The 106,488-nt window shown below is 43.3% G+C and overlaps 10 protein-coding genes across 16 annotated transcripts in view; 5 read left to right on the forward strand and 5 right to left on the reverse strand.

Moving 5' to 3' along the window:
- The window catches only part of LOC134090473 (transmembrane channel-like protein 5), a 25,136-nt gene extending 5,464 nt beyond the window's left edge, over positions 1-19,672 (forward strand). For 2 of the 3 annotated variants that reach the window (XM_062544257.1, XM_062544256.1), the window contains 18 exons: positions 642-758; positions 1,525-1,627; positions 2,586-2,667; positions 3,383-3,637; positions 9,907-10,055; positions 10,314-10,455; positions 10,799-10,948; positions 11,480-11,631; positions 11,880-11,958; positions 12,457-12,554; positions 12,952-13,047; positions 13,640-13,715; positions 15,185-15,318; positions 15,994-16,152; positions 16,824-16,902; positions 17,221-17,322; positions 17,491-17,533; positions 18,441-19,672. In XM_062544257.1, the coding sequence (XP_062400241.1) occupies positions 642-758; positions 1,525-1,627; positions 2,586-2,667; positions 3,383-3,637; positions 9,907-10,055; positions 10,314-10,455; positions 10,799-10,948; positions 11,480-11,631; positions 11,880-11,958; positions 12,457-12,554; positions 12,952-13,047; positions 13,640-13,715; positions 15,185-15,318; positions 15,994-16,152; positions 16,824-16,902; positions 17,221-17,322; positions 17,491-17,533; positions 18,441-18,970 (2,546 nt within the window). In that variant the 3' untranslated portion in view covers positions 18,971-19,672. The remainder of the gene's footprint in view (positions 1-641; positions 759-1,524; positions 1,628-2,585; positions 2,668-3,382; positions 3,638-9,906; positions 10,056-10,313; positions 10,456-10,798; positions 10,949-11,479; positions 11,632-11,879; positions 11,959-12,456; positions 12,555-12,951; positions 13,048-13,639; positions 13,716-15,184; positions 15,319-15,993; positions 16,153-16,823; positions 16,903-17,220; positions 17,323-17,490; positions 17,534-18,440) is intronic. The other variant, XM_062544258.1, reaches the window with a different exon arrangement.
- Positions 19,673-24,371: 4,699 nt separating this feature from the next.
- LOC134078999 (taste receptor type 1 member 1-like) lies at positions 24,372-25,521 on the reverse strand. Its single transcript, XM_062535167.1, has 2 exons — positions 25,446-25,521; positions 24,372-25,327 (listed from the first exon to the last, which is right to left on the reverse strand). The coding sequence occupies exons 1-2, from the start codon at positions 25,519-25,521 to the stop codon at positions 24,393-24,395; spliced, it is 1,011 nt and encodes a 336-aa protein (XP_062391151.1). The 3' UTR covers positions 24,372-24,392.
- Positions 25,522-28,096: 2,575 nt separating this feature from the next.
- On the reverse strand, positions 28,097-42,853 carry LOC134079009 (taste receptor type 1 member 1-like). Its single transcript, XM_062535176.1, has 10 exons — positions 42,599-42,853; positions 42,301-42,490; positions 37,623-38,118; positions 36,025-36,319; positions 35,170-35,901; positions 32,626-32,746; positions 31,928-32,457; positions 28,619-28,818; positions 28,252-28,471; positions 28,097-28,126 (listed from the first exon to the last, which is right to left on the reverse strand). Exons 1-10 carry the CDS (start codon positions 42,851-42,853, stop codon positions 28,097-28,099), a joined length of 3,069 nt encoding a protein of 1,022 aa, XP_062391160.1.
- Positions 42,854-45,757: 2,904 nt separating this feature from the next.
- LOC134075711 (germ cell-specific gene 1-like protein) lies at positions 45,758-51,697 on the reverse strand. Of its 2 annotated transcripts, XM_062530872.1 has the most exons (5): positions 51,273-51,697; positions 48,324-48,374; positions 47,042-47,194; positions 46,509-46,620; positions 45,758-46,096 (listed from the first exon to the last, which is right to left on the reverse strand). In XM_062530872.1, exons 1-5 carry the CDS (start codon positions 51,616-51,618, stop codon positions 45,784-45,786), a joined length of 975 nt encoding a protein of 324 aa, XP_062386856.1. In that variant the 5' UTR covers positions 51,619-51,697; the 3' UTR covers positions 45,758-45,783. The 2 variants fall into 2 exon arrangements, with proteins under 2 accessions (XP_062386856.1, XP_062386857.1); XM_062530873.1 differs by lacking the exon at positions 48,324-48,374 and having other exon boundaries at positions 51,273-51,306.
- A 1,751-nt stretch (positions 51,698-53,448) lies between these two features.
- wfikkn1 (WAP, follistatin/kazal, immunoglobulin, kunitz and netrin domain containing 1) lies at positions 53,449-56,177 on the forward strand. The gene is made up of 3 exons (XM_062535187.1): positions 53,449-53,454; positions 53,611-53,736; positions 54,642-56,177. The coding sequence occupies exons 1-3, from the start codon at positions 53,449-53,451 to the stop codon at positions 56,175-56,177; spliced, it is 1,668 nt and encodes a 555-aa protein (XP_062391171.1).
- Positions 56,178-57,069: 892 nt separating this feature from the next.
- mettl26 (methyltransferase like 26) lies at positions 57,070-60,424 on the reverse strand. Of its 2 annotated transcripts, none has more exons than XM_062544261.1 (6): positions 60,075-60,424; positions 59,202-59,364; positions 58,797-58,856; positions 58,377-58,444; positions 57,565-57,643; positions 57,070-57,208 (listed from the first exon to the last, which is right to left on the reverse strand). In XM_062544261.1, the coding sequence occupies exons 1-6, from the start codon at positions 60,335-60,337 to the stop codon at positions 57,152-57,154; spliced, it is 690 nt and encodes a 229-aa protein (XP_062400245.1). In that variant the 5' UTR covers positions 60,338-60,424; the 3' UTR covers positions 57,070-57,151. The 2 variants fall into 2 exon arrangements, with proteins under 2 accessions (XP_062400245.1, XP_062400246.1); XM_062544262.1 differs by lacking the exon at positions 60,075-60,424 and adding an exon at positions 59,677-59,933.
- Positions 60,425-61,262: 838 nt separating this feature from the next.
- On the reverse strand, positions 61,263-64,916 carry LOC134090551 (group XIIB secretory phospholipase A2-like protein). The gene is made up of 4 exons (XM_062544263.1): positions 64,508-64,916; positions 63,119-63,207; positions 62,532-62,697; positions 61,263-61,742 (listed from the first exon to the last, which is right to left on the reverse strand). Exons 1-4 carry the CDS (start codon positions 64,773-64,775, stop codon positions 61,624-61,626), a joined length of 642 nt encoding a protein of 213 aa, XP_062400247.1. The 5' UTR covers positions 64,776-64,916; the 3' UTR covers positions 61,263-61,623.
- A 2,182-nt stretch (positions 64,917-67,098) lies between these two features.
- On the forward strand, positions 67,099-81,431 carry abcc10 (ATP-binding cassette, sub-family C (CFTR/MRP), member 10). Its single transcript, XM_062544264.1, has 21 exons — positions 67,099-67,823; positions 67,991-69,422; positions 69,961-70,188; positions 70,825-70,981; positions 71,799-71,977; positions 72,335-72,414; positions 72,768-72,939; positions 73,199-73,297; positions 73,880-74,069; positions 74,284-74,361; positions 74,468-74,656; positions 74,988-75,138; positions 75,792-75,984; positions 76,345-76,688; positions 77,061-77,230; positions 77,787-77,947; positions 78,316-78,569; positions 79,523-79,668; positions 80,016-80,113; positions 80,545-80,657; positions 80,957-81,431. The coding sequence occupies exons 1-21, from the start codon at positions 67,636-67,638 to the stop codon at positions 81,084-81,086; spliced, it is 4,752 nt and encodes a 1,583-aa protein (XP_062400248.1). The 5' UTR covers positions 67,099-67,635; the 3' UTR covers positions 81,087-81,431.
- Positions 81,432-82,177: 746 nt separating this feature from the next.
- si:ch211-69b7.6 (neuroblast differentiation-associated protein AHNAK) lies at positions 82,178-90,358 on the forward strand. The gene is made up of 5 exons (XM_062544265.1): positions 82,178-82,353; positions 83,449-83,493; positions 83,738-83,858; positions 84,028-84,203; positions 84,316-90,358. Exons 2-5 carry the CDS (start codon positions 83,491-83,493, stop codon positions 89,929-89,931), a joined length of 5,916 nt encoding a protein of 1,971 aa, XP_062400249.1. The 5' UTR covers positions 82,178-82,353; positions 83,449-83,490; the 3' UTR covers positions 89,932-90,358.
- A 1,996-nt stretch (positions 90,359-92,354) lies between these two features.
- Positions 92,355-105,833, forward strand: wipf2a (WAS/WASL interacting protein family, member 2a). 3 transcript variants are annotated; one of them, XM_062544266.1, is made up of 8 exons: positions 92,355-92,500; positions 94,654-94,847; positions 95,762-95,894; positions 96,768-96,902; positions 97,501-98,094; positions 99,958-100,218; positions 102,415-102,516; positions 103,020-105,833. In XM_062544266.1, the coding sequence occupies exons 2-8, from the start codon at positions 94,785-94,787 to the stop codon at positions 103,061-103,063; spliced, it is 1,332 nt and encodes a 443-aa protein (XP_062400250.1). In that variant the 5' UTR covers positions 92,355-92,500; positions 94,654-94,784; the 3' UTR covers positions 103,064-105,833. The 3 variants fall into 3 exon arrangements, with proteins under 3 accessions (XP_062400250.1, XP_062400252.1, XP_062400251.1); XM_062544268.1 differs by lacking the exon at positions 92,355-92,500 and adding an exon at positions 93,929-94,069; XM_062544267.1 differs by lacking the exon at positions 92,355-92,500 and adding an exon at positions 93,967-94,158.
- Positions 105,834-106,488: the final 655 nt, after the last annotated feature.

Here is a 106,488-nt window from a genome sequence, read left to right on the forward strand (position 1 = left end):
CTTTATAGTATGACTATGACCCAGGAAGAACCCTGGCAAAGTTTACCAAGGGATTGTGACCACTCAGGTGAACATAAGTGAGATGGGTTTTCCCCCCCCCCCCCCCCCCCCACCCAGAATGTAAGGGTTGTTTCCTTGTGTGCCTAGTGGGGAAGAGTGTGAGCATTAAGTCTAAAGTGCCTTTGGCCGTTCCACAGCACATATCAATGAACATGCGATAAAAGTAATAATCTACAATGATAAGGACTGTGTCATTCCACCAAAAACAGTCAGATGGAAAATGCTTCATGTCACAATGGGGTCACGTAGAGACATTAGCGTTGTTTAGCGTTACTCAGGGAAAAGAAGACGGCATGAATGAGTTGTGCGTTTCTCCCATGTTCTTATTGTCCCGGTCAGAAAGTCCTAATGTGGGAGTGGGACACGGCTCACTTCAGGCAATATCTTCATCTCAAGCTAAGAATTTCCATAGAATGACATTTTAACATGCTAAAAAAAAAAAACTACGTCAACACTCTGGTTGCTGCTGTCCTCATAATTGTTTGCTCAGGGGGTCCGGAATGTTCCACAATAGAATTCTTTGTCTGACATACTCCGTTATCCTGTCTGACTGTTTACTTTTCCATGTGCCATGTTTACAGACACCGTTTCAATGCGTCTCCGAGGATCAAGAAGGATGAGTATGTTCCCGGGGGGGTCAGGAGCTCTGGACAGGCTGGGCCTGACGGAGGAGGACATCCAGGACGAGATGGAGAACGGTAAAGAGCTGATCTGCGTACTAGACCCTTTGGTCTGTATGCCAAATGACTGATTAAATGATCTAGTCTGTTTGGAAAAGGCTGGTCTAATTACATTCAAAACACATGTTTGGACGGAAAGGTTATGTCAGAATATTTTTAGTGATATCAGTGTGTAATAGATTTACCGTAATTTCCCGACTATAAGCCGCAGCTTATACATTGATTTCTTCAGTTATGAGGTTAATACACGGACACAGTTAATGTGGTATTAATATGGTTTTGTTTCTTTTAACTTGCATAAGACACTGCCCTGCGACTTATACACAATGTGGCTTATATGCTGGAAATTACTGTAATATGAATCACATTTTGAGCAGAAATTGTTTAAGGAAGTTTAATTGATGTGTTTTTATGAAATCGTTATTTTGAAATGGATCCCATAATGTAAGTAAAGGGTAGCTTTTCTATGTTGTGTCTTTGTTAAAAGGCTTATACAGTATTGTATCATTTGTTTGCGGCTAATCTTTCTTGGAGCTTAATATAGCATAATGACCAAGACCTTGATCTGAACAGACAGTCCCCTGAGAGGCCCCACGGACATAGCCTACTATATGAACTGTGTGTGAGGTTCACACCTTATTGGTTAAGCCATATTAGCTGTTTTCCAGGAACCAACACACCTGACGAGAGCCTATTGTTGTGTTATTCTAAAACATTAATGAATCCAATCAGGCGGGTTAAGTGGTGTCGAATGTTTTATTTGTCCCCTTCCCCTCCCCCGCAGAGGAACAGGACCTGGTGAAGAAACTGGTTGCCATGTCGACCCAAGACAGCGACACGGCCGTTCGCGGACTGGCGATGAGCTTCAGTGAAAAGAAATACATACGGTAAGATGGGACCACTGCGGCGCTGACCAAAGGTCTGTGTGCTCCGCTCTTATTGCCCTGAGTCAACCGTAAAGCTCGGCCGTAAAAGAGAGACACTCTTGCTCACGGCCTGTGTGTGAGGTAATGAGATACCTGGAAGGTAGTAAAGATTGGCAGGCGATATTTGGTTATGCGGGAGAGGTCACATCGTTTACCGTCAGAGAAGCAGGAAATATGATTGATAGCAAGCTGTAGAGTAGGTCACAATTGAACCCTGTCTTATCTTTTTCCTGTGTGACTACCCAACACAGATGCTATAATGCAAATGATAAAGGTATAGTCACTAACAAATAAGAAACCACTAACAAAATCATCACCAACAGCCTTCAAGAGCATTTTACTGGTCTAGGCATCAAGAAGGCACCTTCCTTTCATAGCCGTTTCACTAAATTTGGCCCATGACACCTCAGTGTCATGGGCTCAGCAGTGGTATCTAGTGTCCCAAACTCACCCCCTCCACACACTCATGAGTCATGATGCCAATAAATATACTGACAATGAACCAAAAGAGACAACACAAAATCATCAACAAAGGAGCTTCTGTACACACAGACTTCACTAGCAAGTGGAATTGTGCTCTGATAGACATGATAGTCTTGAACCATGAATGTGGTCATGTTGTGTTATGTGTTGTGTGGTTTTCTTAGTGGCGTTATCAGTTGTCTGGAGGTCATATGAGTTTTTTGACCAGAACAGACAGGGCTTCTGCTTTTATATTCCAAACTTAAGGCCATAATATGGGGAAACTCCAAAAGTATCCTCAACCCTGAAAGACTGCTGAGAGTTTTTACTTAAACCTTTCTGCATTTTATTGACATACTGTACATGTTTAATGGTTTTGGCAGCTTAGTTGCATACAGTATGTGATTCATTTAAGTGGATATGAGCGTTAACTAGTGCATCAATGTTACTTCCCCAGGGGTCAAGTCCTGGCGTACAGATCATCCAAGCAAAAGCACCAATTCACATTCTGTGCTGATTGCTCTGGTCGGATTTCAATGGTAAGAGCAGTAACAGCTGTATCACTCCACTCCCTTTCCTCCCGTCGACATGCGTACTATTATAGTGTCCTATTTTACCATTAGTCGCTCAAGAATGTGTGCAGGAATGGAATACTAACAAAGTCTAACAGACCCTTTTTGTTGAGTATTTTGGCTTTTTTTTGGCTGGATTACTCATTTGGAGAAACTGTTTTGGTACTAAATTAGACAGCAGTGTAAGTGAAAGTGACATTATCATGGAGAGGCATCCTCTGATCTGATACTGAGAAACTTGAGATGCCTGAAAAGTGAACACCTTAGTGGGTGAACAATATCATCTTCCTCCCACTGATAGTGAATCTGACTTCAGGTATCAACTTCTAAGTTCCCACTGTTCGACTAGTTACAGTAACCTCTTTCCGTAAGTCGCTTGGGATAAAAGTACCTGCTAAATGAATACATGTTATAATAGAACAATTGGAGCACACAAAAGACATGGGTTTGATGGAACATAAGAACAGTAAAAACAATGCACTCCAAGTCCATGAAAGAGTGAAAGTTGAAAAAGTGAATATTGAAATTGATGCCTTTGATATGTTTAGTTGGTTATGGCCGTGGTTATAGATATTTAACAGACGCCTTTGTCCAAAGCGAAGTTATGTTTTTTTACATCTTCACTGTGTCAGTAGCTCTAGTCTGTGTGGTAAGGTTTTCCACTGATGGTTGTCTGTCTCAGTTTTTCAGGAGACTGCAGACAGGCTCGGGTTCCGTCCGGCAGACCCTGGCGCTGTGGCAAGGCTTCATGAAGGAGGTCGGCGGGAAGTTCGGCTCCGGCGTCCTCTCCTACTTCCTGTTCCTCAAGTGGCTCCTCATGTTCAACGTCTTCTCCTTCCTGGTGAACTTCGGCTTCATCGCCATCCCTCAGCTGGTGTCCGGAGACCCCTTCCCCGACAAGGCCAAGTTCAACGGACTGGAGCTTCTCACGGGGATGGTGGGTTTTCGCGCATGCACACGGCGCTGCGTCCTCGTTTATTCTCGCAGGCCACTAAAGAAATGATGCAGCGTTAAATGTGAAGTCGGTGATTCTGGTCCAACGCATGTTTGATCAGTGTCTCCTCATGGGCCACTTACTGTCCATTCTGTGCTCGAAAAAATACTGCAAAGCACTGAGTCTGCCTCTGACTCTGAGCACTGACTCTGAACTTGAGGGAGTGGCTCAGTTATTGGATTTTTTGGGCTCAAATGTAAACAGCCTTTTGCCAGAGTTGTGGCCACTTCCTTTAAGCTTTGTACATATTTGAGATGAGAGATATTGATGAACTTGTAGTTGAATGAGGTCTTTCATGGGCAGACATGACTTGGCAACAAGGCAACAAGGGTTTGTGTGTATCCCATTTGGAGTATTAACAAGGTCCAAAGTAGCGATCTTCAACCGGGTTGCCAAATTATTTTTTCTGAGGCATTTTTTTCCTCTTCTAAAAATGTAAATCGTATGATAGGCTACATTAACAGAATGTAGAAAAGATGCTTTCTATTCATTTATAATGTCAATTCAATCAATGGCTTAATGAAAATAACTAAATACAGTACTATAAAATGCAAACATAACGCATAAGAAACGCTTAATAAACTAAATGCATGCCTTTAGACCCTTCTTGAAAGACCCCAAAACTATCACAGGAATCGAGAGCACAGGGCAACTCATTCCACCAACAAGGAACCACTGAGAAAAAGTCTTGAATTTTACCTAGCGTTTATGGCTGGCCGAGGCGACAGACACTCATCAGAGGACCACATTTTATCAGTTTCATTCCCGTCAGTGACACTAATCGCACAGTAATCTCCAAACTAGAAATGCAATTCCAAGGAATTACCAGTGCATGAAAATGCAAAAAAGATAGATAATGTAGATATGGTTACTAAGGTGTAGCTAGGGTAAACATGGTGGTTGCATAGTTTACAGAGAGTTGATAGTGTGAAGGTAGACAGTTTAAAGTTGAAACATTCCAGTTCTAACTTAACTAATGATTTCTATTCATGTTAAAATGTTGATTAGCTAACTTAGCTAATGATTTCTAGCAGTTGTGCTAAAAATGTTAATTATGCTAGCAATGCTAACTTTATTAACAATGCTAACCAGGTTGATTAGCTAACTTAACCGATGATTTCTAACAGTAATGCTAAAAATGCTAACTATGCTAACAATGTTAGATTTGCTAACAATGCTAACCAGGTTGATTAGCTAACTTAGTTGATGATTTTTTGCAGTTATGCTAAAAATGCTAGCTATGCTAACAATGCTAACCATGCTAACTAGATAACTTGCTAGTGAGGACTTTTATTTTGAAACATTTGTTGCTAGGGTATCCATGGTGGCCACTATCAGGAAACAAGAAGTTACTGCAGTATAATCATGTTGGTTGCTATGGAAACGGTCATAAACACTTAATTTTAATGGTTGCTATGTTGGTTGCTAGGTACATGGAGGTTTCATGTAGTTGACTGGAGGCATAGTTGATGATAACTGACAGTTGGAATGGTTGAACAGTTAAATAGTTGAGTAGTTTCAATGGTTAAATGATTCAATAGTGTATTATTGCAGTGAGGACTTTTATTTTGAAACAGTTGTGGACAGAGGAAACAGTTAACAGGATATGTAGTCTTCAGAGAGATTGTATGCTTATAGCCAGAGAAACTGACAGTTGATACAGGTGTAATCAATTTAACTGGCTAGTCTTAAGAGCCAGAGTGTATGAAGCCTGAGACAGAGTAAATAATTTAAAAGTTGAATATAGTCTAATTAATGTTGATAGACAGAGAGTTTAATGGATGTTGATAGACAGTTTAATGGGTGGATGAGTGAATGGTCTGAAGAAGATGAATGGATAGAAAGTTGGATGGAATGTGCCTTATATTCTTGTAGAATGGAGAGACACAGCTCTCTACTGAGAGTAGTAGATACAGATACAGGTGTAATCAATTTAACTGGCTAGTCTTAAGAGAGCCAGAGTGTAGAGATACCTGAGCCTGAGACAGAGTAGATTGTTTAAAAGTTGAATGTAGATCGTCTAATTGATGTTGATAGGCAGACTGTTTAGAATGGGTGGATGAGTGAATGGTTTGAAGAAGATGAATGGATAGAAAGTTGGATGGAATTAGGAAGACTTATGTTGATACAGTTGATACAGGGGAACAGAAAATGTAGTCTCAAGAGCCTGAGAGAGAGAGAGAGCTGCTGCACCTGAACTGGCCACCTGGCGTAACATTCTAATTGCTGCCGTGATGTCATAATGAGCAATGTTAAGTCTATGGGAGAAATGGTAATAGTTTTTAACTAATAGTTTAAAAAGTATAAAAGTTACAAAGTTGAAAAATACAAAGCACATATGGCATAAGCAAGACCTACGCAACAAAGTTTGAATGACGTTTCTACGTTAAACGGTTCAAGCTGAATTGCGAGCGTTAGAAGAAGAAAAATAACTAGAAATGCAATTCCAAGGAATTACCAGTGCATGAAAATGCAAAAATAGATAGATAATGTAGATATGGCTACTAAGGTGTAGCTAGGGTAAACATGGTGGTTGCATAGTTTACAGAGAGTTGATAGTGTGAAGGTAGACAGTTTAAAGATGAAACATTCCAGTTCTAACTTAATTAATGATTTCTATTCATGTTAAAATGTTGATTAGCTAACTTAGCTAATGATTTCTAGCAGTTACGCTAAAAATGCTAATTATGCTAGCAATGCTTACTTTACTAACAATGCTAACCAGGTTGATTAGCTAACTTAACCGATGATTTCTAGCAGTAATGCTAAAAATGCTAACCATGCTAAATATGCAAACAATGCTAACCAGGTTGATAAGCTAACTTAGTTGATGATTTTTTGCAGTTATGCTAAAAATGCTAACTAGCTAACTTGCTAGTGAGGACTTTTATTTTGAAACATTTGTTGCTAGGGTATCCATGGTGGCCACTATCAGGAAACAAGAAGTTACTGCAGTATAATCATGTTGGTTGCTATGGAAACGGTCATAAACACTTAATTTTAATGGTTGCTATGTTGGTTGCTAGGTACATGGAGGTTTCATGTAGTTGACTGGAGGCATAGTGGATGATAACTGACAGTTGGAATGGTTGAACAGTTCAATAGTTGATTAGTTTCAATGGTTAAATGATTTAATGGTGTATTATTGCAGTGAGGACTTTTATTTTGAAACAGTTGTGGAAAGAGGAAACGGTTAACAGGATATGTAGTCTTCACAGAGAGATTGTATGCTTTAAGCCTGAGAGAGAGAGAGCTGCTGCAGCTGGACTGGCCACCTGGCATAAGATTCTAATTGCCCTATTATGATGTCATAATGTAATGTTAAGTCTATGGGGACATTTTAATAGTTTTTATTTAATAGTTCAAAAAGTATAAAAGTTACAAAGTTGAAAAATACATAGCTGAAGTCACCTAAGTAAGACCTACGCAGCGCAGTTTGAATGAAGTTTCTACGTTAAACGGTTGAAGCTGAATTGCACGCACAAAAACGTTAGAAGAAGAATAATCGCCTATAACTAGAGAATGTAATTCCAGGGAAATTACGAGTGCATGAAAATGCAAAAATGTATAGATACAGTAGATAATGTAGATATAGTTACTAAGGTGTAGCTAGGGTAAAGATGGTGGTTGCATAGTTTAAAGAAAGCTGAGTGTGAAGGTAGACAGTAAAGTTCTAACTGAACTAATGATTTCTAGCAGTTATGCTAAAAATGCTAACAATGTTAACTATGCTAACAATGCTAACCAGGTTGATTAGCTAACTTAGGTAATCATTTCTAACAGTTATGCTAAAAATGCTAACTATGTTAACAATGCTAACTATGCTAACAATGCTAACCAGGTTGATTAGCTAACTTAGCTAATCATTTCTAGCAGTTATGCTAAAAATGCTAACTATGCTAACAATGCTAACCATATTAACTAGCTAACTTGCTAGTGAGGACTTATATTTTGAAACATTTGTTGATAGGGTATCTATGGTGGCCACTATCAGGAATAAAGAAGTTACTGTAGTAAAATCATGTTGGTTGCTATGGAAACGGTCATAAACGCTTAATTTTAATGGTTGCTATGTTGGTTGCTAGGTACATGGAGGTTTCATGTAGTTGACTGGAGGCATAGTTGATGATAACTGACAGTTGGAATGGTTTAACAGTTAAATAGTTGAGTAGTTTCAATGGTTAAATGATTTCATAGTGTGTTATTGCAGTGAGGACTTTTATTTTGAAACAGTTGTGGACAGAGGAAGTATGAAACAGGATCTGTAGTCTTAATGAGATTGTATGCTTAAGCCTGAGAGAGAGAGAGAGAGAGCTGCTGCACCTGGACTGGCCATCTGGCATAAGATTCTAATTGCCCTATTATGATGTCATAATCACAATGTTAAGTCTATAGGGGAAATTTTAATAGTTTTTATTTAATAGTTCAAAAAGTATAAAAGTTACAAAGTTGAAAAATACATAGCTGAAGTCACCTAAGTAAGACCTACGCAGTGCAGTTTGAATGAAGTTTCTACGTTAAACGGTTGAAGCTGAATTGGACGCACAAAAACGTTAGAAGATAAATAAAAATAACTAGAGAATGTAATTCCAGGGAAATTACGAGTGCATGAAAATGCAAAAATGTATAGATAGAGTAGATAATGTAGATATAGTTACTAAGGTGTAGCTAGGGTAAACATGGTGGTTGCATAGTTTAAAGAAAGCTGATAGTGTGAAGGTAGACAGTTTACAGCTTAAACATTACAGTTCTAACTGAACTAATGATTTCTAGCAGTTATGCTAAAAATGCTAACAATGCTAACTATGCTAACAATGCTAAGCAGGCTGATTAGCTAACTTAGCTAATCATTTCTAACAGTTATGCTAAAAATGCTAACTATGCTAACAATGCTAACCAGGCTGATTAGCTAACTTAGCTAATCATTTCTAACAGTTATGCTAAAAATGCTAACAATGCTAACTATGCTTACAATGCTAACCAGGTTGATTAGCTAACTTAGCTAACCATTTCTAGCAGTTATGCTAAAAATGCTAACTATGCTAACAATGCTAACCATGCTAACTAGCTAACTTGCTAGTGAGGACTTTTATTTTGAAACATTTGTTGATAGGGTATCTATGGTGGCCACTATCAGGAATAAAGAAGTTACTGTAGTAAAATCATGTTGGTTGCTATGGAAACGGTCATAAACGCTTAATTTTAATGGTTGCTATGTTGGTTGCTAGGTACATGGAGGTTTCATGTAGTTGACTGGAGGCATAGTTGATGATAACTGACAGTTGGAATGGTTGAACAGTTAAATAGTTGAGTAGTTTCAATGGTTAAATGATTTAATAGTGTATTATTGCAGTGAGGACTTTTATTTTGAAACAGTTGTGGACAGAGGAAACAGTTTAACAGGATATGTGTAGTCTTCAGAGAGATTGTATGCTTAAAGCCTGAGAGAGAGAGAGCTGCTGCAGGTGGGGCTGGCCACCTGGCATAAGATTCTAATTGCCCTATTATGATGTCATAATCCAATGTTAAGTCTATGGGAGAAAAAATGTTTTAAAAAATTAATATAAATTCAACGATAAAGTTTTCAAAGTTGAAAAAAACATAGCTGAAGTCACCTAAGTAAGACCTACGCAGCGCAGTTTGAATGAAGTTTCTACGTCAAACGGTTGAAGCTGAATTGAACGCACAAAAAGCGTTAGAAGAAGAATAATAATATCGATAATAATAAGAAGATGTCGGATAACAGTAGAGTGCATTTGCATGCACTCTAATAAGAAGAAACAGGATAACAGTAGAGTGCATTTTCATGCACTCTAATAATAATAAGAAGAAACCGGATAACAGTAGAGTGCATTTTCATGCACTCTAATAAGAAACCTAGGGAGAACAATATAGTGCATTTTCATGCACTATAATAAGAAGAATACTAGGAAGAACAGTACAGTGCATTTTCATGCACTGTAATTATCATCGGAAAACATAGATGGCATAGATAGATAGAGACACTTTACTAATCCTGGGGTAATTTAGGAGAACTTAAGATATGAACAGATGAAATATCCTGAGTGGATTACCCATGATATTTGACTGGTTTACTGTATTATACATTCTTCAAGCATTATACAAACATTACTGAATAGTCTTATCCGTTTGTGTTTGTTTTTCCTCGGGCATGTTTCAAAGTTTTAATGTGCGTTTTAAATCTTTTACAGGGTTATTTTAGCAACACAATAATGTTTTATGGTGGCTACAGTGGAGACGTGGTCGGAAAACCTCCCAATGCCACATACAACATGCAGCTGGCCTACCTCCTCACCACCGCGGTGTACATGGTGCTGTGTGGTGTCTCTCTGTTATACAGGTCAGATGGCGGCCATTTTCTCCACCTCAACTATTCACATTTAGGACATTGACACACACACACAACCTCAGCTGTGACCAAGTTTCATAGTGTTTTAGTAGAGCTTTGAACTTTGGTAATGTTGTAGTGTAACTTCTGTGGTAGTTTGGCTGAAGTTCGATCTCTTGAAGGTCGCTGTTGTCTTGAAGGTTGCGGATTGGAGCATTAAGTTAAGAGTTTAGAACTGAAGTTGTAATCACATCTCGGTTGTTCCTGCAGAATGGCAACTTCGTTCAAAAGAAACTTTGTGCTGGAAGGAGCCTCCGGTGGGGCCTGGACCGTTCTCTGCAGCTGGGACTTCAGCGTGGTCAACGAGAGAGCCGTGCGCCAGCGAAAAGCCAACCTCACCGTCCAGCTCAAGGTTAGTAGGAGTAAAAAACACTGAAATCCCGTTTAGTAAAAAAACAAAACAAAACAAAAAGCATGTTAAAGTGTCCTCACAACTTAATTATTTTAAAGGACTGAGACCATTATGAGACAAAATCACCTCAGGGAGACCTCTTGGGAGAACATTATTTATTGTAATGTCCTAACCTCAGACAAACAGGAAATGAAAGCAAACTAGTACTGGTATATGTTTTTTAAGTGTGTGCATCGCATGACTTAGCCTTTCTGTGTTCCTTGTGTAAGGAAGGCTTTTCTGAGTTCAAGATCCTCAGTAACCTCTCTCAACTTCCTCACCCTCTCTCTTGGACAACCAACAGGAGTCTCTCTCAGAAAAGGCCCTGCAGGACCAGCTGTCCTCGTCCGAGAAGCTCCAGCGCGTTGGGGTCCACTTGGCCTTCTGGCTGCTGGCCACGGGGCTGGCCATCGGGGCCTGTGCCGCCATCTACTTCCTGTCTGAATTTGAGCAGGTAGCCTACCGTTCATCTCAGGGGGCTTAAATCTGCGGTGCATGGCTTATACACTATCATTACAAAGCGGGTTCTATGGACTAGTACATCGTTTCTCAACCTTGGGGTCAAGACCCCAATATGGGGTCACCAGAAATTCAGAAAAGTTGGGAACCCCTGGACTATCGATGAAAAGGATGAATATAGGGTGCCTCTCAATTGTCTTTTATACATCTTCACTTCCCTCCTCGGTCCTCGTCCTCACTGATCTACATAAAGAATGATGGGGTGGCAACAATGGGATCGTCTATCCAGTGTTAGTTATAGATCAGTGGGAACGAGCCTGGAGGTCCGAGGATCGAGGATCGAGGAAAGAAGTTGAGAGGCACCCATACTCAGGAAATGGCTACTCTGTGAGAGCTGTGCACAGACAGAAATAACACACAAGGGATTACAAAGGCTATCTGAAGTGATTGGTCATCCACTTAGAATGTTAATGTTAAATATTTCCTGTTGAAGAGAATTGATGTTATTGTTGTTTTTCTGTAACAGACACAAATCGACAAAGGCTCGGATGCCGCAACCCTGCTGGTGCCGTTTGTGGTGTCTCTGGTCAACCTGGTCGTCCCTTTGATTTACTCACTCTTCAACAAGGTGGAGCGTTTCTCTAATCCACGCATGCAGGTCTACGCGGTCATCCTGAGGTTCGCACTGACCCTCCCACTCTCTAAATATCACACTTTATTTGATTTATGTTAGTTGAGTTATGTTAGTTTGCCCACAGTATAATGTTTTCCTTTTGTATTGTTTTCTGCGTGTGCAAAACGTACATTGTAAATATGTTTGTAGTGTAAATCAACCAATTAAATGGATTCTGGAAAGGTGTAAATGTGACCTACAGCATGGCACGTACTGTAAGCGGTGATTCATCGCAGGTCTTCTCTACCCGCAGAAATGTCTTACTGAAGATGTCTATCCTGGGGATCCTCTGCTACTACTGGATGCAGAAAGTAGCACTCGAAACAAACACGGTAACCACTCAAACGAATGGTGCATTCATGCCTTATCTGGGAATATTACGGACCGTTCCCTGTGATTGCGTTGTTTTTCTGACAGCGAGCGTTCATGTGCTTTGCCTCGAATGTGTCTTCGAATGATGCCACATCAAAGGTTAAGATATACGATGACTAATCGTATAAACTGTATTTGCTTACGATATGCGGCGTTCAACTGACAAAAATGGCAAATTCCTAAATTCACATCAAAATTATTGGACATGAAAGTCCATATGGACCACAAATTAACTAAAATGTGACTATAAAAGTGACAACAAGCCCACAACTGGGAAAATCTGTTAGCAAACGCTTCCCCCAGTTTCCCACATGAGATGACGTTCACAATGGCATTTATACTAGGAAAACGTGTTTTCCCATTTGCATGAACGCACCACAATGCTGTTGTGAACAATTCACATATCGCTTTGTCAGTGATGATTGTCTTTATTCCCACTCGTTATTTCTCTTTCGTAGTGTTGGGAGTCCTCTGTAGGCCAGTCTCTCTACCGACTGGTGGTGGTCGACTTCTTCTTCCTGTTGCTAGGATCCTTCTTTGGGGAATTTCTGAGCAAGTAAGCATGGCAGTTTATTTTGATATTCATTTGAGTTGTCGTTTGCCTTTAACTGTGACATTAACAGATTAACAGTGGCACTCTTACATTTATTAATCTGTACCGTTTCACAGACAACAATAATTAATTGAAACTAATAATCCAATGAATGTCTGTAATCTATTAAACAAATATAATTAATTCTACAGTACTGTAGAATCATCAACTCCTAATGAGTCACTTCAGTTGACTGAGCCCACAGGAAGAAGCAGAGCACACAAATAACTTGAGAACATTTAAACCCATTAAACCCCTTAAAAAGACATGAAAGGCTCTCAAGTCTTTGTGTGTTCCGGTTCTTTCTTTTGGGTTCTGTCATCATAACTGGCTCATGTGTCTATGTTCTTTTGTTCCACAGTATTATTGGCACAAAGTGTGTGCCAAGCCTTGGGGTTCCTGAGTTTGACATTGCACGGAATGTTCTAGACCTCATCTACTCTCAGACGCTGGCATGGTATGACAGTTGTACTACTACCTTTACTACTACCTTATACTTACCTGATAACTTCCTGGTTGCCCTGTACTTTTCAGACCCTTTCAAGGTTTCCTACATCGTATAAAGAGGTGTATACCTCTCCTAATAATGCCAAGAGAATTCATTTAGTTACAGGTGGACTCCAGTCAAGTTGTAGAAGCATCTCAAGGACCATTAATGGAATATTTCAGTATTTTATTTTTACAAGTTTGAACAACTTTATTTAAATGGTCTAAATACTTGTAAATGGCATATTTCAGTCTTTGAAAAAACCCACACACCTTTGTATGGAGTGTTGGAGTATTATGTGTAGATTGATGAGAAAAAAAATAATTGAATCCATTTTGAGAGGAGTCTGAAGCATAGCAAAATGCTGAAAACAATTGAAAGGGTCTGAAAACTTCCCGGTTTCACGGTACACTAAAAAGAGTTTTATAAGTGAATAATTGAATTGATAACACTGTGATCTCCAGGATGAGGTGATCTTTAAGCCTGTGTGATGTGGTTGATGTGCAACACCCAAAGGTTATTCATTTGTTAAGATTGAGCTTCTTGTCTGTTTTGTCCACAGGATTTCTATCTATTTCTCACCTCTGCTGACAGTCATTCAGATCTTTAAATTCTTCATTCTCTTTTACGTCAAAAAGGTAAAACCCCCATGTACTGTACACACTGACAAAATGATGGCAGTTAATCATTCCCAACACAAATGCTTGTTAGTAAGAAAGACTGACTGAAAAGGCAGTGATGCTGAAAGAGCTCAAGATGGTATAGGGCTCCCTCTTGTGGTCCTCAAATGAAATAGAAAAAAAGCAAAGTAATGATTGTGTTGTAATATTTTGCAATGTGGTAACACCAGCTGACTAGGGCCGACTACGTGTCAATCAACCATGTGCTCAGGGGTCTATTTTATACAGGTGGAAGTCTGTATCCGCTTCCAGATGTATAGCCAGAGTGTAAAAAAAGTGCGTCATTCGCCACGGTCCAGTAATCCAGACCAGATTACACTGAGCCACCACTGATCCATCTTCCTCATCTGGCCACCATGATGCTGTGGGAGAGATGACATAATAATATCATCAGGCTGACTTATCGTGGGCCGCAAATGCGGTCTGAATCGATTAGGAATGCAATCACAAAACCGCAGGTGTCCCCGTTGGCCTACTGTGTCAACAACACCGGTTTCAAGGACATTGTGTGCGTGCGATAATAAATCCTCAGACAAGGAACAAGGTTTGGACTGATAAGACAATCGAGGTCTTATTTGCGGTCTTGCAAAACGTCAGCCAGACATGGTAATACAGAGATTATTCCCTCCATGGACTTTCATGTATGCAACCTTCAGTGTCTGGAGCCATCATATTCCACCTTTCTCATATGTCTCAATTCACTTCTCTTGTAACGTCAACCTGTCAGGGACTGCAGATGACAATTAGCTTGAATGGCTAAACCTGGTGCATTTGCATGTCTTATGTTAATGAACATGTTGGTTAATATACACTGTCCCTTTTTAAATAGATAAACATAAACATGAACATATATCCTGTGAATGGAGTCTGGTGCTGCCACATAGCCATAGGTGAACAATATAGTACCCCTACATTTACTGTCTTTGGCATTGTTTCCTGGAAATTCAGGGCTCTCGCAAGAGCACCAATTTAATTTGAGTCACTCTGCCAATCAGTAATGGTGCTCTTTACCCACACCGTTGGAGCCGAGCTGCACCAATCACATCCTTGTATCTGATATAGGCGGGCCAGAGTCGCTGTGTTCTCCAATTGTGTTCAGTGATATTTTCAAATGTGTACTCGGTGCCGCCCCATAAGAGTTGGGCCATGTCCATCAGTCAAAGCCGGACCATAAATCTTTGTAGATTTGGGTCTGGATTTCCAGGCCACGGAAACGTCACACATCCGCTAAATCTATCTGTCGCTAAATTGATCTCTCACTAATCACTTATCTGTCACTAAATTGATCTCTCACTAATCACTTATCTGTCACTAAATTTGCTTTCGACAAAGGTGTCTGCTAAGTAACTTGACCGTAACCGTAAATGGATTCATTGATTTGGTAATAGTCTTGTCGTTTACACCTGTCCCGACTCCTCTCTGCCCAGGTGAGCCTGATGCACAACTGCCAGCCTCCGCGGAAGTCAGGCAGGGCGGCGCAGATGCAGACGATCTTCATCGGCCTCCTCTTCCTCCCCTCCTACGTCGGGGCGCTGTCTGTGATTGCCTACACCTTCTGGAGGTACTCTACTTTGACTGGTCTCTGTCTTTAGACAGGTTTCATGGGCCCCTTCTCAACCTCTCTCCTTGATCCTCGATCCTCGGTCCTCCGGCTCGTTCCCGCTGATCTATAAAGAGCACTGGATATAGACTATCCCATTGTTGCCGCCCCATCATTCTTTATCTAGATCAGTGGGAACGAGCCGGAGGACCGAGGAAGGAAGGAAGGAAGGAAGGAAGGGAGGATAGATAAAAAGACGAATGAGAAGAGCCCATGGTGATAGTGGTGGTGGTGCATTTTTGCTGTTTTAAAAAGAAACACCACTGACATGCCAAAGCAGTCTCATGACATTTAGCATTGTTTTGCTGCTGCTCCGTAGTGCTTTTATTTAGGATTTGTTCATACATTTTGTCATCGTGTCAGTGATTGTGTCTGAGAACGCTACGTAATAGCAAGATGCTATAAAATATCAATCAGACTTTGCAAATGTTCTGACTTCACAATGTAAAGCCTTGATATAAGCTGTAGAACAACATATTCTTTAAACATTATGTCTTGGGTTTTTTTTGCGTTCTCTAGAGTCTAAGGAGAGTATCTCCATGTTATCTTGCTAACTTACTTACTTGCAGTCTGTGAGTCTGTAGCTGCCAGCGCTGTGGCTCATGGAGGTGTGTTGTGTTTTGTGTTTCTGTTCAGTTTGAAGCCCTCCGTCTTGTGCGGCCCGTTCATAGGCCTGGAGAACCCGTTTGCCGTGGTGGAGGCGTGGATGAGCATAGAGAAGGACTGGGTGGTGTGGATCTACCAGAAAGTGATCCGCAGCGAAATCTTCTTCTACCTCATCAGCCTTTTAGTCCTGTACGTCACTGCAGTGTGTGTGTGTGTGTGTGTGTGTGTGTGTGTGTGAGAAATAAATATTCTGCCTAGCCAAAAACAGTCACACGCTCTACTTCGTTGGACCGCCTTTAGCACCATTTATTTCTATCAATTATCATCTATTCATTTTTCGCCAAGATCTTGCATTGACGACAGGAGATTCGGACCACTGTGCAAAGTCTTTTCTAGCACACCTGAACCATTCTTTCACAATTTGAGCCCGATGAATCTTGGCATTGTCATCTTGGAATATATGCGCCATGCCATCAGGGAAGAAAAAAAAACATTGATGGAATAACCTTGTCATCCAGTATTGAGGTAGTCAGCTAACCTCCTTGGGCACATAATGTTGCTGAACCTAGACCTGGCCAACTGCAGCCACCCCAGATCATACCGCCGCCCCACAGGGAGGCTCTTACTTACTTACTTATTTATTTACTCTCACTTAAATCCAGGTGGTGATCTTTTTTTGACCAGGCAGTGTCTTTGCCCTATGTGTGTGTAATAGAGAGAGAGAGAGAGCAACAAACTAAGCAGAAGAATATTGAAGCATCAAATTGAAAACAATGTTCAGTGGATAAGTTGTTTTTTTGTTGTCCACTGGCTATGAAAACAGAGTTAATGGTGCTTCTGTGTGTCGTTCCTCTTGACAGAGTGCTGACTTACTTCTTTTGGCAACTGAAAGAGGGTCGGAAGTTACTCATCATCCGGCTCCGACAGCGGATCGTCAATGTGAGTTACTATCAATACATTTTTATTGAACTCAAGGCTGGTTTTCTATCAAACCCTTTCAAGCCCCGAGCATAGAAGGGGCAAAGCCCAATAGTTTCTGTATGGATTATTGTTATTGTTGGTTGTTATTGTTGGTTGTTATTGTTGGTTGTTATTGTTGTTGTTGTTGTTGTTGTTGTTGTTGTGGTTGTTGTTGTTGTTGAGCAGTTTTTTCCATTTTTATATTCTGTATTTGTATAGAATAGTAGTCAACAGTAGAATAACTCTTTAGAGTTGTTGGTGAATATGATCTGATCAGAGTACCCCATTGTGTTTTAGGAAGGGAAGGATAAAGCATTCCTGCTTGAAAGATTACAAAAGCTTCAGAAATCAAAAAAACCTTCAGGGGGTAAACTGAAAACAAGGACGAATAACCAGAGGGTTGGTTTTCACAGCTTTTATTGTCTTGTGTACCTGTAAATGATATCTAATGTGTTCTTTACATTTAAGTTGGCAATTTGGCATACAAAACATTTCATTTCTAATGTTCACATACATTGAATAATGTGTAGGTATATATCTGACTTCATGAATGTCAACCTCTTCCAGAATGTCAGCAATAGGCAGTGGTATGCAGAGCCTGGCTCTGAGGGTGAGTAGCTCATCAATCAATCAATCAATCAATCAATCAATCAGTCAATCAATCAATCAATCAATCAATCAATCAATCAATATGTCAATCAATCAATCTGTCAATCAGTCATGCAAATTAAAATCCATACATTGTAGTGTATGCATCACCATGTACGATTGGATGACATCAATGATTGCTTCCCTTCAAGATTGGATTGTTGGATTGTGTGTATGTATGGATGAAGGCTTTTTTGTTTGCAGACCATGTTTCAAATATGAAGACAGACAGAGAGCGTAGGCTATCCCCACCCTGGTGTACAGGGAAGAGGGTCATGCAGGTGCACTGCTCATTGCACCCTGCTGAGACGCTTATTCATTAAGCCATCAATTAACAGATGTGTTGATGTCAATATAGTTACACTTTGAGGCACATTCTAAGCATCTGTCTCTGTAACAGAAACACAGAACCGTGTGTTGCGTTGTTGATTTCTATCCAGCCCCGTGTCCTACTTCTTGCTAACGAGAGAGTGACGCAAGAGATCACAAACAAGTGGCTGTGTGGCATCGCTCAGACAATGAGAATGATTTGGTTTTGGAATTCTTGACTCAAACAAGGCCGAGCATATTTTGGTAATCTTTTGTGGGCTAGGAGGGTCTGGCACAGTCATGCCAAATTGTGCTTAGTTTTAGGCTTGAATGCAGTGGCAGATGATCACAGATGATCCAAGCTGAAGCTCAGTATTTTTGAAAGCTGTCTTTACGGTCACCAATAATGTCCCATTGACATTGTAAGGTCGATGGCCAGTTGTGATGATCACTGACAGAGTATGGCATGTGCATGACAAGCTGATGTCACTCTTGTAATGGATCTTCCAGGTGAAGCCCTGTTCCCCACATAACTGACCCCCTCCATCTTATCTTTCCAGCATTGCCTGACAGTCGACCCCCCATGTCCGAGAGTGGATTCGGCGGTATGAGAGCCGCGGTACCTGACAATCAACCCCCCATGTCCGAGAGTGGATTCGGCGGTATGAGAGCCGCGGTACCTGACAATCGACCCCCCATGTCCGAGAGTGGATTCAGTGGTATGAGGGCTTCAGTATCTGGCAGTCGACCCCCCATGTCCGAGAGTGGATTCAGTGGTATGAGAGCTTCAGTATCTGGCAGTCGACCCCCCATGTCCGAGAGTGGTTCCGGTGTGTCCGAGAGTGGTTTCGGTGGTATGAGAGCCACGCTACCTGACAGTCGACTCCCCATGTCCGAGAGTGGTTTCGGTGTTATGAGAGCTGCGGTACCTGGTAGTCGACCCCCCATGTCCGACACAGGCCTCAATGGTGTGAGGGCTGCAGTGCCTCAGGGTGGCCCCCCAGCCTCGTCCACCCCCAGCGGCCTCATCCAGGCCATGCTGGCCAGACAGCAGGCGGAACAGGACGACGACGACGACTACGACTACTGAATGAAGCATAGCGTTAAGAGCACCGTTTGACCTCCGGTTTAAGAGCCGGTTCTTTTCAAAGCCGTGCTCAAGAGAAGCCATATGCAGTGGGCACCTCGTTATGGCTTATATGGGATTATGGGTTGTGGAGCATTGTGGATTCTCCCACAATGAAGAATAGCAAACGCTACCTTGCAAAGAACAAGATAATAATCGGGCAAGGCCATTCAGATCAAATGTTCTGTGAAAAAGGTGAAATGTGCCATTGCCTTTGTTTCACCTTAATACTTCTGAAAAGACTGGAAGACACTGATTGCTGAAACTGATTGTGACTAGAACACATAAAGGTCTGTCATTGCACTATAAACACTTTACTGTTTCACTTCACATTTTACCATCCTGCACAGTCCCTGCTGAGGCTCTATGATGCAATACCTGATTCAAAAATGAATACCTTACATACATTTGAATCAGGTTGATGTTAGAATTGTAAGATTTAAGATTGTGGTGGAACTATGAAAGAGAGTGAATCAGACCCAGCATGTTTTGTATGTTATAACATGAAAAAATCATACAAACACTGGATACACTGTGAGAAGAATTATTGTAAATAAGTAAATTATTGATTATTCTGAGTACTTTGTTGTTGTTTTTTGAGTGGGCCAACCTTTCAGTGTCACTGTGCATACAAAATATTATGTAAATGACTTCTGCGGGTTTTTGCATGTCAACACGTCAAGCATAAAACCAGAGTGTTGAAGCAGGAAGCCTGACATGCTAAAACATGGAAATGCAGGAGCCAAACTCGGAACACACTTGTTCCTATTGAACATTTGAATAATATATAATACAGTGGCACCATCACATTAAAGGAGCAGTCCTTGATCATCATGAAATGTTTAGGTTTACATGCCAATTCTTGAATTCCCCCCTGGGGATCAATAAAGTATCTATCTATCTACTCTTTATCTATCAGTCAAATACACCTCACCATTCAATGCTGCTGATTTGCTCGAATAATGTGTCTCTCAGTGTACGTCAACACCAAAGACACTCATGTCAGTGGAAGCATTTGGCAATCTGATTTATTATTTAACTAACAAGCACTGATCCAATATAATAAAAGGCTGCATGATGGTCTGTCACTGGTAAGCTTATGTAGGCCTACAGCATCTTCATGCTTGTGATTGCAAGAAGAGGTTTGAGTTTGTATAAACAGAAGCGTTATGCAGACAATGTGAATTGGAAGCCTATACTGTACGTCTACGGCTACTGAATATCCCAGTTTTTAAACATGTCGGTCTAAAAACCTTGAAAAAATGTATTTAATTCAGACTGCAAACTACTTCATGGTCTTAATCAACGGCTATACAGTATATAATATAGAGAAGCTGAATAATGTTTGATGAATTTTTATTGATGAATCGATGAAGGTAAAAGGTTGGGGAATTTGGGGAATAGATACCATCTATTGTGTATAGTGGGGTGAGGGTGGGAGGGTGGCGGTGTAGTAGGGGTTGGGCCGGGGAACACTGGGGGTAGTTGGAGTACAGATGGGAATCTTGGAGAATGCTGCACCGAGCTCCTGATGTTGCTGGAGATCTTCAGCACTCACTAGCCTGGCACACCGATATCCTCGTTGTTGAGAGGGAGAAACAGGTGCACAGACTCTCTACGTTCCATGGGTCCCATGAGTGTGTGTGTCATTCTGATGGTGAGTAGATGGGGGTCTGTTGGTGACTGCAGAAAGATAGGTCTCAATATAAAAACTTCACAAACAAACAAACTTGACAGTCACTAACTCAGCCAGTGTGATGAGACTCACCTGTTCTTCTCCTGACCCCCGCCGACACACACCTCTCTCCTTCAACCTCTTCGGTCGGCTTCGCAGTCCACTACGGAGCCTGCGCTGGAGATCACAACAACACAGATTTAATTGAAGAATGACAGCATGACAGGTAAGACAGACCACACAATACTATGAAATATTATACTGAAACCTGAAGAGCGTGATGCCTAATTGTTCTAACCCTACCTCTTGCTGCATCCCCTCTGATGGAGAACCCTTCACACCTAAAGGTGAGAGGTCACTGTCCAACAGAGGGGTGCGCTGGACCAACTGAAGGGGGGTGGTGAAGGGTGATGCCTAATTGATCTACACCCTACCTCTTGCTGCATCCCCTCTGATGGGAGAATCCTTCACACCAAAATGTGAGAGGTCACTGTCCAACAGAGGGGTGCGCTGGACCAACTGAAGGGGGGTGGTAAAGGGTGATGCCTAATTGTTCTAACCCTACCTCTTGCTGCATCCCCTCTGATGGGAGACTCCTTCACACCTAAATGTGAGAGGTCACTGTCCAACAGAGGGGTGCGCTGGACCAAATGAAGGGGTGTGGGGGTGGGGGTGGGGGAGTGGGGTGGGTGGGGAGTCCCCTGAGATCACCGCTTGACACAGCGGCGACCTCGGTAGGGGACTCCGGTAGGGGGGCGGGGGACGCTGGGGGCAGTCGGAGTATAGTTGGACACAGGAATATTGGGAAGTACTGCATCCATCTCCTGATGTTGCTGGAGAGTACGGTCCACTATCCTGGCACACCGACGTCCCTTCCTCAGTGCAGCCTCAGGGGGCTGAGAGGGGGGAACAGGTGCACAGGTTACACCCGCACGCTGCATTTCTGCCCGCCGCTCCAGCAGGCGTGGTGCTGGCTGGGGGCACCTGGTCCTGGTCTTTGCCCGCTGCTTCAGGAAGTCCGGGTTGGGGAGGACAGGAGGCTGCAGCCCCCTGGTTCTCCTCACAGGTCCTGACTTCACCACCTCTTCAGGCTGATCAATGGAGATAGCTGGCAGTGATGGAAGAAGGTCTTCATTTTCAATCTGAAGTGGAACCTGATCTTGGTCCTCCTTCTTCACAGCAGGTGCCGGCGAAGTCTCACAGCGTTGCCCATAATATATCGGTGGGAATTTAACAGGCTCTGGGCTTGGCGAATACATATGCACCCGAAGAACATCAGCTGGGCGCCCTTGATACTCAGGCCACTTTGATTTCTGTGCCTCTCGTCTCTCTGCTGCAGTTAACGCTTCGAATTGGCCAATACATGGCAAAATTGGTCGTGGTGGGCCCTTTCGGCGAGGCCACGGACCCCTGCTCCAAGGTGAGTCCTTATCCATTACCTCGAATAAATTGCTTACAGTTTTACAGATAAGCAAGAGCACTGCAGACGTTTAGGCTGCAAATCAAGAGTGATTTAAGCATCGCTTGCGTTAAATAATGAGCAAACCATTATGACGTAAAAGGATATTTTATTTGTGACGTTTTTGCAGCACGTAATGTCTATCGTCGCGTCTATTTCAATTGAAAATCCTCGCACTACGTTTCTCTATTAGCTGCTCTTTCACGTTAGTGGCCATTCCCTCAATTCCTCGTCCAATTGTGCTATCTGACAACGGAATAGTTTCTAATTTGTTTGCAGATTCTTCGTTTAAATCATTATTTCACACATGTTCAACGCTGCTGGCAAAACCAGCTCCTCTGCAATCGTATGGGGATGATGCTTTCAATGCATTTTCACTAACCTTTGAACTCTTTCTCATTAGAGTCTGATGCCCTTTAAAATCGCGCACTATCTGTTTCATATACTCAATAAGCATGCCAATCAAGGAACTGTGATGCGTCAGCGTCTCCATTTGAAAGTGCTGTTGAGCACACAAAACACAGCGGTAGGCTACCTACTCTCCAGCTTTGGCTGTTAAGCAAGCCTACTGTGAATAAATCCGTATTTGATGTAGGCCTAATCAAATTGTATTTAATTTCCTTTTTCGTCTTTCCCTTCACAATTTCACCTGTACATTTTCTACGAACAGCTCGCAGCTAGATGTTCTGTTTGGCATCGCTCCCTTTCCTCACCAAATACCGATCCATGACTAAATTATATGACTAACTAACTTATACCACCCCTGTGTATATTTGAAATATAATCATAGCACTGTGTCTACTTGGTCTGCGGTGTACCGCCAGCAGGATGGTTAACCCCTCCCCCACCACCCCCAACATTCTAAATATTTTTTATACATCAGATTGTTATGATGCATAGTCATATTACACATAATTTGAAAGCCTGGACTCTTGGGAATCGATACATGACAATCTTTTCTCATGTAAAAAAATATCAAATGTAAATTTAATCTAAAATGCCCTCCTTACCCTCCTCTGTCTTTGGAGCTTCCCTGCCTTCTAGTTGCGTGTGTATCCTTGACAATAAGGATACAGCATATTGGGTCTTGAAATATTCACAGGAATCATGTTATTTTATCCAATATTAGTTGTGCAGATAGTAAATTGTATACACACCAGTTGAAGAATAAATATTCATATTTTTGTGTAATTATTCCATATTTAATGTAGTCATTCTGTATCTGAATCCCTGAGGTAGGCCCTACAATCCAAATGCGAGCATGACACTTCAGAGTGTTACCTTTCATTTGAGACCAAGATTATGCTTCTACACAAAGGGGTTCATATGCAGTAAACATTTGACTGTCAGTATGCATTTTGGATAACCAAATGTCCTATTGTGGAGCATACCTTGGCAAATAATGGTTATATTATAATATACAAAATAATATTTTCATTCTTTATTGATCTACTTTTGCTCACAGCTGGTCTTTGTTGTGTTTCTAAGTCATATCAAGTGACGCAGAGGGCTGAAATATGGTCAGTTCAGAGATGCTTGTTATCCGACAGAAGGAAGAAAACAATATTCTAGCCACTGTAACACTGTGTCAGTACATCACACTGCTCTTGATTGTTTTCCAATGAACTAAACTGTTCCCCCCTAACTACAAACTAGGGGGGGACAGTGGCCTCTGAAGCAGGTGCTGTGTAATTTCACACAAAAACTTGAAATTGGTATTGAGAATCAATCAGTTAATGTTCTGGTGGATAAAGAATGTGATAGTGTTGCTGTCTGAGACTAATGACAAACAGCAAAAAACCTATACACCGGGCCCATAAAATAATCTACCTTTCTCCCAGTAGCCTATCCTTGAGAAGGGTGAATAAGTACAAGGTTGACAGTTCAACATTGTAGGCCTAAATCATTTTTATTTTAATTGTACAAATATATAATCATTTTAGAACTTAAAGCAGAAAAAGAACAGCACTTGTATTTTTTCCTTCTTAATTTTCAGAAGAGTCTCGTACTAAATCTTAAACAGTCTAAAAGGTTAAAGATCAATACAGTGTATGTGCAATAAACAGCTTTGTATACATTCATATCTTAACAGCATTTCAGTCTAGTGAGAGATTGCCATTTTACATTGCACTGAACTGTGTGTGTGTGTGTGTGTGTGTGTGTGTGTGTGTGTGTGTGTGTGTGTGTGTGTGTGTGTGTGTGTGTGTGTGTGTGAGAGAGATTTCCTACATTGTTTCATGACAATCTGAAGGTCATCTGATTTGCAGATTGTAAGTCTGAATTTCTGCCTGAAAGTATGTTGCTGTATTGCGCTCAGGTTGGAAAAGAATGATGTAGCATTTTGGTCCAAAGTAACCAAATAAAACCCCCAAGATACTGAACAAAATGCAAAAGGCATTTGCCACTGCGATACCTTTCTCCTCCAAAACAAAGTACAGTGTGAGAAACAAGGCCCAGGATATATAGAAAATGAGCAAGCAGAACGTAACCGCTTTACCTTCATTGTAGTTTTTAGGAAGGTCTGACCCCATATAGGCAAAGGCAAAGCTGGCTAAACTGAGTAGGCTACCAAACGTGAACATAGCAAACATAATATTTACATTGCCCCACGTGCACATCAAGGCTGTTTCCCTAATAAGCTGTTTCTGACTTGGCAGTGGGGGTCCGTCGGGTCCGTTGTCGAACATCCACGAAATGCTCAGAAGTAGCTGAGTGATCGTGCAGATCGCTACAATCAGCCACTGTCCACCATGTTTGACCCAGAACTCGTACGCCCTCGGCAGCTTGGCAGCCAGTTTGAAGACGGAGACGATCTGGAAAGAGCGGACGGCCAGACAGGAGAGGGTGGCGGTGTAGAAGACGAGAAACGTTGGGATGCGCAGCCTGCAGGTGATGGCAGATGGCCATCCAGCAAACAGGAAGATGCTGACGGATGACAGAGCCAAGAAGACGAGCACGAGCAGTGACATTTTGCCGCCGGCCGACTTGACCACAGGCGTGTCGTAGTGGCGGATGAACAGAGCCAGCACGCAGCCACACAGCAGGATGGTGGAGGAGGCGGCGAGGGTCAGGACGATGGAGGCGGGAGCACCGTGCGGAAGGAACACCACGGTCCGGTTCTGGCACGACGTGCTGCCATCTCCAGACCACTCGTAGTCTTGGCACTTTTGGCAGGTGTTTGGATCTGCTGTGGAGACAAACAAGTGTGTCAGCTACATGGTGTGCATTACAGCTGGGTATGCACCCCCCCCACACACACACACACACACAGACACCTCCATGGAGAATAATGCCTGACATTGTACCTGTGTCGCTGATGTTGATATATGTTCCTGCTTTGCAGATCTCGCAGTCAAAGCAACAGGAATGAAAGCTCTTCATCACTCTTCTGTACCCATCCTTGCATTCAGCAGAACAGCGTGATTCAGGAGCCTACACGACAAAGTCAGATTCCAAGGATATTAATGATTTAATTACTGATCTGTCTTTGTGATTTTTGACCATATCATAGTAAGGTGAAGAAGACAGTAGCCCTGCCACTATCGATTAAATACATTCTCCAACACATCTGTTACAGGGCAAAGAATTCTACAGGAATGAATGAAACAGGAAATGACAAGTCTTATGTGCGGCTAAAATGGTCTTTGTATTCCGTAATTTATTTCAAGAAGTGAAAGTTTCATAGATTCATGACACAAACAGAAATATGTCAAGCTTCTGTTTTGTTTTATACTTGATTATAATACAGGGTGATTGCAGCTTACATCTACTGTAGGAAATAAAATAAAAAATCTGAATATATATTTTTTAAAGAATGTTAAAAAATAAGAATTCATCAAACAGAAAACCTGAGAAGTCAAAACATCAGCACATTTTTCTTGAGATTTTCATCTCTCAGTCTGGGCAGGTCAATGGTTTGAGAAGTGCCTTTGTGTGAAGGTTTGAGAAGTGCCTGTATGTGAAGGTTTGTATGGAGCCCGGGAAGGGTCAGGTGTGTGAATATTTTTGAGTGCACTTTATGTTCCCTCGCAATACTTTTTGCGTTCCCTCGCAATAGTTTTGCGTTCCCTCACAATAACTTGTATGTGTTCCTGTCAACTTGGGCTCCATATTACATGGACTGCAGTTCATCTCATGGATAATCTGGACATTATTAAGTTTTACTTTAACCTGGGGCTCACATACAGCAATATACTGGTGGATTTGTCTATGAGACACAATGTGATTATAAGCATGAAAACTCTGAAGCGTCTGCTAAAGAAAAACGGCTTGTTTCGGCGCAGCATGAGAGTTGACAGCACATTGACCTGACGTAGCCTAGGCTAGCCACTGTACGGAGCCCAATGTTAACTTGTTTACGTCTCAGAACGTAGTTCGAGATTTCAGGGGAGACTTACATTTGGCTGCTCCAGGGCCGAGGTTACGGTACTTGAATTGACTCGGGTTAACTCCCTCTCTCCTTCACAACAGCAGCAGGTTTATAACTTGCACAGTGGTTTGGATCAGAGGATTTATTTTGTGATCTTTATAATATAGCCTACATTCACCTGCCTCTCTCTCCCACTCCAATCTCTCACACACACACACACACACACACACACACACACACACACACATACACACACACCCTCGCTCCCTCTCTACCCCTCCCACTCCGCAAACGGAACCTGCCGGTTAAAGACACTGTGCATACATAGCCTACAAGGTATTGCGAGGGAACGCAAAAAGTATTGCGAGGGAACGCAAAAGTGCACTCAAAAGTATTCAAACACCTGATCCTTCCCGGGCTCCGTAGGTTTGAGATGTGCCTGTGTGTGAAGGTTTGAGAAGTGCCTGTGTGTGCACTTTATGACGGAACCCGGGAGGTGTCACTGGAAGGTTTTTTCTACATCCAAAGAATGCACGTTTGTTTTACTAAATTGTGCACTTGTTTTACAAAACCGTACCGTCGTTTTAGATTTATTAGTAAATAATTTGTTTTACCAAAGAGTGCTCTTTTTACTGTACTATGCTCTTGTTTTTAGTCAATTCTGCGATTGTTTTAAGAAATTAATACAAGAGCACAATTTTTTTAAATGAACGGGAAATTTAATAAAAATGAGCCCACAATTTAATCAAATGAGTGTAATTGCGTAAAATGAGCACACGATTGACTGAAATGAGCACACAAAAATGACCTTAAGATTTTGCCGTACAACAAAAAAATCTCGATCAGATCTCCTTTCTTTATGTCCACTGAAGCTCATTGCATTTTTATCGAGAGCTCATTGACTTTCTTCTTTGCCCATTTTATATGCTATAATTTTAGTAATTTGTGCGCTCGTTTTAAGAAACAGTACACTTGCTTTAGTAAATGGGTGCTCTCACTTTACTAAACAGTGCTCTTGTTTTACTGAATTAAAACAATGAGCACAATTTAGTAATAGAACAACAAATCTCTCATTAAACCCTCTGGGGATCTGTACATTGTGTCAGTTTGTTTCAATACAGCCTCTTAACTGAGATGAGTTTACAGATATCATATCACCATCTACCGTTTAAAGCAACAGTTAAGGACTATATTGAACTTACAGTTTTACCAGTGTGCCAGGCGAGGAGATGTTGGTCAAGACTGAAGGTAGGTGTTGGCACTGAGTGGAATGAGCCAATTGTAACGAAAGAAATGTTTTTCAAATCCCAGAAGACAATATCATAGGAAGCTGGGGGATCACCATTCTTGTCGAACTCTACGCTGCTGTTGTATAACTTGAACTTGACCGTTTTTAGTGCTTTGATGAGCTGAAAAAACAGATACATTACAAAATACAACATAAATCATATACACTGTATGTACATCATCTACTGTAAAAACAGTATAATTCAAACAAAGGTTTCTATTATGCCACAAATAAATGAGATACACCACCTACAAATGTAAGGTAATGATGTAGAGACACTGGCATTTACCATTAGAGGCTCAACAGTCAAATTCCTGCAGGATGAGGGACTGCAAGACAGGGTTGAGTGAAGCGCGTGAGCTATGGCATAGACTGCTGAGTAGATGCTGAAGCTGAACGTGGAGTCCTGTGAGTAGATCGTCTCGGCCGTAACATTGGTGCACTCCTCACATACCTGGCCACATGTGCCACCAGAGGCTGGGGACGATGGAGGTGTGGAACTCACAGACCGTTGGATGAACTCTTTTAACCCTTTCAGGGGACCCATTTGGTGCAGAGTGACCCCTAAGACGGTGCCAAGACGTTCTATGTTGTTCTCTTTGATCAGTTCTGAGCTCAAAGTCCAGGTCTCACTTCCGATCCAAACCTTTTGCACATTTTTTTCAATCGCCGTCCTTAGGAGGAGAGTCACATGCTCTATGTGAGCAAAGAGCACAATAACCTTGATTTGCTGCTTATGGATCACATCTAACATCAAAGCGTTTGCAGAGTCGTTTGAGACCGAGATAACGCCTCGGTAGGCCAAGCAAATGCTGGCTGACTTTATTTCACTCTCAAACACAGCTAGAGCATCCCGGCTGTAGTCAGTGTCACCGCCGATGAAGGCCACCCAATTCCACTGGAACTCCCTCAGTATCTGGACAATTGCCTGCACTTGGAACTTGTCACTGGGAATCGTGCGGAAAAAGGACGGAAATCTCTGCTTGTTGCTGAGCTGAACGCTAGAGGCTCCATGTGTCACCTGCAATTTGAAAATAGTCAGAGATAGACGTGATATTATATTGTTTCTGCATTTTAACAAACACTTTGTGCGTCTACTTTGTTGGTTATGTAAATCAATGTGAATAAACAACTCATGGATTTGGATGAGTAGTATGCAAAAGGGATACATCCATAGGCATAAGATCAAAGAGTGACACTGTTTGTTTGTTGTTGTTTATGTAAATAATGACTTGAGTAAAGGGGATAAGTCTTACCACAGGCAGAAGGTTAAACAGAAACAGCTGAGATACGGTAATGGTCTCTCTACTCCCAAACGGGCCAGTAACAGAGATGACTTTGGGTCGACAGGCTCGTTCGGCCCCCACATGAATCGAGTTCCCACAAGTCGAGAAATCCATAGCAGACAGAAGACTGCCTATATCAGAGCAGTAATCGAACATCTCATAGCCCAGAGTCACCCCTGGAAGCAGATCTGTGCTGTTGTTGATTTCCTCAATGGTGAACTTCATCACTTGCATTCGTTTGTAGCTTGCAGAAATGAAATCTAAGGAATTGAGGCTGATGTTGCAATTAGTCATTGAAATACAAATGTGAAAAAACAGATTCATACAGTAACCTATCAATTCTGTTCTGTGTGGATGATTTTTTTTTTCAATGTTAACTTCCATAAACATACAGTAGATCTAAGATGTGAACTTAAATGCTCGAGGTTGATGTTGGAAAGTAATGTAGCTAATACCCCTTTCACGTGACTGACCTAGGTCGGGTTATTTGGCCGAGTTGTAGCCCATGTTTAGTCAGTTCAGCTCAAGAAGTGGGCCAAGCAACTGAGTCAAATAGCCCAGATTGTCCCTGTCGTAATCATCAACAAGTCAACAAACATTTAACTGTACCTCAATTCTAGTCAGACCGGTATATAGTTTTGGCAATGCAATAATGAAAACTTTCAGAACAGATTTCAGAAATACATCTTTTTAACAGTCAGGCGATAATAGATGAATGGACTTACTTGTGACATTCCACTGCTGGCTTTCCTGAACGTTCTCCTTGACCCCTGTGAAGTTTAAACAAGCCACCCAATAAATAATCCCCAGGTTTGTGAAACAGGGATTGGGCACATGTGCCCACAATATCACCACAACTCACTATCAAAACAGACACAGTCACGAGCAACATGGTTTATACTGTACAAGACGAGGAAAGTAAATGGACGTAACAAGGCCTGAGTATCTCTAGAGGACTGGTGGCCATGAGTTCATTTGCATACCCCTGCACATTTCCATTTGCCCGATTGCGAAATGCGAAATGCCGTGGGCTATCTACACTTTGCAAGTAGGACCAAGACAAATATATGCATATGAAAAGCGATATAAAAAACGGCTCCTTTCAAAGCAAACTTAAAATCAAATTGATTTATTTATTTATATTTCAAACAGGCATAGTGATACAAATGTAGTGTTAAAATACACTGTTTGCAATTGAAGTCAGCAGCCATTTTGATATTAATCCTTGGTGTTGCCCGGTGGAAGACATTTGGATTGCACAGTTAAACTTATGCTTATTAATAATGTGCGTGAGTGAAGACTTTAGTGGAAAAAAGTCACACACACACTGACTGGTCATTCATCAGCTCACTATTCACGAGGAATAGTTGTGACTTGTCTTTCATTTTAGGCGACTGTATTTCCATATGTCATTTACAAAGCCACAAATCCCACTTCCTCTAGTCTAGCATATAGAACCAGTATTGTGTGTACATCATCAGAAAATATTTAATGCAATAAACAATGCTTTAAAAATATGCATTCACACATTTAAGTCATTTCAAACTAGCAAGTTTTGTCTGTTTTGCACTATATTGCATTCTAATGGAGAATATGTAGTCTGTTTTAACAACTAGTTCCAGCCTAATGAGCATCTACTTGACTACAAGCTAAATAAATATACTTGATGGAAGAATGCCATGAACAGCTAGTCTGCTTTTCACCATACTAAACTCAATCTTTTAAGATTGAACATTAGTCTGGTGAGGCTGGGCTTTGTTTCAACTGCACTACACGTTGCTTAAGTTTAGTTATCGTCGCGTCACCAGGCCAATAGCGTGCCAGGACTAGAGGATGGCCGTTTCAGATTGGAGCCAAAGGTTCTGGCAGTAAACAGCGGAGATAGATCTGCTGGTTTCCAGCTTGAGCTGCCGGGCGAAATTCACATTCCCCCGGAAGTTCAGGAAGGTTCACCCAGCCTACTGAACAGCATGTTTGAGCACAAGATGAAGGGAGAGATAAAGACATTTCCTACATTATGACGGAAAGTCATTCGCAAGATCAGTGAAAAAGCGTGTAGCCTACGGTAGCCTATTGTTTGATAGGGTAAAGCATTACCTAGAGGCAAGTAAACATAGTAATAATATTAAAAATCTACCATCTATCAGACGAATTACAGCAATGTACAGGATGGCTAACGTCACGAAGTGAGTACGAGTCTGCGCAGTACGATGGAAAGTAAACGGAATTTTGTTTCAGTCCCCTCCCATTGAGAACAACGGAGTCTGTTTGTCCATTTCTTTCAGGTCTATGGTAGGGAGGCATACTGAGGAGCAAGCTAACTGAGACGCCACTGGAGGTACTATCCAGCATGCGCCCTTGACTTTTGGACACGGCCCATGTGTGAGCACGAGATGAAGGGAGAGATAAAGACATTTCCTACGTTGTTTCATGACCATCTGAAGTTCATCTCGTTTGCAGATTGTACGTCTGGATTGCTGCCTTAAAGTATGTTGCTGTATTGCGCTCCGGTTGGAAAATAATGATGTAGCATTTTGGTCCAAAGTAACCGAATAAAACCCCACCGATACTTAACAAAATGCAAAAGGAATTTACCACTATGATACCTATGTATTTCTCCTTTAAAACTAAGTTCAGTGTGACAAACAAGGCCCATGATATGTAGAAAATGAGCAAGCAGAACGTAACTGCTTTACCTTCATTGTAGTTTTTAGGAAGGTCTCTCCCCATATAGGCAAACACAAAGCTGGCTAAACTGAGTAGGCAACCAAACGTGAACATAGCAAGCAGAATATTTAAGTTGCCCCACGTGCAAATCAAGACTGTTTCCCTTAAGAGCTGCACCTGACTTGGCTGGGGTCCGTTGGCAAACACCCACAAGATGCTCAGGAGCAGCTGAGTGATCGTGCAGATTGCTATGATCAGCCACTGTCCACCATGTTTGACCCAGAACTCGTACGCCCTCGGCAGTTTGGCAGCCAGTTTGAAGATGGAGACGATCTGGAAAGAGCGGACGGCCAGACAGGAGAGGGTGGCGGTGTAGAAGACGAGAAACGTTGGACTGCCCAAGCTACAGGTGATGGGTGACGGCCGACCACCTAAGAGGAAGATGCTGACGGATGACAGAGCCAGGAAGACGAGCACGAGCAGCGACATTTTGCCACCAGCCGACTTGACCACAGGCGTGTCGTAGTGGCGGATGAACAGGGCCAGCACGCAGCCACACAGCAGGATGGTGGAGGAGGCGGCGAGGGTCAGGACGATGGAGGCGTCCCCATCGTGTTGAAGGAACACCACGGTCCGGTTCTGGCACGACGTGCTGCCATTTCCAGACCACTCGTAGTCTTGGCACTTTTGGCAGGTGTTTGGATCTGCTGTGGAGACAAACAAGTGTGTCAGCTACATGGTGTGGATTACAGCTGGATACCCCCCCCCCACACACACACACACACACACCCCACCTCCATACTTTGCCCCCCTCTAAGAAGGTCAAATTAATATTTTGGGAAATAGATGATGGAGAATGATGCCTGAGGTTGTACCTGTGTAGTTGATGTATGTTCCTCCTAGGCAGATCTCACAGTCAAAGCAACAGGAATGAAAGCTCTTCTTCACTCTCCTGAACCCAGTTGGGCATTCAGGAGAACACCGTAACTCAGGAGCCTACACAACAAAGTCAGATCCCAAGGATATTAATAACATAGTTATTACCTCTGCCAAGGAGGTTATGTTTTCATCGGGGTCTGTCTGTCTGTCTGTCTGTCTGTTTGTTAGCAAGATAACTCAAAAAGTAATCTATGGATTTCGATGAAATTTTCAGGGAAGGTCTGAAATGACCCAAGGAAGAAACAATTACATTTTGGGAGTGATCCATATCACTGTTTGGATTCAGGAGTGGTGCAATGGCATGGTATGGCTACGTGGTGGCGATCTGAATAGTTCAGGTTCAAATGTATGACAACCAATAAAGAACAATGCAGGTGGAGGTATTGCGCTCTCTGAGTGCTTTTCTAGTTACCTCCGCCAAGGAGGTTATGTTTTCAGGGTTTTTTTGTTTGTCTGTTTGTCTGTTTGTTAGCAAGATAACTCAAAAACGTATGGATGGATTTTGATGAAATTCGCTTATAATAAACGGAATTGGCAACCCTGGCGCTGGTTCGGCGGTTCTGAGGTAAAAAGCTCAGTGGCCAATTAGCTGCTACATCCCATCCCCACGCCCCTACGTCTGTCAAAACTGTGCCAAGCTTTAAAGAGGAATAATGCAGGATTGGCGATTTCATCTCTGGTTTCGGTTTCGTTTTTCGTTTTCGCTCGTTTTATGCTTGCATATTTCTCTGCAGAGCTTCCCCCGACAGCTTTAGCGTGTATATTTATACATATATAGGCTATATATAAATATATAAATTGCAAGCGTGGTTCTTCTTGTTCCTTACGCGTCTCTGACTTCCAGATGTAAACAGCAGACGATCGTTCATCAGAAAGTTGCAAGGTTGTAATAGCGGATAGGGACACTAGGGGCGGGAGGAAATGTGACTGTTTTCGATAAAACTGGTCAGTCAAGCAAAACAACGATTTCTAAGCGATTTTATGACTATGAAAAAGTTGCATAGGGTCTCTTTTAAAAAAAAAAAAAAACGAGAAGCGAGAATCTTTCAAGAATTGAAAGCGAGAGGGACTAAAGCGTAACCGAGAAAGAATAATTAAAAGCAGAGGTTGTTAAACAAATTGAAAAGACAGAATCGCTAGTCTCTTCTTTGTTGAATGTGATTGTTTTTCTGCTGTTTGGTTCTCAAATTTTTGCCTTTGCTTCTCAATTTTTGGATTTTGATTCTCAATTACACTGGCAGCATTTTGACGCCATATACACGTAGTCACGTCTGCAGTCGTCTTAAGACGGCTACATGAAGTCAAATGAGGCTAGTGGCTCTGGCGCGTGGTGTTACTTTGCACTTGGCTACTGGCTAGCCCAGTTCATTCATTAGGATCCAAACAGAGATGAAGTTAGAAGTGACCAAACACCTCCACGTTTTCCCTATTGTAGTTACACAACCAAGTATGGTGACACAAAATAAAACGTGGCACTTTTCTAAGTGGGTAAGAAAGATAATTATACTATATGGCGGAATAGCACTTGGGAGCACTTCTTCTCAGCGCAGTAATATCACCACCCTTGGATTCTCAGTTTCACTTTGGAGTGAGCCCTGTCAAAATGGGAATTCAGCATGATAAGCCCGAAACTGCGAACGATTCTGGTTTAAGCACATTATTGTGTGACAATTGTGCGACAATTTCTCCCATAATGGTTAGTGATTATTGCAAACTATAAGAACTATGGTATAGCTTTCGAGATACTCAGTCATTATTTCGAGATGTTACTGTTATCTCGAAATAACGTGATAAATATCTTATCTTGAAATAATATGATTATCATGAAATAACGTGAACATTTCATGTAATAACATGACACATATCTTGTAAAAACATGAAAATATCATATCTTATAAATAACATGATATTTTCATGTTATATTGTGTAAAAATATCATAACCATAAAATAATGGGATAATTTCATGTAATAACATGATACTTATCTTGATAAAACGTGAAAAAGATATTGTTAACAAGAAACTTTCCCGTAATTACTTGATACTGAGCCTTTGTTTTTTTTGTGTGTGTGTGTGACAGCAATGCGCCAAAGTATATTTAACTCTATTGAACTTACATTTTTACCAGTATGCCAGGCGATGAGACTTTGGTCAAGACTGAAGGTAGGTGTTGGCAATGATAGGAATGACCCAATTGTAACAAAAGACATGTTGTTTTTCCAATCCCAGAACACAATATCATACCAAGCTGGAGGATCACCACTGTCATCAAACTCTATGCTGTGGTTGTATAAACTGAACTTTACTATTTTCAGTGCTTTGATGAGCTGAGAAAACAGATAAATGATCAAATATAACATAAATATTATATATACTGTATGGGCATCATCTACTGTTGAGACAGTAAAATACAAAAAAGCACATAGAAATGTAATGCATGTATCATATCCAAATGTAAAGTAGGTAAGTAAAATCACTGACCATATGAGGCTCAACAGTCAAATTCATGCAGGATGAGGGACTGCAAGACAGGGTTGAGTGGAGTGCGTGAGCTATGGCATAGACTGCTGAGTAGATGCTGAAGCTGAACGTAGGATCCTGTGAGTAGATCGTCTCGGCCGTAACATTGGTGCACTCCTCACATACCTGGCCACATGTGCCACCAGAGGCTGGGGACGATGGAGGTGTGGAACTCACAGACCGTTGGATGAACTCTTTAAACCCTTTCAGGGGACCCATTTGGTGCAGAGTGACCCCTAAGACGGTGCCAAGACGTTCTATGTTGTTCTCTTTAATCAGTTCTGAGCTCAAAGTCCAGGCCTCGCTTCCGATCCAAACCTTTTGCACGTTGTTTTTAATCGCCGTCCTTAGGAGGAGTCTCACATGCTCTGTGTGAGCAAAGAGCACAATCACCTCGACATTCTGCTTATGGATCACATCTAACATGAAAGCATTTGCAGAGTCGTTTGAGACTGAGATAACGCCTCGGTAGGCCAAGCAAATGTTGTCTGACTTTATTTCACTCTCAAACACAGCTAGAGCATCCCGGCTGTAGTCAGTGTCACCGCCGATGAAGGCCACCCAGTTCCACCTGAACTTTCTCAGTATCTGGACAATAACCTGCACTTGGAACTTGTCACTGGGAATCGTGCGGAAAAAGGACGGAAATCTTTGCTTGTTGCTGAGCTGAACGCTAGAGGCTCCATGTGTCACCTGCAAATTGAAAATAGTTAGAGATCAACATGAGATTGTATTGTCTTGTGTAAGTCAAAGTAAATAAACAACTCATGGCTTTCCACAATGACTTGAGTAGTATGCAAAGGCGATGAGTCTTACCATAGGCAGAAGGTTATACAGAAACAGCTGAGATACGGTAATGGTCTCTCTACTCCCAAATGGGCCCGTAACAGAGATGACGTTGGGTCGACAGGCTCGTTTGGTCCCCATATGAATAGAGTTCCCACACGCCAAGAAATCCATAGCAGACAGAAGACTGCCTATATTAGAGCAGTAATCGAAGATCTCATAGCCCAGAGTCACCCCTGGAAGCAGATCTGTGCTGTTGTTGATTTCCTCAATGGTGAACTTCATCACTTGCATTCGTTTGTAGCTTGCAGAAATGAACTGAAATCTACAGTAAGTGATTGAGTCTGATGTTACAGTCAATAGCAACTTCTGTAAATATAGATCTTAGAACTTAAATTTAAATGCTCGTAGTTGATGTTGGAAAGAAATGTAAGATTAGCCAATACCCCTTTCACATGACTGACTTAGATTAGGTTATTTGATCAAGTTGTAGCCCATGTTTAGTCAATTCAGCTCAAGAAGTGGGCCAAACAACTGAGTCTAATAGCCCAGATTGTCCCTGTCATATCGAAAACAAAGACTCAACAGTAGTCCAATTCTACTGTGACCGGTATGTCAGAGAGAGTGCAAACAGATCAACTAAAAATTGGCGACACTCACATCATTTTGCAAAGAGTTTAATAAATGTTCGTAGATACAATTGTAACGGAAACCGATTTCAGAAATACAGCCTTTTAACGGTGAGATGACTGTTGACAAATGACAGATGAACTGACTTACTTGTGACATTCCAGTGCTTCTGGCTTTTCTGAACGTTCTCCTTGACCCTCATGAAGTTTAAACAAGCCACCCAATAAATAATCCCCGGGTTTGTGAAATAGGGATTGGGCACATGTGCCCACAATATCACCACAACTCACTACTAAAACGGAGACCGTCACTAGCAACATGTTTCATACAAGAAAAGACAAGTAGGCTAAAGGGATGTAATAAGGCCTGTGCCTCTCTAGAAGACAGATGGCCTTGATGATTTGCATACCCTTCCTACCCTTCATGTTTTTATGCTCTAGGCAGCTGACATTTTGCAAGTAATCAAGTTTGCATATGAAAAGTAAATGAGTTATAAAAAAATGAGTAATAAAAAGACAGAGACAGAGATAGATAGAGACTTTTCCTACATTATTTCATGACCAACTGGAGTTCATCTCATTTGCAGATTGTAAGTCTGAATTGCTGCCTGAAAGTATGTTGTTGTATTGCGCTCAGGTTGGAAAAGAATGATGTAGCATTTTGGTCCAAAGTAACCGAATAAAACTCCACAGATACTGAACAAAATGCAAAAGGCATTCGCCACAGTGATGTAATTCTCCTCAAAAACAAAGTACATCGTGAGAAACAAGGCCCAGGATATATAGAAAATGAGCAAGCAGAACGCAACCGCTTTACCTTCATTGTAGTTTTTAGGAAGGTCTGTCCCCATATAGGCAAATGCAAAACTGGCTAAACTGAGTAGGCCTACCAGCATGAACATAGCATAAAGAATATATTGGTCACCCCAGGTGCAAGTCAAGACTGTTTCCCTAATGAGTTGTTTCTGACTTGGCTGGGGTCCGTTGGCAAATACCCACAAAATGCTCAGGAGCAGCTGAGTGATCGTGCAGATTGCTATGATCAGCCACTGTCCGCCATGTTTGACCCAGAACTCGTACGCCTTTGGCAGCTTGGCAGCCAGTTTGAAGACGGAGATGATTTGGAAGGAGCGGACGGCCAGGCAAGAGAGGGTGGCGGTGTAGAAGACGAGAAACGTTGGACTGCGCAGCCTGCAGGTGATGGCAGATGGCCGACCGCCAAAGAAGAAGATGCTAACGGAGGACAGAGCCAGAAAGACGAGCACAAACAGCGACATTTTGCCACCTGCCGACTTGACCACAGGCGTGTGGTAGTGGCGGATGAACAGAGCCAGCACGCAGCCACACATCAGGATGGTGGAGGAGGCGGCGAGGGTCAGGACGATGGAGGCGGGAGCATCGTGTTGAAGGAACACCACGGTCCGGTTCTGGCACGACGTGCTGCCATTTCCAGACCACTCGTAGTCTTGGCACTTTTGGCAGGTGTTTGGATCTGCTGTGGGGACAAAAGTGTGTCAACGACATGGTGTGGATTAGGGGAGCGCCGTGACGGATAAAACAATTTTCGGTAAAACTTTGTTTTCAAAGATGACGTTACAAAAATAAACTTTAATTAATTTTTTTGTGATCAGCAACTCACATGTGTGGTCTCTAAGGCCCTGTACACACGTAGCCGGGTATCTGCTTAAACGAAGGTATTTGTCTACGTTTGGACCTGTCATCCACATGACAACACATATAAACGAATGTTTAAAAAAACTCCAGGCAAAGTGAAGATCTGCGAATTCTCCGTTAATAAATTGGCGTGTAGCCAGAGATAACCGGAGATCTGCGGTGTTTAACATCAGAATATGCGCCAAAACAACAACAAATCTGCTCTGATATCAAATGTGCGACCTTTGTTCACTGCAGAAGCATGGATCTGAGTGCCTTGAAAACGCAGATGTTCGGTTATGTGGGGAAGGGTTTTTTTTTAGTACACACGTAGCCGGATATTTTTAAAACCGAATATTTCCCCCCCTCCGATAAAAATAATTTTATCCACATTACCTCGTTTTGGAAAAAAAAAAACGCAGATCTCCGGTTATCTCTGGCTACACGCCAATTTATAAACGGAGAATTTGCAGATCTTCACTTTGCCCGGAGATTTTTTTAAACATTCGTTTATATGCGTTGTCATGTGGATGACAGGTCCAAACGTAGACAAATACCTTCGGTTAAGCAGATACCCAGCTACGTGTGTACGGGGCCCAAGGTAATGTGGATAAAATTATTTTATAAACGGAGGGGGGGAAATATTCGGTTTTAAAAATACCCGGCTACGTGTGTACATACTGTAGCCTTAAACTCTTGTGATATTTGGTAGGATATGTATGACGATTGTGGTGTAATTTAAGTTTGAACGGAAGTGGTCATTTGTTTCAAATGTCCCGGCAGACACAGTTTAAACGCTGTGGTAGGACAAATGAAACATTATAAAATATAAGGAATCTGTAAACATTATTCATGTTTTCATGTAATATACCTGTCAAGGGACATTTTTTGTAAGTGCTGTTAAATTTTTAGGAGAATTCTCACAATATTTAAGTAATTATCAAATAATATTTGCTGCATTCAAATATACATTATTAACTTTTCAACGAGGTCAGTGGGAGTCATAGCTACAGTGTATCTATACTAGCTATATCTATACTATACTGATTTAACTTCATTATTTCACAGATTTAAGTCATGTTGAGTGACAAGCACTTGATCAGCCCATCATATTTGTTTCAAAATACAAGGTTAACCGGAAGACGACGTCATGTTCCATTTGTCCGGACAGTGACTTCTCGCAGCAAAATGAGTAGTCACACGACCAAGTATGGTGAGACAAAATAAAACGTGGTGCATTTCCACTTCAGGAAAGAAGGATAACTATATTGTGTGGTGCAGTAATATCCACACTCTTGCACTTTCAGTTTCACTTTGGAGTGAGGATATTACTGTGCAGAGTCGAAGTGCTCCCAGTATTATTCTGCCACACAATATAGTTATCCCTTTTACCTGCTTAGAAATGCACCTCGTTTTATTTTGTCTCACCATACTTGGTCGTGTGACTACTCTTGTAACTGTATTTTAGTAGGGAAAACATGGAGGTGTTTGGTCACTTCTAACTTCTTCTCTGTTTGGATCCTAATGAATGCATTGGGCTAGCTAAGTGCTATCAAAGTTGCGCCACGCGCCAGAGCCAGTGAGTGCATGCATTGAAACGTGAGGTATGTATCAACTCGTCTTAATTAAGCGAATAACGTAGTTTAATATGAAAAAACGGTGAAGTGTTCCTTTAAGGGCGGAGCAAGATACTTCATGAGAAGCCACTTCCTGGAACCCGAATCGCAAGAGGGAGGGGGGGCAAAATCCCCCTTTATGCAGAGCTGTTCCACTAGGCGTGATCAAGATGGCTGCGCAGCACAAAAACTGCGCAGCACAAGATGCACGTGGTTAAAAATCTGTCCACAATGGTCTAGATCGGTGTGTTTTCGACTCGGCAGTCGGTATCACATGGCCTCAACTTATCGCGGGAGCAAGGTGTGACCAGGCGGCTGCTCAGCAGCGGAGCAGCAGCTCTAGAGGTACTGCGGAGTGCAGCGGAGCCTAGACCCTGCCTTCATGACGTCAGGACTTTGCCCCAATTGGCTTTTACATCCCTGACGTATGTGCAGGTGTTTAGAATGATGCCTCCTCATATCCACAAGGGTCTGTGCGGGTCCGTGCCTCGTGATTCGTCACATGGTCAAGTCTACACTACGGGAAGTAGAGAGCGTACAACTTCATAGCAGCGTTTGTATCCCCTCCCCTGCTGCCACCGGCAGCTCTCGCTGCTGCAAGAGGTCATTTGGAGTTGAACTTGAACGCGCCTATTGAAGTCTATGGGCATGACACACCCCTTTATGCAGAGGAAGTGATCCCCATTTTGCGATCTTTTGATTGCACCTTCCTCTGGGGGCGTGGCTTCGGGGGGAAGTCTGAAGAACGGGGTTGGGACTTTTGACCTGTGTATTTTCAAAATGCAGCTTTGCTGGAATTGTTTTCCAAGATCTCCTACCCTACCTTTAAGGGAAACTAATTATTGAAAACGTCAAGACTCCCCAATTCCACTATACACAAAGGCAAAGACCAGTTAAATGGAGTGGCATAACATTCAAATTAGATTTGCTGCATAGTTGAGATGGGCCCAAAAAGCATCCTTAAGGCATAACGTGCCTGTTGCTGCATTTTGACATTGTAAACATCCGGAAGAGTGAAAAGCATAGTTTGTAAGATATGCAGTATATTATTTGTGGCACAGATGGCCGACTGTGTTGGTTGTACCTGTGTGGTTGATGTATGTTCCTGCACTGCAGATTTCACAGCTGAAGCAACAGGAATGAAAGCTAGACTCCACTCTTCTGTACCCAGTTGGACATTCAGGAGAGCACCTCAACTCAGGAACCTATAAAGTCAGGTTAGGCCATGATTAATAAGCTGGTGGCAAGGATATTAATGGCTTAATTATTGATCAGTGTTTGCACAAGATTTTGTAAAACGACATACAGCATGAAATCTCCCCTCTCAGCTCTATATTTTTTCAGTCTGTTTCCTTTTAATGCAATAAATTAGCTTCTACTTGAGTTGAAATTAGTATCCCATTCTATAGAATAGTATATATTGAGTCAAAACAATAAAAGCAGCAGGAAATGACATATTTAACTTACATTTTTACCAGTGTGCCAAGCGATGAGATCTTGGTCAAGGCTAAATTTAGGTGTTGGCATTGAGTGGAATGACCCAACTGTGACAAAAGGGTTGTTTCTTTTCCAATCCCAGAATATCATGTCGTAGAAAGCTGGAGGATCGCCATTCCCATCAAACTCAATGCTGTGGTTGTATAATTTGAACTTGACCTTCTTCAGTGCTTTGATGAGCTGAAGAAAATAGATTAATAATAAGACAACATGCTGAAATCTCAATATGACGCATCTTGCATAGCTATCAGATTTAGGGTCCTCTACTATCATGAAACTACATAAAAATGTGGAGTATGCAGTATCCCACATGCGAATGTTATGCAAGTATCACTTACAAATGTAAGGTAATGATGTAGAGACACTGGCATTTACCATATGAGGTTCAACAGTCAAATTCATGCAGGATGAGGGACTGCAAGACAGGGTTGAGTGAAGCGCGTGAGCTATGGCATAGACTGCTGAGTAGATGCTGAAGCTGAACGTGGAGTCCTGCGAGTAGATCGTCTCGGCCGTAACATTGGTGCACTCCTCACATACCTGGCCACATGTGCGATCAGAGGCTGGGGACGATGGAGGTGTGGAACTCACAGACCGTTGGATGAACTCTTTTAACCCTTTCAGGGGACCCATTTGTTGTAGAGTGACCCCTAAGACGGTGCCAAGACGTTCTATGTTGCTCTCTTTAATCAGTTCTGAGCTCAAAGACCAGGTCTCGCTTCCGATCCAAACCTTTTGCATGTTGTTTTTAATCGCCGTCCTTAGGAGGAGTCTCACATGCTCTGTGTGAGCAAAGAGCACAATCACCTCGACATTCTGCTTATGGATCACATCTAACATCAAAGCGTTTGCAGAGTCGTTTGAGATAACGCCTCGGTAGGCCAAGCAAATGTTGTCTGACTTTATTTCACTCTCAAACACAGCTAGAGCATCCCGGCTGTAGTCAGTGTCACCGCCGATGAAGGCCACCCAATTCCACCTGAACTTTCTCAGTATCTGGACAATTGCCTGCACTTGGAACTTGTCACTGGGAATCGTGCGGAAAAAGGACGGGAATCTCTGCCTGTTGCTGAGCTGAACGCTAGAAGCTCCATGTGTCACCTGCAAATTGAAAATAATAAGAGAGTGACATGAGATTTCATCTGCATTTTTTTAATTATTATTATTTAAATAATAACCTGAGTAATATTCTAAGGGGATGAATCTTACCACAGGCAGAAGGTTAAACAGAAACAGCTGAGATACGGTAATAGTTTCTCTACTCCCATACGGGCCGGTAACAGAGATGACTTTGGGTCGACAGGCTCGTTTGGTCCCCACATGAATAGAGTTCCCACACGCCAACAAATCCATAGCAGAGGGAAGGCTGCCTATATCAGAGCAGTAATCGAAGATCTCATAGCCCAGAGTCACCTTTGGAAGCAGATCTGTGCTGTTGTTGATTTCCTCAATGGTGAACTTCATCACTTGCAGTCGTTTGTAGCTTGCAGAGATAAACTGAAATCTAAGTGATTGGGATTGACGTTACAGTTAGGTATAGAAATGTAAAAGTGAAGGCGCAGATAACACATTTAGAAATAAACTAAGCACAGAGTTAGTTACAGTACATGGAGTTTGCATATTCCTATCAATTTTGTTCTGTGTGGATGCCTCCACCCCCCCCCCCCCCCCACACACACACACACACACACACACAATGTCAACTAGCATATATAAATCTAAGGGGTAAACTTAAATTTAAATGCTTGTGGTTGATGTTGGAAAGTAATGTAGCTAATACCCCTTTCGCATGACTGACTTAGGTCAGGTTATTTGGGCAAGTTGTAACTCATGTTTACATTTAGTCAATTCAGCTCAAGAAGTGGGCCAAGCATCTCAAAGCCAAAAAGCCCAGATTGTCCCTAGCTGTCATATCTAAAATCAACAACGATTTAGCTGTAGTTCAATGCTGGCATGAACGGTTTGAACAGATGAACAAAAGAAATAATTTTGCAAATATTTTAGGCAAATTACTATATTTGTCAATATGCATAATAGAATGCCATTTGTATCATTCAGATGACAATATTTACTTACTTGTGACATTCCAGTGCTTCTGGCTTTTCTGAACGTTCTCCTTGACCCTCGTGAAGTTTAAACAAGCCACCCAATAAATAATCCCCGGGTTTGTGAAACAGGGACTGGGCACATGTGCCCACAATATCACCACAACTCACTATCAAAACTGAGACAATCACTCGCAACATTGTTTGCACAAGAAGAGGGAAACAAGAAGGTATGGCAGTGCTTATCTAGAAGTCCTGACTGATGTCCATAAATTGATTTGCATAACCCACACATTTCCATGTTTTTGATATGCTGTAGGCTTCTGTGACTTTGCAAGTGTCCAAGACCAAGAAAAAAAAATATGCATATGAAAAGTAATATAAGAATGTTTTGGTGTTTTGATTTCAACCAGTTATGTAATGAATCTGGCTTACACTGTTTGCAAAGTCAGGAGAAGCCCTTTGGATTCTAGCCAAGCTTGGTGTTTTTTTTGCACATTACTGAATTCATTAATAGGAAGACATGATGGGAAAAAATGATTTATATACACTGACTGTGTGGTCATACATACATCAAGGTCATTCACGAGAAACAGTCATGACTTGTATGTCACTTTAGGCATCTGTATTTCCATAAAAGTAATTTGCAAATCCACAAATGCCACTTCCTCTTGCAAATAGAGCCAGTTTTGTTTATGGGGCTACTGAAAATGATGCTGAAGGGGATGCAGATTGGGAGCCCACTGGGTTGCATTGCATCTGCCACCAAGTGGCGTGCTTCCGACGCTCCACTGAAAGTTATTTGCTGGTCAAATAGCTTACTTTGATTTATGTTGTACACAGGACAAACAGCTGATTATTAATAAAGTATAAATTAGTATTTATTTTGTATCTAGGGCCCCTAGTGTGTTTCGTTGTACATGTTTATGGGACTCTTCTTTCAGAGCTTGTGGCCCAACCCTGCGGCTCCATGAGATCATTACTGGACTCCTGCGGAATGAAATCATTAGGCTACTGGGCTGTGAAGAGTCACTGAATAAAAAAGGCTAAAAGGCTAATCTCATGCCTTGTGCGTGCTGTAAACACCATACAGCTTCTCTTTCACATTGAAAAAGATCATCTCTCTATGAGTGAATACAAATGATTCAAACTGCCATATTATGCAAACTTGGTAATGCAGCCATGTTGGGGTAGTTGGGGGAGTGGAACTAATAACATGACACTCCACTGAGAGATCTGGAATAGTAGATCAGTTTGTACGGCATCGGCAAAATAATGTTCACATAATAGTTAGGGATGACTGATTTGGGGAAGTTGATTTTTCTGACAGATATTGCGATTCACAATAAGATGTTTCAGGACAAAGCTCTGCTACAGCCTCAGCATATTCTTTTTTTTAATAGTTTACAAGTATGTTTTACAATTTCTTTACATAATATACACTGTAATAAAATTGTTATAAAAACACCCAAGTGCATTTTTCATTAGAAGTACAGAAGAACTGTACTTGGACGGTTTCACTTATTTGTGTTCGTTCGACACAGAGACAATTTAGTTTCTAATCATAGATCTGTTAAGCTATGCTATAATCTGAATTCAATTGCCATCCATATCCACAATGGTATATGAAGAACTCCACAATCTAGCATTACATAACAGAGTGTTTCAACACTACTACACAGAATCTGCAAAATAATCTGAACTATATCCAGGAAAATGACATCGCAGAGTGCGATGAACTGTTGAACGGTGGGATTGAAAAGCAGTAAAGAATTACAGTAGGCCTACATACAGTATATTCAATATACAATACTATGACATTAAATTATAATCCGACAAATTTCACCATATGCCATTTGTAGATATCTGGTCCCAACACAGCATTCACAGTAACTGAGAATAACACGTGGCAAGAGTCTCAAAGGCTACAACACTGTGAATAAAATGTTTGTTTCCTCTGCCATGGCAGTTCTAGTGCTGTCCTTTTAGCCCGAGAGCACCCTTTGCCTCTTGTTTAGAACTCCTCAAAAAGAAAATAAATCATGAAGTTAACTGCCCTGTGTCTTGCAGAACATTTTTTTTCATGAGACAATAACCATGGTAACAACACTCTCCTGGTTCAGAAGTGCTTCTTTCTCTTTTTAAGCACATCATCCAGAATGTTCTCTCTCTCTCTCTCTCACTGTCTCTCTCTCACTGTCTCTCTCTCTCTCTCTCTCTCTCACTGTCTCTCTCTCTCTCTCTCTCTCACTGTCTCTCTCTCTCTCTCTCCCTCCCTCTCTCTCCAGGTCTATTAATCCATTCCTCTTTAACCCTCCCTTTCTCTAAGCCCCCTGTAATCAGCACCACTCAGCACTGGTCGTCGTCCTCCGTCTGGGTCTGACTGTCTGATTTGTGGCTGGGCTGAGGGGAGGGCTGAGGTGGGCAAGTCTCCACGCCGTTGCACTCTTTCTCCGCCTTCACGTCCACGGACTCGGACACCGAAGGCAGAGGCCGGTTGCGGAGGTCGCTGATGCCCTGGTCGTCGAGGAAAGCCTGCTTCTTGCGGTGGTTCTGCCCAAATGTCTTGCGCCGGTTGCGGAATTCGATGACGGTCTTTGTGTAAGAGTTGAGGGTGGTCACTGAAGCACCCATGCAGCAAGTGAATGAACCCCAGGCCATTCTGAAACCACATCAACAAAAATGTGCTGACTATATTATGTTATATTATATTAAATGAATGATGTGAGAGTGATTTCTCTTTTTAGAAATTGTCATTCGGGTATGGTCTAATTCCCAAAGGCCTTTACAGGATACAAATTAATAACAGTTAACAGTTTGGAAAAGTGTACCTGGGTACATTTGTCAGCAAGATACAACATATATTTCAGCTTTGATTAAACTTTCCAAATGTATTTAATTTCCAGTTTTTCTGAAAGAAAACATATGACTGGCAGTTCTCCAATGAAGCCCTTCTCCTCCATACTGACTCTATAAGGGAGCCCCCCTGTTGGTGTAAAGTGGTACTTTATGTGAGCTACGTTTTTTGGCGGTGTGAGTAGCCTAGGTGGTGGGGTGAAGTTATTGATGCTTACCCAAAGGACCAGCCGTAGTCCCAGGTGTACGGTCTCCACTCTCGAGGTCCATGGTTGGCAGTCACCTGAAAGACTTGGGTGTACATCATGTGCGCCACCATGCCCAGGAGTCCTGCCACACAGCATGATGGGATATTTCAGAATGTGCCACTTCATTTATTTTGCATGAGTCATTTTTTAGTCTAGAATACTGTCTGTCCGAAGTCATGAAGTCTTCATGTCACCCTAAAGTGACTGCGAGTCTCTTTTATGGTGAGATTTAGATTTATTTAGTCAACAAACGAATGTGTCAGAATACAATTCAGAGAGAGAGAGAGAGAGAGAGAGAGAGAGAGAGAGAAAAAGACATGTGTACAGGGCTCACTGCAGTCGCTGGCCTGACCCAACCCTTTTATTTGTCTTTTGTTTCGGACACTGCGACTGCCCTAGAGGTTTCTGTTTTCCACACCACTCTATTCCACACAGGACCAGTGAATGAATGAGTGCCCCCCCCCCACCCCATCCCATCCACTGATGGTGCATGGCTGGATTACCTGAGAGGACGGTGAACACAGCAGCAAAGGCGTTCAGCTTGAGCCCGTCGATCACGTCGCTGGAGTGGAAGAGCTCGGCGCACATGAGGCCAAAGCCCACCATGAGGAAGGTGATGTACAGCAGCTCCGAGATCACAGACAGCCACAGCACATCTGCAGGGGGAGAGAGAGGGAGCGGTCGGCGCTCAGAGACAAGAACAGATCCATCTCATGGAGAACACACAGATGACTGTAGCATAATTACGGTCACTCTGTAAAAAATAGTAGTAAGGGATCCATGCTGGGTGCTCATAGCTCAAGCGATGGCCATTTTTTTGTCCCAAAGCTACTTTGCTAAACGCCAGCTCACACATTTCAGTGCCAGATCAAGAGAGACTGGTCAGCAGTGAAAAGCACTGTGGACTGTGGACAAGGAACATCCCAATATAGAAACAACCAAAGCAAACCTTTCTCCAAACAAAAAACAAATAATTAGAGGATAATTGGATCAAACAGGGTGAACAGGGAGTAAATAAAGTTCTGAAAAGATGAACAAAAATCCTTCAGAAATACTTTAAGTCTCATCCCCCGATGGCTGGAAGCTAACACTGAAACATGGGATGAAGCAGATTACTCCCAAGTATTACATAAAGAGCAGATGAGGGCAACGCAATGGTCTTGCTATGATCTTGCTTTCTAAGGGCATCCATGACCAAGAGAAATCACACTCTCAGCAGCATACTACACACAGTAGGATCCTTCACCATCAAGCCAACTAATTATTTCTCGAGACTGATCAATATTTTACATAGATGTATATTCTGTTCTATGTTCTGTGGAGGTTCTAGAGATATTTTTGATTCTATTTAGGGTTGCCTTCAACGTTGTTTCGTAAAAAAAAGATCATGGAGCCAGGTCCTTAAAGGCTGTGCAGACTGCTATAAGGATCACTTCTCTGGGGTCATGGTCTGGGACTTCATATTAAGCTGCTTAGAGGCTGCTTATGGCTCCCAAGAGGTCGCAAGGGGTCTGCATAGCATTAAAATGCCGTCCAACGCAATGAGATTCATCGTTTCAGAGACCGATGGCAGATCTAAGCAGCACACACTTGAGTCGCCGCAATGAGATTTCCAGTTGAGCCATGCAGGCTAATGCCAGATGCCCCGATTCGAACGCTCTCTATTTGCTGCATATTAATCGGAGATATCGATCGTTGCGCTAACAGTCCGCCTGTGCCCTTATGTGGGCTCAGTGGGCTGGCTCGCCAAATTTGCTGCTCCTTCCTCCCGGTGGGATGACTCACCTCTCGATGATGCTGGGGCCAGATCTATGAAGCTCCGGCACATCTCTTCCCCTGCAAAAAGCCAGACAAAGCCAGTTTGTCAGAGCTAAACCACTCAGTAGGCGTGGAACTACGTACAAATCATGCCAAGAGAGCGTTGTGTGGGCACCATGCTGGTATCATGGTCCTTATACACAGGCAAAGCCCCGCTCAAAAAAGCACACAGTAATGCCTGTACATGAAGCGCAATTACGAGTGCTGTAGTGAGGAAGTGTAGTGAACATATTTTTTGTTGCTGGGAAAAGCTTGATTTGTCTTGATGTAGAATATCACTGATTTCCTTCAACTGTCAACATTATTGTCCCTGTGTTTACTGAGCACTTTTCATCCATTCAGAAGGCTCTGAAATAAATACAAAAACAGGCACTAATAGGGAAACAGAGAGTGTGAAATTAATTATGGTAATATCTGGAAAAAGATTTATTTTCTTAATGCCTCTGCAGTTACATAATTTCATCCAGCCAGAAGCATTTATGTTTTTCAAACCACATACAAATACTTACTATTCCTTTCATCTAATGTGATTACTTGAAGAGATTGCAGAATTTTTGACCCTGCAGAATTTTGATGGACGGCAAATTACAAATGATAAGAACAATAACAACAATGGCAAAGTGACAACAAAGCCTCTCCGTGTAATTATGTTTTGTCCCCTAAGACAACAGATTAATTTAACACATTTATTTAGATGCCTGCGGTGCTCATGATAAATATAGAGGCCTCCAGTAACATTACCAAAAGTGATGCAGCATTACTCTCCTTTTCCATTAAACAAAGACAATAGTGCAAAAAAAGGCTGGTGTGTATATGGCTAACTGTTGACTGATCTATACGAACATGTGACTTGTCTGAGTGAGCCATCGAGTACCAGTAATGGCAGTCTACTCCAAATTGTCATGGAAACGATCACACAAAAATGACCTCAAATGCTTTCTCTGTGCTTCAAAAAAAAAAAACTAAAAAAAAAACAAGACAGAGAGCTTCCCATCTCTGCCAGGCAGGCTGTCTTTCACCTATTAGACCTCTCATTTTCGGAACAGTGCCTAACAACTTGCAGACACGCACGATTTTCCAGACAACACTTAATAATTAATTCCGAGATTCAGAAAACTGATGACATCTGCTCAGCTCGGAGGAGAAACTCATCAGCTCCTGTTGCCTAATCCTCATTAAAGCGCTCAGGCTGAGGCTCCTCCTAGCGTGTGAATACGTGGATTATGGGAGACATCGGACCACATAGTCGGAGAGGCTTTCTTGCGGAGAGGCGACAGCCCGCCAATGAGTAGTTCAAAAGTTCACAGTAAACACAACGTCCACCATGCTCCAACAGACCATCAACACATTTGTGTGCATAGTCCTTATACTAGTCTTTCACGTAAATATCCTGTCCTTCAACTAACAGGAAATGTAGACAATGTCTTTGTTTCAAACATCTTCTGAAGTGTGATGGATGTCCCATGTCATGTCAAGGGTCTTAGATAATCAAGAATATGAAATGTCATAGATGACTGTAACACACTTAGATTTACCTACTCTATGTCTCTCATTACACACACACACACACACACACACACACACACACACACACACACACACACACACACACACACACACACACACACACACACACACACACACACACACACACACACACACACACACACACACACACACACACACACACACACACACACAGAGAGAGATCAGAGTCTGTGATAGTTTGCCTGCAAATATTCTCCCATCTTTGATCCAAATGATGTTGGTGTTTGTGTATGTGAATGAGCAAGACACCGAGAGACACACAGAGAGGAAAAGGCGATTGATGTCACACACGACTAGACACTAGGCTTCAGCATGGTTTGCTTGCAAATATTCTGCTGTCTTTGACCCAAGTGATGGGTATAGGCTCTGTGTGTAGATCTGTATGTGAATGAGAGAAAGAGAGCGAGATAGGAAAACATACAAAAAAATCCAATGATGTCACACTCGACTAAGCACACTTGGAAGGCATCAAACAGCTGTTGTCGCTGAGCTTTTTTTTTTCTCTCTCTCTCTTATGACATTGAGTTGGGCGGCTCTCCTGATGAATTGACTCGTGCATTAGAGACTGGGAGGCGAGGGGAGGCGAGGCGAGGGTGACTTTGCAGGCTTAGGCTTGCTGTGTTACAACTTGATACGGCGCACAAGCATTTCATTTCCTCCCGAAGTGTGGAGATTAAGCACTCGCCAGTCTGGGAGCCCGGGACAACAGAGATCACATGTGGTTATCACATGGGGGCGGGCCAGGAGCATCCTCGGCACACCCCCCTCTCTCCCTCTCGTCCCGTTAAAGGTGAGATACCCAACTCTCATCCAATATAACTCAACAAGCTACTCTACCTGTGCAAAACAAGGTGTTGTTGCTGGGTTTTTTTGTTTATCATTTATCATTAAAAGAAGGACAAACAATCAAATGTTTAAAGACTCATAATGACACAATTCCAAATGAGTCATGACAATTTAACATTCTGTTGTTTCTCTACTTCTAGCTTTTGTTTGTATTTTATGACAGACTGAGATGAAAGCAAATTCATAAAAAAAAAAGACCTGAAACAAAGTGGCAAGATGCTTCAGAATGATGTAAATAAAAAAAACAATCCTCGATTTACGAATCCTCAGGTGTTACTTGTCGTTTTTCCTCAACAATCAATAATAGGCTATATTGTTTTCTATCATAATAAGAGACAACATATAAGAAACACTCACAGATTCACTCACAGATTTCATTTTGTGATTTTGGTAGGTTCTTTGAAGGGTACTGAATACAATCTGATTACACTGCCTTCGCGTTTCAGCACAACAAACTAAACGCATAAAAACTTTAAGAGTTCCCTCTTCTCGTCTAACCGCATCTGGTGGTCAGAAGCTTACCTTCCACGTGTATGTCCTCCTCACAGGAGTACCATATCCCTGTGTGGAAATATCTGAACAGGAACCTGTCATCTCCGGTCTCCCAGCTGTAAACAACTTTATTGGTGTCGGTCTCGTTCACGCCGTGGTCAATGCAGTTGTGTAGGCGCTGCTTTGAGCAACTCGGTTTCGGCACCCTCTGTGTACCTTTACACCAGTGCGAGGTCAGTAACGCAGTAACCGACAAGAGGATTGCACTTATGCAGAGAAAGACAGACGCGAGTGCCCTGACGCGACGGGTGGTCTTTTTCGACAGCATCTTTCCACCGAAGAGACGTGTGGCATCAATCAACTCACATCCATCCATTGTTTGGGGGGGAAACAACAAAAAGAAATCCACAAACTAGACGATGACAAGTAAAGCCATTAGTTCACTGGGCTATATCGATATTAACAACAGAAGCTCTACACCAAAGCTATCTACGCCCAAGCATCTTCTTTACCCAGGTCCATGTCCACTCTACATCTCAACCGCGTCAAACTGCAAGTTGTGTCCTTCTGACGTTTCCAAATATTGAATGCTTGCGCAGGCGCGCTTTCAGATAAACAATGTCACGAAGTTCGCGCTCTTGATGACAGCTGTCAATAGACGAAGCGAATGTCAAGGGGATTTCAATATCACAGGGGATTCATTCTGTTTATTTACTTTACAGCATGTTTAACTTTGGTCTGGAGGAGGTAGCCTACGTAGTTTGAGAAAAAGTGAGATTTAGGATCGTTCTTTAAAATGCATTGAGATATTGAGTTAATTTGATCAACAACATGATTTCACAGATTGACAAGAATAAGTTAGTGAGAAAAGTGAAAAGGCTTATAGCAGTTCGATTGTAAGGTTTTTGTTCAACCAATGAAACCGTAAGTTAACCATCTGAATAGGAGAGCCTATTTTTCCTCCTCCTCCTCCTTTTCTATAAAATATAAAATGCTGTAGGCTATGTTTGCATCAAAAAGCTTTGCATCAAAACTACAAGGCAATCTAAATTTTTTCAACCTAGTTGAGAACTCCTCTTTGAGTAATGGGCTTGCTTGGACCGGGGGCTGAGCATTGTGCGGTTGAGTAAATTCAACAAAGATGCCTGTGGGAATTTTTGTTCGCTATTGTCCAGCTCGGAGGTCCCGGCCTTTAAACCATGGTAAGTCTAAGGACACCATGCTCGTACGCAGTAAAAACCCACAGGGGGTGTTGAATTGATTAGTCTCCCTGGCTTGTTGGACATTCCATACACCCCCATAAGCTGAACATGGATGTCTACTCGGTTCTTACAACCAACGGTCAGGAGTCACTTCAAGGTTGAAGGGTCACGGCGAATGAATAGAGGGGGCTTGGCTTCTCATGGGGTCTGTGGACTGGTGGGACAAAGATTGGTCGCAGAGTTTTGAAAATTATTTGCTCGACGTGTTGCCCGACTGGGCCTCATAAAGTTTTGCGTCAGCGAGTGATGTTATGTGTAGATTGCGCACGATCACCTATGAACATCTTGGATACAATACGGTTAAAATCAATATATTTCACAAATCATATGCATAATTATTGGCACTTAATTGTTAGGCGTTATGAAACAGAACAATTTTGGATTATGAAAAAATAATCCCTGGACCCTCCCCCCTTAATTTCAAACCAGGTCCTAGAAGATTGACATTTCATTATAACTATTCAGTAGTCAAGGAGATAAACTGGGGACTCACGGTACAGAAATCCCAGGGTTTTAAAATTAGAGAGGAGACAAGTTGATACATGGCATTTCTCACCGGAGTGTTGAGGTGTGCAATACGGTTGTTAGGACAGCTCGTCTGTAGGGTACTGCTCCTTTTGATGTCTTTACAATGTTTGTCCAGTTGCTTGGCGCATGGTGCCCCATCATAATAGCTTTCAGTCTCTCTCCACACACACAGAGGGGGTGGTGGTCAAGGGGTTTGTCTTTTCACTAGACACTTGGACTTTGTCTCTGTTGTTTCACAGGGGCATTTTCGTCATCAATTCATTTTTGACTGATTGTCTTGACGCGTCAACTGAAATTGGAGGCATTCTGCTGGAGCAACATTCTTCTATATGATTGTGTTAACAGTAATACTGCTGATATTTTTATGCCTAACAGCATGCACAGTGGATTCTCACTGGGGAGCGACATTTGGAGTTATGGAAGTAACTGGTGACTGGTCTCAGAAACTTTTCAAACATATTGCGTCCGTTTTTGTTCATTCAAACAGTTACGCGCGTTGCGCAAATCGGAGAGGTAGAGGACCGCGTCTTTTCACACTTTCTCTTTGTCTCCTTTTCCTCCTCGACACATTTCCTCAGAATTCATTGTGTGCACGATTGCCTGCACCCAACTCTGAACATCCAGGTGTTTGTCCAAACAAGTTGAATGCCAACTTGTGGGTTGATGCACAAAGCACCTGCGAACGCGAATGTGAAGTCGACCAGGTAGGCTATTGTTGTGACTTTATACATTAGATCGAAGTTGCGACGAATACAACGTTTGTCATTGTTCAGAGTAGGCTACATTTCCATAAAATGTATGAATGAAAAGTTACATAATTTCTAGAATACTTTTTAATTGTAAATCATTTGTTTAGATAGTTATCGATATATCACTGTTATCGTGAACTCACAGAATATGCACATGCCTTTGGTTAGCGGTTTCCAGTGGTACAGACGATACAATTATGAACAATTATTATCACTGAACAACATCATTTATTCCATTTGATATGGAGAGGTATTATGCATAATTGTGTGGACTTCAAATATCATGTACAGTTCATAACCAAGATTTTAAAACAAATCTTCCTCAAGAGTCTGAGAAGTATTCAGCAACATTTATTATTCTTCATTAAAAGGAATGCTATAAAATTATGTCAAAGTAAATAATTGAATATGTGCAAGTGGAACATCGAATGAACTCTACAGTTACCAGAGGTTATCATTCCTGTTTTATATTGTGTATTTTAATGCAAAGGGCATACGCACAGTGCATTTATGATCACCAGATACTATCGGGGCATCTGTCTGCATTAGTGTAATCTGTACTATAGTATTCTAAAGAAACTCAAAAGCTTTTGACAGAAAACTGGATTATTGATTAGACTCTAAATAAAATGACAGTATCCCTGGATGTTCCAGTGAAGGCCTGCAGAAGCATGAGACACAAATCTGAAAATGCTATACTGATTGAGTGAAAGTCGATTTCTAGAAATGGTTCAATAATTCCTACTTTCAAATGTCCAGCGGGGATTTGCGGTCCTACACCAGCAAAGAGCCTCTCCGACGCGGTCTCCAACCCTTTTCTCATGCCTCACTCGTAAACCTCTCCCTGGCCCTTCCCACAGGACTGTGCCGACTTTGAGAAGTGCTGCACGAACGTGTGCGGCCTGTACAGCTGCGTCGCTGCCCGCTTCGCCGACGGCTCCCCCGCCACGCCCGATGGCGCGCCTGGCGAGGCCTCCAAGAGCGGGCAGAGCCCCGAGGCCACGTGCCAAGGCTTCATCTGCAGCCAGCAGGGCTCCACCTGCGACATCTGGGAGGGCCAGCCCATCTGCAAGTGCCAGGACCGCTGCGAGAAGGAGCCCAGCTTCACGTGCGCGTCCGACGGACTCACCTACTTCAACCGCTGCTACATGGACGCCGAGGCCTGCGTCCGCGGCGTCACGCTGACCGTGGTCACCTGCCGGTACCACCTGGCGGGGCCGCAGACCAGCCCGCTGCCGCAGGACACCACGGCGTTCCCGACCCCGACGGCGCACCTGGAGGACCAGCTGCCGCCGACGCTCTACAGCAACCCGAGCCACCAGTCGGTGTACGTGGGGGGGACGGTCAGCTTCCACTGCGACGTGATCGGCATGCCCCGGCCGGACGTCACCTGGGAGAAGCAGTCGGAGCGCCGCGAGCGGATCGTCATGAGGCCCGACCAGATGTACGGCAACGTGGTCATCACCAACATCGGCCAGCTGGTGGTCTACAACGCCCAGGTGTGGGACACGGGCATCTACACCTGCATCGCCCGCAACGCCGTGGGCGTCCTGCGCGCCGACTACCCGCTGTCCGTCATCCGGCGCTCCGAGGACGACTTCCTGGACGACCCGGAGCTCAACATGCCCATGGGCGACCCGTTCTCGCCCGCCGACTGCCTGGCCGAGCTGGACCGCCGGGAGTGCGGCGAGCGCAACGTGGAGTGGTACTACGACGCCAAGCAGGCCGCGTGCCTGACCTTCGCCCACGGCGGCTGCGAGGGCGCCCGCAACCGCTTCGAGACCTACGAGGAGTGCCGCGCCTCGTGCCAGCGCGAGGGCACGGGCGTCTGCCTGCTGCCCGCCGTCCAGGGCCCCTGCAAGTCCTGGGAGGCGCGTTGGGCGTACAACGCCGTGACGAAGCAGTGCCAGGCGTTCGCGTACGGGGGTTGCCACGGCAACGCCAACAGCTTCCGCACCAAGGCCGAGTGCGACGCCAACTGCCCGCGGACCAAGAGCCGGCCGTGCAAGACGTGCCGCGTCAAGAGCAAGATGGTGCCCAGCCTGTGCCGCAGCGACTTCGCCATCGTGGGCAAGCTGACCGAGCTGATCGAGGACCTGGACACGGGCATCGCCCGCTTCAGCCTGGAGAAGGTGCTCCGGGACGAGAAGATGGGCCTGGCGTTCTTCAACACCCGGCACCTGGAGGTGACGCTGGCCAAGATGGACTGGTCGTGCCCCTGTCCGAACATCACCGCGGACGACGGCGCCCTGCTGGTCATGGGGGAGGTCCAGGACGGCATGGCCATGATCCAGCCGGACAGCTACATCCGCCCCATCTCCGAGAGGCGGCTGAAGAAGATCCACGAGGTCCTCGAGAAGAAGACTTGTGAGATGCTCAGGAGATTCCAGGATTAGGACTTAGGACTCTGAATATCGATGTTAATTTAGCAGACATTTAACGAAGATACAGACGTTGGCTTCTTCCAATGTCGGGAAAGCCCTCACTGTGATGATCATTTCTCATATGCACAATATTATGTAATAGTGCATTATTTCACTTGTATCCAGGGAACAAAACATGTAGGCATTTGCAAGACCCAATAACACAAATGAATGCACTCTGAAAACAAAACTGAGAGACTAAAATCAATAGACCTTCAATATACACAGTTGGACATACTTAACTTGATTTACTTGACTCTTGATTTAATCTTTACAGGCAATCCCAGCTAGAGTACTCAAGGCAGATGGACTGTGTCCATTTTTCATTGACAGAGAGTCAGGGAGGCTCACAGAGCAAGGACTTCTATATAACAACATGCAAAATGCCTGACATCCAAATAGTGACAAATCACAAAGTGAAAAATCCAAAGTGAGAATATCATGAATTTGTAGTAAACTAGGCAACTGAAATGAGTATACAATAGATATATCCATGCTAGTTAAGTGGTAGTAATAAGTACACGCATATCAACCTTGGAAACTCCTTAACTATGTAATAAGCCTCACAATATTTACCAGAAGTCTCATGGAGTCAAACTGTTTTGCACTTAGCTTATTTGATTTCTATTTCAAGACACAACTGTCCTGAGTGTATGTCAAACTAGAGGTAAACAACAACCAAGTGATTAAAAGTGAATTCCCCATTTCTAGTAGTTTTCATAATGATTATTAGTAAAATATTACACAACGTATGCATCTTAATAAAATATTATACAAAAGACGTGTTTTAGACAAAACTCATACATAATAGCAAGTTTGTTGTGTTGTTCAAGAGTGAAAAGAATGAGTGAGTGAATGAATAAAATATTGAGAGGAATTTTATTCAGTTTGGCAGACTTATTTACAAAGTGTCTTGTGAATTTAAAACTGTTGTCAAAAATACTGAACTATACTCGGCTTTCCTTGCGAAACAGGAGGCACTTGTTATTTGCTGGCATATCCACCTAAAGAGAACAACAGAAACAAGTCATGTCATACAAGTTGATACCATTTAGATCATATCATACTGTAATTATCATTTAAAACAACAAAAGCCGACAGTCAACTCAATCTATTGATTGCATACGATGATGATAGTAATCTACAGTATAATTTACAGGCAGTCCATTACCTGTTAAAGCAACACTATGCCATTTTTTGTTTTTGTTTTTGTCACATGCAGCAAACATCACCTGACCTCACCATCCACTAGCTGCCTGTGCCCTGAATACTCTGTAAAAAATCACAGCCCCTGGGCAGCCCAGGCTCCAAAAACAAGGGGCAAATACCAGGTCTTATTTTGTCACACTTTTTAACTTACCATCTTCTGAAGAAACAGCCCGTTTTCTTCTGCCAAGGCGTTGAGAAAAGACACGTCTCTCAGACCCCACTCCGGATTCCTGTAAAACCAATAGCAGTATCTCAGTTCAGTCGAGAATTAAAGTCAGCCCTGATTCCTGTGGCTATCCCTGTACTGCACACGCTTTCCCAGTTCCCCTGCTTGGCACACCTCACTGATGTTGGCAGTCGAACTCCAGATGAACTGCACACACCTCATTAAGCTGGCAAAGAGGGAATTGAAATTACACCAAGCACACATGAGTAGAGAGAAGATGCAGGGGGCGGGAGGACAGGACTGCCTTAAAGGCCAGTGTCTTGTTATTAACGTAAATTAAAGGAACCGTACGTAAGAAATGTATGTCAATTAATTGTAAAATGGCCCTGATATGTCACTAGACATTAAGAAATCATGCTCATTTCAAATACTTATATAATTGACAACAGTAATCCGGCCAGGATATTGTCATTTAAAAAGTGAAGTTGTAGCCCTCAACTGATGTTGATGTTTACATGTTGTGTTTTGGCCTGATGTGCCACCCTCCACCTATCTACTAATCACAAAGCCAGTAATGTTTTGGCATCTGGGTTTCCAGCTCTGATCTAGTTACCATACAGTAGCTGAGGTATGCACCGCTCTACAGTATTGCATACCAGTTTTCGCTACAGTACATACGGTTCCTTTAAACCTTTATTTGTGGCATATCATCAGTTAGCTTGTGTTATCCCAAATGACATAAACTGTTGCATATATACAGTATAATGTTTGCCATGTTATGTTTAACTAGATCTTACCTCTGTCTCAAGCTGAAATCAAAGTCAACATTGCTTTGTGGTGTGATGACTCCATTCACCGAGTAGGGCTAAAGGATCAATGGTCACAATGTACAAACATTAACACCTGACCTGACACTGCTTTTAAGGAGTTTACTTATAGAACAAATGAAGAAGCTTCTTTTAAATTAGTGCCTAAAGCATTAAGATTTGCAAAGTCGAACAGTCATACAGAACATTACAGACAGCCATACAGAATGCATGTAACACTGCCTATGTGAAAGTCTAAATGCCATAATATAAATTGTAAATAAATATTATAGATATACAATGTAAAGTAATGCAATATATCAGGTTGGTTATGACTAGCAAAATACATTTTTACGGTACCCTGCTATGGCTGGAATGGCAAAATGATTTTTTATCAAAATAATTTCATACCCCATACGTGAACAGCAGTCCTTGAGGTTTCAAGATTGTTCCTGCCCCTTTAAACAAGCCCTAGATACACACAAACACAAAGTCATTAGCACCGCTGTTGGGCAGGCAACTCACTGCTCTGGGTTAGTGTGTGCTTCACCTCACTGTGTATTCACGGCGTGCTGTGTGTGTTCACTAATTCACAAATTGGGATAAGATGCAGAGACCGAATTTCCTCTCACAGGATCAAAGAAGTATACTTATTCTTATACATTGCACAGGAAAACATATGTGGTTACCAATAGGGAACAATAAGGAAAATTGATAGTCTGCACATTGGAATTAGCTCCAAAATTCATTAGAAAGATTTAATCACTGCATGTGACATGTTAACATAGGCTATTAACAGTATAAGAAGCGTCTTACTTTTGTGCAGGCAAGAGGCGATATGTGTATCATGTTGATGTTGACCACTACATCCAAGGACTCCGGCTCAAAGCCTCCCCAGTTCTCCCATGACTGAGAAGCATCCAGCTGAATGGGTGGCTTTACATTGTCGAGCTTCATTTGGTTTCTGTAAGCCTGTACACTAAGGCATACAAATTACAGAAAGGAAATGTAATGTTTTGGTCAACGAAAGGTGCATTGAAAGCAGTTGAAATGATTATCTTTGGTTGGATAAGCATGCATATTCCCCTGTTGGACAAAAACACATACACATTTCCCCTACAATTGTCTTAAAATGTATTTATAACTTGGTCAGGGCTTAAAAATGTCAATTAGGCTACACAGCAACATGGCTTCAAATGGAACAAGTTGCGTAAAATGCACAGGAGAATTGGGAAACCCTCTTTAAATCATGCCAGCAACATTATATAATCCTACATTTCAAAGGATTTACATTTTATCTGCAAACAGGCTGGCTTCTGTGTTGATGGCACACAACCAACGAAACCTTCACTAACACCTGAAAAAACGTTACAGTCTGCGCAAACAATAGCATCTCACATGACCTGCAAAAAGCCGAAGTCCATTCATGCGCAGAAAACCTGACAAACAACGTCAAAATGAACCTAGCGCTAACTCAATTAGGAAACATTTTCAACATATCAAAATTAGGCTACTCTATGAGCAAATGTTTACAGATGCTTTTGTGAGATATTCAGTAGGCCTACTTCAGAGATGATAAATTACTTTAGCATAACATAATGCCTATGAATAAGTGCATGTCAAGGGACTAAGAGACATGTGATCTAGCCGCGGCTCCTATGATGGTGTAGGCCTAAGAGCTTCGCTCACCTGGCAACAGACTGCTCATCAATGTCGGAGGGCTGCCATGTAACATTTCTAAACGCTTGGGCGAAATGCACAACATGTTGACCTGAACCTGACGAGATCTCCAACGCTTTGAGCGGACGACTGGTCTCCACGCACTCCCTGAGGACCGCTAAAATGGGCTCTTTATTTCTGTCTGCTGCTGACGCACAAAGCATTTTGGGGCTACAAACGCGAGCCTCTAACCAAGCTATAAGTCGGGAGAATATCAAGGAACCCAGGACCATATGATGTTGATTTGCCCCGCAGCATGTGTAGGCTACACAACAACAGGAACACCGCTTCTGTGAGAATCACTCGAGCTTCCGCATCTGGCTGCGTAACACCGAAGCGGACCAATCAGATGACGATGACGAAACGGCTGTAGTCAAACAGACAGAGCCAAATGACTTACCAGACAGAATAGACTGGGGTAAAATAAAGCCACTCTGATGTTCTAGAAACCCAGGCAAATAAAAAGACGCAAAAGTAAAGAACCTCATGGAACCTCACTCAGTGACAGGACAGCACATCACTACATTTTGAATTCCCTTTTTTTTCCTACAAAAAAAGAACAATGGGTAGGCCAAATTGTGAGCTATTACAATACTTATCCAGTAAATTATTAAATCTAGAATTGTTGAAATTTCAACTTAAATACAGTTTGCGTATTTGCTAGGCTTTACACTTTATTTGCAATTACTGCAGCCTAGTTCTAACCTTTGACCTATACTTGACTTTTTGGGATTCAGTCTTCTGAATTGCCTACTCTGGAAGCCTATGAGGTTCTTCACTCCACAAACACCATATTCAGATCTGGAATTGCGTTAGGACTATACAAAAGGGACATTTCGTCTGTGTCTCTAACGTTCGCCTTGAACGAATGAATTCAAACAGTGATAGGCCTACATTTCCCAAATGTCACCATATATATGCCATTAGGATGCAATGAGCCCATGCAACAAGGCTAGTGATAATCAACCACCAAGTACTGAAGACATATCCTAATAGAGGCCTGTAGTCTTACGATTCAGAGACATTTTGGTAACTGGATATATGTGCTCTCCATACAGAGGTTAAAATGCTCTTTTGGAAACCATGTCAAGTCTCTTGACTGTCTACGATTATACTTTTTAATTTATTTCAGACAAGAATGAAACCATAGATAACAACTATACAAATTTCACATTTATGAGATGTTCCAAGAATAATACATAATATCAATATGAGTGTAGTGCAATTCAACATATTTTTCATCCAGATGTTGTTCAGATGATGTATCTTCTTCAACCGATTCAAAATAAATCTTTGAAAGAAAGTTGTTCAGATAGCAGAAGACACTCTTGAAGACACCATTGTATAACAACATTGTTAATATTAACTATTGGGAATTGTAATCAAGTCACTTAAAAAGTCACTTTAACGTGTTGGCCAAATTTAAAAAAAAAAAACATGGACACAGAAGAGACAGGGTGGAACGGAGCGTCATGTCTGTCCTTGTCGTGTGTTGGAGCTGACGGTGAGCTGCATGGGCTCAGAGCTCGTCCCTCTCCTCTCCCTCACACAGACACGCCTCGCGCTGGCCGTTCATGTAGGGCCTGCAGCCCAACGTCCACACCGTGTTGAACAGCGTGTCTGCTACCGTCTCACAGGCTGGGGAGAGAGAGAGGGAGAGAGAGAGAGAGAGAGAGAGAGAGAGAGAGAGAAGGGGAAAGAGAAATAGAGAGAGAGAGAGAGAGGGAGAGAGAGAGAGAGAGAGAGAGAGAGAGAGAGGCAGAGTGATGGCGGGGAATTATAAACTTATGAAGTACTTAATGTTACGTGCTGTTTTGATTAACCAAAGTTATGATAAACCACATTATGAAAGTGCTTCTTTTGACCATTTGAATTCAACATTTGTCATTTGAATGTGTGATTTAAAAAAAGTAAGTGTTTGACCTATTCCTAAATTCCTATGTTCAGATACTTAAGTGGGAAGATGCGATGACTCATGGTACAGCTACTGAATGACTGTGATGTGCTCTGACATTTAAAGTAGCTCTGATCAGAAGCTCTGCAACAGAGATGAGTCATCTGACAGGCAGACTCAGGGGGTCACGCTGACCTGGTTACATTCCCAACAAACTCTCTTCCAAAAACTAGTTTGTTCATCGTGCTATGAATCTATTAAAGGTACATAATAATTCATGCATCCAATCCACAGGGAAAATGAGTTTGTTCACTCTGTGGTACTATCAATCTATCAAAAGTAGATAATAACACATGCACCCATGTACGTACAATACATTTTATATGTTTACAATCCACAGGGAAAGTACACAACGTGTGTATTCAGATCAATGTTATATGTCTCTTGCATTCATAACATGCACTTAATAGTCGCCTACATGCGCTTTCAGCTTTGTCACAGTTTTTATTTTTACAAAACAGCGAATTGCTCACCTTCGACCTTTGACATCAGTCCCAGACTCTTCTTGAGGTCGGTGCAGATGCTGTGGAGGCACCAGCGGAACTTGGAGTCGCAGCGGTACTTGTTGGAGCCGCAGGTGGTGTAGCACAGGTCCAGCTGGTTGCAGCACTTGGTGATGGCAGGGATCCCCAGGTCCACCTGCAGGAGCGGACGAGAAAAGGATCTGCGCATGATGTATACTGTATACTGTGCGCTGCTCTCTCAGTTGATAACCTAGTCTCTCTAGTCTCTCTAGTCTAGAACCTTCAGAACATCTTCAGTGAACACGGCCCTCTGAGGATTCTTTGGAAGTTATTTTTTTTTTCAGTGGCAAAGAATCACCAAGTCTGAGGTGACTCAAAGATTTTAGTTTGAAGACACCCCCCAACACCTCCCCATCTCCATAAAATCATGTTAGACCTTGTTCAAAAGACATCACAACCCACTCTCATACAGAGACCTTGTAAACAATGATGACGCAAAGCGATTGACATCTCACTGTACTGTGATTTATACTTCAAGTCACTTTGAATGTAAGCGTATCTATCTGCGTGAGATATGTGTGAATATGAGTACTCACCGCTTCGGGTAGAGGCAGGCCCAGGAAGTAGGCACTGCAGCCGTCTGGTTCTGGGTGTTCGTAGTTGGGACGGGGCACTGGGGCCTTACCTGGGGGTCATCAATCACACAGGCATCACATAAGGGCGTCACACAGGAGGACTACTGTCAATGGTCGGATTATCCAGATTTGTTAAGAATACTTTGTTTAGAAGACTTCTTAGGAGCGCTCTAAGAACGTTCTAAGAACACTCCTAAGAAGTTCTTGGCACTTCTATACAGTCCAAGACATACTACAGTCCAAGATATACAGTTATTTTACAATAAGTCATGCTTTCATTTGTCCCTCGAAGATCTGAGGCACAGTCTATAGAACGACGTGTTTTTACCAACACAGAGATTACAGTGAGGCTGACTAGATTGGATTTAGGTGTTGTTAAAAATTATGTTAGATTGCTGTAGCCTACTGGCGATGTTGGATTTGTGTGAAGAGAGTTTACCATCAAAGGTACTTATCGGGTGAATGAAATAATCCTATCAAGATAACTTTGAAAGGATTTGCACAAGTGGCACTTTTATCAGGGGAGATTCCATATGATCACAGTGACGGGTGTAAATCAAATGTCCTCCACAATAGTGTATCTTCTGTCCATCTCTTTCAACATATTTTCAGTGTAACCTGTGAACCTTTGTCTTTCACTTATGCATGCGAGAATTTCATTCATTTAGTTTAAAAAGTCAACTTTGTTCTTCACTGAAAGAACTGCTGATGAAAGATCACATTCTGTCATTGACAGACTTTGCTTTCAAAGACCTCACATCGCCTATAGTATCTCTTTCAGGTCAAAGTTCAATTCCCCACCCTGACTTAGTCATTGATAATGATAACAGCTATTATCAGTAGTAATACAGTACTTATGGGGTACTTATGGGTTTTTAACAAAAAAAGGCAAATTGTTTGAGTTAAATATATGTGCTGAAGTAGGCCTATAGTTCACAGTGAATGTGTATGGTGGTGATTTGGTCATGGCAAAATGTAACATGGCAATCATCTTCAATCAAATATTGCTCAAATGTCCAAATGTCAATAATGTAACTATCTAAATCTTAATGACACATGACAGTAAAGCACCTGCTGCAGTAAATCACCAATGGCCCCATTACATATTCATTTTCAGTGACATTTGTCAACTACAGTAGTTGTAATTTTGCAAAATGATAGGTCCTGACCATATAGACACCAAACAACATAACTTAAAGATATATCTTATGGAGACATAACCAATAGCATATAACAGGTGATAACTGAAGACCATCCAGAAGTGTGTCTGTGAGTGTGCGTGAGAGAGAGAGACAGAGAGAAAGAGAGAGAGAGAATCTTTTTCTATAGATTTCTTCAGCACTAACTCACCATAGCGACATTTGTGCTGGCATACTCCGTCGCGTCCACCCATAAACTCCAGCACGGAGTCGAAATAGCCGTTGACCGCCTGGAAGCCCCCCCTGAGCGAGTCCAGGCCCCAGTCCTCGTCCCCCTCCTCTCCCCCTTCTGGGGCCACAGCTGCTGGCTGGGCCGGGGCGTCTTCGGCCGCCGGAACCTCCTCCTGAGCCGAGGAGAGCCGCAGCGTCAGGCCCAGCAGGAGCAGCAGGAGCAGGGAGAAGGAGCTCCGACGTACCATGACACAAACTATAGAACAAGAACCGGACAGAAAAGAACCGAGAGGGGAACCTCGACTGACAGACTGACCGGTAAAAGCCGAAGCGGGTGACAAATGGGAGAGAAACACAGACACGTGGAGTTGCTTTCTCTCTCTCTTTCTCTCTCTCTCTCTTTCTCTCTCCCTCTCTCTCTCTTGCCCTCTGTCTCTCTCTCCTTCTGTCAGCAGTGGAGCCTGAACTTTGAAACAGACAGCAGGACAGGCTCCACTCTGTGTGTCCGAAGTTCAGCTCCTATCTTGATTCTTTTTATCAGTCAGTCTCGCTATAGTTTTGATGGAAGCTTTCACATCGTTTTTAAATCCATTGTTTTGTTTGGAGTGGATTATAGGCTCGTTAGTGATAATGCTGTCATCTCCCTTTCAATGGTTTGTTTAGCAATATCTCACTTATGTATGGCTCTTGTTAAAATACCTTTTGATTGGCTGATTTTACTGACTCTCTTACAACAAACAAACACATAAAACACTAAACACGACAGAACATGCTTTTTATTGTTTTTAATCATCGACATGATTAACATATTATTTAAAATATTTATATATAAAACATGTTGTATTTTATTCCCTCTGGCTGTTTGTCCTTCTCACTTCATTGTACAATATGTCAAAAACTGAAAAATTGATTTCAGAGATGTCTTTTCAGGCATGGCTTGCTCTTCTTTCACTTCATCCTTCCTTTCCTCTCTGAGATCTCTCTTCTCTCTTCCTTCTCTTCATCCTTCCTTTCCTCTATGTCCATATTGGTCCAGTGTTGCAAGTCTGTCCAGAGAAGAAAGGAAGGTTGCTCCTGACCCCATCACCCTCATCACCTGTCTGTCACCCTCGTCATGTTCTTCATCTGTCGTCTCACTCACTCTTTCGGTGCTTCTCCTCCTCAAACTTCTTCTCCTCTCTCAGGTACGGCCCTTCACCCTCTGCTCCATATAGATCTTCATGTTCTCTAACTTTTGTTTTCCACGTCCTTATCCCTTTCCCCTTGCCCTAGCAGTCTGTGTGGTTTATACCCAGAGCTTAATCACTCCTCCCTCCATGCCGTGTCAGCTTTTCCCCGTCTGTGCTCCTCCACATTTGTTCGTCTTGGTGAACCTTTGATGCCGTCTCCTCGGTCTTTCTGCCGAGTCTTCCTCGTCTGTATTTCAAAAAGCATTATCCAGGTCATCATCAGCCCTCAGCTGCGTTTTCGTCTGTTGCTCCACTTGCTTTCAGAGGCTTTCTCTTTCTCTGCAGATTCTCTCTCTCTCTCGCTCTCTCTCTTTCTTCATCTCTCTCTTCATCTCTATTTTTGATAGATCTCAGATCACTCTCTCCACTGTCGTGGTGAATGTTATTCTATCTCTTCGCCTGAATGTGCTTTGCTCCCACACACTCTTTTTTTGTCGTCAAAAGCATATGTTGTCAGGTCTCTCTGATTCCTTGCGGCTTTCTTCCCCGCCGTGGTATTGTTGCTCTCTCTTTCTTCCGTATCTCTATGAAATCCTCCATGCATGCGTTCTTTTTTTCCTTGTCAGTATCTCATCATGGCCTCCTTCCTCCATTTTGTGTGTTCTCCAACAGGGGGTTCATCTGTCTCCTTTTCTTCCTTTCCTCCTTTTCTTTATCCGACTGCTCCCCCCGTTCAAGTCTCTCTCCATTCAGCATGTATAGGGTTCTGTTTCATCATGCTTTACTCCAACTTCTTCCCCCTTTTCATGTATTCTTCCCTTCATATTTCCTGCAGTCCTCTTTTTGTTGCATATATATGGACTACTTACAGTAGCAAGTCGTCCCCAGGATTCATATCACCTCCTCTTGGTTCAGGATCTCCCCCCCCCCCCCCCCCCCCCCCTCCCCTTTTGAAGCTCCAGCGCAGAGATTCTTTTGAAGCTCCAGCGCACTCTCTTTCTTATTATATTGTACAGCTGGAGGGAGGGAAGGAGTTCCGACCCCATTCATTTCAGTGACCGATATGCTAGCTACTGCTGAGGCAAAAAACGTCAGCAAACTTCAGCAAAGTAGCCTACAGGTGCTTCTCAAAAAGTTAAACTTTAAGATTCATTACACATGCAATGAAATATTTTAAGGAAAGGTTTTAATCTTGATTGTTCTAATCTTCCTGATTACGTTTTACTCATGGAAATTAAAAAGGCATCATCTCGAAATATTACAATAAAGACTGTGATACAGAAAGATAAGCTCCAACAGTTCTAATATTCTGCCTTGGGTATTTTGCTCAACACCACTCCCAACCAGCAGGTCGCAGTAGTGAGCATTTTGTGTGATAGGTCTGGTGTCCTGCGATGCAAATTTGGCATTGAGCGACTGCAGTTGTGTCAACATCAATGATAAGTATCGTGTATTCTTTGTAGTTTCATATCAACTGACTAAATGACACGCGCTACATGTTCAGCAGGAACACAAAGAACACTTTTTTTTTTTAAATTATGAATAGTGTTATTTCGTGACTACAATTTGATTCACTAATGACTGCTAACTAAGCCAGGGAGCCATTCAAAACAATCTGCCAGGTGTAACCAGCAAGCCAAGTTTAATGTCCGCAGTGTCACGAGACCAAAAGTATTTATCGCATCGATGAACAGCTGGGAATGAGCATATTAAAGGTGTCATTAATTTGCCAGTTATGAAGACAAGATTGAATGTAATAGAACAGGCTATGACAGCCTGTATTTCCCACATAGCCTATCCTAAAACGTAAACTCCTCCGATGACGCGAAATCTTTGCAGACAATCTGGCAAAACGCACAGTCTGCTGCTGTCTTAAAAGGTTACAGTTGAAGACAGAATACACAGAAGTCCCTTAAATGTCCACACTGATAACTTAACAATGGAGGGGCACACTCTGGGTCTTGGCCCCGCCGACATTATCTCGGAACTCTGTCACACCGACATCCACGACCCTCTACCTGTGTGGAGGAATGGCACCTTCAGTCCATGCTTCAATCAACTGGTGTTTGGCTCCGTGCCCTACGCGGCTGTAGCTGTCATTAGCGCTTGTTATCTAAGCACGCCAAGGTAAGTATGTGGAGTAGCCTAACAGTGGTGATGTGGCAGATGCTTTCATTTTACCAATGAAAACCGTGCATAATATTACATTAACCTAGATTAGTCTTATAACATCTAGAAAGATGCACATGATTTAAGAGTGGATTAAAAGTTTTTTTTTTTCTGGGTTCTTCCAGATGCACCTATCTGGAGGCCCACCGCTCCTATGGCTGGGGCTTCAGGGCAGCCTCGGCCCTATTGCTCGGGCTTCTCTGCATCGGAGACGTGGTGGCAGTGGCCCTACTGCAAGACCCCGATGTATACTTGGACGTCTTGGCTGACGGCTGTGCCATCATCGCCTGGCTGGTTCACTTCGCAGCCGTGGTGGTCCTGCAGAGGTCTGCCTACAGATGCACCAGAGGTCCCCTACTACTGGTGGCGTTGGTGGTCCTGCTCATCCCGAATCTGGTCATCACCCTGATGGCTTACGTCCAGAGCAGCGACTACCTCGACCTCTCGCAGCCCCTGCGGGTGGCGCGCCTGGCTCTGGCGGTGGCTCGAGCGGCGTTCCTCCTCCTCTACCTCTCGGCGTTCGCCGTCCCCTGCGTTCGAGCTCTGCGGGACCCCTTGTCCATCAACGCCTCTTCGGACATGTCGTCGCCGCTGCTCCCCCGGGAGGTGAGCGCGGGCGACCTGGTGGCCGAGGACGGGAGCGGCTGTCTGTCGCGCCTGCTCTACCTCTGGCTGGACCCGCTGCTGCGGCAGGGCGAGCGCGGCGAGCTGGAGCGGCCCGGCGACGTCTTCCAGCTGCCCCACAGGCTGAGGACCGCCGCCGTCCATCGCCGGTTCCGCCGCTGCTGGGAGGACTGCCAGAAGGAGGCGACGGCGAAGTTGGCGTCTAGGACGCGCAGGCGTCGCGCGGAGGCTCCGCAGCCGTCCGGAGGGAGCGGCCTGCTCAACGGCTCCTGGACCGAACCTCAGGAGGACGCGGCCGCTATCGTCGCCCGCGAGGAGGAGGAGGAGGAGGAGGAGGAGGTGGTCGCGGAGGACGTCAGCCTCCTGAGGGTCCTGCACCGCGCCTTCGGGCTGCGCTACTACTCACTGGGCGCGCTGAAGCTGGCGTCCAGCATGCTGTCCTTCGCCGGCCCCCTGCTGCTCAGCGGCCTGGTGGGCTTCATGGAGTCGCCGGCGGCGCCTGCCCGGCAGGGGGCCTGGTGCGCGGCCGGACTCGCCGCCAGCGCGCTGCTCTCGGCGCTGCTCCGCAACGTCTTCGTCTTCCAGGTGTCCAAGGTGTCGCTGGAGGCCCGCGCCGCCGTCGTCTCCGCCATCTACGGCAAGACGCTGCGCGTCAGCGGCGCCGCGCTGGCCCGCTTCGCGCTCGGCGAGGTGGTCAACTTCATGAGCACCGACACCGACCGGCTGGTCAACTTCTTCAACAGCTTCCACGAGGCGTGGAGCCTGCCCTTCCAGTTCGCCCTGGCGCTCTACCTGCTCTACCTGCAGGTGGGCGTGTCCTTCCTGGGAGGGCTGGCCGTGGCGATCCTGCTGGTGCCCCTCAATAAGGTCCTGGCCTCGCGCATCCTGGACAACAACAGGCACATGCTGGCTCATAAGGACAGCAGAGTGAAGGTACATGGGACACGCGTGTGTCCTGTTACCTTTTATACGGGCAGGTTTATAAAGCAAGTTTTATCAGGTTTATAAAAGCAAGTCTTATCCTTTCTAGCTTTTGATTTGAATTCTCTGCAAATCCAGTTTCTCTGAGATCATTTCAGTTAAGTTGCACTCCCTTTCTCTGTCAGATATTTATCCGTGTAGCGTATCATTTTGCACAACAGTGAGGGACACTACTGTAGCCTAACAATTTATGTCCAGATGTTGGGTGTGGGCATTTTGAGCATTTTTCAGTGTTGGTGGGGACATTGGGGTCCCCCAATGGGGTCCCCTCAAAGAATATTATGATTACAGCCTTGCTCTCTTAAAGCTCACAACAGAAGTGCTGATTTCAGAAATTGTTGTCATGTTCCTTTAAAGTTACCTTAGCCTAACTCAGCTTTAACTGAGCTACTGAGTAATTCAGCATGTTAATTCAGCGTGTTAATTCAGCTTGGTGACTGAACTATAGCTGTGACTATAGCATGTGCGTATCTGGGTTCCTCTCTTAAAGCTCATGACGGAAGTACTCTTTGGGATCCGGGTCCTCAAGTTCTACAACTGGGAGCAGCACTTTGCCCAGAAGATCGGCGAGTGCCGCAAACGGGAGCTCTCCCGCCTGAAGGCCCTCAAATACCTGGACGCAGTGTGTGTGTACACCTGGGCCGCCCTGCCAGTGGTCGTCTCCATCCTCACCTTTGTCACCTATGTGCTGCTGGGAAACCAACTAACGGCAGCTAAGGTTAGTACAGTAAGAGCCCTGACTATATCATCAGCGCATTTTCGCCACCTACTGGTGAATGCAGAGAACACACCGATCCTATGGTTTGTGTACCCTGTAGTCTCGTTTTTGTTTTCATTGGCCACCATTAGCAAATTGGAATGCACCTGAACAACAATGCTGAACAGTGCCTAGCAACATTGCTGAAAAACATATTGTGTGCATCAACTGCAGTCTGCCAGTCTGCATTCTTTAGTCGGCATTCCCCCTGTTTTTACACATCACAGGAAGTAGATATCCAAAGCAACTTAAAAGTTGCCATCAAGTTATGAATAGCAAAACAAGAGCCCTTGCACTAAAGTCAAAAGTTAAAGTTCACTGGTATTTTTGCGGACACCTTTATCCAAAGCAGCACAGAGTTTTGCGATGGTTGGTTTGGGAATTGAACTGGGTTTGACCGATTGTGAGTCGCTGACATTCCTACTGCTCACAGCCAGCAATGACAAGCATCCTTAGAACACACTCCAGATAGCTTAACTCAGGTCCAGTTAGCTATGTGTGTGTGTGTATGTGTGTGTGTGTGTGTGTGTGTGTGTGTGTGTGTGTTCTCTAGTGGTCCAGTAGCATAAGCGTCTGCGTCTGTGTGTGTTCCTCCAGGTGTTCACCACATTGGCCCTGGTGGGGATGCTCATCCTCCCGCTCAACGCCTTCCCCTGGGTCCTCAACGGCACCCTGGAGGCCAAGGTCTCCCTGGACCGCATCCAGCGCTTCCTCAGGCTCCGCAACCAGGACCTCAGCGCCTACTACAACAAAGGTGCGTCTACCTGCACTACCTGCGCCAGACGCCACTGGACGTCTGTAAACATCACCTCATCTGAATCACATAGGAAGGAGACTGGAGCACACTGATCTCACAAGACAGTCTGTTTGCACCAATAAAAGACTGCAAGTGAGATCAGTGTGCTCCAGTCTCCTTCCCATGTGATTCTCCTGGTCCTCCTGAGTAGCACCTGTGTGTGACGGCAGATGATTAGGATTGATGCGCAGAGTTCTTCATTTTAGCAAGATCACCTCATCTGAACTCAGCTCTCTTGGCTCCAGTTGGCTCCTCTGTCTGGCTGGGTTATAGCTGTTGCATCTTTGCTTTTAATCGAATGATGAGTGAGGCAACGTTTTTGAGCAATGTAGTTGGGCAGTGTTCCTCATTATTGTGGTTCTGGCAGGTTCCCATTGATGTTGGGCAACAGTGTCTGTAGACAAATAGTCATGATCATCCAATCAAAATAATTGGGACTGCAATATTGCTCAAAAATTGTCCCATGTAGGCCTACTGTATCATCATCTTCAGAGTTAGTTGAAAATTAAGCCGAAAAGGAAATGAAAACATTATATTTTATGGTTTCCTGTTGTATACTTTATGTGGCTCTTGCTAATCAATTGTGGTTGCAAACTATATCCCGCCATTTTGATATACTTGTTATATATTTGTATGTTTATATCACATTTCTCTCTCTCTCTCTGAATGGCCCATGTCTCTCTCTCTCTCTCTCTCTCTCTCTCTCTCTCTCTCTCTCTCTCTCTCTCTCTCTCTCTCTCTGAATGTCCCATCATGTCTCTCTCTCACTGGGCAGACGCTCCTGAAGACCCCCTGTCCGCGCTGGAGCTGTGGCAGGCCACCTTCTCATGGCAGTCCTCGGAGCCGGACGGCACAACCACGGGCACAGGCCACCCTCTGGAGGGGCAGAGCGCCACGCCAGGGCCTCCCACAGGAAGCCTGTTACTCAGCAGCCTCAACCTCAGTGTGCAGCAGGTGTGGCACTCCTGTCGATATGGAATAATAACTAAAAGTAGCTTGCTCATGACTAATAACAAGTTGTCTCATAGGACTACTTACAACTAGTCTTGCTGATCCTATGGTCAATTGCACTCATTGATGCACTTATTACACTCATTAATGCACTTATTGTGTTTTTTTTCCTTGTTGTAAATTTGTTGGTAGAATTGCTCTTAAAAACGTAAAAATTGTTAGTCGCTTTGGTTAAAAAGCGTCAGCCAAATGTAATGTAATGTAATATTACATTATATTACAAAATAGACCTCCTTCAGACTCAATGAGAGTGAAAGAGTGAAAGCACACCTGTTCTGTTTGTTGTGCCTTGTGGATCAGGGCCGGCTGGTGGCCGTGGTGGGGAAGGTGGGCTGTGGGAAGAGTTCCCTGCTGGCTGCCATCAGTGGAGAGCTTCAGAGGTGAGCTTCATCTCATGGCCATGGCAACAACATTCAACAGTGGACTCTATTGAAAATTGAACACGTCAAGATGTATTACTCTGCTTAGTTTTTCTCTGCGTTGTGACATTAGCCAATTATCCATTTAATTAGCTAATGTCACGACGCAGAGATAATTAGCCTGTCCTCCCCAGCCAGTTGGTCCTTGTGCGGCCTGAGTCACCCAACTCAACAAAACTACATTGTCACCAGTCATGAGTACTCAGGCAAAATTAATCACCTCTACTGGCATTCAGTACACGAGCAGGCATTGCATTGTGTGCAGCTCACTGAGCTCATTCCATTGTGTGCGCTGCATTGTGTGTGACCTGCAGGCTCGGAGGATCTGTGTACGTGGCGGGACGGAGCGAAGGGTTCGGCCTGGCCACCCAGGAGCCCTGGATCCAGCACGCCAGCGTGAGGGACAACATCCTGTTTGGCCGTGACTTTGACAGCGCTTTTTATCAGGCTGTGATTGACGCCTGTGCGCTCAGTGATGATCTCAATGTAAGATATATGTGTATGTTTCATTGTTTACGTTTTTTCGTTTGTGGAATCTACATCTGCAGAGTAAAATCATATTACTGTGCTATGTGATGTGTTACATTCAGCAGTCGTTTACTTTAAAAAAAAAAAGGGGGGGGGTCCTACAAATGATACAGTGTCAATGAAGTTTAATTGTAAAAGTGAAACTGATAGGCCAGTCCTCAGTAGGAAGTGACCATACAGTACGTCTGTAAACACACGTTTGGTTTCCTGTTGCCAGATATTGCCCAATGGGGACCGGACGGAGGTCGGGGAGAACGGAGTGACACTAAGTGGAGGACAGAAGAGCCGTCTGGCCTTGGCCCGTGCCGTGTACATGGTGGGCCTCAGACCCTTTCAGTCTCTTACTAGTACAGGGTTTCTAGTGGAAACCAATGCAGATACTTTAACATGAAAATGAATCAGACTTTAACATAATGCTCCACAAAAATATCAACTGTAAAACTTGTGTTTTTTACAAATATTTTTTGGTTTGTCCCCAAGTAGCCCCCGTTAGCTCAAGGTTGTTTTCACATGTTTGTTTATGCAGCTGAAAGGGTCTGTGTAATCACTGAGCGTCCTGCCTTGACCCAGAACCAGTTAAGTATAGGGTTCAATAAAGCAGGACTTACAATCTGCACGCCTGACGTGTGACAAACTCGTATCATGAGGGTAGAGACTGAAATATTTGCTGGTGTGACAGAAATAATTGCGCATGATCAGGAGACTGTATGTGCTGGAATGAACAGCCTCAGGACACAGAAAAATAAATCAGTTCCATTGTCCACTGTGACATAGTGAAATACATACATTGCCAGGTTTTGTTTATGCAAAACATAATTTTGTTTATGCAAAAAGACATATACCTTTGTGTAAATTCTGTCACTTCATGTTTACTTATGTGTCTTTCCTGGACACACAGGACAAGGAGATCTACCTGCTCGATGACCCTTTGGCAGCGGTGGACACGGATGTGGCCAATCACCTCATGGAGAAGTGCATTCTGGGTGTTCTCAGCACCAAGACCAGAATCCTTTGCACTCATCGCATAGAGTTCCTTGACAGAGCAGATGTGGTGGTTCTCATGGACAATGGGGCAATCATTAAAATAGGTATGAGACTCTAATGGGTCAAGTCTAATTATTTTTTTATAAAATAATATATATATTTTTATTATTATTATTTTATACACATGACACTGTATGGAAATAGTGTGATGTAAATGTCTTCATAAAGTATAGGCAGATCATATATAGGAGAATGTGGATAATCACTCATGTACTTTTTATTATTGACCTTTTCTTTGCAAATCTTTTCCTAACGAAGGCTCACCCAGTGAGGTGCTTCCCTTAGTGGAAGCAGAGCCAAAGGATCGAAAGAACAATAGCAACAAAAAAGAGAAGGGTATGCTCCAACAGATTTATTCATTTTGTTTAGCACTAAATTGTGTAAAAATGATCAGACTGAACTGATCAGACTAATCACGCTCTCACCACTCTCTGCCAATCAGATGACATAGGTCAGGGAGACGAGCAGGAGTCATCCAATGAGCTACTCCTGGAGGAGGGGCCTGAGGAGGACTCGGGGGAGGAGCAGAAGCAAGTGGGCGGGCTGGCCTGGTCTGTGTACCGAGCCTACTGGAGAGCTGTGGGTGGGGCTCTGGCTGTGTCCATCCTCCTCTCTATCTTCCTCATGCAAGGTTGGCCATCTCTCCATCTCTCCCTCTCTCCCTCTCTCACTCACTCCCTCTCTCTCTCACTTACTCTCACTCTTTCTTTCTCTCTTGTTTGGTATCCATGTAACTTCTTGGTGTCGCCAGCTAAATGATATCTGATCTCCTGTGACGATTAACTACAAACTGCACTGCACTGTACTGGAAGTATCCAGTTTATGACTGTCTTTGACTTGAACATCAGATGATCTACGCAAATGTAAATTGTGCATACAATCAGAACTACAGCATACAAATCCACACACATCTTCTAGTCTCTGACTAGACCTCATATGTGTGTCTTCTTCTCCCTCGAAAGCGTCTAAGAACGTCTCCGAGTGGTGGCTGTCCCACTGGATCTCCCACCTGAAGAGCAACTCCACGGGTGTGGGAGCCGACGTGGACCTCCTCCTCCTCCCACCTCCTCACGACTCCCCACTGCTCCTCCTCTTCTCCCCTGGTGGCCTCACGTGAGTTACGCTACATCTGTCTCCTGGCTATGCGGCCTCCCCTGAGAGGATGTTCAGCCTGTGTGCTGGGTTTACTCTTTTACAGCACTCCATCCTCCACAAGAGCTGTTGCAGTGTTGCAGCTACGCGATACATGGGACTACACAGTATACCCACTGAAAAAGCATCACCATCTCAGTATACCCACTTAAAATAGTCAAGGATATGTATTAACATATGGGGTTGATCACAGTTTACCCTCTGCAATTAACTAAACTACATGTATGCCCACTACGGCTAACTAGACTACACCACTGAGCTGTTGTGTTTGCAGCTTGAATTTCCATGTGCTTGTTTATCAAATAAAACCATAACCATAACCACCAAACATTTTTATCCAAAGTGACTCACAGCTTGTAAATATATTTTCATCAACACCTTTTTGTGTTGTAGTCAGAACACACTGAAATCTTTCTTGACATTTGGGCCGGTAGAAACTCTCAACATACGCTTCCAAATGTATGTTGGAAGGAAATATTTTACAATTTCTGTAATTAGAGAATTTCCTAGAGAATTACGCGGTGTACTAATGATCAAGAACATGACATCTTATTGTGATAGATGACAGACGTGGTGATAATCACCAACTGCCACTTTGGTCACCTTGCGTCCAGGTCCCCCATGTTACTCAGAGAGACCTCACCTGTGGCCAACATGAGTTCCGATGTGAAGTTCTACATGACGGTGTACGGCTCCCTGGCCGGTGCCAACACGCTCTTCACCGCCGTAAGGGCCTTCCTCTTCGCCTACGGCGGCATCCGTGCGGCTACGGTCATCCACAACAGGCTGCTAGACAGAATCCTGAAGGTGAGACACCAGCCTAAACAGCATTGAACATATTTGTCCTTTATTTATATATTTACTGATAGATGGCAATTTGAAATAACGACTGCTTGGTTAGTCCACTTATGTATTTCCACATGAGCTGTTCTAGGTTGATGTCAGCTTCCTTTAGATTTAATTAGTGAGAATATACATGTACTGTAAATATAGGCCAGGGCAGCATACAAAGATTCTGAGATTCTCAACCCACTTCACACTTACCTACACCTCCTTACTTGATCTAGTTAGTTTCTCTTTGATTACAAACTGAATAACCTTTTGAAATATTGAGCGACCTCTGTCGACCTCTGTTGACCTCTATTCCCCCCCACCTGACCCCCTCAGGCCACGGTGACCTTTTTCGACACCACGCCTCTGGGCCGCGTGCTCAACCGCTTCTCGTCGGACATGTACATCGTGGACGACTCGATGCCGTTCGTGCTCAACATCCTGCTGGCCAACGTGTTCGGGCTGCTGGGCATGCTCGTTGTCATGGCGTACGGGCTGCCCTGGCTGCTGCTCCCGCTGCTGCCACTGGGGGCGCTCTACTACCGCACGCAGCGCTTCTACCGCCACAGCTCGCGCGAGCTCAAGCGCCTGTGCAGCCTCACGCTCTCGCCCGTCTACTCGCACTTCTCCGAGACGCTCGCCGGCCTGGGCACGGTGAGGGCCAGCGGGAACGCCGCCAGGTGAGAGACGGACGACCTTTGACCTCCAGAGTGGTTCAGTAGAGGTGACGTCATGCTTGTCCTGGGGGAAGATGTGTTAATTGTTTGTATGTGGTTGGATAGTGGGTTAATGGTTGGCCCATAGGCTTTTCCACAATCTAAAGGTGAATGACCTTCAGTGTATGTAAAATACGACCTTAACTATAGTTTGGAGTCACTCATTACTGAGTTCTATATTCCAAAATCATTGCTGTGCTGTGATTGTAGAGTCTCAGTGTTACTGTTACATCTGTAACTTATTAAGACATTAAGTATTTCCGGCAGAACTAGTTAGCCATTAGATATCAAAATGGTGTCCTGACTGTGTGGAGGTCACGTGATGTCGTGGTGCAGGTTTGAGGCTGAGAATGAGCGCCGTCTGGAGCAGAATCAGCGATGTCTGTTCGCCAGCAACGCCGCCATGCAGTGGCTCGACATCCGCCTCCAGATGATCGGCGTCGCCGTGGTGACCGGCATCAGCGTCATTGCAGTCATCCAGCACCAGTTCAAATCAATAGACCCAGGTATCGGTCAACGTCGCCGGCATTCCTCAAGATTTGTCTGCGCATGGCTCTAGAGTGCTCAAAGATTTTGAGTTTTACACAAACTTCCTATTCATTTTCTATTCATTACACAAGTTTCTTTGTGATATGTTTGGTAATGTTGTACCGCATATAATTTACAGAAAGCATTTTTCGATGCCATTTTTCCTTGTCCTCCCACTTATTTAACTGTATATACAGTATACTGTATACCATTAAACACAGTCATCCCGCTCATTTCACAGTACTCTCCAGTAAACACGGATATCTTGCACACATTACCTGGGGCCTGGTGCTTTGATGTCACAAGACAATCAACATATTGTCTGTGGACATTGTTATTTACTGGATAAACAAATGGTGTGCGTGCGACAGAGGAGAGGTGCTTTAGTGTTGCTTTAAACGTGGATATCTTGCACACATGACCTGCTGTCTGGCCTAGTGAGTGACTGTCCCTGTCCCTGTCCCTGTCCCTGTCCCTGTCCCTGTCCCTGTCCCTGTCCCTGTGCTTGTGCTTGTGCTTGGCTGGCTCCCTCAGGTCTGGTGGGTCTGTCCCTGTCCTACGCCCTCTCCATCACCGGCCTGCTGTCGGGGCTGATCTTCACCTACGCCCAGACGGAGATGCAGCTGGTCAGCATAGAGCGCACCGAGGAGTACAGCACCACCGTGCCCACCGAGCCCCAAGATGGCAGCCAGCAGGTCAGAGCAGGAGCTTGGCTCTCACCTGCAGTAAAAATCTCTCTCAATCTCTCTGTCTATTTGGTCATTTTAACTTGTTCTTATTAACTTAAATGCTAGTGTGCAGGCTCAAGCATATGTCCTGGCGGGCCTTATTTTGCCTGTATTGGTGCTCCGAACTGATGTGTTTGTTTACTACAATAGTATGTAGTCTTACCTGAACTGCACAATCAAGGGGGATAGACAAGAAAGCTGTGCAGACGCCGAGTGCACTTGTTACTCTGTGTAACACTTTTCAGCAGCTGTTTTATCTCAGTAGATCTTGTTATTTTCTTGTTATTTTCTCTACCAGCCTAGTAGAATTACCATTGACACCTCCCCTTCCCCAGGTCCCCCCAACATGGCCGCAGCACGGTCGGGTGGAGTTCTCCGGCGCCGTGCTGACGTACCGGCCGGGCCTGCCCAACGCGCTGGACGGCGTGAGCGTGGAGGTGCTGCCCGGGGAGCGGGTGGGCATCGTGGGGCGCACAGGCTCGGGGAAGTCCACCCTCTTCCTGGCTCTCTTCCGCATGCAGGAGCTGAACCAGGGCCGCATACGGCTGGACGGAGTGGACATCAGCCAGGTGGCGCTGTCTCAGCTCAGGTGAGGGGGGGGGGGGGGGGGGGGACACCGGGACTCCTCCTGGTATTCTGTACTCAGTCAGTAGGAGAAATGCTACCCCGGAAATCCAGGGTCCTCGCGAGACCACAATTTTAATTGTGTCTGCAAGAGACTCAAAGAGCAATGGCGCACGTTACTTCAACCGCTTCTATCTGCGGGACCAATCAAATCGGTGTATCTGATACAGGCGGGCCATGAGGCGGGCTAAACAGATGACGACAGAGCTGCAATGAATCTGTCAGTTAACATTGGTTGTAGTGTTATCCAATTGTGTGCAGTGAGAATTTGAAATGCATGCTTGGTGCCGCCCCTCAAGATCGTTTTCATTATACGTGGCCAGACCCTTATATTAATCTGTCAGATTACTGCACCAGGGTCTGGATTTTCCAGGCTAGAGAAATGTGACAGTCAGCAGGAGAAATGTAACTTGTCTGTGACTGCCCACCTAGACTATACTGTTCGGACAGCTCTGCCGGGATGTAGATTTTACTTCTTAGATCTTTTTGCTTTTGCATGTTGAATTGGCTAATTCTTCGATAGCACGATAGCTGGACCTGTGTTATGCTTATCATTGGCCATTCATTATAATCAGGCACACAAATGCTTTACAACATGACCTACTTGAGCCCGCTGTAAACCATTTAACTCCAAGTAAGCCTACTGTTTTTTGTTCTACACATTTCAGCCACACCTATGGACAGACTTTGTCCACTAATGATAACTTGTCAGTCTGATAGCTTTCACAAGGCCAGAGTTAGCCACACCATTAATGACACCCATGTTGTAACTCTCTTAGCCATCTTGATTTCACGTCAACAACCAACCAAGATTTAGTTTCCACCAGTTTATGCAGTTAGGCTCTTAAAGGCTCTTACTGCTGGAATCCTTTGCTCAGGTGCTCACACTCACCTTTTTTTCTTTTTTTTGCCGTGTAGGTCAAAGATGGCCGTCATCCCTCAGGACCCCTTCCTGTTCTCGGGATCGGTGCGGGACAACCTGGACCCCTGCGGTCGGCACTCTGACCTGCGCCTCCTGGATGCCCTGGAGCAGTGCCACCTGGACCAGGTGGTCAGGAGGATGGGTGAGGGGGAGGGGAGGGGAGGAGAGAGAGGGGAGGGAAGGGGATGCAGAGAGATGGGACAAGCTCTGATCTGTCATTTGGAAAGAAACTGGAGGAGGCCAATTAGTATTTACAATAAAAATGTTGAAGTTTTATGAATAACTATATAGTTTTATAAATAACATAACTCACTTACTGGAGGAAGCCTTACAATAATGTGTGTGTGTGTGTGTGTGTGTGTGTGTGTGTGTGTGTGTGTGTGTGTGTGTGTGTGTGTGTGTGTGTGTGTGTGTGTGTGTGTGTGTGTGTGTGTGTGTGTGTGTGTGTGTGTGTGTGTGTGTGTGTGTGTGTTCCTCTCTGTGCTGTAGGAGGTCTGGATGCAGAGGTGGGGGAGAAGGGAAAGTGCCTGTCGGTGGGCCAGAGGCAGTTGTTGTGTCTGGCGCGAGCCCTGTTGACCGAAGCTAACGTATGATCTTTGTCTATGCTTTTTCGCAGTTGATATGCCACTGTCTGACTAGAACATATACAAAAACACATACAGTACAGTATTCTCACTGTGAAACACAAGCAAAGTCTATCAACAAGCTAAGTTCTTGTGTATGAAGTATAGCTATCACGTGACGTGGGAGCATTGAGCTGACTCAACAGTGTTTGTGGTTAAGGTCTTGGCCATGGTGTTATGTTTGCAAATTGTTGTTTTGTTTAGATATTTATAACTAGCTTTAGTTAGACTGAAGACTTTGTGATTTGCACATCATTCAAATTAGGGATCTAAGAGACTTACAGTATTTTGAGAACAGTGCAGTGTTGTTATTGGTATCGATAGATGAGAGATGGGTTTATATTGATTCAATGGATGAGCTGTCATCATTTGTGTAATATGCGCTGTTTCAACAGGTCCTTTGCATTGATGAAGCCACTGCGAGTGTTGACCAGAAGACTGACATGCTCCTACAGAAGACCATCAGAGAAACGTTTAAGGACAAAACTGTTCTGACTATTGCACACAGGTCAGTGACTTGTCTGCTTCCATACCGAAAAACTGACGTATTTATCCCGAGTGTGAATACATGTGCAAGTCCTAGATGGCTTTAGATATGTGCATTTCTCAGATGATCATTACCACCAGCTGTAATATGTTCAACTTGGAAAGGTGCCTTTGCCAACACATTTGAATACATTAGCATACAATTAATTAAAAGACACGTAATTGCTAAAAGAATCTCAAACAAAGGCCTATAGATAGCCGTCTCCGTGCTGCCTCCGGCCGTCATTAACTTTGTGTATCATTGCACTCATGCTCACACAGGCTCAACACCATCATGGACTCGGACAGAGTGCTGGTGATGCATGCTGGGAAGGCGGTGGAGTTTGACAGCCCTGCTGCTCTGTCTCAGAGGGAGGACTCGTTCTTCCACCGACTGCTGGGAGGACGTTGAGCGTGAAGGCCCAAATGTCCAAGAGCGGACCACGCACAGATATACAGACGTTATTCAGCATCTAAACTGTGCTGACGCACCTTAAAGTTACAGATGATTCGTTACGTGTTCCTGTTGAGGTGTCGGTACGATTTATGTTTTACGTATGACAGAATGTTGCCCATGTTGTGGTACCTAGTGAGCTGTTAACGGATGCTCTACTCAGGGATGAAGGTTTGTTTTTAGATGTTGTTTGCTGGTGATATGTGACCAGAAGTTCTGTTTGTTTGAGACGATCATGTTGTCGTCAAAAGTAAAGTTTGGTCACTGTTTTTAACAATCCTCCTCCCTGCTTCATTACTGCAGCATTGTGTTGTTATGTTGTGTTGTGTTGTGTTGCCAAAGAATAACGATCTTTAATATCCCCACCCAAAGGGCGAACCCGTTTTAGAGTGACTGAATAGTTATTACAGTACATTAGTATTTCTGATCGTTTGGGTTAGGTCATACCTCGTATTTCTCCCATGTGGCATCGGTGCCCTGAAGGGTGTGTGTGTGTGTGTGTGTGTGTGTGTGAGAGAGTGAGAGAGTGAGAGTGTGCACACATGCACATACTGTTTACGTGTGTGTGCACATGCTTGTGTAGGCATGTACGTGTGTGCACAGTGCACATAATCCTATAATCCAAACTGAGGTATAGGCACAATTGTTTGACTACTACAATTTATTTCAGTAATTGTGCGTCTCCTTAGGTGTGCGTTCAGTGTGTGCCATTAGATACGGGCGTGTTAGAGAATCATTTGTGAAGAGAAGGGTGTGTGCCCTCATCGTGAGTCACAACGTTCTGAACAGGTGAATTCTGGGTTTTTCACTTTGGCCACACCCAGTCAAACTTGAGGGAGTGCTCTGTTTACGTTTTGTTGTGTTTACGGATGGACCCTTATGTCACCACACGTCATGCCTCCCAACAACCCTTGAGAGAGAACGAGAGAGAGAGAAAGAGAGTGGATTTGCCAGGCCATGTCACCATGCCTTGCCTGGGAACCAGTTTGTCAGCTTTGCCGGTGCATATTCCTGCTGACAGGTGGGCTGAGGCAAACAGTCCTTGGAGCTCCAAAGGGAGGGAGAGAGAGAGAGAGAGAGCGAGAACGAGAGAGAGAAAGCAAACACACTCTTATCAGTCGCAGTGTGTTAAAAAATTCCTCCCTTAATGGGGCAGAGTGATACCTGCACAGTGTGCGCAGTGGACTTCAAGAGCAACACCAACGGCAATTTCATGGAATCTCAGGTGAGTCCAAATTATCATTCTCTGCTTGCATTTGAAGCGATACAGTCCACTTGTGTAATTAATGAATGACTGCGCTGTTGGGAGAGGGCATAGATAAGAAAGAAACTGTGATTCAATGTACAGTATGATCATAGTTTGCCTTTTAGCTTTGTCTTGTTTTGACAGCAGGCTCCCTGTTGAGGTTATCAGGGAACTGCTTGTTTTTTATGGCTTAGATGTATTCATTGTTCAAGGGCACAATGCTCCTGATTTGTGATTTGTTGATTCATAGCCTAACACTTTATACTCCAAGTTAGACTTTATGTTGGTAATTCCAAATTATGTAATTTCACATGATTTCGCATGGTGTAAATATTGATGTTGAATTTTCTTAATGACATTAATTTATGAGGGCAGTCTGTCATGAAATTCTAAAGTTTTGTGGGTTACAGAAATTGTAATGTAATTACATCTACATTATGCTAGTACACAGAGTGCTAAACTATACCAGATGATTATGCAATACTTCCAGTGTGATACTGTATCTGAATTGTGTAAAATGCTGGATCTGTAAGCATGTCTATTTACTTACAAAAAATGGAGCATCTCTTGATAACCATACTATGTATATCGTAATGTTTAAGTACCGCAACGAGTGTATACAGTTTTCTGTACACATCATTTGAATATTTTTAGATGTATTAAGTGCAAAATGATGTCAGGTCTAACCATGTGCAAGTACACACAGAGCACCGCATAGACACTACTGTAGCACTGGCTGGAACATGGGGGCGTGGTCTGGTCTGTCAGGGGCCCTCCTCGTGAAACACACCTGAAACAGTTGACTTCCATCCTTACGGCTCACCAAACCCGTTCCTTGTTTCCTCACGGCCCTGAGGCAATTCCTTGAATGCCTTAGAGTTTCTGCTGACAACATGCCAAATTAACTTTTCTTTAAAAAAAAAAAAAAAAGACTGCCAGACAGCATGCAGACCTGACTTGATTGTCTTTGTGTGAACACAGTTTCCAATGATGTTTAATGTTGAGACTATATCAATAGTGTAAAAATTGTAATCAATAACTAAAAAAATGACAGAGCCTTTTGTTGTGTTACAGGTGTGAATGTTAATGTTGTTGTGAACCTGAGAAATAGCCATCATGGTAGGTGAACTAGTTCTTGTTCTTGAAATTCAGGGTGCTTGGGGGTATAACCATATCTCTCAGCCTTCAAAAATGTCAGTGTTTCATAATTTACTCTCACATAAAAATAAACATGGGATATTTCATTGCGACAATCTTTTGTACATTTTCCCTTATACATTCTCTTGTAATTGTGTGTGTATCATATTCACCCCTCAATATATCCTCCCATCAAACAATGAATGTACCCTCTGTTTGTTTTCAGACTAGGCACCACAGATCAAAGAGCTTCTCCGACAGTCTTTTGCTGGCGGATGATGGTGAAGGAGGTGTGGTCGTAGCCGGCATCAAAGATGACTCCATTAGCAGTCAAGGACTAAAAGAAGGTAGAGTTTGTTTTATACACAACATGGGATGCAGGCAGTTGATGAAAGTCAATAATATCTGTTTACTTGGGAGGTGTATTTATTCTTTCACTTCCCCAGAACATGTTATGTAACAATTTATGGACCTATTAACATCCATCAATTTGATCATTTTTTTCTTTATTTGTAGGAGATGAAATTGTTGGTGCCACCATCAACTTTGATGATCTGAAAAAAGACGAAATCCTGGACATATTAAAGCTAATCGAGCCATATAATGACAAAATCCAGGTTCTGACAAAGCAGAATTTGAAACCTAGCAAAAGTATGGGGAACTTGGATGGCAGTGTCAAGGCTCCAGATATGGTTGGTGCTTTAGAATTGTACTACTATTACTACTACTACTAATAATAATAAAAACTACTTATGATATTGCTACCAGCCATTCAGGTACCTGACTATCTCCCTCCTTTTAAAGATGCTGAAGGATTCATACAACAAACTTTTCAATGCGAAAGTGAAGAAATTCCTGGACAGTTCATCTTCAGAACCCACATCTAGGGACGGATCTCTTGCAGGAAATCCAGAAGAGTCGAACCCAGAGGAAATAGGTGCTGCCTCTGTTGACCTCACCACCGACTTACCCTCTCTCAATGGTAAACCAAAAGTTGGTGTTTCAGACTTTCTACAGAGAGCAAAGGACAAAGTGGCAATAAGAGATGGGCTGGACTCTCCTAACATTCCAAACACTGCTGGGATTACTACAGAAACACCAGACAACGGCCTCAGTGCAGAGGTGTCTTTACCTCAAGTGGACATAACAGCACCTGAGTCTGATCTCAACCTCGAAGCTGATGTAAACATACCAGAGCCAAATGTAAACATCAAACCTGACACAGATATTAGCGTATCTCCTCCAGACATTTTAGGGGAAAACAATCCCGTAAAAGCCGTAATTGATGCTGCTGTTTCAGCTCCTCAAGCTGAAAGTCCAGAAGCAAAAGTTGAACTGAATGGTGACTTAAGAGTTCCAAGTTCAGATATAGAAATAGACATTCTGCCGTCAGACAGTAATCCCCCAGACGTTGAATTCAAACCACCCAATGCTAACATTCATATCCCTTCAAAGAACAAGACCAAGCCATCTAAAAGGAAATCAAAAGGCAAGGTAAAAGCACCAGAACTTGATTTAGATTCACCCTCAGGTTATGAATATACCTCAACAGGAGTACCTGACCTGAATCTTGACGTTCCCTCAGCATACAAATATGTTCCAGCCGCCTTACCAGATCTTAACCTTGATGTACCCTCAGCATATAATTACACCCCAAATGCTTTACCAGACCTTAATGTCGATATGCCCTCTGCATATGAATACACATCAAGGAAGTTTGCTCAGGAAAAGCCAACCTTGAGCATAGCAAGTCCCAAAACAAAGAAAAGAATCAAAGCCCCAGATTTAAAAGTTGAAGGTTCTAAAGGTGACCTCTCAGTTCCCCAAGCTGAACTTGGCCTTAGTGCTCCTGACCTGGATGTAGAAGTGCCTGATATTGGAACCCTGCCCAAAGTGTCTGCTCCGGACATTAGTGGAGGAATGAAGACAGGAAGTCTTAACATCAAACCTCCCAAAGTGTCAGGTGGTATAGATATGCCAAACCCAAGTGGCCACTTGCCAAAGCAAGACTTCAAAGGCCCCGAAATTGACCTCAATATTCCAGATGTAGATGCTCCATCGGGAAAATTGAAAATGCCTAAATTTAAAATGCCCAAATTCAGTTTTTCTGGCTTAAAATCACCAAACGTCCCAGAAGTGGATGTTTCACCCAATTTAAAAGTTGATAAGCCAGATCTGAAGATGCCTGATTTTGACACTCCCAACATGAACCTCTCAGCTCCTAAGATCAAAGGTGAAATCAAAACACCAAAATTGAGTTCCCCAAACATGAAACAAAAAAATCCTAAACTAGATGTCAGTATTCCCAATGCTGATTTAGATATACCAACAGGCAAACTCCCTAAACTAAAAAAACCCAAGATAGACGTCTCCGCTCCAGATTTTGACATTGATGCTCCATCTGGAAAATTGAAGATGCCTAAATTTGGTGTCTCAGGAACCTTACCAAAAGGACCTGAGGCTGACGTGAAGATGCCAAATATGAATCTCAGTGGACCAAAGATTAAAGGAGATTTCAGTGTCCCTGATACAGATATGCATTTGGGAAAACCCAAGCTGAAAGACCCTAAATTAGATCTAAATGCTCCTGATGTGGACATTGATGCCCCTTCAGGTACATTAAAAATGCCAAAATTCAGAATGCCAAAGTTTAGTCTTCCTGATGTGAATGGCCCAGATATTGGCATAGATGGTGATCTTGATGGACCAGATCTCAGCGTATCACCACCGAAGGTGGGAGCTGGATTCGATGGTCCTGATGTGGATATTAATATCCCAAAAGCTAATCTGAAAGGTCCAAAAGCAGACATATCGGTCCCTGATGTTGACGTGGGCAATCCATCCAGCAAATTTAAGTGGCCCACTTTTAAAATGCCTGACTTTGGCCTCTCGGGACCAAAGGTTAAAGGGCCTGATTATAAACTTAAGACTCCAGACATGGATGTTTCAGCTCCTAAAATGAAAGGCGAAATTAAAGCACCAACATTGAGTTCCCCAGACTTGAAATGGAGAAGTCCTAAACTAGATGTCAGTGTTCCCAGTGCCGATTTAGATATGCCTACGGGCAAACTCCCAAAAGTAAAAAAACCCAATATGGACATCTCCGGTCCAGACTTGGACATTGATGCTCCAACTGGAAAACTGAAAATGCCTAAATTTGGTCTCTCAGGAACATTACCAAAAGGGCCTGAGGCTAACATGAAAATTCCAAGTATGAATCTCAGTGGACCAAAGATTAACGGAGATTTCAGTGTCCCTGATACAGATATGCATTTGGGAAAACCCAAACTGAAAGGCCCTAAATTAGATCTAAATGCCCCTGATGTGGATATTAATATTCCAAAAGCTAATCTGAAAGCTCCAAAAGCAGACATATCCGTCCCTGATGTTGACGTGGGCAGTCCATCCAGCAAATTTAAGTGGCCCACCTTCAAAATGCCTGACTTTGGCCTCTCGGGACCAAAGGTTAAAGGGCCTGATTATAAACTTAAGACTCCAGACATGGATGTTTCAGCTCCTAAAATGAAAGGCGAAATTAAAGCACCAACATTGAGTTCCCCAGACTTGAAATGGAGAAGTCCTAAACTAGATGTCAGTGTTCCCAGCACCGATTTAAATATGCCCACGGGCAAACTCCCAAAAGTTAAAAAACCCAATATGGACATCTCAGGTCCAGACTTGGACATTGATGCTCCATCTGGAAAACTGAAAATGCCTAAATTTGGTCTCTCAGGAACATTACCAAAAGGGCCTGAGGCTAACATGAAGATGCCAAGTATGAATCTCAGTGGACCCAAGATTAACGGAGATTTCAGTGTTCCTGATACAGATATGCATTTAGGAAAACCCAAGCTGAAAGGTCCTAAATTAGATCTAAATGCCCCTGATGTGGACATTGATGCCCCTTCAGGTACATTAAAAATGCCAAAATTCAAAATGCCAAAGTTTAGCCTTCCAGGACTCAAGGGTCCAGATATTGGCATAGATGGTGATCTTGATGGACCAGACCTCAGTGTATCACCACCTAAGGTGGGAGCTGGATTCGATGGTCCTGATGTGGATATTAATGTTCCAAGAGCTGATTTGAAAGGTCCAAAAGCAGACATATCTGTCCCTGATGTTAACATGGGCAGTCCATCCAGCAAATTCAAGTGGCCCACTTTAAAGATGCCTGACTTTGGTCTCTCAGGGCCAAAGGTTAAAGGGCCTGATTATGACCTTAAGACTCCCGACATGAACCTCTCAGCACCTAAGATCAAGGGTGAAATCAAAACACCAAAATTGAGTTCCCCAAACATGAAACTAAAAAATCCTAAACTAGATGTCAGTATTCCCAATGCTGATTTAGATATGCCCACAGGAAAACTCCCTAAACTAAAAAAACCCAAGATAGACGTCTCGGCTCCAGATTTTGACATTGATGCTCCATCTGGAAAATTGAAGATGCCTAAATTTGGTCTCTCAGGAACCTTACCAAAAGGGCCTGAGGCTGACCTGAAGATGCCCAGTATGAATCTCAGTGGACCAAAGATTAAAGGAGATTTCAGTGTCCCTGATACAGATATGCATTTGGGAAAACCCAAGCTGAAAGGCCCTAAATTAGATTTAAATGCTCCTGATGTGGACATTGATGCTCCTTCAGGTACATTAAAAATGCCAAAATTCAAAATGCCAAAGTTTGGCATTCCAAGTCTGAAGGGTCCAGATATGGGCATAGATGGTGATCTTGATGGACCAGATCTCAGCGTATCACCACCTAAGGTGGGAGCTGGATTCGATGGTCCTGATGTGGACATTAATGTTCCAAAAACTAAGCTGAAAGCTCCAAAAGCAGATATATCTGTCCCTGATGTTGACATGGGCAGTCCGTCCAGCAAATTTAAGATGCCAGATTTTAAAATGCCTGACTTCGGCATCTCAGGACCAAAAGTTAAAGGGCCTGATTATGAACTAAACACACCAGACATGAACATCTCAGCTCCCAAGATCAAAGGCGAAATCAAAACACCAAAATTGAGTTCCCCAAACATGAAACTAAAAAATCCTAAACTAGATGTCAGTATTCCCAATGCTGATTTAGATATGCCCACAGGCAAACTCCCTAAACTAAAAAAACCCAAGATAGGCGTCTCCGCTCCAGATTTTGACATTGATGCTCCATCTGGAAAATTGAAGATGCCTAAATTTGGTGTCTCAGGAACCTTACCAAAAGGACCTGAGGCTGACCTGAAGATGCCCAGTATGAATCTCAGTGGACCAAAGATTAACGGAGATTTCAGTGTCCCTGATACAGATATGCATTTGGGAAAACCCAAGCTGAAAGGCCCTAAATTAGATCTAAATGCCCCTGATGTGGACATTGATGCTCCCTCAGGTACATTAAAAATGCCCAAATTCAAAATGCCAAAGTTTAGCGGTCCAAGTCTGAAGGGTCCAGATATTGGCATAGATGGTGATCTTGATGGACCAGACCTCAGTGTATCACCACCGAAGGTGGGAGCTGGATTCGAAGGTCCTGATGTGAATATTAATGTTCCAAAAACTAAGCTGAAAGCTCCAAAGGCAGATATATCTGTCCCTGATGTTGACATGGGCAGTCCATCCAGCAAATTTAAGATGCCAGATATTAAGATGCCTGACTTTGGCGTCTTAGGACGAAAGGTTAAAGGACCTGATTATGAACTTAACACTCCAGACATGAACCTCTCAGCTCCTAAGATCAAGGGTGAAATCAAAACACCAAAATTGAGTTCCCCAAACATGAAACTGAATCATCCTGATCTAGATGTAAATGTTCCCAGTGCTGATTTAGATATTCCTACTGGCTTGAATATTTCTCCGAGACTAAATGGGAAAATGCCAGAGGGCCACGTTTCAGGAACCTTAAAAGATTACACCACAGCCCTCGAACCCAGAGTCCCAGATCTCGACATTGACGCCACCTTAGGTAAATATAGCAGTCACAAGAAATCGAAAAGTCATGCGCCAGATGTGGATGTGAGGGGCTCTGCTCTTGATTTAGATCATGCTGATATGAATTTTTCAACCAAAGTCCGTCCCTCAAAGAAGACAAAAGTCAGGGCAAGCTATTCAATTAGTAAGGAGAATGAGATCACCAATGCTAAGGTTTCCCTCCCGGAATTACCAACTCCTCGAGACCGAGTAATGACCTTGCCAGAGTCTAGTATAAAAGTTAGTAGGCCAGACACGAAACTGAGGAAGTCAATGGACTTTCTGGACTCAGCTGCTTTGGACACAGCAGAGAGATCGATAACACTTCGGCGGAAGTCTAAAAGAGAACTCTATGACGGGAAGTTAAACTCTTTGAGGAGTCTAGACGAGAGGACCACAACTTTTGATCTTGAGGTTCCAGAAGCCTCCCCGAAAGGGTCTGTGTTTGATCTGCTTAAGCTTATATGAAGCCTGTCCATCTGCATATTATAGTGCAGAGAGTTACTGTGACACAAATAGATTGACAAGACAACCAAAACCACATATGGAAAAATCTTAAAGGCCATACTCTGAAATACACTGTCCATGAGGGAAACTATATTCTCAATGAAATTCTTAAGGTGTGTTCCTACAGATGGATATCTTAAATTTCTTTTGTACAGTAATCTAAACTGCTGAATTATTCCACAGAGACCTGTAGTGCTTTAGAGTAGTGTTTAATAATGTATGTATATGTAAAATACATTATGTACAAAGTGATGTATAAAGCCTCAAATTTTATATTTTTGTAATCTTTGTGTATTCTAATTTCAATATATTGCTGATATATTGTGATGTTTCTACAGGTGTAACAATGAGGATATATATTAAAAATATATTATATTTCGCAAGAAGACTTGTGTTGTCAGTTGTGATTTGAGTGCTGTATGCGCTGCAAAAACTGCTTGTCTAATCACGTGTCATTAATCTTATATTAATATAAAAAATCTATTGTTTTAGAATAAAGACAAACAGTTACCTCCATAAGTATTCGAACACATGCTAAAGTTTACTATGAAGAGGAATATAAAATCATCTTTTGGAAATTGATCTTAATGCCTTAAATTAAAAAAGAGGAAATAGCCATCCTTTAAGGACATCAATTTTCTTTGTGAATGAATAATGTATCGTAAATAAATAAATGTTTTCCTTAAAATACAGGGGTCATAAGTATTGGGGGCAGCCGTGGTGTACTGGTTAGGGCTTCGGGCTTGTAACCGGAGGGTTACCGATCCCCGACCAGTCCACCACGGCTGAAGCGCCCTTGAGCAAGGCACCTCACTGCTCCCCGAGCGCCGCTGGTTGGGCAGGCAGCTCACTGCTCTGGGTTGTGTGATTCACCTCACTGTGTGTTCAGTGTGTGCTGTGTGTTCACTAATTCGGTTAAATTGGGTTAAATGCAGAGAACTGAATTTCCCTCACGGGATCAAAAAAGTATATATTCTATTCTATTCTATTCTATTGGAAACCCTATGTTAACCCTATATGTGTTCAATTCCCATAGAGGCAGGCAGAATTTTTATTTTCAAAGGCCACTTATTTCATGGATCCAGGATACTATGCATCCTGATAAAGTTCCCTTGGCCTTTGAAATTAAAATAACATCATCACATACCCTTCACTTCACCTAAAGATTTGTATGGTGTTTTTTCCCCGTTAGCCTATTATGATTTGCATTGAGTCCAATGAGCATGAAACCAGCTAATAAGATAACTTTAAGAAAAAACACCTTGCCAGTCAGGGATGGTGAAGAGTATGTGATGATGTGGGGTCATTTTAACTCCAAAGACCAAGGGATATTTATTATGAAATAGCAAAAAAAAACTCAACATGGGGTTCCAATACTTATGACCCCTGTATTTTAATGAAAACATTTATTTATTTACTTCACAAAGACAATTAATGTCCAATTAAAGGTTGGATATTTCTTCATTTTTTATATGAGGCATAAAGATCCATTTCCAAAATATGATTTTATATTTATCGTTATAGTCAACTCAGCATGTGTTCAAATACTTATGGAGGTAACTGTACTTCCTTGTGAAATCATTTGACTTAATTCAATAGAAATTTGACTTTTGAGTAAATGATTGGATCTTGGAATTTGATCAGAAGTCTTAAAATAAGCCAAACTCTCACTAAACTAAATCAAAATGATATTATGTGAAAGCACTAGTTTTTATCTTAATGTAGATTAATATCACTTTATGCGATTTATTTGCAGTGTAGCAGATTATTACACTGACTCATTGTTTGAGTTTAAATGTTATTGTAGCCTATCAGGAGGTAGAATTCCTTGATATGCACATCGAGAAGAGACTCTCTCTCTCTCGTTCGCTCTCTGGTTGTCCTAGGCTATGTGAATTTGCACTCCCATCAATTTGTATTAAAAGTGAACAAAATGCAATAGGCTACATTATGCAGTTACAGGCATGCTGTAGGCCTAGGCCTACATATATGCACCCGTTTGAAAAGGCCAAACTATGTAAACTCAAACTACAGGGAAAAATAATACACCCCCCTAAGCGATGGAATGGTAGCCTATATTGTTTTACAGACCCATGTCACACTTGTCTGAGACAGAATTGTAGCATGCATTTTCTTCAGCATAGCCTACTTTAAAGTGCTGCTGTAGGCTTGACTCCACATAGCCTATTTTTTTGTCTTAAGCTACAACATTGTGTGATTTGAGCACGTCCCATTAAACAGCCTATAAACCTAACCTGCGGTATATAGGTGAGCGTGGGCAAAGGATGTCGCTGTTTTTCTCATTATTTCCCCCGTCAACTCTTCGGGGTTATTCGGCAGTCTGCCTCCATTTTGAACAGATCACCAATTTCCGGGTTTCTGAGAACTCGGAGCATAGACGGAGGAGCCACGAAGTGCGCGAGACGTAGTGGCAAGTAGCCCTAAACTTTATACTGTGCCAGATTTGTCACTCACTTCGGCCTGATACTGCGCCGATTCCATACATCCTCTACTAATTATCACCATGACGGTCAGTAGGCCTAATACAATCTTTGCATATGTGTCAATGTGCTGTGTTGTGTGGAATGGTCGGTTACAATCACAGTTGTTGCCAGCTAGCTCGTTATTTTGTTTCGACTTTGGAAGTTGCTAGTTTGACAGGCATATGTTTACTGGAATAGTTACATTCTATCTTTTTGTATCTTGTGGTTTTGTGTTGTATTATTGAAGTTCCAAAAAAAGCCATGCTAGCTAATGTAGCCGATGGTGCGTCGTTGACAGCGTGATGGTATCGATGTAGCAGATAGGTTGAAAACAGACCCTTAGGTAATCTGTAGACTATTGTTGTTCGCAGGTTCGTGCCACCACAGATAGTGCATATTTTGCACACCTTCAATGTATTTGACAAGCTAAAACTGTCCCTCAAATGACGAGTGTGGGATAGTGCATGCTATGCCGTGGTCCTGTTTGAATGTTGCTTCAAGTGAGAATATTTTGTTGCCATGAAATAGCATACATATCTTCATATGCTGTCCTTCCCATATCAGTAGCCTACACTTTTAGGGGCAGTTGAATTGACATTATTTTTTGTGGTTGTAGGCTGTTTGTCAAACTTGTCTAGTTGTCTAATATGCGATAGGCCATATTTATGGAGTTGACCTCTTTTTATTTAAGCATCAGCTGACGACATTGGTGAGACTATGAAAATGTCGTGCCAGACGGATTTTCCTTAACTTGCGTTAACGTCATACCAGGACCTGAATGTTTCACCAAACCCCCCCCCCCCCCATCTCTCTTCCTTCATTCCGAATGTTTTGTGAGTTGGCTATTGGCTAGTCTATGCAAAGCTGCGTGTCAAATCCTAAACATGTAGCCGAGCTACTTCATCTGCAAAACTGCTTGTTTTGGAATTGTGAAAAGAAAGTGGGCCATGCAAGTTACAGGGTTTATCTGGTTAGGCTCTGTTGTTAGGATCGCCTGTGTACCTTGCACCGTGCGTGTACATACTTGTAGTGAGACTGAATGAAGTATCTCAATTTTTTAACCTCCCACATGACTAAACCGGTTTTCGGAACATCGCATATTTGGGACCATTTTCATTGCATTAGGTTGCATTGAATATTAATTTTATTTGTTTGTTCATGCAACCAAAATGTAAGTCTGAAGTTATTCTTATGATGTCTCACCAAGTAGCCTAAATTCTATCAGCATGCTGAACTGGTATGCAAATAGACTTATTGTGTGTGTTGGCCAATCACGTTGGTGTTGTTCAAGTCATGCCACACACCTACTGGAAAAGCGAGCTGGCCTGGTGACATTCCATCAGGTATTGATGGTCGTGGGCAGGTATCATTTCTTCAGAGAAACCTGTTCTGACAGTCAGCCCAGCAACGATGTAGGCGAGGGAGGGTCATGGGTGTGAAAATAGGAAGTTTGACTCACTGAAACAACTGACAGCAGCCAGGGCAGACAGCAGACAGCGCAGGTTTTGGGAACCATTGAGAGGGATTTAGCTGACTATCCAACATGAGCAGGGTGGGAGGCATATCCCCCTTGTGAGCTGGCTGTGGCTTCAGCCCAGGACTTTTTGTCTAACCTGGTACATAAACTTTCTCCTCTTCATAATAATGGCTGGAGTGTAACTAACACCTGTGGACAGCTGTGCTTCAGCAGATGGATGCAATCTATGTAGGTCAAATATGTTCTGTTGGTGTATCACGGTTCTATGAAATAGATTTGATGTCTCAGAAATGTCTTTAGTCAAGAGGAGTTTAAAGGCATATCTGTTCGAGGTGCACTTGATTAAGTGTTTAAGCATTTCTTATGTGTTATGGTTTGTATATTACAGTATTTAGTTCTTTTCATTAAGCTGTTGATTGAATTGACATTGGTGGTTTATTATTGCTATTCTCCTCAATGTGTTATTATCAACTTTTAAATGGTTGCTGTTAATGTTAAATTTAAAGATTGTATTGTTGTGTTATTTGTGTGTCGCTTTAGACAAAAGCATCTGCTAAATGCCATAACCGTAACCATAGCCACGTGTTTCATGCTTTTGATAGTGCTTTATTATGATACTCTATCGTTGCTTGTGTTGCCAAGTGCCCACACACACACACACACACACACACACACACAGTCCTTGTCCAGATGCTGTAACCCGGTCTTCCTCCATGTCCGCAGTTGTGGCCCAGGTGTCTGTGAGCGGTCGGGCGAGATTGCGAGCGCAGACGTCGGGAGCCTCTGACCTGACCTGACCCGACCCGACCCGACCTGACCTGAGCGCTGCCCAGTGAGGGCACCGGGACGGCAGGATGCCCATCCCTCCTCCACCCCCTCCCCCACCGGGACCCCCTCCACCCCCCACCTTCAACCAGGTCAGTGCACTGCACTGCACGCCAGCCCCCGCAGCAGCAGCACCCCTCAAGCTACTCCCACGTGCTGGTCGCAAAAGCACACATTGAGAAGCATTTACATGATGGCAGTATTGAGTTTCTCGTGTGTTGCTTTTGTATTGTCTGTTTTCTTGGTCTTATGGTGTCATTGTAGACTTTGAATATGATTTGAATATGATACAGAAAAAGCTATGTTCAATAATTAGTTTGTACATTATAAGCGTTAGAAGGAAATAGAGGTGATTAATTCCATGACGCTGAATGTTTGTGAAATGCAAAACTACTTTGCATGTCAATGACATCCCAGTATGAACCTTTTAAGTTCACAAATAGAGTACTGAATTGTGAGCTGCTGTTTCCATGATGGCGGTTTCACTGGCTCTGTGGCATTAATAGCGTCAATTTGTTTAGCAGACACTTTATTACAATTGCACTGCATTGCATGTAGACATGAGCCATCTTTTCCACCTCACATTTTGTTTTTGAATGTAGGCTGTTTAAACATGTTTTGCCGGCTAGAAAGAACCTTAGCCACATAATACAAATCCCCTAACAGGAGTAATACTAAGAAACAAAAATCCCAGAGGATATTTCAGGTCTCATCAAAGGTTGATGGCTGTCATATGAGTGATGTTTTTTTTGCCTCAAAAGTAAAGTCAAGACACGTCTTTTATGGAGGAATCCCCATGCTAAAATGAAACTCTATAGTCATGATTTTGACCATGTTGAGATATAATTGAACATGTGTAAAAGTATGTGATTCCTACAATGTAAACAAGATTGTACTGACATTATAGAAACTGTGAAATTAGTCTAAAAATAGATGATTATTATTATTATTATTATTATTTCAAATCTACTGCTGTCTACATGTCTTAAATGGATGTCTCTCTTAGGCAAACACGACACCCCCCAAACTCAACAGAGACGAAGCCAAAGGCCGAGGGGCGCTATTAAGTGACATCCACAAAGGGGCCAGACTCAAGAAGGTGCAGGTCAATGACAGGAGTGCCCCCATCATCGAGAGTAGTAAGTCTCACTGTCGTTTTAGATATACATTTTCTGCCCCCCTCCTTTTTAAAGAAATAAATATTAGAAAAATACGCAATTTTCTCTCAAACAAAATCAAGTGAAGCAGACTATTATACAGATATTAAGTAAAGTATGATATATACCGTTAATTATTCATTTACTAGACTTGCTTATCCATGAGAGCACTCCAAGGCTAAGGTGATGTCTGATTCTGATGGTGTAGGGGTAGAATGGCCAGATTCCAGTGGGTACAAGGCTGTGTAGTCTCTGTACCATTAGAGTGAACCACGCTTGTAGTCCCAGCACACTCCATGACTCAGTCCTTCAGCTGATCTACAGTACAGCTCGAGCTCACAATGGTCTCTCTCTCTCTCTCTCTCTCTCTTCTCTCTTCTCTCTCTTTCTCTCTCTCTCTCTCTCTCTCTCTCTCTCTCGCTCGCTCGCTACTGTGTAATGACACAAAACGGTGGTTGACACCCAGCGTTTCTCTGGCTAATGATTCATCAGCACTCTGGGGTTGGTTCGCTGGCTGGCTGCCTGCAGTACCTGTAAATGGGACCTGTATTTCCTCACTTTTGCATGACTTATAAAAACATTATCTCCATGACCTATACACTGTGAACTCTATCCTTGAAAACAGATGCTTTCGATTTGTCCGTTATTGTTCAGTTTCAATTCCAGTTCAATTCCTGTTATCAACTGTTATCAACTGTTCAACTGTTATTGACTGTTCCTTAAACTTCCCCTTGGGGATCAGTAAAGTTTCTATCTGTCTATCATCTATCTATCTAATGCTGCAAAAAGTGTATTGGACATTGTGGACATCGAAGGGGGTGGTAAACAAGGTGTGTATGTGTAATGTTTCGGCAGAATCTGGAGGAGGTGGAGGTGGATCCTCAGGAGGCGGAGGCGGAGGTGGAGGTGGCGGAGGTGGCTTTGGCGGAGGACCGATGCCCATGGGAGGCCTGTTTGCCGGAGGAATGCCCAAGCTTCGGCCAGCTGGAGGCAAGTGTTCCCTAGCTGGGGATTTTACCAGTTGTAATCTGTCATTTTGTCAGTTTGACAAACGTTTAGTCTCTACTCTACAGCTTATGAGCTGACTATCCTCTTAAGGGTGGAGTCCACGAGCTGCCCGCTCAGTGCCAGAGCTAAAAAAAAAATGTTTGTTTGTACACAGTCCTGGCTCAGTACATGGGATGCAGACATGACGTCTCAGGCAAAGCCATAAATAATAGTTTTAGCTCAATTATGATTTGGCTTTTTTGCCTGAATTGCTGCCCTTTGAGAGTGCCAAATCAGTGGCAGAAAGCTCCCATTCTCTTGAATGTGAATGTGATGCCATATGTTGTGTTTCATGGGAGTGATTATGATATGTTATAATATACTGGTTTGTGTTGTGTTGTGATGCCATATGTTGTGTTTCATGAGAGTGATTATAATGTGTTATAATATACTGATGTGTTAAAATATACTGATGTGTGTTTGTGTTGTGTTGTGTTGTGATGCCATATGTTGTGTTTCATGAGTGATTACAACGTGTTGATGTGGTTACTGATGTATGTGTGTTGTGTTGTGTTGTGTTGTGTTGTTTGTGCTCCTACAGATGGTACTGTGGGCAGATCAGCGCTCCGGCCCCCGGGCTCACGGCCCTCTGCTCCCCGTCCACCCGGCCGAGCCGCGTCCCCCGCCGGTCGCCACAGCGACAACGACCGCTCCTCGCCCCCGCCCCAGCCCCGCTCCCAGCGCCCCTCCCTGCCCGACATCTCGCGGCCCTCGTCGCACGCGGGAGGGATGAAGCACAGCGCCTCCGGCCCTCCTCCGCCGCCGCCCATCGGTCGCCGCGGCAACCAAGCACCCAATCCCGCGCCCGGCCCCAAGCCTCCCAGTAGCTCCTCCCACAGCCGGGACAAGCCCCTCCCGCCGCCGCCGCACCACTCCTCGGGCCACTCCCGGAACCCTCCCCTCTCACGCTCGTCTTCCAACTCGTCTTCCAACTCCACCCCTCCGCCGCCCCCGCCGCCTTACCGGAACCCCTCCAACGGCGACCCGGCCCCCGAGCTCCCGCAGCGGAGGAACTCGCTGCACCTCCGCAACCACGGCGGCCACGGCCGGACCCAGGCGCCGCCACCCCCGCCGCCCTCGAACCAGGGGGGACGCCCGCCGCCGCCCGCTCGGGATCCACCCGGACGGAGAGCAGGTACGGCCGCCGGCAGCACACACACACACACACACACACACACACGCCGTCTTTGTTTGACGGCCAGTCACACAAATGTCTGTCTTATAGCCAGGCTATACATGAGGTGCAACTAAAGGGTTCTGTAAACAGTTTGCAGAGCGTAAAAACAGTTTTGGAAGACAGTGTTTTGAATATACGCACCACTGATCCTGTCTGGTCTGCTCTGGTCTGGTGCAGCCAGTTCCGTTGATTAGAGATTAGAGTGGAAGCTAATTGCTACAGCATAACAAACAAGATCCTTCAGTTGCATGCCTGGGTTAGCCCTGCTGCAAAGTGAATGTTTGCATTGTGGATGTTGACAAGGCACCTTTGCTTAATCTTCAGGCACCACGTTCGTGGTGTATTAATCAAGCACCATGCAATCTGCTTTCATAATCTAAGAGCTTGCTTTTATACACCTGTGGAAAGGGAATAGATGAATAGATCCAGGTGCCTGCATATTAAAATTCAACCCCTTTTTCAACAAGTCAGAGATGCCTACTTTGTTACTAGGGTTAATAGGAATTGTCTTCAAAGCTTGTCGAATGACTGTCCAAGAGGTGCTCGCTTTTTTTGTGGCTAAAAAAAGTCCCTGTTGACGTGATTTCTTCACGTGTTCTCTGCATATGTGACTGACTTCATCACTGACTCATCACTGCCTTTGTGTAGTATGGCTGGAGAAAGGGAATGTTTGACCTCAAACAGCAGGGCACTTGTTCAGAGAGAAGGTTTGCTTACTGGTTGGATGTGTTTTTCACGGCAAGACCTCCTGGTTCTGCTGCATTCCGCAGGCCTCCGGAATATTCCGACATTCCATGCAGCCTACCTTCGCTTGGTCGTGATGGTGGACGGTCCGCTCCTTACTTGCCCGTATTCTGTAGTCTCCCTCTACTATTGTTTTGTTGCTCTTAGATCCCCTCTTGTGTCATGTGTGCTCCCTTCCTCTCTTTTGAATATGAATGCCGAGGGCTTTGTGCATATCAAGAGCTGTATCATGTATATACTGTATGCACAGTGCATTGCAGGAAGCTCACATATGGACCAGTTCTTCTGAAATAACTTCAGAAAAGACTCAAAAAAATATTTGAGTGTTGTATTACATAGAGTACATGTTCACACACATTAGCTAAGTCTTTACAAGTTGAATGTAGCCTAGAAGCTGGAAAACTCTTGCAACAGTGGTTTGGTCCAGATCGTAAACACTCCTCAGCAGAGCTTGTCGTTTATATTGAGAGGGTTATGCATCAGTTTAGTCTGACTACAGGGTGTGTTGTTGAGCTCGCTGCTCTCTCTCTCAGTCCTGTCAGGAAGTGTCACAATAGTCCCGACGAATATTATTGCCATTCACCATTCCAACCAAAATATACAGCTGGCACAATATTGTACTCAAAACAGATGAAACAATTGAATGAGTTTTGATTGCTGGAATGCCCAGTTTGTTCAACTCTGGGAGTGAAATAAAAGGGCACTGAGCTGCTGGTGTAAGTAAGTCAACATGTTTATGGTAGGAAGGAGGATTAGGCGTTAGCGCCGAGGCATCTAGACCTCTAGGAAATTCCAGTATGCCAGCTGGAGTGGGCTACTGGAAAAGTGGGTTTCCAGTGAGGATTTGCCCCTACACACATGTTACTAAGCAGTGATTTGAATGAAGTATGCATCCGTACACTGTGTTGGGCTATGATGTTGATGATGTTGATGATGATGCAGTATTGGCATACAATATACAACATAGTCTTTACTTTATGGATAACATGTGGGATGATTCTACATGATTAACACAGATGCCATAATCCATTTGTTTGTGTGTGTGTGTCGTCCCCCCCCCCCCCCCCCCAAATACAGCTCCTCAGCTTCCACCATCCAACAACAACCGAAACGGCAACCGTGACGCACCCCCTCCGCCGCCCCCTTACCGAGGGCACAGCAACAGCAGCTCCGAGACCCCCTCCCGGGCCAAGGCTGCTCCGCCCCTCTCCTCTCGGACCCCAGCACAAGCCCCGCCCCTCTCCTCTCGGACTCCGGGCCAGGCCCCCCCGCCGCCCCCACCCTTCCGAAACGGCAACTCCCACTCCACGGGCCACTCCAGGAGCAGCAGCGCTGCAGGTCAGTGTCCTCACCGAGGCAGGGGGTACCAAGGGGTATCAGGGGGTACCAGGGGGGTAACAGGAGGTACCAGGGGGTGTGCTTTAAATGTAGATTGATGTCACATGAGGCCTTGTTGTCATATTTCCCACAAAAAGCTCTTAAAATAGGCATTTTTTTTGCATAGAGTTGAGTCTATTTATTATTTTTTTATTTAGATAGGGACAGTGATTTATTAATGAACATCAGTACAAGTACACAATGTAAATTAATATTGACTCTATCTGTGAGAACTGCCTATGCATCATTTTAAAGTTGAACTAGACTTAAGGCCACAGCCATGAAGGTTAAACTAGACTTTAGGCCCAATTCACCTTTCATGCCTTGTCATGGCATGTCATTGTCCAACTGAAAACTTGCTTTAAATATGCAGGGTTTCACTTCATGGATTGTTTATGTTTACGCTTAGAATAGCTTTCGTGTGTGCTCAGCCATCATTCTAATGTTTGAATGTTTGGATTAGAAATCAGGAATAGCAGGGACAAAGATTATCTGCTCGGAGTAGAAGTAGGTGCACATCTGTGAATTTGTAAACATGAAAATGTGTTGCAGTGGAAGAGCAAAAACAAGCTTCTGAATTACTGCACACCTACACTGTATGAAAACAAAATCACTGGAAGACACAACCTCAGGATCATTAGACATACAACATCAACACATACACACGTGTTTATCAGTAGATTACAGTCTTGAAATAATCACACTTGAAATGTGCTGTTTATTACTGTATATACATCGAGTCTGTTCATCTGTTCAAGCTACATGAACCACTTCAGAAGTCAGTCGACCTCTGAAATCTGCACCTTGTTGTGCCACACCCTAAACCAGGAACCTGAACCGTACCGTTTTTCTTGAGCGTAAGAACAATAGAGGCCTGCACCAGTGTTCCAACCAGCCAGCCATTCATTCACAGTGGCAAAGTGCTCCTACCCGGGTCGAAAATAACACTCTAGGCAAAATAACCTCCTCAGGAATTCAAATCTCATGCGTGTTCACTTCCTCATTGTCCTGAGAGCCTAGTGATCGCATGTTCAGATAAGAGTTTCCAGGCAGCGCTGGACTCCACATAAAACCGTCCCATACTGTGGTCTGCCAGGAGCTTGACCTTTGACCTTACTGTGGGCTCTCCTGAGCTGTTTACTGGCGGAGCTAAAGAGCCGCCCAGCTCTGGCACACTGCTCCCTTCCTTTGGTGAAGTTGACCCCTACTATAGGGAGGTCAGACGACTAATGGGAAGAGATTAGATGCGTGTTTTCATTTTCCACAATATGAGCCGTGGCTTATATATTCATTTTGCAAACTTTCTTCAGCTATGAGGTTAATTCACAATGTGGGTAAGACACAGTAAATGCATGTGGTGCAGATGTACTGTTCCTTTATTGCCATAATTAAGGTGCAGTCTCTGATGGGAATTGTGATTGTAGGCCCAGTATGAAAGCAACACTGTGCATCAATTTGTTGGTTTTTAAAGGTCCGTTTCTGTTGGTGATTACAATTATACCTGCCGCGTGCTGTTCAGTGCCTACTTTAAATTTTATTTATCTTCATATAAAGGACAGGATATAAACAAACACACCTGTTAGTGCCTAGCCTTGGAATGGCTAGTGGGATCAAGTAGTGTTGTGGTTGGGGGATGGAATATTATGTGAACAATCCACAGCATATCATTTTTAAGTACATCAGCTAAAGGCACCAGTTGAGACGCTGGCCAGCTTTTTATCTGAGCCTATTGAGTTGTTAATGGTGTTATCTGCTTACCTTTTGTTTTTGACCCTTAAATGCTGCTTTTACCTGACCTTGAGGAAGTAGATATAGTTACCGTGTGAGTGATTGCTTCACTCCTCCCCTATTTGACTGGTGGCTATAGTAACAAGTTTATGTCATCAAACTAAAGCCTCTTAAATTCTATTGAAATGCACCAGATCTGTTTATCCCATCAGGGAAAACATGGCCACAGCATATCCTGTCATTTTTTTCTCTGTCTCTTTCACGCATGCAAAACACCCCACCCACAGTCAAACAGTCAACCACTTCCTTCTGATAAGCCTTGTACATTAACACCACACTACCCAGGAATACTCTACCTGTTTTAGACGGTGGTTCTGGTCTACAGGTTTTCCTCAATCTCATTGTGTCCTTCCCTCCTTCCCCCAACAGATGACTTTGAATCCAAGTTCAATTTCCATTCCATTGATGACCTCCCGCCTCCCGAGGAGTTTGTGCACTTTCCCAAGGTGTATCCAAGCAAAGCAGGCAAAGGTGAGCGAGCAAGAGATAGAGAGAGAGAGCGAGAGAATAGTATTTGTTTGAACAGCTAGAGGACGTTTTTGCCTTAGGTCACAGAGTTGATTGTGTATCCACAATATTCAGGGCATCGCCAGTAGACTTCAGTATTCAGAAATGCATAATAATGACCGCAAAGTTTCGTTGTATTGATTTATAATGTGATGGTAGACAGTGCCTGACATCCTAAGCCATGCAAAAGTAAAGTTATGTATTTTTTTTCTCTCTGTCATATATTGTATAGAATATTCATATTGAGTGCATAATTGTCAACATTTTGAAAGAAATTTAAGTTGAAGAATATTCTAGTTAACCTGCTAAGACTGCACTATGTTGTTATGTCAACTGAATGGACGCAAGATTGGAACGGGACGGAAGTAGGGTTTCACGAATAAGGTGGATTCTGATTTCTGACGGTGTCAGTGTTTCAATATACATTGCTGGAAGATTGAAGGATGTGTTTTTGTCACTTCCTCTAGGTATGATCAGGGGGGCCCCCCCAGCACCTCCAATTATGAGGTGAACAACGTCACGACTCTGGACGAGGATTCTAGGAGATAAACCAATGCACCGCTCCCTCAGTCCTTAAAGGAGGAGTAATCGTTCTCTTGAGTCAATCCGACTCTCTCTCTCTCTCTCTTTCTCTCCTTCTTTCTCTCTCTCTCTCTGTCTCATCCACTTCCTACCTCCCGTCACTGTTCTTTACTCTCACTATGCAGACTGTTTAACTCGAGAAACCCTCTTGACCACCAGCTAGAGACAAGACAATCATTTTCTGACCCTGTTTTTGACTCGGCTTTGGACAAAAACAACAACTGTGCTCTTGAACTGCACCAACTGCACACTATAGATCACTTGAAGATAAAAAAACAAACAAACAAACACAGACTTCACTCTGCTTAGGCCAACAGTGTTGGCCTCCTCTAACATGGAAATCATACTTGGCCACAGCGTAGCTGTAGTAGACAGGTCCATCAGCTTGTCAACTGCTTGGCCATGAAAACGTAGCTATTTATGATTTTGAAGCACTTATCAGCTAGATCGTCACGTGCTTCCCAAGAAAGAAAAGGGCTGATGATCTTAGGGAACTTGGAGATGGAAAATGTGGAACCTAATCCTAATCTGATTATTTTTTTTTTTTGTTTTGTTTTGCTTTGTTTTCTGTTTTTCGTTGCATTGTTTTACCGGACCGTCATCTTCACAACGGTTCTCACTGTGGGACAATCATTCCTTTTTACAAAACAAAGATCACAAGTTGCCTTTCGAGTTCTTTGTCAATATTTGATGATGATGATGACGACGACGACGAAGACGATGTCACTTCCTCTTCCCCTGTCATTGTTGACACACATGACACTAGGACACCACGGTTAGACCTTTTGACACAGCAGCGCTGTGGGTCCTGTCGTTTACCTCACACCCCCCCTCCACTGCACAGATATAGGGTCATATAGTGGGGCGGTGGCACGCATGCCAAAAACTCGTTCCGCTGGTGGACATTTGTTGCTCGTTGTATAAAGGAGGGATTCAGTTTGTGTCTGTTGAGTGGTTGGGTTGTAAGCTCAGGCTTGGTTCCTTGAGTTGTTTGTCAAGAAATATTTGCACAATGTTAAAATGTGTACAAACTAGAAATGACACACTTTTTTTTTTTGACTGCATTTAGTTGACTTTATATTCATGATCCACTTGAGTAGGTAAACACTATAATATTCATTACCACTTCGGTGGAATAAACTGACAATGAATAACTGACATTGAAATCTAAGATTAAACATACTGTAGGCTACTCCTAGTGTCAGAGTTCAGGCTGGTATGCTCAAATCTATAATATAGTGTCAATATTTGGATTTCTACTATGACACAATTGCTAAACCTTGAATGGCTAATCTATACATTGATGCTAACATGGCGTGATAGAGATGCGTAACACTAAGCAGTGTCCAATTTAAATTCCTTTTTTCTGTAATTATTCTAAGCATTTCTGTCACAGAGTTGGTCCTTCCAGGGGTGAACTGATATTGTTTACGAATATGTGGCTGAACACACTATAGGGACAAAGCTGTATGTTCTCCTTGATTAGCCTTAACACTATATTGACTATTATTGCTGCTTTCTATGGCATTGACATTCCCAAGATGCGGTGAATGAATTCACATTCCAAGGCCCAACTTGCCAAGCAGATTGCCCTAATTTAATGTGAATTAGCAAGGGATGTGGATGGCAGTCCATGCTTTTTGTACAGCCTTCACCCACTAGGGGGCGATGATGCCCTTAGCTCCCAGTCACTCCTTGCATGAAAAATGTGACTGTAAAATCAGCACGTGACTACTCTCTGATTGTTATAGACACAACAAGCACAGCTTTAGATTCCAAAAAACATTCCTCTTTCATGTACATCTGTGGGTAGCCATGTTAAGAATTGTACTATTATTCAGGCTTTTCAGACACCCCTTTTTGATTTATGACATTTGTGTTAAATTATGGTTAATAAGGGGCATTGTGTTCTCCCTTTGATATGAGGGAAATAAGGGATGATTTATTAGCTTGCAAACAGTGTTGTTGTTTTTTTTATTTTATTTCTTTTCCTTTGCCAATGAAACCATTTACCAATTTGCCAGGTGATTGTTGACCAATTGTAACCTTCAAGCATGACAGCCGGCCAGATCTTAACTGGTGTTGTCCCAGTCTCCAGTCTCCATGAAATATTTGCCATTGTAAACCCACCTTTGTGTTGTACATGCCATTCCAATGATATACTCAGAGACCCATAGGACCTGTTCAGTGTGTTGGTCTATGAGGTCACAGCAGCCCTTGTAGGCTTATTGATGCCTTAAATTTGTCTGAAGTTATATCGGTACATGTATGTTTTGCTACATATATTCAGCAACATTAATAGTAGTAGTAATAATAATTAAAAATTGTGACAGCAGGAAAATAAAAGTTCAAGAAAAAAAACAGTAATATGTACAATGTATGCAAAATGCTTATCTTAGCCAATATTTGTTTTTAATAATGTAAAGTCGTGTAATATAGCCTAGCTCTTGAGAATACTGAAAGAGATCACAGGAGTTTGAGGTAATGTGAGAAACCGTTGTCACTCGTGAAGTGACGTTGATGCAAACATATCAGCGCTGAATGTCTTGTGAGATCAGAGGGCCAGAGTTCTTCCTTTCCTCTGAAATGTTCACCTGCTTTTGTTTGGTGTTTGTCAGCCATGCTTATCCTAGCTTTACACTCATAATATCTATCAATGTTTTATCATTCAAAATAAAATACATGATTTTGGGGGGAAATTCATATCTACTGGAGTGTCATAATTTCTGGCAAGTGGAATAATGTTTGAATTGCCTGTTTTCCCTAAATGAAATGGAGAATCTTGTTTTAGTAACAAACTGCAAGCTTCTTCTCAATGGGGACCATTGTCTAAGCCTTCATTGTCATGTAATGTGGGTCACATGTCTGCTACCATAGCTCCATCTATTGTCTGACATTGTATACGATCCACCAGCCCTATAGTCACCTCAGACCTTTCACAATATCATAATGTGAAAAAAAAGTGTCAACTTCACCAAAGTTGCATTGGGCCTACTGTTATAACACTACATAGCCTATAACTTGCTACTAAGTTTTTGTGGAACACACAAAGTGGTGCATTTTTACCATGATTAAAATTGTAGCCATTTGGACAATGGATCAGCAAAATAATGGGAAATGCATTACAACGCCACATAGGCTACGACTACATACAAAGAATGGGTATATTGGTTTTACATTTAAACAAATGAATAGTGGGTTCAGTCTGCTGTTGAGTCCAACGTCATAACTGTCTAACAAGGACATATGCGACGAACAAGATATAAGGTTTGCAATCTTGCTAAGCTTGACAATGTGACCTTAATGTTTTAGACCTAAACCATGTATGCACGTATAAACTATAATGTACAAACG

The sequence above is a fragment of the Sardina pilchardus genome, chromosome 1 (genome assembly GCF_963854185.1).
Source record: "Sardina pilchardus chromosome 1, fSarPil1.1, whole genome shotgun sequence".
In the NCBI taxonomy this organism is placed as follows: domain Eukaryota; kingdom Metazoa; phylum Chordata; class Actinopteri; order Clupeiformes; family Clupeidae; genus Sardina; species Sardina pilchardus.

Excerpts from the sequence above, each read along its gene's own strand:
- LOC134075711 (XM_062530872.1), bottom strand. The coding sequence starts at position 51,618 with ATGGATGGATGTGAGTTGATTGATGCCACACGTCTCTTCGGTGGAAAG. Across the intron at positions 48,375-51,272 it reads GGAGGACATACACGTGGAAG|GGGAAGAGATGTGCCGGAGC; the intron begins GTAAGCTTCTGA and ends GGCTTTTTGCAG. Across the intron at positions 47,195-48,323 it reads GGCCCCAGCATCATCGAGAG|ATGTGCTGTGGCTGTCTGTG; the intron begins GTGAGTCATCCC and ends CTCCCCCTGCAG.
- si:ch211-69b7.6 (XM_062544265.1), top strand. Across the intron at positions 83,859-84,027 it reads CAGTCAAGGACTAAAAGAAG|GAGATGAAATTGTTGGTGCC; the intron begins GTAGAGTTTGTT and ends CTTTATTTGTAG. Across the intron at positions 84,204-84,315 it reads GTGTCAAGGCTCCAGATATG|ATGCTGAAGGATTCATACAA; the intron begins GTTGGTGCTTTA and ends CTCCTTTTAAAG.
- mettl26 (XM_062544261.1), bottom strand. The coding sequence starts at position 60,337 with ATGGTCCTGGGTTCCTTGATATTCTCCCGACTTATAGCTTGGTTAGAG. Across the intron at positions 59,365-60,074 it reads GATGAGCAGTCTGTTGCCAG|TGTACAGGCTTACAGAAACC; the intron begins GTGAGCGAAGCT and ends TGTATGCCTTAG. Across the intron at positions 58,445-58,796 it reads GACTGCTGTTCACGTATGGG|CCCTACTCGGTGAATGGAGT; the intron begins GTATGAAATTAT and ends TTGATCCTTTAG.
- wipf2a (XM_062544266.1), top strand. The coding sequence starts at position 94,785 with ATGCCCATCCCTCCTCCACCCCCTCCCCCACCGGGACCCCCTCCACCC. Across the intron at positions 100,219-102,414 it reads CAGGAGCAGCAGCGCTGCAG|ATGACTTTGAATCCAAGTTC; the intron begins GTCAGTGTCCTC and ends TTCCCCCAACAG. Across the intron at positions 102,517-103,019 it reads TCCAAGCAAAGCAGGCAAAG|GTATGATCAGGGGGGCCCCC; the intron begins GTGAGCGAGCAA and ends CACTTCCTCTAG.
- abcc10 (XM_062544264.1), top strand. The coding sequence starts at position 67,636 with ATGGAGGGGCACACTCTGGGTCTTGGCCCCGCCGACATTATCTCGGAA. Across the intron at positions 75,985-76,344 it reads TGCTAGACAGAATCCTGAAG|GCCACGGTGACCTTTTTCGA; the intron begins GTGAGACACCAG and ends TGACCCCCTCAG. Across the intron at positions 79,669-80,015 it reads CCAGGTGGTCAGGAGGATGG|GAGGTCTGGATGCAGAGGTG; the intron begins GTGAGGGGGAGG and ends TCTGTGCTGTAG.
- wfikkn1 (XM_062535187.1), top strand. Across the intron at positions 53,737-54,641 it reads GCGAATGTGAAGTCGACCAG|GACTGTGCCGACTTTGAGAA; the intron begins GTAGGCTATTGT and ends CCCTTCCCACAG.
- LOC134090551 (XM_062544263.1), bottom strand. The coding sequence starts at position 64,775 with ATGGTACGTCGGAGCTCCTTCTCCCTGCTCCTGCTGCTCCTGCTGGGC. Across the intron at positions 63,208-64,507 it reads CCAGCACAAATGTCGCTATG|GTAAGGCCCCAGTGCCCCGT; the intron begins GTGAGTTAGTGC and ends GATGACCCCCAG. Across the intron at positions 62,698-63,118 it reads GCCTGCCTCTACCCGAAGCG|GTGGACCTGGGGATCCCTGC; the intron begins GTGAGTACTCAT and ends CCGCTCCTGCAG.
- LOC134078999 (XM_062535167.1), bottom strand. The coding sequence starts at position 25,521 with ATGAAGAGCTTTCATTCCTGTTGCTTTGACTGCGAGATCTGCAAAGCA. Across the intron at positions 25,328-25,445 it reads TATCAACATCAGCGACACAG|CAGATCCAAACACCTGCCAA; the intron begins GTACAATGTCAG and ends TTGTCTCCACAG.
- LOC134079009 (XM_062535176.1), bottom strand. The coding sequence starts at position 42,853 with ATGAAGTTCACCATTGAGGAAATCAACAACAGCACAGATCTGCTTCCA. Across the intron at positions 35,902-36,024 it reads TGTATAACCTTCTGCCTATG|GTGACACATGGAGCCTCTAG; the intron begins GTAAGACTCATC and ends TTCAATTTGCAG. Across the intron at positions 32,458-32,625 it reads AACATACATCAACTACACAG|CAGATCCAAACACCTGCCAA; the intron begins GTACAACCTCAG and ends TTGTCTCCACAG.